This window comes from Culex quinquefasciatus, chromosome 3 (genome assembly GCF_015732765.1).
Source record: "Culex quinquefasciatus strain JHB chromosome 3, VPISU_Cqui_1.0_pri_paternal, whole genome shotgun sequence".
Classification (NCBI taxonomy): Eukaryota; Metazoa; Arthropoda; class Insecta; order Diptera; family Culicidae; genus Culex; species Culex quinquefasciatus.
In genome coordinates, this window is record NC_051863.1 from 5,620,656 (window position 1) to 5,764,834 (window position 144,179).

At 35.2% G+C, this 144,179-nt stretch overlaps 8 protein-coding genes across 18 annotated transcripts in view; 6 read left to right on the top strand and 2 right to left on the bottom strand.

Moving 5' to 3' along the window:
• The first annotated feature begins 11,020 nt into the window (after window positions 1-11,020).
• LOC6046252 (galectin-6) lies at window positions 11,021-12,398 on the top strand. Its single transcript, XM_001863444.2, has 3 exons — window positions 11,021-11,464; window positions 11,534-11,901; window positions 11,960-12,398. Exons 1-3 carry the CDS (start codon window positions 11,370-11,372, stop codon window positions 11,965-11,967), a joined length of 471 nt encoding a protein of 156 aa, XP_001863479.2. The 5' UTR covers window positions 11,021-11,369; the 3' UTR covers window positions 11,968-12,398.
• A 4,606-nt stretch (window positions 12,399-17,004) lies between these two features.
• LOC6046251 lies at window positions 17,005-22,769 on the top strand. 4 transcript variants are annotated; one of them, XR_005278819.1, is made up of 6 exons: window positions 17,005-17,264; window positions 17,337-17,793; window positions 17,859-18,236; window positions 18,325-18,459; window positions 21,854-22,196; window positions 22,249-22,769. XR_005278819.1 is itself a non-coding variant. In XM_038265334.1 (3 exons), the coding sequence occupies exons 1-3, from the start codon at window positions 17,152-17,154 to the stop codon at window positions 17,877-17,879; spliced, it is 591 nt and encodes a 196-aa protein (XP_038121262.1). In that variant the 5' UTR covers window positions 17,005-17,151; the 3' UTR covers window positions 17,880-18,298. The 4 variants fall into 4 exon arrangements, 1 of the variants encoding a protein (XP_038121262.1); XR_005278820.1 differs by lacking the exon at window positions 18,325-18,459; XR_005278821.1 differs by lacking the exons at window positions 21,854-22,196; window positions 22,249-22,769 and adding an exon at window positions 20,175-20,487.
• A 4,775-nt stretch (window positions 22,770-27,544) lies between these two features.
• On the top strand, window positions 27,545-28,536 carry LOC6046249. The gene is made up of 2 exons (XM_001863441.2): window positions 27,545-27,782; window positions 27,856-28,536. The coding sequence occupies exons 1-2, from the start codon at window positions 27,661-27,663 to the stop codon at window positions 28,196-28,198; spliced, it is 465 nt and encodes a 154-aa protein (XP_001863476.2). The 5' UTR covers window positions 27,545-27,660; the 3' UTR covers window positions 28,199-28,536.
• Window positions 28,537-35,005: 6,469 nt separating this feature from the next.
• LOC6046247 (trypsin-1) lies at window positions 35,006-35,916 on the top strand. The gene is made up of 2 exons (XM_001863439.2): window positions 35,006-35,395; window positions 35,461-35,916. Exons 1-2 carry the CDS (start codon window positions 35,006-35,008, stop codon window positions 35,914-35,916), a joined length of 846 nt encoding a protein of 281 aa, XP_001863474.1.
• Window positions 35,807-64,581, bottom strand: LOC6046244 (DNA polymerase zeta catalytic subunit). Of its 2 annotated transcripts, XM_038265332.1 has the most exons (9): window positions 64,418-64,581; window positions 63,953-64,351; window positions 62,540-63,889; window positions 62,356-62,481; window positions 52,593-54,189; window positions 49,663-49,857; window positions 39,760-42,168; window positions 35,982-36,133; window positions 35,807-35,896 (listed from the first exon to the last, which is right to left on the bottom strand). In XM_038265332.1, exons 2-8 carry the CDS (start codon window positions 64,306-64,308, stop codon window positions 35,993-35,995), a joined length of 6,174 nt encoding a protein of 2,057 aa, XP_038121260.1. In that variant the 5' UTR covers window positions 64,309-64,351; window positions 64,418-64,581; the 3' UTR covers window positions 35,807-35,896; window positions 35,982-35,992. The 2 variants fall into 2 exon arrangements, with proteins under 2 accessions (XP_038121260.1, XP_038121259.1); XM_038265331.1 differs by lacking the exon at window positions 35,807-35,896 and having other exon boundaries at window positions 35,898-36,133.
• LOC6046245 (anionic trypsin) lies at window positions 48,711-49,558 on the top strand. Its single transcript, XM_001863438.2, has one exon. It carries the CDS (start codon window positions 48,720-48,722, stop codon window positions 49,509-49,511), a length of 792 nt encoding a protein of 263 aa, XP_001863473.2. The 5' UTR covers window positions 48,711-48,719; the 3' UTR covers window positions 49,512-49,558.
• Window positions 64,582-67,430: 2,849 nt separating the features above from the next.
• LOC6054693 (glycogen debranching enzyme) lies at window positions 67,431-88,969 on the top strand. 3 transcript variants are annotated; one of them, XM_038260330.1, is made up of 5 exons: window positions 67,431-67,612; window positions 73,646-73,835; window positions 77,788-79,700; window positions 79,766-80,091; window positions 86,418-88,969. In XM_038260330.1, exons 2-5 carry the CDS (start codon window positions 73,673-73,675, stop codon window positions 88,603-88,605), a joined length of 4,590 nt encoding a protein of 1,529 aa, XP_038116258.1. In that variant the 5' UTR covers window positions 67,431-67,612; window positions 73,646-73,672; the 3' UTR covers window positions 88,606-88,969. The 3 variants fall into 3 exon arrangements, with proteins under 3 accessions (XP_038116258.1, XP_038116259.1, XP_038116257.1); XM_038260331.1 differs by having other exon boundaries at window positions 73,649-73,835; XM_038260329.1 differs by lacking the exon at window positions 67,431-67,612 and adding an exon at window positions 73,428-73,571.
• A 46,984-nt stretch (window positions 88,970-135,953) lies between these two features.
• Window positions 135,954-144,179, bottom strand: part of LOC6050873 — a 461,546-nt gene continuing 453,320 nt past the window's right edge. For 3 of the 5 annotated variants that reach the window (XM_038266227.1, XM_038266230.1, XM_038266226.1), the window contains 3 exons: window positions 141,091-141,208; window positions 137,018-137,205; window positions 135,954-136,940 (listed from right to left, as the gene is read on the bottom strand). In XM_038266227.1, the coding sequence (XP_038122155.1) occupies window positions 136,621-136,940; window positions 137,018-137,205; window positions 141,091-141,208 (626 nt within the window). In that variant the 3' untranslated portion in view covers window positions 135,954-136,620. The remainder of the gene's footprint in view (window positions 136,941-137,017; window positions 137,206-141,090; window positions 141,209-144,179) is intronic. The other 2 variants (XM_038266229.1, XM_038266228.1) reach the window with 2 other exon arrangements.

Sequence of the window (144,179 nt, forward strand, 5' to 3'; positions counted from 1 at the left end):
TTGGTGATTGTCCACGGTTATAAACGAATAAATGCTTTTTGTTTTTAACAATTAAAAAAATGAATGGAGCAAAAAAATAAAAAAAAAATCAAAATTGAAATAACAAGCCATAGTTTCAAAATTTGCATAGAAAAAGTGTATCAAAAAGTATTTTAGACGAGTTCAGTTGTTTTGCAATCATTAGTTTTCGAAAAATGTAAGATTTGACGAAAACAAAAATTAAAGCGAAAAAAAACCATTTCAAAAAAATTAAGAGATTTTTAAATCAACCCAAACATGCTAAAAATGATTTTAAACGCATTCTAAATTGATTTCAGCTGATTGCAGTTCAGTTTCTATTGAAATTTTGAAGATATTTTGAAAAAAAAATTTTTTTTACTCCCTGATTTTTTTGAAGGGGGCAAAAATTTAAATAATATAAACAAAACTTGAACAGTTATTTGACTGTTTAATGCCCAAATGTCTTTAACAAATATTTTTATTTTTCCTAATTTCATTTCGATCAACTTTTGTTCTACAAAAAAAAACTAATTCACATATTTTTAGATTTTTTGTCTTTTCTAAGTTTTAGATTTTTATTGGTAGTTTTAGGCCTAACCTATAATTTCATATCATTATCATTTGCCTTTTTGCGGTTGTTTTGTTTTTCATAGTTTTCCAGTTACTTTTTTAATTTTTTGTGTTTTTCCATTTTTTTATATAAACTTAAAGTAGCTTTTAAGGTGAAACGGGAAGGCAGGCGTAGACTCGAATTTCAAAAACAAAGAAAATACCTTAATTAAATTAAAGTTGTGTGTGTTGATAGCAAGCAGTTTGTCGAGTTCAGAAATTAATATCAATTGAACAGGAGTTTCATACCATAACACGAGTTATAAATCGCAGTTTCAAGGAAAATACAGTAACTTGCAAAGTTCTGTTTTGCTCAGTATTGGGACTGATTGTTTATTCGCCCAAACTGTTTTAATCACCTTAAATTGTGTTGGAATTACGGGCTCTTATCGGTATTTTTCGGTGAAATTAAACTTTCAAAATTAGAAGAAAGAAATGAAACTGATAGGTGGATAGGTGACTAGTGTCCTAGAAGGAGATTGAAAAGAACGGAAACTAAGTCAACGAAAGGGCCATATGAGAAAGCGTACGTGTGTGATCAAGTCTTTTAACCTTCTAATTTGTCTGTGTGATCAACTCTCTACGAAATTGGCCGATTTTAACCATTTTTATTTTTGGTATTTTTTAATTTAAAAAAAAAGTGATTTTTGAAAAAAAATCGAAGTTTCATTCAAAAACAAATTTGACATTATTTTTTAATGCAAAATTGAATTTACAATCTAAAAGTACTTAACAGATATTTTGATAAAGGGATCCGTTTTCAAGATATAGACACCGAAAGTTCGATTTTAGCGAAATATTTGCAGTTTTTCGATTTTTAAAAATAGTGACCATGAGTGACCATTTCTAAAAATATTTTTTTTTTGAAAAGTTTAGAAAATTTGCTATAAAATTGTCTAAGAGACATTGAAGATTGGACCTCGGGTTGCTGAAATAGAGCCGCTTTAACCTTCGGGAAGTCGCGCAAAAAAAAACTACAAGAGCAGTCGCGTGGTGTACTTTGTGCACCTGTCAGAAATTTTAAAATAAATCGAATATAATTCTAAATAGGAAGAAACAATGTTCTACAAAGTTGTTAATTTCACCAACAAGAATGTCATCAGATATCTAACCACCATCTAGAATACACCGGGGGGCCTCGGGGATGTTCCGAAGAGAGGACATTTCCGAAATTCCGGTCCGCAAGGCATGATGGGTGTCAAACTTCATAATTTTCAACGGCAAATCTCAATATGAACATTTATAGTGTCACAGATGATCTTGCCACCATCCGGATTAACCCGGTGGCCCCGGGGATGTTCCGAAGAGGGGACATTTCCGGAAATCCGGTCCACAAGCTATGATGGGTGTCAAACTTCATAATTTTCAACGGCAAATCTAAATATGAACATTTTAAGTGTCACAGATGATCTTGCCACTATCCGGATTAACCCGGTGGCCCCGGGGATGTTCCAAAGAGAGAACATTTCCGAAATTCCGGTCCGCAAAGAATGATGGGTGTCAAACTTTATAATTTTCAACGGCAAATCTCAATATGAACATTTCAAGTGTCACAGATGATCTCGCCACTATCCGGATTAACCCGGTGGCCCCGGGGATGTTCTGAAGAGAGAACATTTCCGAAATTCCGGTCCGCAAAGAATGATGGGTGTCAAACTTCATAATTTTCAACGGCAAACCTCAATATGAACATTTTATTTTTTCTCTTTAACATAGGGCAGCGAATGACCAAGAAGGTTAAATCTGTCAGAAATAACTGAATTAACAACAATCTAATCTAATCTAATCTAATCTAACCAAACCCTAACGCAGCCAATCTTTCGAAGGGATCCTGGAGAGTGCCTTAGGTTAGATTACGCCTAGCTCTCTTCTTGTCATTTATTAACATTTGTAGTGCGCCATTGCATTGAAAATGCATTGAAACATCACAAGCGTTAAAGCGGCCAGGCCTACTGCGTAAAGTCGTATTGCAGAGATATGATTCGTTGAAGTGGGTTGAGTTTGAGCACGGAGTGTTCGAACAACAACACAATTCTGAATCGACAAGGGAAGGAAGAAGCCGCTTTAAGAAAAAGTAACACGAAAATTGAAGTTTTCTAAATCTCACCAAAACAACCCACCATTTTCTAATGTCAATATCTCAGCAACTAATGGTCCGATTTTCAATGTTAAAACATGAAAAATTTGTTTCCGATCGCTTTGAAAAAAATATATTTTTTAAAATCAAGACTAACATTTTAAAAGGGCCAAACATTGAATTTCACGCCCATTCAAAATGTTAGTCTTGATTTAAAAAAAATCAAAATATGGCTCAAAAGTTGCGGATTTTTGTCCCCTAAAACATATCAAAAAATCTCGAAAATAAAAAAATGCGGATTTTGGGAAATTGAGTTTTAGTAAAAAAAAGTTGATAAAAAAATCTGCAATTTTTTGTTCCGTGTACCTATTTTTTTCTCAAAAGTCCTCAACAATACCTACAACTTTGCCAAAGATACCAAATTGATCAGAAAATAAACTCAAAAGTTACAGTTTTTTGAATATTTACATACAATTTTTGTATGAACAGCAGCCAAAATCGTATGGAGACTTGTATGGGTGAACCAATGACGCAAAATAGCTTATTTGGTCATAGGGAAGGCCCCCACAAAGTTTGAGCCAAATCAAAAAATACAAATAAAATCCATTTCCGGCTTTGGTAGAGAATTGCTCTGTGTACAAGAACTGAGTCACAACCTCAGTAAGTGTACACAGACAAATCATCCCTGTGTGTCACCCAGTTCTGTTTTTTGCAGATGATAAAAAAGTCGATAACAAAAACATGAGCGAGCTCAGAACTTTACTTAAGTTGAACAGAAGTTGTTCAAGAACTAGAGTCCCATTTCACCTTAATTTGTAACAAAGTGTGTCCTAATATAATCTGGGACATAACATAAATTATTGCATACTTATTTTGACTTAAAAATTAGGGAAAATAAACTATCGGAGTCCACGAAAAAGATATTTAAAAAAAAGTCAAAGTCACATAAAACATATAAAATCATCAAACTCAAAATTTTCTAAAAAAAGAGTTTTACTTTCAATTGCATTTAAACATTCTGAATTGGTTAAACATTGATTTTTGGCGAATTTTTAAATCAAAGTTCTCTAGAGGCGATTTTAGGTTTTAGAGGTCAAGTTACAGGTATAAAATTGCGGAATATCTGAACATTTATGATAAATATTTATTCATTAGGTCAAATCAGCATTCTGGCCCAAACGTTACAACAATTCTAGAAATCTTGTAAACGAATCCGTAAAATTAATAATGAACAATTGAAAAAACGTGTGGTTTTCGAAATCGATGATATTTTTTTCAGAACCGTTTTAAATTATTTCGATTTTCACACAAATGTTTTCCGATTGTAAACCTAAACATTTATTTTACAGACTCGCTTGCACGATTTTTATTCGTATACCAGGACATTTTTTCAATATTTTCTACTAGATATTCTGGATATATTTACCTCATTAGAACAATGAAAGTTATTTCCAACAAATTATTGTTACACTCACGTAAAATCAATGTTTCAAAAAATCTGATCTACTGACAGTAACAAAACTTTTAAACTATTGAAATCAACTTTCATCCTACACCACGTGCTTCGTCTAACGACTAAAACAAAAACATTTTGAGTCCGCAGCTAGGGGAAATCTACCCTTTCCAATCAAACACCTATCTTCGTCATATGGAGAGTTTGATGCTCGATTAAAGCTCCAAAAATACTATTTGGGCTATAAACTTACCAGCAACAGCACCGCCTCGAGTAAGCACGCAAATGTATGCCACTTACTGGCCAAAAGATCACATTTAATGCACTTTTGATCATAATTTGTATTTTGCGAGACCACTTCTCATCATTTTGTTGGCACACACAGTGACACACACGAGAATCCCTCAAACGCTTAATGAATATCGCCAAAATTAACTTTTCACTTTCGCTTACTTTTTCACGGCGCTTAAGATATGAAATTGCTTCCAACTACCGGCAACATGTTCTTTTGATCATTAGTAAGGCACTCACTTGAAGAATAATCCCGAAAAATGTAATAAATTAGCAAGCGCCATCAAAAAAACAAACGCGCCAAGTCGTTTGACGTTTCAATTTTCACTTTGCATTCCACTCGAAGGCTGAAGAAAACCGAGCGAGAGACGAAGGCAAAAAAGAACAAAGGCTGGCCGTCAACACCACCAGCAGCAAAGCCAGCGATGCCAGGAAACTTTCCCTATAAATGCCACTTTTCGTGAGTGTTCGTTTGAACTCAGTTCGCTTTTGGACTTCGGACAGTCAAGTCAAGTTCTCGAAGTGCGCGTGAAGAAGCTGTAAACGTTTTGTCGCACTCTGTGTGACCCACAGCTATCTCTTTTTTTTCAAGCGGAATCTAATCTACGGATAGATAAAAAATGGAAACCCGAAAGAACACGTTGAAGCTGCAGTTTGTGACCAGTGCCAAAGTTCCGTCGTATCTAGATGTGCTAAAGTTCATGGCCACGGGAGTGAAAATTCCAGCAGCCGACGTCCATTCCGTTTACAAGGACGAAAATGACCAGAAATTTTACGTAAAGTTCATCGATGAAACCAGCTACAACCGATTCTGTAACTCCGTGGAAGACCAGTACTGGTTCCATTACGAGGACGGTTCGAGGACACCGGTTCAACTCGAGTTGGCAAGCCGGCAGTTCAAGTATGTCCGTCTGTTTAACTTGCCACCGGAGACGGAGGAGAAAGAAATCGCAGCAGCTTTGGCGAAATTCGGAAAAATCCGACAGCACGTGCGGGAAAAGTACCCCGCGGACCTAGGCTACCACGTGTTCAGCGGCATCCGCGGCGTGTACATGGAGGTGGAAAAGGAGATACCAGCCAACTTGTACATCGCTCATTTCCGTGCCAGGGTGTACTACGAAGGACTGAAGAATAAATGCTTCTTCTGCAAAGCAGAAGGGCACATGAAGGTCGATTGCCCCAAGCTGGCCAGTCTCAGGAGCGGTGCTGAAACTGGTGGTCAGCCTTCGTACAGCAGCGTTACAGCGAATCTGAAGATTGCCAACGGCAGTGCGAAAGAGACAGCAAGCCCGTTACTCAACATGACCTTGATCCCAGTTCCAGCTCAACGCACCAAGACAATCGAACTAGCTCAGCAAGAAATCGCCGGCGCGGTACCAAGTACGAGCACTGTGCAGCCGCCAGTACAAGCGAACCCGGATCTGGCGTCGCCTCAAGCGAAACCAGCGGAGGGACAAGGAGAGGAGCAGAAGGAGGCTTTGCCGATCGACGCAATCGTCGCGAACGACCCGAGCGCCGAGCAGGCCGACTCCGAAACGGACGACGAAACCGAGAAGTGCAACGATGGGCAAAGCGAGGCGGGGGGATCCGCCAGCGACGCGATGATCGTCGACGGAGATCAGCAGAACGCGAATGATACGAAGCAGGGGGAAGTGAAAGATCGGGAGGAGTGGAGACTTCAACAGAAGCAGCAGTTGAAACGGCCGATTGCGGAATCGCTGTCGACCGATTCGAACGCAGGCCAAGGTAAGGGACTTGAGAAAAAGAAACCACGTGGCGGTAAGGGAAAGCGAGGTAGTAGGGGCAAGTAGAAACCAATTGAAGTTTTTTTTTCTTTCTCTATTTCTTTTAATTTCTATTTCTAATTTTATTTTATTATTTATTTCTTTTATTTTTGTTTCAATTTTTTTGTTTTGTTCTCAAACTTTAGTTTCAAGAAATGTTTTTTTTTTTTTTCTAATAACTCGATATGAAAATGTTGACTATTGTATTCGTGACTTTGGCTTTGATTTCTTTGATATTCTAAAGGTATAATGGCATATATACGCAAGTGTTCGACAGTAAATCTTAATGCAATCAGCTCAACTTTAAAACTCTCGTTACTAAAGGACTATGTGTGGAACAACGATTTAGATTTTGTGTTTTTACAGGAAGTTGCAACGGAAAATTTTCGTTTTTTACCATCGCATAATGCATTAATCAATATTAGCAGTGATGGAAAAGGAACTGGTATTTTGATAAAGAACTCTATTGAATTTTCAAACGTTTGCATGAATCCTAATGGAAGAATTATCTCAGTTGTAATTGATGACATAAATTTCATTAATATTTATGCACATTCTGGTTCAAAATATAAAAAAGAAAGAGATTTGCTTTTTTCCGAAGATCTGCTTATTCATTTGTCAGAGCATAAGGAAAACGTTATTTTAGGTGATTTTAACTGCATAATTGATAACAATGATTTGAACGGATTGAACAAAAATATAAGTAACGGATTGAAAACTTTAGTAACATCATTAGGACTTATTGATATTGAATTAAAGAAAAATAACACAAGAACTTTCACTTTTATGAGATGCAACTCAAAATCCAGGCTGGATAGAGTGTACAGCTCAATTGATTTTTTAGAAAAAGTTAGATCTTTAGAAACGGTACCCGTACCGTTTTCGGATCATCATAGTATTATTATAAAATTTGAAATAAATCGACAGTTTATGCATTTTCACGGAAGAGGTTATTGGAAGATGAATTCATCACTTTTATATGATCATGACATTTTAAATAAATTTAAAAACTTGTATAGTAATCTAAAACAAAGAAATTCGTTCCAAAACTTGAGTTATTGGTGGAACAATGATGTGAAAACCAGCATCAAAAAATTTTTCAAGACAGAAAACTTTATAATCAACCAGCAGTCGCACCGTGAAAAAAGTTTTTATTACAACTGCCTAAAAGAGATTATTGAAAAACAAAGAGATAATATTGATTGCTCTCAGGAATTAGCTTTAGTCAAATCAAAGTTAATTGAACTAGAACAACAAAGGTTGAATAAAATCAAATATAAAATCAAACCAGAATCACTTCAAAATGACGAGAAACTATCACTTTATCAAATAACATCTTTTATCAATCGCAATACATCCTCCAAGCAATTAAAACTTCGAATTGACGGCAGAGAAACATCAGATTATAACTTACTTAGAAATGAAATATTCAATAATTTTTCTCAGAAGTTCAAAAAACAGCCTGTAAAGAACGATAACACCGATGAAATTTTAAACACTTTAACTGCGCATTTAGATGATCTTGAAAAACAAAATTTAGCTAAACCTATAGAAATGTCTGAATTAGAAACTGCTTTAAGATTTTCATCCAAACGTTCCTCTCCAGGACCAGACGGAATCAGTTATGAATTTTATACTCAATGTTTTGATATTATTAAAAATGACTTACTGAAATTATTTAATACTTATTACATTAACGAAGAGTACCCTCCAGGATTATTTACGTTGGGAATTATAACCTTAATTCCTAAGAAAGGTGATAAGTTAGACTTGCAAAATAAAAGACCAATAAGTATGCTTAACACAGATTATAAATTATTCACAAAAATTCTATGGAATCGTATACAACCCATTCTAGAAAAGTTAATTGGACCAGGCCAAGCAGCATGTGTTAAAGATAGCTCTTGTATTCATAATTTAAAATTATTAAGAAATGTTTTGATAAAAGCAAATAAATCGAAAAAGTTTAAAGGAGCAATTTTAAGTCTTGATTTGGAAAAAGCCTTTGATCGTGTTGATCATGAGTTTATGTGGGAAATTTTGAAGAAGTTTAATTTTCCTGACAATTTTGTTAGTTGTTTACGCAAACTGTATAAAAACGCGACATCATCCGTATTATTTAATGGTTTTCTGACTTCACCCTTTGCTATTCTTAGTTCTGTAAGGCAAGGTTGTCCCCTCAGCATGGTTTTATTTATTTTATATTTAGAACCATTAATTCGATTAATTGATAGAAATTTAAAAGGTGTTTTGATTGATAATAATTTTGTTAAAGTAGTAGCTTTTGCGGATGATATAAACATTTTTATAAGAGATGATAGTGAATTTGATATGACTTTACAGTTAATACACTACTACAGTGTGTATTCTAAAATTAAATTAAATTCTAAGAAATCACAGTTTATAAGATTTAACAGCTGTCGATTGGGTCCTCAACAAGTTAAAGAGGTGGAAGAAATGAAAATTTTAGGAATAACTTTTAAAAAGGACTATGTTGAAACCATCGAAAAAAATTATAAAGATTTGATTCAAAGTATCATCGTGAGTTTAATTCTACAACAATCTCGACGATTAAATTTATTTCAAAAAGTAACAATTTTAAACACTTTTATTCTTTCGAAATTGTGGTATGTTGCACAGATTTTTCCACCGGAAAATAAACATATTTGCACATTACGATCTATTTGTGGAAAATTTATTTGGAAAGGACTGTTTTATAAGGTAGAAAGGAAGGAACTCTACCTTCCAGTATTGGAGGGAGGTCTATCGCTTATAGACGTTGAAGCAAAATGTAAAGCTCTTTTTGTAAAAAATATTTTATTTTCGCGTAGTAATGATGTTGTTAATATCGATAAATTTATGCTGGAGCAAATTCATACTAAAACTATTACAAGGAATACTAGGGAATGGTTGAAGGATGCAGATTTATTTTCGAATGAAACTCATTTGAATACCTGCAAAAAAATTTATGATACAATTTTGTCAAGAATGAAAATAACAGTTAAAAAGCGAATTGAGTTACCGAATAAGAACTGGCAAAACCTTTTTGAAAATACGAACAAAAATTTTCTTACATCTGATAGCAAATCTGTTTTATTCATGATTCTCCGGGACATTATTCCATGCAATGCGAAAATGTTTCGACACGGTGTAAGGGGAGTTGATTCTCCAAACTGTGACTGCTGCGGTGTGCCAGACAGTGTGGAACACAGAATTAAGAATTGCTGTTCCTCGAACAAAGTTTGGTCCTGGCTTAACGAAATTTTGAAAACAAGATTCAAATTAGCTTTATGTGACGCTGATGAGCTTTTATCTTGTAATATAAGCGAAACGAATAGTAAAGAAAAAGCAGCATTGTGGTTGACTGTCGAATCGATGTGTTATTGTTTGCAAAATAGTAAAAACGGAAGTATTGAAGAATTGAAAAGTCACATTCGCGAATCGCGGTGGAATAAAAGAGAATTGTTTAAAAAACATTTCAAACATTTCTTGAATCTATGGTGAAGAGCTTTTGTTGGAAGCTTAGGATTTGTTAGGAGGTTTTGTTTTTCTCTTTTTTTCTGTACAGTTAATTAAAGTAAAGTGCCACGTGGTTAGGAGTTGGAAGTAACATGTATTAGTTTGATTGAACATAAATAAAACGCTTAATACAAAAAAAAAAAAAAAAAAAAAAAAACTGTCAGCGCAAATGGCAACACTCGACAGAGTGTTGGAAGAAAAAAGAACTAAGCCGATATTAGAAAAATGGGCGTGGCCAATGCATTCGCCTCGATTAGAATACCCTTGGGAATTTTTTTTTGTTAAATGCTTGGTAAAGAAATAGAATAACTTTTAGTGAAAGTGAAAATAAACAGAAATGTTCACAAAAACTTGCTCTACTCGTAGGTGTACTTGGTTTTAGTAAAATTCAAGGGAGACTCTAGATTATCCAGCATCATTCAAACACGACCGCTTATTAGGATTAAAATGGGTAGATTTCCCCTACATCTGCTTCTCAAAAACGAAACGAAACGGTGGGCGTTTCTATTTAACGGGTGGGATTGGCACCATTGGCACGCAGTTTGAGGCAGGGTCGGCAAATGCTATTATGTGATGAAGTTTAAAACTGATGAAGGTTAAATGCTTTTAGATGCTCAAAAAGATACACCATCAGAGAACTCACTTTGTGTAAGATTGGTTTATTTACTTTTTTTCTGTTACAGGTATTCAATTACACTCAAACCCCGATGGTTTGACACCAACTGTTGTCAAACGAACGCGGTCACTTTTTAGTTTGACACCCCTTTTATTAATACACGGAGTTCACACACACTACCAAACGTTTGTTTTGACAGTGTGCGTGAGCGGCGAGTAAAAAGTGACAGTTCGTCACTTTTTAGTTTGACTTTGACCAACCAACGGGGTACAAACTAAAAATGTGTCAAACGAAAAAGTGACCGGGGGTTGAGTGTACTCAACAGTATTTTGATTTTTTATGTTTTAAAGCAAGAACTATTGATGAGTTAATTTCAATAGCAATAGATCTAGTATTATTCTGATTAACTATTAATATATAAATTTATTATTTCAGAAAAAAAAAGAATTACAATTCAATTTGAGTATGAATTTGGCAAAAACAGCTGAAACTATTTTATAATCAAATGAACCAGACTCATCAATCTGGGACCACTGCCCCACGTCTGTCAGCATTCCAACGCACCACCCACTTGGGTGGGCATAATGCTGCTTCTACTCGCTTGCTTCGTTTGTATTGGTACCGTTGTGAATGAAAAACCAAAACAAATATTTCCCTCCCATACCACCCCCTCAGTACACTGCTCACTGTAGGAACCTTTTGAAGGCATTTCTGCTAGAGTAACTTTCGTATGCAGCGTGAAACGTGACCTATTCAATGGCTTTTTGTGTGTCTGTATTGTAACAGTTTGAGCACAGGTGGTCCAATACAACACACATTTTATGGTCTCTTATCGTGGGCTTCCTCGGCTGTATGCCAGTATTGTTAGTACGCCCATTGAAGTCGGTCTGTTTTGGGTAGTGTTTGGGCTGTGCGTGATTAGTGGATGGCCTAGTTTTTTCTTGGAATTGAAAGTTTAGCTTTTGCTGGTTGGGTTTGTCTAAACACACCCGAAAAAAAAAACGCGGGTTATCGATCACAATGAGTAAACGCCCCTTCACAGCTCAGCTGCCTCGAACACCTGAGTACGGTGACGAGATTCTTATCAGAGGCAAATTAAAAAGTGACGCGAGGAAGTAAGTGCACTTTGCCCCCCACCCCTCCACTCTGAGAATGAATTGTAAACTTTTCTTTTTTTTCTAAAGTTTCTCGGTGAACTTCTGCCTGCCCCGACCGGCACAGGTTCCCGAGGGCCAGTCGCCACCCCACATCGCGTACCACTTCCGGACGATCTTCCACGACGACGGCAGCAGCGCCGTAATTCACAACTGGAAAAACAGCGTCTGGCAGGCGGAAACCGTCGAGGAGAACTACTGGATGGTGGACCGAAACGAAAAGTTCACCCTGATCTTCCGCTTCCACGAAGAAGTGTTCAAAGTGTTCGCCGAGGACACGCAGCACACGCCGGACTACGAGTTTGGCCACCAGTTGCCGGTGGAGGCCATCACGCTGATCGAACTGTGGGACGATATCGAGTACGTGGAGGAGATCGCGTTCAAATACCGGAATGCAGGTAAACGCTAGACGGAGATTGCGTTTATTTTTGGAAAATTTAGAATGTTTATTTTTAGATCGCTGAGTGATGGCGCTATTTGCTGGTAAAACAATCATCGCAAAAATTCCTCGCAACCACACTGTAACAATAAATTTAGGAAAGGATAAATCCGTGTTCACCTCTCAATCACGATGCCTTAAACGAAGTCTGGAAGCAGAGCAGCAGCTATAAACGTCACGTTTTCTAGTCATTTTACATGAGCCTGAGCCAGCTTAAGTACCGCGCAGGGGTGGGTACTTAACGTTATGCAGCAAAGTTGTGAATCACGACCGCCTTAAGCCAGCCAGCCTTATTGCACAAACCAATGCGCTTTTACAAAATCGCAATCTTATCAGTCTTATCGATATTAAGTAAATGTGTGTGTGTCCAAGGAATCCAAGGTGACTTCAACTAACTATACAGAGTATAGGTGCATAGTAGGCTAAGAGTAAACCAAACAATATTGATACCGAGAATCGCGACTCTATTTGTTGTGAAAGAAAGTACTCCAGAAACTGGGATATTTGTTGCGTGAGTTTGGCGTAAGTACTCAATACTCGGAAAATACCGAAAGGAATGCGGAAACGGCAATGAGTTTGATAGTTCGAAGAAATAAACTGTGAGTGAATATGAAACACCGTGCGACCGCGCCAAAAGCGTGCGTTCAAAGTCAAACAAATTGGTTGCTTCTACACAAGGGGCTTGGTTTAAGCAAGTGTTTCTGGTAAAATATTATTGGAGAATGTGCGTGTTTGGTGAAGATGAAGAGTGTATTTCGAATTGGTAGTTCTTGGTATTGAAACGCTGCGTCATTGTCAGTGAGGCTGGTCAGTATTCTTATTTATTTCATATGGGTTTTGAAAATGTTCGTTTTTATTTTAATTGTTTTTCCAATCGAAGCCAGCTAGAACAGCCTGAACGTGTTACATAACAAACTTTTTTTGAGCCAAGTTAGTTGCATTCGGTTTGGGTTGGGATTTTATAATTCCTTGCTAAAAATGTAAAGTTTAGACGACCCCATAAAATTGTATGCCTAAAAAAATCATTTTGGCTCGGATCCGCAAGTTTTTTGATAGAATGACAACTTCCAACTACTCCGAAAGAAAGTATGGCAAATCTAAAAAAACAGGGCCCAACAGGGTGCCTAAAAGGGCACGGCAGATAGCTGAAAACTGACAGAAGTCAATCGATGTAAAAAAAAGACAATCTTTAAATATTATACAGTTACTAAACTATTTTCCCTTGTAACGTAGTTTTGGTTTTCCACTGGATGTGGAATCCAGTCTCCGCCATTACAGCATACTGTCAACTGCCCTGATGCTCGCTCCTCAATCCAATCTGGCTCTGATTCTAACTACTTACAAAAAGATAAATCATAGACGAGAAAAGCTCAATGCGGATGGAGAGCAAATCTAGCTCAGTATCTCCTCACAAAGACTGGTGGTAAGTATGAAAAACAAGGAAAATAACAAAGAAAAGAAGAAAACGAAAAGATAGTATGTCAATGCGGATGGATCGAACGATCCCCTCAAAAGGACATTAAAGAGACAGATGATAGGGAGATCAAAAGAAGAAAAAGGACATGAGTTATATGAAATAGTCAATGCGGATGGAGAGCATATTGAACTCTCCCTTCACAAAGACATCAATATATAGAAATATTTAAATCACTACTTCAATAATATGAAATCTAAATAAAATTTTCAAGAGATCATATTTGCAAAGGAAACCCATGACTCATAGGTTGTTTTTAAAATTTATTCTAAAAATTATAGTTAAAGTACATAATAAAAGAAGAATCAAAGTCACGGTAACTAGCTGAGCAACTTGTTGAAAGATTTTTGCTGAGATATTGCATGAAAATATCTTTGAACATAACATCATGGCCAGGCCTGCAAAAAGTTTCCAACCCAGCGTACACATGAAGCAAACCGAAATGTCAGTTCACTGCTAGCATGTGACTGTAAGCCTACTGTATCTGTTCAACCATTGCCGCCTGACTCGTGTCGGTCGGCTGCTGGAGAATGAGAGACGTGAATAAATGAGCTACACTCACCCAATAATTCGTGTCATATGACTGACTCGTAAAATCCTCTTTAAACACTATTTTTACTATTTTTAAACAATTGAATGGTGCAAAACGCTTAAAACAACCATAACTTATTTTAAAAATTACATTTCCACGCATAACTACAAACTTTTAGTGTAAAAACTGGTTTCTCTATGTGTGTGCGTGCAACGTCGAATGAGCGTTGGTCAACTACTGCCTTGCATTGCAGCTGCTCAATGAGCTAGGGCACTCACGACTGCGCCGGGTTTGTTTATGTCACGGTTTTGCGGTTCAGTTAATGGATCTAAAAAAATCGTGTCAGCGTCGCCGATTTTCGCGTCCTGACTCCTGACATTTTCAGCACTGATCATGGCAACGAAATAAGTCGTTGCCAGGATGCCCGATAAAACTGGAAATACAGATAGAAAATATTCCTGATGTTTTTTTTTATAAATTTTATTTTGGATTTATCATCGGAAAGTTTACAACCATCTACTTATTAAAATGTAACATTTAACTCGATATTATTCCGAATTGTATCCAGTCGGTCACTCAGATAAGTCCCGCAAAATAAAAAAAAAGTTAAAATAATATTTTAGAATTGTAAAAGAATAAATAAATTAAAATAATTATTTTTATAGTTTTAAAGATGTTTAAAACTTATCGTTTTAACGAAAAAAATCCTATAAAAAATATATTTTTTGTAAAATGCTGAGTTTGTTAGAGTAGTACGGGGCAAAGGTGCGCACCAGCCTTCTAAATACTTAATTTCAACCTAAAAAGTTCATATTTGGGGTTTTGACTTGTCTTAGGGTCAATTTTATGTATTTACAAAAATAAAGTGAAAAAATTTAAATTTGTGAAAGTTATTGAGCAAAGACACTTTTGGGCCATTTTGATCTAATACGTGAAGTTGTGTTGATAGGATATTACGGTCCTGTTCAGCAACGGAGAAGGACAACCATGGGTGGTCTCTCATGCTCATGCTCATGCTCATGCTCATGCTCATGCTCATGCTCATTTTGATCTAATACGTGAAGTTTACACAACTTCAGGTTCACGAAATTTTTGAAAACAAATTAACTAGTGTTTAGCCTAGCCAATTCTTATTCTTCACCAACATTTTTCCTAAAAAGAAATTTGCGGGGCAAAGGTGCGCACTAAAATTTCCATACATTTTTGAATGAAAAAAATCAAACATAATGGATAACTTTTATTTCTGATAAGGCCGTTGCAAATTTTTTTCAAAGTTTATGTCTGTGTTTGAAATTTTAAGCTTAACTTTCAAAACTTTGGAGCATAGAATATCATGAAATGCTTTATAAATTGTAATAGTTATGCAATCAAAAAATCGCAAAATATCAGTGAAAATTTTAAAACTTCAAACGTGTCCCCTTTTTTTGAAAATGCAAAAATAACGTAATATAATGTATTCTTATAAGTTTACAATCGGTTATGATTATTTTTCCCTTTCAATATTTTCGATTTTTGAGAGAAGAAAAAACTTTGAATTGGGTCCTAGAATCATGCTTAAATTGGTTAAAAAAATTCACAACGATAAAGTTTATTTTTCTGAGTACGATGACCCTTTGAACGACCGCAAAGAGTTTAAAATGCATTCAATTTATAAAAAATAACTTCACGGCCCTTCTTGACAGATAGCATCCTTCTTGACAGCTCGTTCCAAAGGGGCCATAGTTGAATGTTGTCTTGTCATTTTTTTTTGCATAAAAATAAAAAAAAGTGATCAGAGATGGTTTTTTTTTCGTTAAACAGTTAACATAGGGCTTTAGGACTCATTGGCTGAAATTGCTTTGATTTTCAATGGGAGAAAACTTTGAATTTATAATAACTGATATTGCAAAAAAAAACTAAGCCGTAGCTATTACTCTTAAGGGGTTACATACAAGTAGAAAATCACAAAATTTCATATTACAGAAAATTTATTAAATCCGCTTTAAAGATAATTTTCAATCACTCCTGAAAGTTTCATGAAGATATTTCATGATTTAACTGAGTTAGAGACGGTTTAAGCTCAGAATTTTGCCATGCGCAAAGCAAACTTTCTGAGCGTTTTTTTCTCTGAATACCAAGTTGATTTACGGGATGGGACGGATCAAATTGGCTGAAATTTAGGGTGGAGACTCCCAAGACACATCCCGTGTGCTTGACGATGGCAGAATTTGAAATTTTGAATTTTCAAAAAATACAAAAATCAAAAACGATATTTTAAATGAAAAACATAAAAATATTTTTATCTATTTTATAAATAAACTTTTTGAAAATCGGCCTTCGTCATGCACACGGGACCGGTTTAACGAGTCTTCACCAAAATTTTGAGCCGATTTGGTCGAAGCAATGTTGGGATGTCGTGGCACCCGTTTTTTTAAACTGCTAACTTCAAATCGCTACATCTCCGCAATGATACAACCAAATCTGGAGCAACATTTGAAAAGGGCGCATAAGCATTTTGACAGCCAGAACTGTTTTGAAAATTCTCAGCCAACAGATCACTATTTAACAAACCCCGCAGTGTTGAAAGGTAGCTGGGAAGGCCAGCTTTTGTTTAACATTTCAAGTTTTGTGAAAAAAATACCTGTTGGCTCGGAATTTACAAAATAATTCCAGTTGTCAAAATGCTTATCCGCCCTTTTCTCGTGTTGCTCCAGAAATGTCTTCAAATTTGTTTTGTATAATATATATTTTAATGCCCTGAAAACAGATTTTGAAGTGTGTGCTCAAACCAACATCTGACATTTTTGCCGATTTACATGTAAACCGAAAAAAAAGATCTTATGCATTTTAAAACATATTTCAATTCACAGAAATTTGTTTTGTTAGGTAGAAAATATTAAAGGACTTGTCTAAGAATTCGCCTACTAAAGCTCCCTACTAAACTTTCTTCCTGGAACCTTCGTTTCCCACGCAGTGTCCCCCGCGCTTAACAGCCACCAAGCATAATTAGATGGCAATTAGGAAAAAATAAATCAGATGTAAATTGCTCAACATGCAACAGCCAACTTACACTGCCATACCTTGTGACGTTCTCTGGGTGAACCCCCCCTTTTTTGTTCAGTTTCGCGCTCACCTTTGCCTGAACCTACCCGGCCCGGTCAGTACCGAGAGAGTCGCGAGTGCAACCACAGCTGTCGGATCGTTCCAAGAGACGCGTCGTCGCTATGAACAGTCCCATCAACAGCGAGCAGCGTCCATTTTCGGCGCAATTCCCAAAGAAGCCCCAAATTGGGGACGAAGTGATTGTCAAGGCGCGGCTCAAGCCCAACGCCAAGGTGTAAGTTTTGAGGGGAGTGTAATTAAAGGTTGTTCAAGATGTGTTATCACTCTGTGATTCGTGTGTGTACAGATTCTCAATCAACTTCATTCTGCCGACGCCTCCGCCCGTCCACAAGTCCCTGTCGGCACCAGCGTCCGTTGCGGAGTCCACCGTGGCAGCACAAGGTCAGGGTTGTTGTGGCAGGCTGGTGGGACCAGCGGCCAAGAGTTCCTCGCCCTACATTGCGTACCACTTCAAGACCATCTTCGGCGAAGACGACGAGGACGAAAGTGTGGTTGTTCAAAACTGGAAGAACGTGGTCTGGCAGCGTGAGGTTCGGGAACCGAACCGTTGGCTCCGAGACCGGACGCGGCCGTTTACGTTGATCTTCCGGTTTCACCACGACACCATCCGGGTGTTTGTAGATCACACCCACCAGGCGCCCGAGTACGAGTTCGAGTATCAGGTTCCGCTGGAGCGAATCCGGCTCGTCGAGCTGTGGGACGACGTCGAATTCGTCGAAGAAGTGACGTTCCGTTTCAAGAATGTAAGTCCTGGTTCGGTCCGAGTGGGCAGCAGCGGCGTTAATCACAATTTAAAACCCATTCACAGATGATTCGTAACGGCACTTAGAACAACCAAACGGTTGGAAAGCTTTGGCGCGCGCGCTTCGTGAGCCATCGGAATTCCAGCTGTCTGTACCCTATCTATTAACAACTTAAAACGCTCTGCAAACATATTTGCATTTCTCTCAGCTTCATCGGCACTCGTTGGATCTGTCGCGTACTTTAAACGAGCGGACTTCCCCCACATCACCAATCTCTTTCATTCATCTTTTTCGACCTGCACACATGCAGTCACACGTACAAACACGCATAATGATGTCGCGACTCACGTGCTGGACGCCGCCGCCACCGCAGTATTAAGAGGTATTAAGTATATATGCAGAGATTCATCAAGCACCACCTTGTTGTATACGCTTTTATGGAAGTAGGTATAGCTTAAAAGTGCTGTTTTTAGTGCAATAAAAATGCTGATTTTATCTTACTCGAGCCGGCTGTGGATTTTTTTTTTCGAGGGAATCGAATGGATTACAGCACCACATTCAGGTGATTCAAGTGGTTCAGAAGAGTCATCGTCCTGAAGTGTGGGGAATGGATCAATAAAGTGAATAATTCAGTGAGAATTTGCAACTATGTTGGGGGAAGTGAATGTAAGTAGAGCACAACATAATAAGTGAAGAGTTGATGGAGGCGAAAAACGGAACCAGGTCTAAGCAATAAAACAATAAATTTTTTTTTAGTGAAAGACTATTAATTAGCTATGCGGAGTTCGAATTCTCAAACAATCAGTAGTGATCCAGCAGCGTGTAAAATAAATTTTGCAATATTTTATGAAACTTTTTGTAATATTACACACTAAAATATGTACCAGTATGGCACGGTGAGGCTGGAACAAAGTACTATACACCGAGATACCCCATCGAAGATTTATAAATAGAAAGTTGTGTTTTACCGGCATTAATCAAAATCTATAAATTTGAAAATATTCTATCGGTGAATATTGCGGTTTTCAAAATTTCAAGGTTTTTGATTTTTGGTACATATTTTGAATTGATCTTGCCTTATAGGAGGATCGATTTTTGAAAATTACTTTTTATTACAAATTTGTAGAGAAATTTGAGAACTTCGTTTAGCCTTGAACCTGGGACCATGTTTGCCACTAAAAAATCATCCAAAATATGGTTGTCTTTAAAGTGGTACATATATCTTTTGACAATCATATCGGATTTACAAACCCTAAACAGCGTTATAAAGGTGAGATATTTCTCTAAAAATTTGCAATAAAAAATATTTTTTAGAGATCGATCCACCTATAAGGCCAGATCAATTAAAAATCCCAAGAAATAAAAACCTTAAAATTTTGATAAACGCAATTTTCACCTATAGAATATTTTCAAATATATAGATTCTGATTCAGGCCGGTAAAACATAACTTTCTACGTATAAATCTCCGACGGGGTATGTCATTTTATAATATCCAAAACAAAGTGTCGAAAGGCATAACATTTCGAACCAAGTGCTGACAAATTTAACTTCCCAGCACCAAATGAGTGTTATAATGAACTTTTCATCACTTTTAAATTTAGGTCACGATAAGTAGGCCATTTCGTTACTATAAAATGGCAAGAATAGTCACGGAATTGCAAAAAAAAATCATTCCCGCATGAGTCACAAGAGGTTAAGCACTGTCTTCACAGTGAAGGTTGAAAAGTTTAACTTTATGAAACTATTTTAAATGCGTTTTTATTTTTTTCAGACCTCAAAATAGTGCTATAATAAATCGATTGCAACCTCGTTTTGAAACTACTCAAATTTCATGTCCTTAATTTACAAAACGGCCTGCTTTTCATAACCCAAGAAAGAGTGCTAAAATGTTCATTATACAACTCATGTGTACAAACATTCCAACAATAACAGACTACTACACAGTAAAAAAATGTTTAAATTTGCAAGGTGTTATTTTGACATGATCAATATTACCTCTTTTCTGATGTAATTTTACCTCAATTTAGAAATAGTGACATTACACCAGAAAAGTGGTAAAATTACACATTTTTTCTTGCCTAATGTAGAAGATGTAATATAACCATAAATTGTTTTACTGTGTAGGTTAAAAAAGCGGTTGAGTTGAAGTTACGTAAATATTTTACATAAAAATCATATTTAAAGGGTGTTTAAGGGGTTGTAAAAAAATGAAGAAAAGTTTTTGCAATTATAATTACTGCACTTTTTGTTTTTTAAAATAAGAAAGTTCAGAAAGATATGAAAAATAACAAGTCATTCAAAATAAAAATTCAACTTCATAACAGCAACCAAAGTAATGGAAAAAAAGACCAAAAAAAACATTTTTTTTTTTGCATTACAGCGACCAACTAAATTCTGCGCAGGCTCAAATCGAGGAGAAGCATGGACTTGGTGCCCTCGAAACACTTTTATTTTAAATTTTGCAAAAAATATTCAGACCCCGAATGCCACCGAATGGTTTTTCTTCAAAGTTTGTATGGAGAATTAGTGCGGTTCGCTACTCCTACATATTGCATGCAATTTTGGGATTGTATGCAACAACGATGAACCGCCCTAATTCTCCATACAAAGCTTGTAAAAAACCCATTCGACCCGGGATAAATAAGTATGAAAAATTTAGAGCGCACGAGTTTCCGGGATCCCCAAAGTTCATGCTAACCCTCGAGTTGAGAATACGTAGTCTTTTGTAAATATTTGTAGGTCAGTGTTATTTTCTCAAAAAAAAAAAAAAAAAAAAAAAAAAAATGTAGCGGTATGGCAACATTTTTAAGGCTGGTTTGGTTTATGATAGGATTTTCTAAATTATCTAAAAATAAAAAAAAATAATGATTTTGCGAAAACTGAAAATTGCCCAATTTGATTTAAATTTAAAGAGCAATTTCAGCTCAAATCAGAAATGTAAGGGCTTACAGATATAAGCTTAATTACATTGCTTATAACTGAAAACAGACTTTTTTTTCAGTGTGGTAGAAACCAGGATAGTAAATTTGATTACGTAAATATAAAAACGACATAAATCAATAAGCTGTCAAAAGCAAATTTATGGGAAATTGGACAAGCTTTCCTGTAAAAATATTTACGAGACTGAAAAACCAAGTCTGTCATATAGAAATTGCCAAAAACCACCAAAAACTCGTTTTTTTTACAACATTTTCATTTTTAAAACCGGATTGGATATAGGACAATGGTCAATATGGAGACTTTTATGTAAAATTGTCTGGAGAATCGATTCCCACTACCGGTTTTCAAAAATTTTGACGTTTAGACCACTTTTCAAAAAAAAAACAGTTTTAGTAAATGATTTTGGTATTTTTTTAGGAGAGACATACCATCCTGCATTTTTCGTCAGTCTTTTTGTAACATCTTAGGCTATTTCCTCAAAAAAATTGAACGAAAAAAAAATCGGGACATCACCTTTAAATTTAAGTTTAAGACTTAAAAATCAAAAAATCTCATAGATGTGGCGTGTATTTTTGTTTCAGTGTATTTTTTTTTTCAGTGAGAAAGCCCTCCAATTTCCTACAAGTTTGTCTTTGACCACTTTTTGATACGACTCAACGGCTTCGAGATACAGTAATTTTTAAATTACAAAATACAAAAATATTTAAATACCTTACGCCCTTCTCAAATGTTATTTTGGAGTACAATTGGCTCCATATACACAAAAATGGCTTATATAGGCCTAGCATAACATGTTTTTAAAGTTTCATTGAAATCGGAGAGGGTCGGATACAAAAGTACCAGAAAAAATCCTGATTTGAGCTGGAATTGCTCTAAAATAAAAAGCTAAAATTTTTTTACCCAGTTTTGGTAAAAAGTGAGAAAGGTGTCAACCACATAATAAGTGAATTAAGTTGTTTTTTTTTACTTTCGACAAAATTATGGATTTGCAATAGAAAGTAACTTTTCTACGAAATGATAGATTGATGTATGCAATACTCCCTAAACATCAATTGATGTAGTGAACTGAGTCCGTAATTCAAGAACCTCAATAAAATTCTCTACATTGTGTTTCCCAAGCCCTGATGTCTATGTTTGAATAAGGAAGAGTAAACTTACACTCGAGTATTACCACTCAACGCCCGATGAACCACAAACATTCTCTCTCTCACACTTAATCTCTTCCTGCGAAACTAATAAAATGAATGGTACTATGAATTGGTGCGGAGATTCTTGAAGCTCCAGTACCGCGACCTACTACACACAGTTAGCGCCATTCTCGCCAGAAGAGTTCCGACCGTCGAGCAGACAAAATGCCGAATTTTATGGAAAGTTGTTCGTTCAAAATGCACCCGATTGGGCGGACCCTCGGCGATGGAGACGAACTGGAGCTGAAGGGAAATTTACAGCACATGGACACTTGGTAAGAATTCTAGAAACTTTGATGTTGTGAAATTTACTAAATGTCTCAATAGCTTTTCAGTTAACTTTCGCTTTGGATCGGGAATCGCCTACCATTTTGGGGTGCGTCTTCACGAGGAGGGTCGTCACGAGGTTTTCCAGGGCTACAAAGACGACGCCCTGCCGGATTGGGAGGAACACGAACCCGAGGAGTGGTCCTGCGAAGATGCCACATTGGACATTACCTTTCGTCTGAGTGGGGATGAGATTTGGATTTTGGTGGATGGCGAAAAACAGTTTGAAACGTTTGAAAGCAGGGTGCCACTGGAGCAGATCATCAGTATTGAGCTGATGGACGATATCAACTGGGTGAAAGAGATAAAGCTGAAGTTTAACACCAACGAGGTTGAATAAGTGCACAAGTGAGTTGACAATTTGTGACCTGAGAAATTCAGTATTGCAGTGCCTAACCATTCTCGTTTAATTTATGAAAAGGTCCTTTCCAAAAGGTTTTTTTTAAGCAGGTAATCTTGATTTATTCAAACTGCCTTATTTTCAAAATTTTGAGAGTAAATAAAAAAACCCAGCTGCTAAATAAAGCGTGCGTTTATTTGTCTTTCTCAGTTCCGCACTATCAGCAAATAGTCGTTTGTTATTACGGCAGCGTCCAAATACAACTTCTCGGAAATTTGTCGGCAGACGCTCAAAAATGTCTCTCCCCACAATTTGCTCTTTCTCTCTCAGCTCAGCATAGTCCACCTGTTGTCTGTTGTGAACGTTGAGATTTCATCTACGCATAACTGGCCGATTGACACGTTATATGAAATGTTAAAAAACTTTATTCTTTTTTAAATTTCATCATTTTCTGAAAAAAAGGTGGATTGATGTTTTCATTATAATTTGCTGACAGATAATAATTTTTAACTATACAAACTTTTCTAAAATCAATACAATTTACATATAACTGTTGAATGTAGTGTTGTTCAGAAAATGGTATATCAAATAATTACTTTTGAGGATTTTTTAAATTGTTTAATCTCAATCAATTTTTTGTGTATACAACGTTCTCTACGAAATCGATCGCTTTCATGAAATTCATCTCATTTTAACGAAATTGTGTTGGTTTGAAAAAATTTGCGGAAAATATGAATTGAAATGAAAAAATTAAATTGTGTAAAAATAGGTTTTCACAAATTTTGGGAGTTGGGCATAAATGCAATCGAAGATATTTTTTTGTTATGAAAAATCGACCATGCCCCTCATCATTACAAATTTGAAAAATATCAATGAATTCAGGGGAAAAAAACTCTACAATTTTTGCTTTTTTTTAAACTGTGCTCTCAAAATTCAAAATATATAAAAAGATCTTTATTCGATTAAAACTGTGCAAATTAGTGCGTCCATCCCGGGAATTCCCGGGACAAAAATCCCGGGATTTTTCCAAAACCGGGAATTCCCGAATCCACGGATTTTTTTTATAATTTGTCCCGGGAATTCCCGAAATTGAAAAAAAAACAAAGTTTGGCCCGGAAATATTTTTTTTGCAGAAGTAGGAGAACAGCATCTAATTCCAGCGTGCCTCTAATGTTGGCAGGTCAGAACTTTGACATACAATTAAAGCTAATTAAAAGCGTTTTCAACTGAAATCGAGTGATAAATAACTTAATAAGAAGTGAGCAAGCAAGTTTCTACCAAAAGTTTTGCAAAATTAGTTGTTTAAATAGTGAAAATCAGCAAATTGGATGGAGTTAGGAGCGAGAGCTTAACCTGCCAAAGATACGAGAATTTCCCCTACGTAGTTGAATACAAAATAATCGAAAAGAATTTAAAAGCATTAAAATTTGTATTTGGCATATATCAGCAATTATTTGGCTTATTAGTGAAAATTGTTAAATTTTAGTTTACAGATTCATAAAATTCCTAGTGCTTTAAATATTGTTTTATTAATCTCTCTTTTTTTAAAGACTGCTTATTACATTTATGAATATTAATAATTTTAAAAATTGGAAAAAATATATTAAACTATTCAGACTTTAGTCCCGGTTTTCCCTAGTTGGCCAAAGCAGAATGAGAAACAAAAAAATATATATTGTTAATTTGGATACTTACATGTAGAAAATGCAAAAAAAAAAACTTATTACAGAAAATTTATTAAATCCACTTGAAAGATGATCACTTCTGAAAGTTTCATGAAGATATTTCATTATTAAACTGAGTAAGAGACGATTTAAGCACACAATTTTGACATGCGCAAAGCTACATGAACATTTTTTCTCAAGATAGGATGGACCAAATTGGCTGAAATTGGGGAGAAGACTCACAAAACCGATTTTTGAATTTATCTATATATTTTATCTTATTTAAAAATAAACTTTATTGAATATCGGCCTTCGTCAGGCACACGGAACCAGTTTAACGAGTGTTCACCAAAATTTTGAGCCGATTTGGTCAAAGCAGTGTTAAGATATCGTGGCACCCGTTTTTTTTAAACTGCCAACTTCAAATTGTTAATTACCAAAAGTTTTCAAATTTATTTTGTTGATAGATGAAAATATATATTTTAATGTCTTGAAAATAGATTTAAAAAAGTACAAATGTGTTCTCATACCAACCTCTGACATTTATGCAGATTTACATATATGTAACCTCTTAAGCTATTTAAAAGCTGTCGTCTATGCTTAGATTGAAGTGTAGATTATTACCAATTAATATAATTGAGCTGATTCTATGATTTGAAGCTTGAAAACATAACAAATATAATGAAAATATAGATTTTATGACTGTTAAACAAAATCCCGGGATCCCGGGAATTCCTGGGTTTTCAGAAATATTTTTCCCGTTTCCCGGGAAATTCAAAACCCGGGAAAATTGGACGCCCTAGTCCAAATATTATTCAAAATTTATCCGACAACACACACACAAAAAAATATTTCCGAATGTTACATCATTTATGATGTAACACTTTTGCACGTCATTAAACATTTAAATTTAAATGCAATTTGATGTAAATTTGCAACAAATTATACGTAAAAACATGATTTTACGTGTGATTCAACCGTTTACGTCGAATCTCACGTTTACATCAACTGAGTTTACATGTAATTCATTTTTTACGTGTCAAGTAAATTCACATATTTTTTTCTGTGCAGAGAAAAAAGAGTTCCGAAAATCGCGAACATGCGTTCATGAAAATGGGAACCACGAACAAAGTGTTCAAATGCCATGGTACGTTTTTGAAAATCGTATCATGAAATTTGAACGCTTTGTTCGTGGTTCCCATTTTCATGAACGCTTGTTCGCAATTTTCGGAACTCTTTTTTCTCTGTGAAGAAGGATTAAAAAAAAGCATAAATAAAAGTAGAGTTCTAATCAGCTGAAAACATTCTGGAAAGCATTTTTCTGCATTGAATTTAGCATGTTTTGGCTCGATCTAAAATACAGAGAAACCTCTTTTTACGCGGTAGCGTTACACTTTTTGTTACGTAGATTTCTCTTAAACCATACGATATTTTTGCAAGCTTTAAAAAGCGATTTGTAAACCTACAAATTGCTTTTAAAACATTGCAAAAATGTTGCGTTGTTTCAGAGAAATCGACAAATTAGAAAAACGTAACGCACCGCGTAAAAGAAGGTTTCACTGTATATATATTTTTTCATCCCAATTTACAGCACCGCAAACACTTAGTTTTTTATCTCGTAGAAAAATATGTTTTTGTCAATATTTAAATATTTTGGATATTTATTGCAAAACAACTGTGCAGGTGTTGCATTTGTTAGGATCTTTTTATTTTTTATTTTTTACTTTTTTATTTTTTACCCTCTGACTTAAGTCGAGGGACATACACACTTAGATTTTACCGAATTTTGAACTGCTGAACAATTAGGTAAACCGAAAATTGCCGAATCCGGTAAATAATAACCGAAATTTGGTAATAAAGTGTATAATTTTTTTTTTATTTTGACAGATGGTTTACCGATCTAAACTTTATCGATTTTCAACTATCGAATTCGTTTAAAAAATCTAAGTAATTTTTTTAACGGCCTAAATAAACGTTAAACTTGCGTTAAACCATGTTGCTCAATAGTTAACAATCGATTTTTTAATGTAAATGAAAATTAAAATGTTGATCAATAATTTGTTGCCCCCTGTTTTTTGGGCCTATTTTGGTTTTTTAAGCCACCTTCAGAGCTTATATGAAGTATAAACAAGCATGTTTAAACATGAATGAATGAAACATGAAAAAACATTGAAAATATTTTTCAAAAAAAATCTAAACATCATTTAAAAAACATCCTTAATGAACAGTTTTTTACTACATCCTTTGGCAAAGTTGTAGGTATTGATGAGGATTTATATAAAAACTAATACGGGAAAAAATGCCTTTTTTTCAAAAAAATCTTGAGACATTGATATTTTAGTATTTTTTTTATATTTTAGTATGGACCTAGGGGTTAATCACTTCGAGTATACTGCATACGCGTATCATACGCACCTAATATTCTCATTGTCTGCATACCGTATTGTCGATATAGACCCCATAATCGTCACATATGAGGTAATATCTAACCAAATATCAGCGTGAATATCATACGCGCATAATACTCGCGCAGTATTCCTAGCTTGCATACTGTATCGACTCCAATATTGGCTTCATATTGGTGCAATATTAGAAGTGAATTGCCCTTTGGAAAGGACGAACTTTACGACTTCGTGTTATTGTGTTTTTTGAAAAAAAAAAAAAAATAATAATAATAATTTTTGGTGAAAAAATGACTCAACTTTTTTGATAAAATGCACAGTTTTCAAGATTTAGCCAATATTTTGTTCATTTTTGCAAAATATTGTCCATGATTGTCCATTCCTGATTTTTTTTTTTTGAAAAGTTCACAAAATTTCCAATCAAATTACCAAAGAGAAGATTTTACCTCTTGTTGATGAAGCGAATTCAAGAAAAAGAAAATTGAAGTTTTTTAAGTCTCATCCAAACATTTCCTCATTTTCTCATCATGGTCCCATTTTCAATGTTGAAAAATAAAACATTTGTGAAATTTTATAATCTTTTCGAATACAATATTTTGATTATTTTTAGAATCAAGACTAACATTTCAAACGGGCGTAATATTAATTTTTTGACCTTTCTCAATCTTTTTCTACAATTTCGCATCAAATTAGGCTGTTTATTTTTAAAGTTTTTGAACATAAGCAGTGCAGAGCGAAAAGTTGGATTCATTCAAGTTTGTAAAATAATCTTAGATTTCGTATTTTTCAATAATGCATTATAGAGTAGAAAATGCATATGAGCCATTAATGCGACCACAAGCAGAATAGAACCAACATGGTTCACAAATTCGTCCCGTCCCTGTCGGTTTGTTTAGTCTCCCCGGTGAGTGTGACTATCAAGCAATTAGGAGCAGTGAGAGCGCGAGCAACGCCAGTAACTATTCTCTGCTTACACTTGGACCAACTAGACAACGCGATAGTGAAAATGCCGGAAACAAACACCACCCTGGAGATGCAAAAGTGCGTTTTCGCACTTAAATTGCCCCGGAAACCCACGATCGGTGACGAAATAATCGTCAAAGGTGTCCTATGCGATGACGCACAGAGGTAAGTGAGGGCGAACTTATTTCGTAACTTTTGCTTCACAACTCAATGGCGCGCATTTCTTTTCTTCCTGTAGATTCTCCGTCAACTTTTGCTTTCCGGATCCGGCCCAGATCGTGTACCACTTTGGGATGCACCTGGACGGTCGCGGGGTGGTTCAGTGCAGCCGGAACGACACCTGGGACGAGGAACACTGGAGCGAGTGGGAGTGGGAGCACTCGGGGGACACGCCGAACTTTACGCTAATCTTTCGCTTTGGCTTCGACGAAATTAAGGCGTTTTTGGACCACACGCAGCAGCAGCCCCAGTTTGAGCTCGAGCATCGCTATCCGATCGAGCAGATTCACTACGTCGAACTGTGGGACGATATAGCACGGGTCGAGGAGATAACGCTGCGGTACGCCAATCCGTCCGATTGATCAGATTGAAGAAGCGTATTCGTGTGTGTGTTTGTGCTTGTGTTTGTCTCTCCTCGATCTATTTTAGTCGCGAAGAAAGTGACGGGATGAATCACGCCTGCGCGCCAAGCAGTTCAAAGTCACGTTTTAGCGAAATTTGTTTAGAGAGGTTTGTTGCCGTTTGAAAAACCCAGCTACATGTAGAAAAGTCAAAAGCGATTATGACACTTCAGTCAGTGATGCGCTTTCTAGTTAGAATAGTTTATTCAATGTTATTAAAGCAGAGCGCGTTATTTATGCATAATAATTGTTACACCAAATATAATAACTTGAAATAAACTTTTTTTTGTCAGCAAAAACAAATATTTTTAGTATGGTGAGAAAACTCGAATTTTGGAAATTGATTTGTATTTATTTATATTTGCCTTAAACTTTGTGGCGGTCTTTCCTATGACCAAAGATGCCAGTTTGTGACTTTTCCTGTCATTCTTGAACGACGAAATAGCCTACTTTTCTGTACCAAAAATAGCAGAATCGAATAGCAACACTTTTCAAAATAAATGCTGAAAAGTTCTACTTTTCAGCATTCAAATGGGTGCTGAAAAGTTGAACTTTTCAGCACTTGTTTCGAAATAGTAGTTTATGCAACAAGATGCAAAAAGAAGATTTTTTCAGCACGAGTCGTACATTTATCCAACGAGGTTCACCGAGTTGGATAAATACGAAGAGTGCTAAAAAAATCAAGTTTTGCAACGAGTTCCATACAACATTTTTTGCAATTCCAAAAAACACACACTGAGTGAAATGTTATGTCAAATTTTCATGTATTTTGTCAATAAATCGTTTAAATCAAAAAAATGTTGAAAAGTGTTACTTTTCGAAACAAGTGCTAAAAAGTTCTACTTTTCAGCACCCATTTGAGTGCTGAAAAGTAGAACTTTTCAGCATTTATTTTGAAAAGTGTTGCTATTCGATTCTGCTATTTTTGGTACAGAAAAGTAGGCTATTTCGTCGTTCAAGAATGACAGGAAAAGTAAGTAGTTTCACGACGGAATTGCAAAAAAATATTTTCAGACATAGACTCTATTGTCCCGAGACCTTCAAAAGAGCATTTTATGTTTTCATTTGACATTTTCAAATGTTAAGCTACATTTTTGAAACTTCTTACTAGCTTCCCTAAAGAGCCAAACTAATCACCTTTCTTTTGCGCCTAAGACAACTAAAATCGGATGAAATGGCGCGGAGATGATTTTTTGAATAAACTGTTTTTTTTTTTTTTGCGAAAATTGCCATTTTTTTGGACAACCCTGGTACCGCGTAGGTCACCCTAATGGTCAAACAAAAAAATGCATGTCTATTTATTTCGGCCAAGGAACTTTTTTTTGGGGGCTTATAAAAGTTTGTAAATTTTGGCAAATTAGCATTTTGACAGTTGAAACTATTTTGCGAATTCCAAGCTTTAGGTAAATTTTTCATAAAATCTTAAGTGTGAAATAACAGCTTTTTATTGTTGTTTTGCTTAATAGTTAGTTACCGGTTGTTTCGCTATTTGTTTTCTAATTGTTAAGGGCACTTTTCAAAAGTTGCTCTAGAATTTTTTTTCTTTGCAAGGCTGTACCTCAGCAACTCATTGTCTAATTTTGAAAGTATGGGGAGATAGATTTTAGGCTGTAATAATAGTCACAACTTGCTATATTATCAGATTTTTAAAATTCTAATATTTTTAGATACATTTTTTAACCCCTTCCCGCCCAGAGCAAATTCGAGATTTTTTACGTTTTTTACTATTACTCGTAGTTGGATCGACCGAATTGGATGAAATTTTAATGGTTATAAGTTAAGATTCTATATAAACTAATGCAGGTTGAACCAGATTGAAAAAAAATGCATGGTTGTAGAGAAATTCAATTTTGAAGACAAAAGTTAGTGGTGCTCTGGAGTAACCATGGGCGTTAGAGGGTTAAATCATATTTTTTAAGAAAAATACTTAACCTTCAAACAAGACCACAAAAAAAAAAGAACAAGACCGAAATTGATAATAAAAATCAATTTTTGGTCTGGAAACTCAGATTTGGTTAGTAATCGAAAAGAATTTCAAAGCATTAGCAAAATTGTATTCGGAACATATCAACATTTATTTGGCTTATAAAAGAAAATTATTAAAAAAATGAATGGATTCGCAAATGTCTAGCGCTGTAAACATTCTTCGTTAAATTTTATTTATTTTACAAATATTAACGTTTAGTGATGATATCAAACTAGGAAAAAATATTTAATTATTTTTCATCAAACATCGGCATCTGGAGTAAATAAGGACAATAGTAACGAACTAAGCCAATATTTTTCGCATCATGTTTTGATAAACAATGGGTACACCGATTTTCAAATTTATTGCTCTAAAATATGTAAAAGATGTTTTATGTAAAACATGAAATTATAAACTTTTCTAAAATTTTAAATTGGAAAGTTTAATTTTTTTTTGTTTTCGTTTCTTTTTTTTACAGTTTCGATGATTTTTTTTAAAGCATTTATCATGAAAAGACTGATAAAAAAATATTAATAATTTTAAGATTATTAATATGAAATAATTTAAATCACATTGGATTTAATGAATACGTAGATTTAATGACCGTTAAAAAATTTCCCGGGATCCCGGAAATTCCCGGGATTTCAAAAATATTTTTCCCGTTTCCCGGGAAATTCAAAACCCGGGAAAATTGGACGCCCTAGTTACTACGGAAATCAAAGCCGGAAATCATCCTTATACATCATCCTGCAAAAATAATTGTTAAGTTCTACGGGGCACCGGTTCCGGTTTCAGTTGGGCACCAATCGACATCAGCCCAGTGAACCGTTTCCGGTTGGAACCTGTTTCGGTGCCCAAAGTCGTTGACCATGTCATATATCTATGCAGGATGATGTATAAGGATGATGCCTTGAAGTTTTGCCTAATTACCGGCTTTGTTTTGTGGAATAGATTTTGTTATATTAAACAAAAACCCAAATAGGAGGGCCGAGGTACCTCAACGGAATCCGGAATATCTCCGGTTAAAGTGGACCATATTTGTCCCCCATCTGATAGTTAAAAATATAGACAAATCTGGATCTCTTGCAACCGAAAGCATCCAAAATGGTCAATTCTTCCAAAAGTTATGAGATTTTAAAGAAAAAAATAGGGGTTAAATTACTACCCGAGCGTTTGAGTGTTAAAAGTGCAATAAAAATACAGTATCGACGATCTAGTGGTTTCCCTTGGGACGACGTTGTCGTGCTATCTTGTCGCACGTCGCTTTTTGACGTTCCGAGAAAAATGCGTTTTAATGTTAGACCTTGAATAAAAAAAAGAGCACGCAATGTAAACAATGACAAAAACACGTTTTGTTTGGTTGACCATTCTGTGCATTGTCCTGAACCTGAAGTTTGGTTGAATATGGTCGCCGGTGTCCCGAGTTATAATTGCAAATGTACGTGTACGTGTGTCAGACGCGATCTGACCTGAAATCCCTTTGGCCAGTTGTCGCACTTACATCAGTTTCCAGGATGTGTCAAGATAGCACGAAAAGATTGAAACTTCTTTGGGAATGTTCTTTTATTATGTAACTCAGTTGGAAGAGCAGAGGCCTTGTTACGCTCCATAAATTTTTTTAAAAATTCATTCATATTTTTTTACGTTACGTATTAAAAGAACGCTTCCTTTCATATCAAAGTGACAACAGTGCACGGAGTTTTTTTTCGGTTTTTATTGAATATCTCAAGGATTGAAATCGAATTTTGGAGTTCTGAGAATGTCAAAAGGTCCCGAGCATGGGTAAATAACAAGGGAAATGCGTAATAATACCTTTCTCTGGTATCAATACCAAATTTTGGTATTCCTGGACCCTTTAAAATTTGTCTTAAGGATTATGCAAGAGCAAAATGTGGTATCATACCAATTTAAGATATTGTTTTGATATTGCAAAATTGCAGAATTTGCCAATGATCGAACATCACATTTTGGTATTCTTTTGGTATTACAGTATTTTATCATATTCCTCTGCAACTATGGGAAAATTTTGACCAATTTTGACAAAATAATTAATTTTGCGCTAAAATGATGTCTCAAAGCGAATGCTTTCATTCAAAACCGGAAATTTCAAACTTGATTTTAAACATTTTTGATAAACCCCCTATAGAAATGACTTGAAATTGTGGAAAATTTTCTAAGTCAGGATGGCACATTTTGGTATTATTTTGGTATTAAAGTGTTTTATCAAATTTCTCTGAAACTATGGGAAAATTTTGACCAATTTTGACAAAATAATTAATTTTGCGCTAAAATGATGTCTCAAAGCGAATGCTTTCATTCAAAACCGGAAATTTCAAACTTGATTTTAAACATTTTTGATATACCTCCTACAGAAATGACTTGAAATTGTGGAAAATTTTCTAAGTCAGGATGGCACATTTTGGTATTATTTTGGTATTAAAGTGTTTTATCAACAACAAAATAATTAATTTTGCGCTAAAATGATGTCTCAAAGCGAATGCTTTCATTCAAAACCGGAAATTTCAAACTTGATTTTAAACATTTTTGATAAACCCCCTATAGAAATGACTTGAAATTGTGGAAAATTTTCTAAGTCAGGATGGCACATTTTGGTATTATTTTGGTATTTAAGTGTTTTATCAAATTCCTCTGAAACTATGGGAAAATTTTGACCAATTTTGACAAAATAATTAATTTTGCGCTAAAATGATGTCTCAAAGCGAATGCTTTCATCCAAAACCGGAAATTTCAAACTTGATTTTAAACATTTTTGATATACCTCCTACAGAAATGACTTGAAATTGTGGAAAATTTTCTAAGTCAGGATGGCACATTTTGGTATTATTTTGGTATTAAAGTGTTTTATCAACAACAAAATAATTAATTTTGCACTAAAATGATGTCTCAAAGCGAATGCTTTCATTCAAAACCGGAAATTTCAAACTTGATTTTAAACATTTTTGATATACCCCCTATAGAAATGACATGAAATTGTGGAAAATTTTCTAAGTCAGGATGGCACATTTTGGTATTATTTGAATATTGAAAGGTTTCATCAATTTTCTCTGAAACTATGGGAAATTTGTTACGAGTTGATTAATTTTGCGCTAAAATGACTTGAAACCCAAAAATGTTAAAGATGATTTTTAAAATTAATGTGATATACCCACTAATATTTTTTTCAAAAACGTTGAAATATCTCTAAGTCGGGATAACCAAATACTTTGAAAAACGAGTCAATCGACAGATTAATGAATTTTGGTGAATTTCAATTCAGTTTCATTTTAATAATACTTATTTTTCAATCTTGTTATTTTTCAGAAGCTTCAAGAACTTCAAGCACAGGCCGTTCATCAATGACAAATGCATTCGGTGTGGTGAAGAATATCACTAATAACAACATGGAATCATCAGGTGAGTAGATTTGGCTGTTGCATATGAATAATTTCCGTTTTTTCACTAACTGCAACTGCTGCACTAAACATGGTATGAAAATACCAAATTTTGGTATTACTTGTTCAAATACCAGCGACCATAATGTGCTCTTGGTTGCCCAGTAATAGATGGTAAAATACCATGAAATCATACCAAAATCATGTATGTGAAAGACCACAGAAATACCAAAATATGATTTTCCAAGGGCGCGGGAATACCTAAAATTAAAACCATGGCAATACCAAGTTTTGGTATTCAAGCAATGTTCAAAAATCCAGAAGACCTCAACTTGGAATTGAAATGGTTTTATTTTGAGGTATTATTTTACCCTTGGAATAACATGGTTTGGTATTGTTGTGCCCTTACACATACAAGATTTTGGTATGATTTCATGGTATTTTACCATCTATTACTGGGCAACCAAGGGCACATTTTGGTCGCTGTTATTTGCCCAAGTAATACCAAAATTTGGTATTCCCGTGTTATTTACCCCTGCTCGGGGTGAGGCAATGTGAGCTTTCAAAAATGGCGTCCTTAACTCAGTTTGGTCCAAAATGTTTTTGCGACAAGATAGCACGATAATGACAATGTATGAATGCTTTGAGCATGGGCATGAGCATGAGCATGAGAGACCACCCATGGTTGCCCCTCCGTTGCTGAACAGAACCGTAATATCCTTTCAGCACTACTGATACAGTCATTGGCAACCAACGGTGCCCGCCATGTCAGTTTGTAGATCTCGATTTTAAGGAACAGGAATGTTAGTAAGCACAGGTTGCTACTAGGGCAGCGGCATTACGCTGTGCTTACACACCAGGAACCTGAACATTCGGTTGAAGAAAAGTAGAATAAAGTAGTGCATATTTTTGATTTTTGTCAGTACACAAATTTAAGACAAAACTACATAATTACCTCAAATTTGATGACAATGTTGGGAGATTTGTGCGAAAATGGACAGTTAATTCGTCATCCCCTTTACCTTAACAACGTTGTCCACGGAACCGTATAATTAATTGATCATCTTGAAAGAAGCTATGCAAAGAAAAGATATCATTCAAATTTTGCCAGAAGGCATGACTCGGCAGTTGGTGATTAAGTTCCAATCGAACAAAATGACTCACCCTTTAATCTCCCACCAACATGACACTCCAAAGTACCTGCAGAGATCAACTATGCCACAACATATATTCAAATGAGGTCAACCCGTCTAGCCCAAGCACACGATGTCCGTTGAGGGAAAGAACTTTCGCTTTCGTTTGCACGACGAACGACTCGGGTGAAAGCGATCATGCGCGTGGTTGCGCGATCGCGCGCGATCTTCAGTTTAGTACAAGCCGTAGAGCTGTGCGCACGTGCTTCTCGCGACGATGGATTTTTCAAAAGTTTTCGTAACGGTTGCGTGTCTGCTGCTGATTTCGAGCAGTTTGGTCGGTGCGTTGAAACCGCCCGCGACCAAAGTGATCGGCGGCCAGGAAGCTTCGCCCGGAGAATTTCCGTACGTGGTGTCGGTTCAGTGGAACTTTGGAAACGGGTCGCGGGCGGTTCATTTTTGCGGTGGGACGATCGTGAGCCCGGGTTGGATTTTGACGGCGGCGCACTGCCGGGAGACGACGTTCGACGGCGGTTGGCTCGAGGTGGTCGCTGGGGAGTTTGATTTGAGGAGGGAGGAGGGATTCGAGCAGAGGCGAAATGCGAGCAAGTTTTTAGTACACGAATCGCGATCGCCCGGCTTCGTGGGACCGTACGATATTGCGCTGGTAATTGGGGTTGAGTTGATGGCTGATGATCATTGAGTAACGCACTGTTACGGTTTTGTCCGCAGATCAAACTCGATCGACCGCTGCAGTTAACCTCGAATGTGTCAACGATACCGTTGGACGCCAGAAACGGTCCCATGGTTGGATTTGCCGTGTTGCCAGGGTGGGGCGCCGTGACGTCCACCGTCGAGCCCGATTACCCAGGAAAACTTCAAAAGGTCAACGTACCGGTTTATCCATACGACGCGTGCCTGCAGTACTTCCCCCTCTTCAGTCCACTCGAGGAGAGCAACTTTTGCGCGGGAGAACTAAGCGGATCGGCCAACGCCTGTCATCGTGACTCGGGAGGACCGCTGATCCAGACGGTGGACGGCGTCGAAACCCAGGTCGGCCTCGTCTCGTGGGGAGCCTTCCCGTGTTCGGCCTATCGCAGCCCTACCGTCATAACCTGGATCAGCAAGTTCAGGGACTGGGTTCGGATGACGATTGAGCGGGAAGAGTCTGGCGATCACAACAATTGATATTTATTCGTGTTTTCAAAAATAATTAGGCTAGCAAATAAATATGTAACAAAGCACCAACAAACCTGAACAACAGTTAGAACATTTCCTCAAGCAGGTCGCGATAATACTGAACCTGGCCGTGCTCGCGGGTTCGCCGGTTGATCACAAACAAAACCGGACAGTCCAGCGAGGTGCACGCCGTTTCGAACGTTCGCTGGCAGCAGGATTTGCACATCTGGGAAATTAAAAAGGTGTTTGAATTTGAGAAATATTCCATGAAATAGTCCACATTTTACAAGGAAAATGAGCTCCCCTTCCAAATTTTCTCGAAAAAAGGGCTATATCATTTACCCTTAGGCCGGCAACGAAGTTATGGTTAAATATAATCTGTGTCAATCTTTAATATCGTTGGATTGCGGTAGAAAATCGAAAAAAAACATGTTTCCTGTTTCTATTTATAATCATGGCTGTATATCAGTTACCAGAGGTCCAATCTTAAAAGTTTGTTAAACAAAATTGAAGCAACGTTAAATTTTTTTTCGTATGTTTTTTCACTGTTTTCCAAAAAAATTGCCAAATATTTTTTAAATATCGAAGCAAATCAAATTTGCACCCGACGACAAGCCCACCGCGGTAGCAAATTTGCTCTCAGTTCATCGGGATTTCACTTTGCTGTCCGGTTTTCTGCCGGTTTGCTACCGCATCAAATGGAATGATGCACGGAAATGTCGAATCATGCACGAAAAAAATGGTAAAAATAAGACAACAATAAAAAAATAATAAAAAATACCAACAATTTTAAAAATTAAAAATTTACTTTTTTATTAAGTTCTATGAACAAATGTAAACATTGGGTGTATCCCGGTAAGGTGTTAATGGCCAATACGGAATCACAAAGATCCAAATCATGAAAAATGAATCTTCAACAAATCAAAATGGCTAAAACACAATTTAACACATTTTTTATTGCCGTGCTACCGTAGCCGTGAGGTTACGGGTTTCGCCTTGTAAGCGGAAGGTGATGGGTTCGATTTCTGTCTGGCTCGGCAAAGTCAGATCCCTTCAAGGAGTAAATCTGCTAACTGGGAATACTGACCGGTAGGGAAGGGTTTCGACTTGCGGCGTACTGGGTTTCTAATGCAGAGGTCGTGAGTTTGATTTTTTTTGTTTTTTTTTAATATTTGAATTTAACTAACAAAAATTAAAAATTTAGAAATAAATAAACTTGAAAAATTTGGAAAGCCATAAAACAAAAAAATATAAAGGATTATAAAACCAAAAAATTCTAAAAAATGCATTCGTAAAAATTAAAAAAAAAGAAACAAAAATTAGAAAGAGAGGAAAATACGGACAATATAAAACAGAAATGAAAAAGTTCCAAATCATTCAAAATGAACCTTCGAATAATAAAAACAGATAAAAATCTGTCAATTGAAAAAACGCAATTTGACAAAAAAAAAAAACTAAATATAAAATAAGAAAAATATTTTTTTTCGCTTTTTGAATTTCTGCTTTTTTTTTAATTAAGAATTTTTAGATTTTCAATGTTTTGAAATTTTGGAATCCATGATATTTTTTTTAATTTGTTTTAATTTTGAATTTGAACTTCAAAAAATCAAAAAATAAATAAAAAACTAAAAATTTGGAAAAATGAAAAAACAAAATCAAAAAAGAGGTCAAAAACGGACAATATAAAATTTAAAAGGAATTAAAATTTCATTAACCCTCTCCCGCCCATGGTTACTCCAGAGCACCAAAACTTTGAACTCAAATATCTCGGAACAGACACAACTTTTCATTGTGCTTTAAGTTGCAGGTGTTCATGTAGAATGTATACTAACTTCTCCCCAAATTTTATCAAATTTGGTCAAGCACAAGCAAAATTACAGTACGAAATGTAAACAAAAATGGGCAAATTTTAGGGAAATAAATAAGACTTGTTTTCGAAACCCCGTAAAAATTACCAAACACAAAATTTTATGAAATAAAAAATGTTTTGCTATCATTTAAACCTTGGACAAGAACCCCTGTGAATAACATTGTGAGTTTGGACCGATTTTGAGTGTTTTTCAACCTTTTTCATTTGGTGCACCAGAGCACCACCTAGGCATATGAGCAACTAAATATTTAGGAGCACTTTTTTCTAAATTACAGAAAAAGCTTATTTTTATCAAAACAAAAGTTTATAAACGTTTTGACTATTCATAAACAAGACGAAACATTGTTATTAGACCGATGATTTTATTATTTTCCTTATTTTTCATGAAAATGGTTGTTTGTGAGTTTTGAATGAGCCAATCAAAGAAATCTGAAAATGCAGAGATTTTTTAATTTGTAATTCATACTTCAGAAATATGGTCTTACAGCAAAGAATAATTAGTTTTTAACACATTTCGAAGCATTTTCAAACAACTGTACCAATAGATTTGAAGAAAACGAGATTTTGTGATTTAAAAAAAAGTTGCTCATCTTCCTGATGGTGCTCTGGTGCACCACTTCAAATTCAACTTTTTTGCACCAATTCGATGATTGTGGGTCAAAGTAAAGTATTTCCTGCAATATTGTACCAAAATTTAGCCATTTACTATTTTTGCGATAAGCAAACAGCTCTGGGCGTTAGAGGGTAAAAAATGAACCTTAGCCAAATCAAAGCAGATAGAAATCTGTCAAATAAAAAAAACGCAATTTAACAAAACTTAAGATTAAATATAAAATCAGAATTATTTTTTTTACGTTTTTTTGAATTTCTGCATTTTTTAAGTTAAGAATTTTTTGATTTTCAATATCTTGTTTATTTGTTTTATTTTTGATTATTTGAATTTTTGTTTATGTTTGCTTTCACCACCTAGAGCAGACATCCAAAAAATCAATTTTTAAAATCAAAAATTTAAAAATAATTAAACATAAAAAAAATAAAATTATAAAAAACCCAAAAAAATTCTGAAAAATTAAAAATAAAACCCCAAAAAAAACGGAAATTATGAAAAAAAATCAATAATTAACAAAACAAAAAAAATATACAAAGTTTAAAAGGAATCAAAAAGTTCTAAATTATTTAAAATAAATCTTCAACAAATCTCAACAAGTAGTAATCTGGCAATTAAAAAAACACAATTTAACACAAAAAAAACTAAATATTAAATATGTTATTGAATAAATTTCATAAAATCAAATATTTTTTAGATGTGCATAACAATGTAAATTTAGAAAAAATTTTGGCAATCCATAACTTTTCGAACAATTTAATATAAAAAACTAAATATGTAATAATAATTTTCAACTGATTATATCTTGAAATCTGTTGATTCGATTTCCAATGTCGAAAAATGAAATTTTTGTGAAACTTGTTGATAAAAATAATTTCAAAATTTGGTATAAATATTAAATAAGAAAAAATATCTTTTTGTAGACTTTTCCAAAAATTATGACCGATTTTAATTTTTTCAGAAATGTTCTCCGCTTTCATTTTTTTTTTCCGGAGGTGGTTTTTCTTTCAAGACCTATTTTCATAAAAAAGTGTACTTTCTGATTGCAAATTTAGTTAGTCAGTTGAAACGTTTTGCACCATTATGCGCTATGGCTCAAAAGAAATATTTGTTAGTATCGTTTTTGGGAGTCTTCAAATATAAAATAATCGGATATTTTTAACTTTCCCCTTTTTCAGAAAAGTCCTAATCATAACCTACAAAATTGCCGAAGACACCAAATCGTTCAGGAAATTCCTTCTTAAGATACTAAATTCATTCATTTACATACTTATTTTGGATGACTAACCCCTCAAACTGTATGGAAACGAGTATGGGAAAAAAAGATGACGAAGTTTCTGTTTAAAAGAGTTATCAAGTTCCAAAAAATCCTTACCTTCTCCCCCAACTCCACCCTCCGCTCCAGCCGGTTGATCTTGTCCATCACGTAGCTCACCGTCCGCTGGGGCCTACCGAGGCACTCGCCACAAACCCCACGATGCGTCTGGTTGCCACAATCCCCCACGCAGCTGGTCGTCGAAAAGTACTGCGAAATTGTACTCTTCTTCGGGAGTTGCAGCTCGCTTGCCAGGAGGGAACGCTTGGATTTTCCGCTACCGGATCCGCCGGTGTTGTGCAGCATAAGGACCTTTCGCGGGAGATCGTTGTACCACTGGTTGACGTCGGCTCCGATCAGGAGCAGACAGCGGTTCAGCGGTGGAATGATCGCTTTGGTGATGTAGTAGTTGGAGTTGATTTTGAGTCCGGGGTCGGCGAGCAGTTCGTCGGGGCTTCGAACGAGGCGGATAAGGGGGACGAGGGGGGGTCCGTTGATGATGACGTAGGGGACGCGTTCGCCGCGGCGTGGTTCACGGCGGGGGTCGACTGCTTTCCAGCGGCGGGTTAGCTCTAGGGCGGGGACGCAAGCGCCCGGTTTGTAGCCGTCCTGGCCACGGAACTCTTTGGCGAAGATGTAGTCTTGGACGTTGACGCGATCTTCGAGGATCTTGGTGAATTGGCGGCAGGTGTACTCTTTGACGCGCGAGACGTCCTGCGTCTCGAACAGTATTCGGAGGACCTTTTCGAGCATTTTGCTGACGACGGGGCAGCCGTCGCGGCGAACCGTTTCGATGCCTTTGGCTTCGTAGACGGGTTTTTCTTGGTCGGGGGATTCGTACATGTAGCCGACGTAGCGCTTCTTGGTTTGTAGGATCGAGGGTTGGTAGACCTTTTCGAGTTTGAGCTTCACGGGAGGTGGGTTGTCTCGGGTAACGGCTTCTGCGATTTCTTCGCCGATCTTGAACGCGTCTTGGCGGGTTCTACCGGGGCAGAGCACGAACATGGAGTCCGTATCACCGTACATGACCTTGGCGCCCCATCGTTCGGTAGATTCGACCAGTTTGATCGCTCTCTCGAGAGTTTCACGACCCTTGCTAACGACGCTGTCGCCAACCTCGACGCAGGGCATTCGACCGCTGAAGTTGGCCGCCGTGTAACCGTACGTGACGTTCGCGATCAGCTTTAGGCCGAGCTGCCGCGAGTGAAGAACCCGCTGCAGGATGCTGTTTTCTTTGTGTAGCTTCATCGACGCCTTCACCATGAGTCGCGTGGTCAGGATTTCGTTCAACATTCGCGGCAAGATGCCTTCTCGGACGCTGGATTTCACGAAGACCGCTCCACAAGGGGACACCGTAACGAGGTTCTTCTCCACGAGGACCTTCAGCATCCGTGGCGACAGTCGCAGCTGGGACGCACCAAACTCGAACGGTTCCGACTGTCCCAGGTGCTCGACCCGGCCGAGACACGTCGAGAAGCAGTAGTTGTACGCGATGATGATGCTCGGGTAGAGACTTTGGAAGTCCAGCACGATCAACGGGTCAGCGTAGAACCGCGAGTTGGGCTCCAGGATCAGTGGGAGATATTCCGGAGATCGCATGTGGGCACGCTGCTGAATGCTCGGCGAAACGGACACAAAGTTCCTCGGTTTGGCGATTCTCAGCATCATACTCTCCACCCGAAACTGCGACCCCCGCGAGAGCACCTCATAAAACTGTATCCCAAACAGCTTCGCCAACTCCGCAGTCCTCCCAATCAAGTCTAGCTGTTGCAACAGCTCCAAGTTCCCATTAACCCGCTCCAGATAATACTCCAACACGACCCACTTCGAGTACGACTTGTTCCACAACCGCGTCAAAAACCGAAACGAATGTCTCGAAACTCGTCGATGCAAAATGTGATACACCATGTTCTCAAACGTGTAAGAAGTCAACGCAATCTCGTGCCTCATCAACCGCCAAATATCCAACAAAATCCGCCCCGGAATCTTCAACCCCGCACTGTACTCGTGCATCTCCAGCAGGTCCTGCTCCTCCTCCTCACTCACGTGCACCTTCTCCGCCGTCGGCACCCGCGACAACATCTTCATCAAGTTCATCTCCAGCGCGTAGCCTCGCTGAATCAAATACCCCCACGACCCCGCCTCAATCTCGTACCCCGCAAAGATGTCCGGATCCCAAAACGAAATCAACACCAGAAACTTCTCGTACAACTCGCGCTCGCTCCCCACCACCACAACGTCCGCCGTGTAGCTGCACTGGTTGTACTTGACCGCGTCCGAAACTACACCGCTACTACTCTGCCGGTTCAGGATGATGCCGCACACGGAGGGTGCCCTCCGATGGTCCGCCGGGACGTCGTTGTGGATGCGGTAAAAGACCGCTGAAATGGGATCGATGTCCGGGTTGGGGCGCAGGTCACCCCGCGTTTGGACGTGCAGCTCGACGGACATGACGGCCAGGTGGTTGTACTGCAGAAGAAAAGCGGAGAGGGAGAAAGATGAGCATTAGAAGCTTCGTGTTCGTGTGGGGTTTATTACCTTCTTGACGAAATCATCTGCGAGAACTTAGTTATAACTGATCGGGATTCACAATATGAACTAGGCTGTAAGATTTGGAAAAGTCACGTTTCACTACGGGAAACTTTGTTCGAAAACAAGCACATGACATACCTTAGCACTTTCGATAGGTCAACAAAAAAGGGGGTTTGTCTAGTTTCCTGTAATTGAATATCACCTTGAGAAGTAGGATTCGCTCTAAGCAAGCGATACGAACATTAACATTACAGTCGACTCTCTGGGAGTCCATCTCTGATTTCTCAATATTCCTTTCTACTTCAATGGAATATTCAGTTCCTTCAAACAGCATTCTTCGTTTACTTTCTCGCTTGTCCCTTTGATATCGAAGCAGAGAAGATTGACTGTACCTTGAAACCCGTGCATAATTTAAAAATTTTGAGTGCAGAAGCGTGCCTTAAAAAGAATTTTACAACAATATTTTTGAAAAGTCCCTCTAAAATTCTTTAATCTAAAATGCCAAAAATTTCTAATTTCTTAAAATTTTAAATGTTGCTATTTTTACCACCATCTTAATTTACAGAAATCAGGATAGTTTGGAGCATTTTTTAGTCATATTTTCGGTAAGAAACCCAAAATTTTGAGAACAATACAAATTTTGTGATGCGATTATCCGGAGTGAACAATTGACGGTGATTTTGCATAACCGAGTACGAACTGTGCTTATATTTTTCAAATCCCTAGATTTCCGTTTTTTTTAACTTAAATTTTCGCGTTTTAATTTTTTTTAATTCAGAATTTTTAAAAATTTTGAGTTTATGAATTTTGGAATTTTTGGGTTCTTGAGTTTTTGAATGACTGAATACTAGGGTGCCCAGAAAAAATGACCCCCTGCTCCACAAGCGGAAAACGGTTTATTGGGTTATTTTAAGCATCTGTGCAAATTTTGAGCGAAATTGGTTGAGATTAACCCATTGATACCCGAGCCTAAAGTTGGTGAAAAAAATGTTTTTCATACAAAATTTACTTTTTTAAATCGCTAATAACTTTTCAGGATTAAGTTTTACAGCTTTGGTATGTTCTACAAAGTTGTAGAGCATTAAATTTCCAATGATAATCTCACTTTTGGGAATATTTGGATGTAAGTAGCGCACCGTGTAGACCAGGGGTGCTCAAAGTTTTTGGAGACCGGGCCAAATTTGAAACTCAAATGAGCTTGCGGGCCGAATAGTTATTAAAAAAAAAACATTACTTTATTTTAATTTACATGGTTTAATTTCTGTTATTTAAAAAAAAAATATGTAAAATAATAATATTTCGAAAATGGTGACATCACATGTTGAACAATTTATCTAAAGGCGTAATTTTATCTACAAGTTAAGTAAGGCTAATGAAAAATCGTTAAGAGCCAGAATTTCACCATTTCAATGAAAAAAAAAGTTTTAAGCTTCCGTATATTTTAACTGCAATCATTATTTTCAACAAAAAAAAATAAGGTTCGTCAAAAAAAACATTTCTGAGAAAAAAATATTTATTTTTTTCATCGGAAATTCACTAACATTCAAATTATTTTTAATAAACCCAAACATGCTCAAATGATTCTAAATGCAAAGGAATACATATTTACTTAATTTCAGCTGATTGCACTTAAATTTAATTTATTTTTTGAAATTTTGAATTTTTTTGAAAATATATTTTTGCTCCTGGATTTTTGAGTCAATTTTTTTTAATAATGGGGGACGGGTGGGTTGATCGACAAAAGCTTTGTAAAATATTTGCAACAAATTTGATACTCCGATTTCCACATTTTTAATTATGACTTCCAAATTAATGAAGAAAACTAATATTTTTACAACTATTACAGAATTCGACGTAAGTCAAACTTGAACTTTTTTTTAATATTTCCAAAAATGTTTGATGAAAGTTTTGACGATATTTGCAAGTTTCGCGCACATTGAAACGTGTGAAATTGTTTTAATTATAAAATTGTTTGAACAAATTATTTGTATCCAAAAGTGGGGATCAAAATATTGATGAATCATAAGTTTTTTTTTATTAACATAAATTAAAAAAAAGATAAGCATATAAAAGTTTAAAATAATCCTTAATTTTGAAAAAGTATAAAATCACTTTACAAGTGGTCAACGGGCCATTTTACATGATCATTCAAAATGGGTCCGCGGGCCACAAAATATCAACTCGCGGGCCACGTTTGGCCCGCGGGCCATACTTTGGTCACCCCTGGTGTAGACCAAACTGTAAGAAAATTGGGTTTTCCATACATTTTTTCGATTTTTCCCATACAAACTTCACCCCCGAGTATCAATGGGTAAATGTTAACCGAATTTGCTCATATTTGGCCCAGAGTCCTAAAATAGGTCAAGGAACAATATTCAGCTTGTGGAGCGAGGTTTTGAGAAAAGTCCCGTATTCTGGGCACCCTACTGAATACTGATTATGATTTTTGACCAATAAATTTCATATTTGGAATTTTTGTAAACCTACATGATTTTTGAATTCCTAAACTATAAAAAACTTTTTTACATTTTGAAATTTGAAAATTTTTATGGTTTAATTCAGAGATTTTAATCTGAATTTTTAGTTTCTAATATTTATGAATATTTATGTATTATTGAATATTTAGGTTTGTGATTTTTTGTGGTTTTAATTGCTCAATTTTTGAGGCTATATTTTTTTAAAATTTTATTTAATATTTTTATATTTATGTTAAATTCTTGTAAATGTTAAATCTCTCTATTTTTGCCAACATCTTAATGTACAAAAAAAGGTAATCGGAAGCATTTTTTGAGTCTTATTTTCGGTTAGAGACATCAATTTTCAGAAAAATACAAATTTTGTGAATTAGATTTACGATTTTTTTTAAATTTCTTTAATATTTTTTTTACTTTGATTTATTGCGATATAAATGTTATTTTTTATGGGTCTAAATTTTGCAATATTTTCGTAAATAATTTTGCTAATGAGCAATTCCAGCTCAAATCAGGATTTTTTCTGGTACTTTTGTACCCGACCCTCTCCGATTTCAATGAAACTTTGTAGACATGTTATCCTAGTTCTATATAAGCCATTTTTGTGTATATGGAGCCAATAGTACTCGAAAATAACATTTGAGAAGGGCGTAAGGTATTTAAATATTTTTGTATTTTGTAATTTAAAAATTACTGTATCTCGAAGCTGTTGCGTCGTATCAAAAAGTGGTCAAAGACAAACTCATAGGAAATTGGACAGGCTTTCTGAAAAAAATAAACTGAAACAAAAATAAACGCCACATCTGTGAGATTTTTTGATTTTTAAGTCTAAAACATACATTTACGATTACGATTCGTTTTACGATTCTTTTTCGTTCAAATTTTTTTAGGAAATAGCCAAAAATCTTACCAAAAGACTGACGAAAAATGTAGGATGGTTTGTCGCTCCTTAAAAAAAATACAAAAATCATTTACTAAAACTGTTTTTTTGAAAAGTGGTCTAAACGTCAAAATTTTTGAAAGCCGGTAGTGGGAATCGATTCTCCAGACAATTTTACATAAAGTCTCCATATTAACCATTGTCCTATGTCCAATCCTTGGGAAGATAAGCGGTTTTAAAAATGAAAATGTTGAAAAACGGGTTTTTTGGTGGTTTTTGGCAATTTCTATATGACAGACTTGGTTTTTCAGTCTCGTAAATATTTTTACCGGAAAGCTCGTCCAATTTTCCATAAGTTTGCCTTTGACAGCTTTTTGATTTATATCCTTTTTATATTTACGTAATCAAATTTACTATCCTGGTTTCTACCACACTGAAAAAAATATTCTATTTTCAGTTATAAGCAATGTAATTAAGCTTATATCTGTAAGCCCTTATATTCAATTGAAATGCTGTCAAAGGCAAACTTATAGGAAATTGGACGAGCTTTCAAAAAAACAGTTTTAGTAAATGATTTTTGTATTTTTTTAGGAGCGGCATACCATCCTGCATTTTTCGTCGATCTTTTGGTAACATTTTAGGCTATTTCTTCAAAAAAATTGAAAGAAAAAAAATGTGACATCACGTTTAAATTTAAGTTTTAGACTTAAAAGTCAAAAATTCTCATAGATGTGGCGTGTATTTTTGTTTCAGTGTATTTTTTTCAGAAAGCCCGTCCAATTTCTAATGAGTTTGTCTTTGACCACTTTTTGATGCGACGCAACAGATTCGAGGTACAGTAATTTTTAAATTACAAAATACAAAAATATTTAAATACTTTACGCCCTTCTCAAATTTTATTATCGAGTACTATTGGCTCCATATACAAAAAAATGAATCATATAAGCCTAGGATAACATGTCTACAAAGTTTCATTGAAATCGGAGAGGGTCGGGTACAAGAGTATCAGAAAAAAATCTGATTTGAGCTGAAATTGCTTTAATGATTTTTAGAATTTTTGGGTTCTTGAGTTTTTCAATGTCTACATTCTGATTTTCTAATTCAAAAATTAATTAATTTTTCATTTTATTTTTTTGTGTACCTATATTTTCGAATTTCTAAATTTTTTAATTCCTACATTATACGTTTTTACGTTCTGGCAGTTTAAAATTGTACAACTTTTAATGTTTTTATTTTCTGGATTTTAAATTTCGGGATTTTTAGTTTTAAGAACTTTTGAACATTTGTATTTTTGAATTTAAAAGTTTTTTTTAATATTTTTTATTTTTGAAATTTCTCAAATTTCGAAACATTTTTTTTATTGTTTTTATACTTTATTTTAATTATTTCTTTCCTGAACTTGTGAATTGTGACACAAGATCAAATAATTTTTGTTATGGCTTTTCTTTCTGATATTTTGTACTTAGATTTTTCAAAAAAAATTAAATACAGAATTTTTAAAATTTTGAATTTATAACTTTTTGAGTTGTTGAATGTCTAAATTCAGATTTTGAAACTCATATAAATTTCTTAATTGTAAATCTTTCAAAGTTTAAATTTATGAAAATAAAAGTCTAAGAACTTTTAATTTTAAAATTTCGGAATTTTCTTTTTTTGAATTTTTAGGTTTCCGATTTTTAGAGTTTTTGCATTTCTCAATTTTTAAACTAGATAAAACTTATTTTTACGTTTTTTTTAAATATTTTTATTTATTTTTTCTTTTTTTTTTTTGTAAATTTGTGGATTAGTGATTTATTTGCCGCAAAATAAATGATTATTTTCATTGCTTTTCCTTCTACTACTAAATATGAATCGAAAAAAAATCGTCGTTTTAATTTTCGACATCTTAATATTGTGCGTTTTTAGATTCGGCCCCATGAGGATTTTCAATATTAGGATATTGAATACAAAATTATTTAAACGTTTACAAATTAAAGTCACATTCATATAAGTAAATCAAAATTAATAGATTTTTCATTATTGAAAATATTTTTTGCGTTGGTGCTTTTCCTTCATGAAAAATTTTTGAATTGCAAAATAAAAATAACACATTCCAAAACTTCCACCAAAAATTTGTTTTTAATTTTAATTTAAAATTAGATGTTAAAAAGTGAAGTGAAATCATGGTTTTTGCACTGGGCCTAGAAAGCCCTATAGGAAATGCACGGACAAAGTTTCATAAAAAATACAAAATTAGAAATCTAAAAAATCGACATTACATTACAATCTTTTGTTACCGTCATCAGGGGTGACATTGGGTCTGGGGGGTGGGATTGGGTCATACAAAAATGCTGAAATTTGTATGACCTGAAATTTGTGACACCCCTGATGACGGTATTTGGTATTATGTAATCCTGCATTACATCTTTTTCGGGAATGAGAAATTATATTTTTGTAATTATGAATTACTTATGTGTAATTTGGTAATTTGTGGTTACATGTCCTCACATTTTTTACAATTGCACACTTTTTTTCGTACAATTTAACAAGTACTTGACTTTAATTCTGGACCAACACGAGAAACGGTCGAACAAGCGTCTTTAAAAAATTGTCAATAAATATATTCATTAAAATAGTTCTTGCTGGAATAACAAAAATTAGACACTTTCAATTTGCAACTTAAAAGATGTTTAATGAAATTCCATTCCTATGAGTAAAGGAAGATGAGAAGCTAACAACCTGAGTTGGTTTTGAGAAACTTCTAAGATCTTCAAGATCTAATAAATCGTAATTAAACAATCAGTTACCAATTTAAAAAGTGTTGCTTAGAATTCTATTTTCTATTACATAGTTGGACAGGTGCTGCAAATGACGAGTTATAAAAATTACTCATTTGATAATAAATAAAAATCCTATCGCGTGTCCTCTCGAAGTTAACTTTACATCAGTAACCACTTGTCAACTGACTTGAATAAATCCCACGGATAAGCACGCCGCCAATCGATTGCAGAATTCCACTCAGCGATGTTGAGCATCGATTTCAAAATAACCCCACTATCAGCACTTGAAAATGTTATGTTGGAAACCCCCAAGACCTACTATAAAAACGAGCCCCCTTCACCCCAAGAATCATCAGTAACCAAACAAACAGACAAACGATGGCACCTCTCCTATCCGCGTTGGTCCTCCTCCTGGCAGCAACCGCCGCCGTCCTGGCCAAACCGACCAGCAAGATCGCGGGCGGCGTTCCGAGCGGCGAGCACGAGTTCCCGTACCAAATCTCGCTCCAGCTGGACGGACGCCACTTTTGCGGCGGTTCGCTCATCTCGGACCGCTTCGTGCTGACCGCTGGCCACTGCACGGGGGCGCTGCTGTCCGGGTTGACCGTCGAGGTCGTCGCCGGAGAGCACGACTTTAGCGCGCCAAGCGAGCACGCTCAACGGCGGATCGTGGACGAGTTTTGGGTTCACGAGGATTACGTGGTGGGGATGGTGGCGCCGAACGACGTGGCGGTTCTTCGCGTGGACCGGCCGTACGAGCTGAACGAGTTTGTGGGGTTGGTTCAGCTGCCGGGGAAGAACGTGCTGCACGACGGAACTTGCGTCATAAGTGGCTGGGGATCGGTTTCGTTCAACGCCTATCCGATCTACCCGGACGTGCTGCAGAAGGCCTATCTGCCCATCATGGACCAGGAGCAGTGCGTGAAGATTTGGGAGGGAGGACCGGTGGCGGACAGCAACGTTTGCGCCGGAACGGTCGAGGGAGGCACCGGAGTTTGCTCGGGAGATTCCGGCGGTCCGCTGGTGATGGAGGGCCCTGAACACAAGGAACAGGTCGGCATCGTTTCCTGGGGAGGAGTCCCGTGCGGAGGTCCCAACAACCCGGGAGTGTTTGTGCGCGTGTCCTACTTTATCGACTGGATCGAGAACAAACTTGCCCGCAAGGATTAGTGAGATTTAGAAAAGTGAATAAACCGAATTGATTTTTGTCAAAACTAGTTGAGTCATTTCTTCTTCTTACAAAAAAAAAAAAAAATAAAACAAAAAACATTCAACAATCTACAAAAAAAAAACCCCCAACCCAGTCAGTGACTCAACTCACCTCGCACGTCGCTTTGGCCTTTTGCAAGTTTTCGAAGCTGACCTTGAAGCCGTACGTGTTGTTGTTGCGCGGTGTGGCGGCCGATATGTTGCCGCTGTTGTTTTCCGCCCCGGAACAGTCGGCGGAAGGCGCGGCGTCGTCGCCGTTCAGCAGCAAGCGTTCCTTCATCGAGGCCACCTCGGCGCTGTGCGGGAGCTGCGAAGAAGAAGAAAAGATTTTTTTTTCTGTTTAGAATAATTTTTTTTTTGTACATTTCTTTGAGTGTATGTAGAAACTATCAAAGATCAAACCTCTTAAACTTTTAAAATTTTATTTTTTGCTTTTTTGATTTGGTTCAAATTTTAGTAGTACTTTCTCTATGACCAGGGTTGCCAGAAAAATCTAGAAATGCATGTTCCAGATTTCGGCAGATTTGAATTTCATTTCCATTTGTTTTTCCTTCGATCCTTTTCTATCCGTCACTGGTGCATTTTTATCTGACAGATTTTTTTGCGGCACTTGGCCAGATTTTTCTAAATTTTGAGTTGGCAACCCTGTCTATGATTCTACCTATTTAGCATAATTAGTTCGCCCATTCAAGTATTCTTAAAAAACATCCAGCTGTCTACAGAAATACGATGTCAACACATTTTTAATTAAATACCATAAACACGTCATTCCTAATTGAACTGTTATTTTCAGCAAAGTTGTAGGTATTAAAAGGATTTTTTTTTCGAAAACGTAGAAAGTAAAGTCGACTGCATTTTTTAATTTATAAAATAAAAAAATCAAAGATAAATAATGTACGACACCTAGTCGAACGGACAGAAAAAAAATTAAGGCAAAATAGACAAAATGAGTTCTTTATGAATTTGAGTTTAGGAATTTGGGTTTGTATTAAAAAAAGTTCAAACTTATATTTTATCATTGCCTTTTTAAAGAACCACTCACATTTGAAAGAATAAAAAAATACAGCAAACTGTCTTGTCTTAGTTTGCTGTTTGTTTTTGTATTCCTTCAAACCTGGGTGGTTCTTTAAAAGGACAATGATAACATATATGTTTGATTATTTTTCATAAATCCCAAATTCCTAAACTCAATCTCAATAATGAATATATAAATATGTCTGCACTAAAAAAAACTCTCAAAAATATTTTAATGTACTTTTTATGTTTGAAAGAACTAAAAAACTTACAAAAACATTACTATTACAAGAATGAATAATTTTGAAATTATATAAAATAAGTTTAGTCGTTTTTTTCATAATATTTTTTTAAAAGTGATCATATTTGAAAAAATGGAACAGTATATCAAAAATATGTCTAAAATAATAATAAATTAATTTGAAAGAATTAAAAAAAATTACAGCAGTATCACAGAAACAAAAAAACATTTGGAAAACAAAAACACTTTGAAAAATGTTTCAATTTAGCTTTTTTCTCTTAAAACTTTTTAAATTACAGTTCATGTTTGAAAGAATGGACAAAAGAAAGAAAGAATATACACAAATATGTATAGCTGTTCTAGAGTTTTTTTAAAGGTCTTGTAAGCTATTGTGTTTTATATGTTTAAAAGACACTTTGAAAAAAAAAACTCTTGAGATAGTGTTTGAAATAATGCAAAACACACAAAAAAATTACAGATGAATTATTTCAAATATATTTAAATAAATTGTTTTTTTATTATTTTTTTTTGTCTGTACTTTGTCAAAAAATTAATGAAAATATGATATACAGTAGTTGTTCGGTAACTGGGCGCTCAATAACTGGGCCGTAGCCCAGTTAAAAAGCAGACAAAGCGTCAAAAAACCAAAACAACCCAAAATGACCGAGGGGTGAATGGATGCAAAAATCATATTCAATAAATAAAAAAAACTGTTTTCAAACTTTTGTTTAATTTCTAGTTACAATTAAAGAAATATGAAAAGTAAGCATTGTAAATAAATTTTAGTAACTTTTATTTTTATATTTCATCTGGAAAATATTATCCATCGGTGGTCCCCTCGTTATTTTTTGTTCAGCCCAGTTAACGAGCAACATTCGGTGACTGGGCTACGTTCTCAGGCCAGTTACCGAACAACTACTGTAAAATATTATTCAGTAATTTGAGGACGAAGACACTTGTTAACCAGTTTTAATGTTAATTTATTAAAATGTTTTAATATTAAATGTTATCGTTCCATAGGTTATTTACCCAAGATAAGGTCCACGACGGTATGACGATACACTACATTTTCGATTGCAAAATTAACAGGACAATAAATTTATTTTCAAATTTACTCATAAATGGTCCGTAAACCCTATTATGTGCAACCAGTTTATGGAACGTTCACCCTATATGGACTGTCAAAAGCAAGGTTTGTAAGTTTTCCGCAAACTGTCAAACACGAAAAAGTGCGAGTTTTTTTATTTGTTTGTCGTAATCTAATACCTGCTTAAGTATGTTTTTTTATGAACTGCCTGTTTTTAAAATCACAAAAATGGAAAAAAATAAAAAAAATATTTCAATATGTTTGAAGTAAGATTTTTACTTATTTTCTCACTTTCGACATGTTGACATTAGACCTTATGTATTTCGCATTATTTCTTATTATATAACTTATAGGTTATTTTCAAATTTTTTAAAGAATGAAATTTGATTTCTTTTTATTTTCTAAAATGTTTTAGCATATGATTTGCTACCATCCCAGTCAGAACAATTAAGACAACTTGGCTGAATGATGCAGGGAAATAAAGTGATAAAATAGCAAATGGATTATTTTTTTAATTTAAAACGAACTAAAAAATAATAATAAAAAAAAGTTGATACCTTGAATAAAAATAATGTTTGAATAAAAAACGTGTTTAAGAACTTTGAATCAACATAACACTATTAAAAATAACAACAGCAAAATTCACCGGACAAAAAAATATGTCTAAACATCGATCTAAAAAATAAGGTGTTCAACTCACCGTCGTTTGATCCGACGCCGTGCAGTCCGACGACGACCCCTCCGAAATTTGACTAGCGACAACGATCTGCGACGAGTTGATCACGTCCACGCCTTCTTCCACGTCCGAGCGGGAACTCTCGTTCAGCTGCTCCACCCGGACATCGTCCTTCACCGCACTACTCTCACTCCGAAGTCGCTTAAACCTTGCGGCACTGAGCGACAGTCGCGCCTTTGGTCTTCGCTTCCTACGGGCACTGTAGCTTAACAGTTCCAGCTGGTTCGGCTCGGCTGACGGGGAGAACATGGTTGGGGAGTCCGCCCTGGCGGGGGACGATCGCGTGTTCATGCTTAGAATTTTGGATACGAGCGATTTCGTTGCACTGGAGTCGACTCCGGAAGATCTCACGTTGTCGTCGCTGATTAGGGAACTCAGGTTGAGCGTGCTGTCGTGGTCAATTCGAGGCTTTTGCTGGGTGTTTGACTGCTCCGCGTCTCCGCCGGCCATGATGGCTTGCATCTTTTTGACCTTGATGGGACTGTCCTGGCCGTTGTCGACCGTTTCTTTCTCGACGCGGATGCTCTTCATCGCCTCGAGCCACACTTTGGCTTCGTGTTTGGACGGAGGTCGCGCCGCGGAGTGTATTACTACGGGTGCTTCCGTTGCGAGCAGTTCTTTGAGTCGAGCGGCGTTGGGTCGCGTCGCCGAAACGCCCAAAGCTTCGTGCAGGTCTTCGCCGTAGATCGAGCTAAGCTTCTCGTAGCGTGCTTGGTTGATCGAGCCCAACCCGGGCACGACACTTTTGAATTCCTCCAGGTCGTTCAAGCTGCTTCCGCCGATGTTCAGCACGACGTGGCCGACCTCCTTGCGACCCGTCACGTCGTCCGGATTGCTGTAGAACGGCTCGCGGTTGATGACCTGCGGTATGATGAACTTTTGCAACGCTTCCAGAGCGTCCTCGAACGAAGGCGGCTTCTCCTCGAGCGTAACGGAGATCTTCGCGCTGTCGTCCTTCAAGATCGGAAACCTGAACTCGCTCACGCTTTCATCCGACCCCGACCCAAGCTCGTCAAAGTCGTCAAACGCGAGCGTCTGCTCGTAGAAGCTCTTAATGTTGAGGTCATTCTCCTCCTCCTCTTCTTCCGCATCATCGACGATCGTACAACCTTCACCCCCATCGGGAGTGTGCGACTGCGTTCGACCCGAAACCTGCGCAATCTCCGGCAGCTCCGCATCCGGCCGTTCCTGCGAGCATCGCGACACCTCGTCCGTCACGAACGTCGCCTCCGAGTTGTTGATCGGCTTGATCAGCACCTTGGGCGAGAGTTTGATAATGTCCTGAAACTGCTGGGACAGAACGAGATCAATTTCCGGTTCTTGCTCAGCGGGTTCCGGCTCCAGCTTCTTCCTCCGATATGGTCGAGACTTTTTGGAGCGGCCGCGGCCGCGACCTCGTCGGCCGGAGGACTGACCGCGCGAAAGTCCCTCCTGGGGGTCCCAGTTGTTGACGAGGTCGTACTCGCGTGCCAGCCGGAACTCATCGTACGGGGAGGTGTCCCGGGAGGGGGATGATGACGTTGACGGAAGCGGGTAGTTCGAGAAGTCCATTCGGGGAATTCTGAAGGGAAAAGAGGAAAATTAGTTTGATGTTTGATCTTTTCTAACCCAACTTTACAATCTTTTGCTAACCAGGTTTACAGGGTGACCACTAAAATTCAATTTGAAACTTTCAAATAAGCAATTCTCTCTGAAATAGAACTTAATTTTATGAATGGGCACCCAAACTATATAAAACAATAAATTGCAAAACGCATTTTTCAAATGATGAATTTTACGTCAAGGATTTTTCTGAACCCATTTTTGTATAAACATGGAGTATTTGAAATGTTGAAAAAATTTCACACATTTTCAGTTGCTAACATTTAGTTGCTGACACACAGCGTTGCAAAGAATTGAAACCGAAAAAAATGTTTTTCTGGGTTTTTTCAAATGTATCTCCAAATCATAATCTAAATAATAACCAAATCTTGAAAAATATTTGTAAAGGCCTAAATATAAGTTTAAAAATTCAAAGAACTTTTTTGGCCTCTGATTTTTAAAGCCTTGTATATGTATAGCCTAAATATGTTTGCAATAAGCTATATATCGATGCCTCCTATACATCGAAAACTCTTTAAAAACGACACCAAGTCTGTTTACTGGGGCGATAAGGGACATAAAGTACTTGTTCGGTAACTGGGCGTTGTTTAACAGGGCTGCTTTTTAACGGGGCGCTCGATAACTGGGCTGTAGCCAAACGTCAAAAAACAATAACAAAGCAAAATGATCGAGGGGTTAAAATCAAAATCAGCAAATAAAAGAAATAAGTTTTTATGAAATACATATTCAAAGGATATTTAAAGGGTACGTTGAAAAATATTTTTGAGCAACCTTTTTTTTTTATTTTTGTTAACGAAATATAATGCATCGATGATCAGCCCAGTTAGCTTGCAGCATTCGGTAACTGGGCTACGTTCTCAGTAGAAATTTTGTAATTTAGAAATTTAAATTCAGCAATTTTTAAATTTATAAATTTAAAAAAATCAGAGATCGAAAAGTTTAAATTTTGTAATTTAAAAATTCAAATTCAGCAATTTTTAAATTCAAAAATTAAAATGGTTAATATGAAAAACAAAAAATCAAACCAATCAACAAAAAAAATCTGATCTGAAAAAAAAAACAAAAATTAACTAAAATTTCCAAGACTAAAAACCATTTTCTAAAATTTCGCAATTCGCAATTCGCAATTTTCAGTGTAAGAACGGGCCTTGACCGATCTTATGCACTAGGTTCCCAACGAACACGCACTGCCCTTACACCTACATCTTACCCTTGCTCTGAGTCAGTACGAGCAGCACGCTAGAACACGCTTTGAGTGTTCGTGCCAGGCATGCACACCTTCTTTTCCGGTTACGCATTTTAACTCGGCCGGGGGTGGTACATTACGTAGGGTTTGATGTAAGTATAAGCGCCTAACCATTTATAGTGTGCCTAACAACTTTCATTAAAGCAAAAACTGTTTTATTTTTAGTTTGAATTCAAAAATTAGTTGTTATTTACTGTGTTTTGTTTTCTCCTGAAATCTTTCCTAGTGTTGAGTCGTGTTTTTATGTTGCTATTTCTTTTGTCGCGGTGTTTTGTTACAATTTTGGTCCTAAGCATTTTATAAAAGTTTTCAAAAGTACAATAGTAATATTTGTGTTAATTATTTGATCACTCCAAAAATGAGTAAGGGCTCGAACCTCATTTGTTTGAAGAAAAGGGTAAAGATTGAAAACAATGGACAGTGAAAGAAATATACTATTTGAAGAATCAATAGTAAAAGAAAGATAGTAATTTATAAAGTAGATAAAGAAATTAACAATAATTAATAAATAGAGGTAAAAAAACAAGCTTAGATTGTATTGAGGGCAATTTATAGGCCCAAATTTGAATATTGGCCCAAAATGAATAATGAATTATTCAAATAGACAAATAAAGAAAAGGCACATGATAAACAAAATTTACTGCCAAATTAAGGATTGATTGATTGATTGATTGATTGATTGGTTGGGAAGGGGGAAAGCAGGGAAAGCAGAAAGTATGTTACAGCAGTATCAATTGGTAAAATAGAGTGAAAAAGCGTTGAGAAATAAGAGAATCAAATGAGTAAAATCGAAATGGAGGATAGTAAACAGAGCCGCGTTAGAAAATCAGTGAAACAAAATAAACAGAAGATAGGTGGTAGATGAAATGGAAAGAAGAGAAACCCCGTTGTGCGATGTTTGAGGTACATCGACAGCAGTTGACTCAACATACTGCGAATCAAAACAATACCGTCTACAATCACAAATTACTTCCCTTTCCCACATTGTCGCGCCCCTTTCTTTTAGCCGTCTCGACTTTGACCCACGGTGGTCAAAGGTTTACGATCCGTTTCCACAGGCCACCAGCTAGGTCATCATGAAAACCAAGCCAACGTGGAGGTAAGAAAATAGGACACTTGCAAGGAACCAGAGCTATACTGTCTTGATCAAGTATGATCTAACAGGACTACGGACGTAGTCAGTGACGCTCCTTCCAGGATGTTCCTCGCCTGAGCGTCAACTGAAGAGGTATCATCAGCATCATTCGCACTTGGCCTGCAAAAAAAAAAAAAAAAAAAAAAAAAACATTTTCTAAAATGGCAAAAATTTAAACCTTCTTGCAAAAAAAAAACTGAGATATAAAAATTCTAATCTGGAAAATTCACAAAAAGACTAAAATTCTATAATTCCGACCGCTAAAAATTTCACAATTTTATATTCTAAAATAATAATATTCTATACAGAGCTGCGGAGTCGGGTCATATTTCAAGCGACTCCGACTCCGGCTTTCTGGGATTAGCCGACTCCGACTCCGACTTTCAGATCCAACCGACTCCGACTCCGACTTTCAGATCCAACCGACTCCGACTCCGACTCCAGATTTCAAAAAATGGTTGGCTCCGACTCCGACTCCACATATTTTTAAATATCTTAAAAGTTAGTTTACTATTATTTCGAAAACCTTGATAAATAGGATTATTTAAAAAATGGAAAAAAGTTTCTAGTTTTACACGTTTTAGACGTTATTGAAACAGAAATAAAAAAACGCCAGTTTTGAAGGCATTTTCAGAAGAACAGTTTGGTAAGTAAATTTGGATTTATTTACTTAACCTCAAATTTTCATTAAATTGATTAAAAGCTAAAATATTAAATTGTTATTTTTTAAATGATCATTAAAAGAAAGCTGGCCCAAATGAATGATTTAACATATAAATTCAATTTGCTCACTTTTAAGTTGACATTTGGGTCATTCCATCTGAAGCGGAACAGCATTTGAAAATTACCCTCTCCGATCCTGCTTAAATTTGGCAGGGCTGTTGATACTATCAAAACATGCAAGAATCCCGAATTTCATCCAAATCGGACCACCCCCTCCATTTTTGTACCTCCCCAAAAAATCGACTTTTTGGCGATTTTTGGCCAAACCTCCTAGTTTCAAACGGCGATAGCTCAGGAACCACAAATCTCAGAAGGTCGGTCTTAGACTCAATTTTGAAGGAAATTGGACGTAGAATCCATTTCCGTGATCAAAATTTTGATTAATTTATTTTTTCTACCTGTATTGCGCAATTGAAAACTTTACACGGCCGTATCTCAAAACACCCCAACTTATTTTTTTTATTTGACCTCACCATCATGTTCCCCGGCCAATTTTACATAAGAATCACTTATCGACAGAAATGAATATGTTTCGTTCCAGAGATATCGAATTTTAAAGTTTTGTGTTTTCGAGATTACCTACATCAGCTTCATTCGCCGCATCTGCTAGAAGCACACAGGCGGGCTGATCAATAACTGCTACCTGGTGTTCTGGGAGATGATTAATTTAATTTATATTTTTATAATTTTACGCAAATATTTATTCAAATTCAGGGGAAATTCTAGCATGTTTGGCAGGTTAAGTCCTCGCTCCTAGTTTCGTCCAATTTGCTCATTTTCACTATTTAAACAACAAATTTTGCAAAACTTTTGAAAGAAACTTGCTTGTTCCCTTCTTATTGAGCTATTTGTCACTCGATTTCAGTTGAAAACGCTTTTAACCAGCTGTAATTGAATGCAAAAGCGCTGATATGGCAACATTAGAGGAACGCTGGAATTAGATGCTGTTCCCCTACCTTGATCAATCTATTTTTGTGACAGGAATATTTATTGAGTTATTTTGAATGCACCGTTTTTTACGTGTTACTAACCGTTTTAGAGTACCTCCGAGGCCATGACTAGGGCCTTTATCATGGGCGGTAGCAAAATAATGCCATTCAGAAAAAAAAACCAAAACCTGCTTTGTTATTATTATTATTATTATTATTATTATTATTATTATTATAGTTTATTATTGACACTTTACCATAATTTGGCAAATGCGATTTATGGTTTAAAAGATTGATATATTAAATCAATTTTTATATTGTGAGCCAGCTCCATTTGATTAAAAGAATCCAAGAATGATAGAAGAAAAAACTGTTGTTCGGACGGTGTCGAAATCATCGCAACTAAATTTTCGGGAATTAGCCGCTTTGCAGCAGATCAAACTTTGTGATTTTCTTACATTTTTCAGTTTTATACTTTCCAGAAATCCTTTTCCTACTCCTTGTGATCGTCCTTCACTAGAGTACAACGTATCAACAAATTTTATTAATTTTATTTCATATTTTTTACTCAGTAATGTATCGTGCACTTATTGTTCAGTGTTATTAACAAGATTAATTGCATTTTCCTGCTTGCTCCGTCGGAATCCAATTCTGCCCTTTACGACACACAGTGTCGTTATTGCTCTGTCCTGTGGGTTAGCACAGAAATTCACTTCATTCATTTTTCTGTGAGCTGATAAACATACGTGATTCAACTCCAGTTTCCTACAGTATTATACAGTCAATTTTTGCCCAATTTGATAAAGATTATTTATGATGAAATATTATTTCAATAAATGGCCAGGTAGCAGTTATTGATCAGCCCACCTGTGTGCTTCTAGCAGATGCGGCGAATGAAGCTGATGTAGGTAATCTCGAAAACACAAAACTTTAAAATTCGATATCTCTGGAACAAAACATATTCATTTCTGTCGATAAGTGATTCTTATGTAAAATTGGCCGGGGAACATGATGGTGAGGTCAAATAAAAAAAATAAGTTGGGGTGTTTTGAGATACGGCCGTTTAAAGTTTTCAATTGCGCAATACAGGTAGAAAAAATAAATTAATCAAAATTTTGATCACGGAAATGGATTCTACGTCCAATTTCCTTCAAAATTGAGTCTAAGACCGACCCTCTAAGATTTGTGGTTCCTGAGTTATCGTCGTTTGAAACTAGGAGGTTTGGTAAAAAATCGCCAAAAAGTCGATTTTTTGGGGAGGTACAAAAATGGAGGGGGTGGTCCGATTTGGATGAAATTGGGGATTCTTGCATGTTTTGATAGTATCAACAGCCCTGCCAAATTTGAGCAGGATCGGAGAGGGTAATTTTCAAATTTGCACTTTTTCGTGCACAGTTGAGATGGAATGACCCATTTATAAGAAGCACAGTGACTATCAAAATCACCTTGTATTTTGAAATAACAATTTTAAACGAAACTATTTTTTAAAGCTCAATTGAAATTTTCAAGACTTCGTGGTAAGAACGCTTAAGGGGTCCTTTTCAAATATCCGTGACCTAGAAAATATTTTACCTCGGAATTTTGGATATATTAGAATTTCTAATTTTTTTTATATATTCAAAAGGAGGCGCGCGATACTTCTTGCATCTTCACCTAAAACGAAGCTGGTCGTGCGCCTCCATGAAAAGATATGAAAAAACTTAGAATTGGATAATAAACAAAAATCCACAGGATAAATATTTTGTAGGTTACGAAATTTTTTTTTATCTTTAAATCCTGTCCTATCCTGAAATCATGAGATTTGTTCAACGATAATTTGCAACAATATCAAAATAGTTTGCCTAAGGATCAACATTCTCAGACACTTTTAATTTTTTGTACAAAGTTATAAACAAAATGCGCATGTTGAGTTCCGAGTAATAGATTGTTATAATCGTTGAATATTTGTTGGAAGAGTTATCCTGTCAGTGATTTTTTGTTTTCGATTTCCATAAATATGAATATTTTTGATGTACCTCGTAACTTTTTTCCTGAACATTAATTTACTTAAAACCACCAAGACATTCACTATCGGGGTATAAGATGACTGTGTGTGTACTTTTGAGTGTAAAGGGTACATAAATATTGGCAAAAGGATGCAGTCAAAAATCAATTAAATATTTCTGACTACAAAACCAATATTGTTGCTGTTTTTTTTGAGTTATGATGATACTACATACTTGGGTAAGAGCTGATTAACAGGTTATCATTTAGTGATCTCTAAAAAAATAAAAAAGGCAACGCAGCGCATGCAACTTGAAAAAAAATTAAAATATAAGAAGTTTTGTTAATTAATCTGTTTTATAGAAAATACTAAAAAAATAAACATAATTTTTGTTGAATTTAAGATAACTCCGACTCCGACTCCAACTCCGGGTAATCAGAAATTTTCGGCTCCGACTCCGACTCCAGCTAATAAAATTCAGCCGACTCCGACTCCGACTCCAGCTGTTTGAGTTTTTACGACTCCGACTCCGACTCCAGGCTTCCCAAAAAGACCCGACTCCGGCTCCGACGCCACAGCCCTGATTCTATACTTTAAAACTTTAAAATTTGAAAAATCTAAAGATCTATAATAAAAAAGTTCAAAATTTAAAAATCATTAATTCAAATGTTTAGAAATACAATTAATTCAATTTTCAATTCGGTTTTATTAGTGAATAATCAAGATACAATGAGTTATTTTGAAGTGCATAACAGAGTTTTGGAGTTCCTTTCAGCTGTGTGTTGCATCATAATCCATTTTGGAACAATTATTTCTTTAAAAAATGGGAAAAATCAAACTTCTAAATTTTTTAAAAAATAATTTCAAAATTTTTACAAATTTAGAAATTAAAAATTCCAGAACTAGACATCTCTTTTCAATGTTGATTTAAGGTTGTATAACTTTAAAATTAAAGGTTTTTGCCTTCCTCACCTCACTGAGGCAAGGCTATAAAATCACTCGAAAAATGAACTTCTTAAATACACCTCCTAGATATACCTTCACGTATACCTATCGACTCAGAATCAAATTCTGAACAAATGTCTGTGGGGATGTGTGTAGACCTGATTTTTTTCCACACGATTATCTCAGAACTGGCTGTTATGTTAAAGTTATGCCATGACAAAGTTTTTTTTTTTTTTGGTGATTTTTGCATAACCTCAAAGGGCCGGGTCGTTTTGTTTACGTGCGAGAGTCGCGCCAGATGCGAAACGCCCGGTTGCCACATTGCTTTAAATGAGAGTCTGCATGTTTCTTGAAAAGTCTGTATCAGGTATATATTTTTTCATAGACTTATTCTCATTATTTCTTTGTAAATGTGAGGAAGGCACCAACCACCCAATGGTGGATTAAGAAACGTTTTTTTTTTAAATTTCATAATAATTGAATCTTAAATTTTAGAATTTTGAAATTTTCAATTCTTGAATCAAATTTATGAATTCATAATTTTAAGAATCTAAGTTTTTTAATTGTTACCCCCAACATATTAATGCTACTGGACAGCCATGCCAGATATACAGATAAATCTGTATTTTACAGATTTTTCTGTCCCAACAATTACAAAATCTGTAAATACAGTTTTTTATATGATTACATTAAAAAAAATCACAATTTGATAATTGAATTATGCTTTAATATGAATAAAAAGCTAAAATCTGCTGTTAACATTTTAACATGTCTTCTAATGGCTTCGAATTTGACATGATACTGATAAAAACAGATTTATTATCCGCGCACCACCAAACCGTACAAAAACTGAGTGATTTGTCGTAAGCGTGTACAGGCTTTAACAGGTTGCGCTCGTATTTGATTTTTGTCTGCCTTCACAATATTTTAAAGAAAACACAGATCTCCCATAAAATAATCTGGCATCATTGACTGGAACAATTCGATTTTTTAAATGTTTTTAAAATGCACAGAAATTGCAAATAAAATGAGCGCTTCCCTAACACCGATAAGAAGGTCAAGTACCTAGAATGCATAAAATTGGCCACCAAAAAAGCGCTTCCCCAACACCGATGTGAACTTCAAGTACCTTTAACATTTTAAAGAAAATTTAGAATGCATACCGTATTTGCAACTGCTTCATTTGGGGCACGTCGCTCGACTTGCTGCTGGAACCATTTGTCATGCTCTGAGGTTCCCCTTTGGAAGACCCAAACTCCGATTCGGCGAGGTTTGCAAGGTCCATGATTCTACAACGATTTTATTTTTTTTAATTTAGATGATCTCAATTTGAATAGTTGGCTTTACCTTATTTGCAGCGGTTTCATCTTGGGTTCGTCATCAACCTTAACCTTTTTCCTGCTAGAAGAAAATCCCTCTTCATCAACTCCATTCGCAACAACCCCGTTCAGCACGACCTCCTCCATCTTGCCCGCCTTCCTCGTACGTGGCAACCCATTCGCGAGAGGAACCTTTTTCGTCTCAACTCCGTTCGTCAACCGAACCCGTTTCTGCATCGGCCCATGTCCGTTCACACCGTTGTGCCGGGTTCGTTTGGCGTTTGTAGTCGGAATTTCTCCGTCCGCACCGTCGAGCTGTGGAATCACGCTCGACTCCAAGAACTCGTCGTCACTGTCGTTGAGAAATGCGTTCCCCTCCGTTTTCAGTGTGTAATCTAGCAGGAACTCGTCGTCGGAATCCATCGCTTCGACCTTTTCTTCGCCTTCCACGAGTGAAACCGCCTCCAGATCTCCGCCCAACGTGGCGTTCAATCGCTTGCTGCTGCTTTCTTGTGAGGAACTGGGTTTTGCCAGACTTTGCTGCGTCAACGGGGCCAACAGGCTGTCCCCGTCCTCCTGGTCGCGACCTTCCAGCTCCTTCATAATGTCCAGCAGCTCGTGATCTTCGTCGGCGAACGTCGCGTCCGGATGCTGCGACATGCTGATGATGCGCTCCTCGTCGACCTGACTCAGGTCGAAGTTGTACGTCGTGTTGGACTGGTCGAAGGAAGCTTGTTGGGTGAAGTTCTTGTGGTCCTGGACGCAGGACGCGTCCAGCAGCGGTTCGTCTTCGGCGGCTTCCGACGGGAGGAACGAAACCGGAGGTTTCATGCGTTTCGAATCGTCCGAGTCTGTGCGATTTGGACGGCTTTCGGAAGCTATTTTTGCTGCGAGCAGGGACCGGTAAAACCGGTCGCTCTCGGTCACGATTTCGACCTTCCCGCTCTGCGATAAACTGAGCGCTTCCGGTTGGTCCATTTCGAGTAATCTCCTTCTCGCTTGTTCATCGTTCCAAATCGAGGCGATTCCCGGATTGGCGTACGGCGAACGCTTCTCCTCCTCCATCGTGGCTCGGTTCAGGATGTCAACCGCCAGGATGTCGACCTCGTACTCGGACGTGGACATCTTTGCCAGCTGACCTTCTCCGTCGCCTCGCTCCTGAACTGCCGCCGTCGGGACGTTCATCAGGCTCATCCCGTACAGGTTGTAATCGATGAAAAACTGCAGAATGTACGGCACGTGCGTTTCGTACGTCTGAAACACCCGGGACATGATGACGCCGTTCATGAGCAGATTGGTCGCCTTCCGGATGAAATACGGATTGTACAGAAAGATTTTGAAAAACTGATGCTCCTTCCGGTGGTAGCCGTAAATCGGTCTAAAAGAAAAGAACCCCAGTCAAGTCACATGATCAAGAAGCAACCCCAAAACATGTCCTCACATCCCCTTCACCAGCGCGATCCGGAAGACGTGCGTCGCCGCCGAGTTCGCGTTCCCCAGCGACACATTTATCGCCTTGTCCAAGCTGCCGGCAATCTGGTACATCAGCCGGTCCACGGCCAACGAGTCCGCGCTCGCCCCATCGTACGGCACGTACAGGTACGGGAACACCCCGTGGATGTGCACGCAGGAGTGCGTTCCGTCGGCGGTCGAGCCGAACAGCCGCACCACCGGAACCTGCCGCACGTCCGACCCCCGGAACTCGGAGTAGCACGAGTCGAAGCGCGGTTCCGGCTTGTGCATGTAGTGGTCCACCGAGACGATCCGGAACGAGGTGACCGAGCCGTCGCGGACCATTTTCGACTTCTGTGTTTATTTACGCGGTGATGCAAAACATAACCTAGAAGAAGCAAAAGGCGGCAAATTTTGGGACCTGATGGAAGCTTCCTAACCGGGACAAACTTACCAAAAATATAAAACTATTGTGTTGTTCAACTTCAAAATGACATTAACTATACTTAAAACATATTTTAATGTGAAAATTTGCTAAATTAACTGTATTTTTATGCCGATTTTTATGCTTGAAATCGGCTTCAGTCACAGGCCACGAATATTCTTGTTTTGACAGTTGCCGTTCGTACACAGAAATGTGGAATTAGAAAAAAAGATTAAATTTCAGCTTGTTTTTCTTTACACGTTCCTTCCAAATAACTCATTTCTGAGTTATTGTTACTCAGATTTTGGCAAAACCCGCAAAACTACAGATTGGTCGATGCAAAATAAATCAGCACTGGCAACGTATGTTTTTCGCTTGCAACACTGCCAGTTTTGATGGGCGTAAAGGGTGGTTGGTGTCCAGTGCGTTTGGATCTGTTAAACATTGGCCAATCTGTATCCCTTGACAATCCGTAAGCGGTATACGCACTTCGGAAGGAATCGGTCAAGAAAAATTTCAAATGGGCAGCAGTGACAGCGGAAGCAAGCCAGAGAGGGTGAAGAAAAGCCCCAAGAAATCGCTCCCTCTCCTTTGTTCTGCTGTTTGTAAAGCTGTTTATTGACCCTTTTCCTTCCGATCTGCACCGTTGTGATTCCTCCATCTTGTTTTGATTGACGAAAATTAATGTCGGTGGTTTTTTTCATGAAATTATTTTTATTAGGTCCTTTTCGGTGCTGGGACCTGGTTAGGACCTAGGTTAGGACCGAGTCGGCTTTTGTAATTACATTTTACTTAATGCTAGTAATTGAACCCGCGGCCTACTCGGGGTTATTAGGGAAGGGATTGATGTCAATAATAAGGCGTGGGAAGGGAAGGGGGATTGTGTAGGGGTCTTGGTTGGCTTTGCTGTCGATGGTTTTTGGCTAATTTAATAAAAAAAAAACAAAATGAAATACATATGTACAATTTTCACTTGCATAAATGGCCAACATCATCATCCAAAACCTCCGACGGCAAAACGCAAGCACTGATACTATTAAACAGAAAATGCAAAGAGAAAAAGTGCGGCAAATTTTGATAACTGAAATACCAGCAATGATTGCTGAAACTTCAGCAAAGTATCTGTCAAACTGCCACAAGAAAATTACTGAATTTTTCAGCAAAATAATTTGACGTTTCTTTTACTGAAATTTCAGTTGTTTTGACAAACATTTTACTGAAATTTGAATAAATCATCTGTCAAAGTAACAAATTTCAGTTAACTGAGAATTCAGTAAAATCTTAATAGAGTTATCTACGTGCGCATGTATTGCGTGTACGTACACGAAAAAAAAGTGAGGTTAAATTTTGTACCGTCCAGCAAAACAAATGGCGTGCTTGTGTTCGTGAGAACGGGCTTAGATAACTCTATTACTGAATCGTTTACTGAAAATTCAGTGAAACTTAAGTGAATTTCATGTTTTGGCCGAGGTTTTGGCAATGTTTTGACAAAAAAAAAACAATAAAAAATAAAAAAAAAGATTTCTAAAATTAAGCAATTTTGAAATTTAAAAATCAAAGTAAAAAAATATTAAAGCACAAGAAAACATTTTGAGCTCGATAGCCCGGAAACTTCGAAAAATAACAATTTGTCAATTTTGGTGTACAATGGTAAAAAACACGATTAAAAACCATTTGTGATCACTTTTTTTCATTTTAATGCAAAAAAAAAACTATTGACAAGACAACATTTTTTAGATGGATCAACTATGGTCCCCTTGGAACGAGCTGTCAAGTAGGAACTTTTCTGTCAAGAAGGACCGCGAGGTTAATTTTTCCAAATTGATTTAAAAATCCATTTTGACCTCTTTGTGGCCGTACAAAGGGTCGTTGTACTCAGAAAAATAAGCTTTATCGCTGTAATCAATAATATCAGCAATCTAAGCTTCATTTTAGGACCCAATTATCGATTTTTCGGGTACTGGAATCACGAAATATTCATTACAGTTTATCGTAGGTCTCTAGCCTCGTTTCTGACCTAAATTTTGATTCGAAAAATGCTCCATATTGATCAGATTTTTTGTAAAGGATATGGTGGCATACCGCTAGGGATACCGTAACGTTTATTATAAGGCTTTCTAGGCCCAGTGAAAAAAATATAATTTAACTCAAAAATGACGAACTCCTCGTCTCAATGTCCTGATGCAAACAATGATCGAGCTGTAGCTGTCACAGCCCTGCGAAGTATGTTGGCTGACATATCGGGCAGTCAGTCAAATAAACCAGCTAGAAGTCGCTTGACAAAAAAAAAATTGCTAGAAAGAGATAGGAAACCTGATGCAAACAAACGTCCAGCTGTCATGTAAACATACTTTGAATGTGTTGGTAAATTTCTGACTAGAAAGCCTTATGTACCGACGTGAAGTTTTTTTTTGTAATTATGTAAATTGATAATTTTGTAATTTTTTAATCATTTTTTTTTAAATGTACTATGTGGTCTTTCTTGACTAAAGTTAGTCCATTGTGAAATGTTGTCTTGCCATTTTTCGCACTATCAACATTTTACATAACTCAAGGCGACAACCAAAACGCAAAAGATCAAAATTTTGTTGAACCTTTTCAGCAAGGCTTTCACGCTAGCTTTCACACCTGGGTGTTTTTAAATATTTTTTCTAGATAATGGTTCTTATGGCCATATATCCGTTTACGAAAATTATAGGCTAGTTTTGGAAATTTTGATTTTTTGGGTCATGTATGACCCATCAGGCCTAAAAGGGTTAAAAGACCTTTTCAAAAAAACTCCAAACATGAAAAATAACAAAGATAGGTGCTCCCCTTTGCATTTATGCTTAAATCTCCGCAATCTTGTATTTTGCCTAAATATCAGTGATATCGAATTTCAAACACGTTTTAGTTCGATAAAAACCAAATTTTCTTGCTTTTTATACTTCATTCCGCATCACAGTGTAAAACCCAGCGACCACTCCCCCGATATCGCGATTTGTTTACGTTTTTTTTCTATTCGTATCCCACCCCACCACCCACCGAAAAAGAAGTGTCAACAGTTCAAAAGCATCCCTGCCCGCGAGTCGGCAGCAAGGTCACCTTGAGTCGCGTTGAGTTTCAAAAATCTTCTGGAGTGAGGCGGATCGGTTCTTGAGTTCGGTGCGCGTCGAAAAAGTGTGTGAAAAATTTGCAAATACCGGTGAAAACGCGTTGAATTAGTGCACCCTGTTATCGAAGCTGGTAAGTGCCGGTCGGAGGCGCTGGAATTTGACGGAATTTTGCGACGTTCTTGGTTCCGAGATTTTGAAGGATATTTTGAGCGAAGATTCTCCTTGGCCCCGATTTTCCGGGGCTGGGTCGCATGGATCAAATCTGTGGGTGGAGAAATTAATTGTGAGAAATTGAATTAAAATCTTAAACTGGATTAAGTGACCTAAATTGTCCTGCGACGTCTATTTACGGTTCCCCTCTGGCCTAACGATCTGCGGAACACGTGAGTTATTTTCGAACGGGGCCGTTCGTCTGAAGGCCAAAAGGTCGTCACGGCTATGTGCGGTAATTCCTGGGACCGAGGAAGAGAAGGGAAGCAGACAAGAAGATCGGAAAATTTCTACAAACAAGAGTTTGTTTTCATCGGCGGCGGCAGTCTCGACGGAATCGGTTTACCAACAACCAGCTCAGCTTAGTACACAGCTGCACAGCGATTCAGGAGGTCGAGGTCAGCCTGATTCAGAGTTTAATTAGAAGCGCGTCGGATTTGCAGCTCTGGGAGGAACGAACGAACGAACAAGCGGCGTTGGGATTCTGAGAGGAAAGTGAGGAAGTTGGACGCGTGCCAAACCGGGGTTGACCGCGGATCGCAATGAGGCGGAAACAAGAACTAGAGTCGTCTGGCGTCGATCGAGAGAGGATTGCGTGATCGAACGAGATCAATTAGCTTGATCAGCTGTGGGGTAATTGAACAGCAGGTCGTTGATGTTGTGAAATTTGACGCCATAAAAAGGCTTAGATTGGAATTGAGTTGTGTGTGTTGAAAATACTGAGTCAAGCGATTGCTAGAATCGATCTCAATTATTTTTAGCAGTAACTTTTTTAAGTCCCCTTCTGGATCGCAAATTATTTTATTGTTATCTTATTTCAACTCAAATTTCCACAAATATGGCAGTTTATTATGCCAATGGTCAAGACGTTTTAAAAATTATTAAGAAAACATTTTGTTTAAGTCTCAAAGAAATTTATTTTTGATGGCCAAACATTGATTAAATCCCTATTTTATTGATATTCAATAACTTAAGGCTCTGAAAGGCACCATTTCCGATCGGCCAAATAAGAAAAAAATAACTATATGTAAAACGCTTCTACAAACAACACAAAGAAACCCGTTTTTTGATGAATACGTTATGAAAAAAGATTTGTATTTTTTTTCTAAAACAAAGATGGCCGCCAAATGGCCGATCGTGAATGATGCCTTTCAGAGCCTTAAAAAATACAACAACAACGAAAAATCTTCAAAAAAAGTTGCACTTGCGCCAAATTTTTCCAATGAAAATATCTTGATTTCAAAAATGAATTAATTGCAGCTCAAGCGTTGAAGTTTGTATTTAAATTGATAGCAAAAATTCATTGGGAATAACTTGGTTTCGGGATATTGCTTGTTTCGCTTGAAAATAACAGTGCTGAAAAGTTCATTATATCACTCATTTGAGTGCCGAAATGCTCAACTTTTAGCATTTGTTTCGGAAGTAATGCTTTTCGACACTATTTTGGGCTTTTGATATGATCAAATTTACAGACGCCAAACTAGAGCGAGAAAACAAACATTTTGGGATTTTAGGTGTTAAGGAGAAAAAATAACACTTCAAACATTTTTTTTACAGATTTTTTAAATTCTTAATAAAAAAGATTTTTTTATTAAAGAATAAATTTTTGGATTCTTAAATAAATGTTATTAATTTCGAAAAAAAAATCTGTCCTAAATTTTTTTTTAATATTTTTTTTTATAAGAGGGACAAACCGTGGTTTCTACAGTTCAATGAAAAAAAAAAAGTTTTAAAATGCATTTGTTTGCAATCTTTTTTTTAATTTCTAAGTATAAAGCTGGGCCTAGACAGTGAAAAAATATAATTTAACCCAAAAATTACGAAATTCTCGTCACAGTGTCCTGATGCAAACAACGGTCGAGAGCGCGAGCTGTCACAGCCCTGCGAAATATGTTGGCTGACATATCAGACGGTCATTCTATAAAAAAACATCTGGTAGTCGCTTGACAACAAACTTTTGCTGGAAAGAGACAGAAAATCTTATGCAATCAAACTCCCAGCTGCCATGTATACATTCTTTAAATGGGTTTGTAAATTTCTGACTAGAAAGCCTTGTTGATGAATTCTTTTGATCATAGAGTTATCTAGGTACGATATCACGCACACTAGCACGCCATTTGTTTTGCTGGCCGGTACAAAATTTAACCTCACTTTTTTCGTGTACGTATACGCAATACATGAGCACGTAGATAACTCTATTGTTTGCATCAGGGCACTGAGACGAGAAGTTCGTCACTGTTGGGTTAAACTATATATTTTTCACTTGGCATAGAAAACCTATATGATAATAAACGCAGGAAAATTCATTTCTAATTGTTTTCAGTTGATTCGACTTTTATTATCACTAATTTTTTTTTAAGTTAAAAAAATGTTTTGCACGGAAAAAAGTCAATTCTCCAAATCGTGATTTGTGCTCATGAATTTGAGAATCACGAAGCACTATATTCACGTTTATAGTGCAAATCTGGAGCAACATTTGAAAGGGGCGGTACGACATTGCTCTTACGGCCTTTCGTCCCATTTAAACGCGTGTAATGAAAGGCCGTAAGAGCAATGTCGTACCGCCCCTTTCAAATGTTGCTCCAGAAATGCACCATACTCATGAATAAATTCCTTTGTGGTTCTCAAATTCATGAACACAATTCAAGATTACTGGAATTGATTGCTAAAATAAAAAAAAAAAAAAACAAACTTCCCCTTAGGCCGTTGCAAATATTTTTCAAAGTTTATGTTGCCCCCCCCCCCCTTCCCCCCTCCTCGCCATGGTCGTCCTGAATAACCAGAGGGCAAAAAAAATATTCGGAAAACATCAAAATTTTAATGAAAATTTAAGTTTAATAAACTAAAAACCAGTTAAAATACATTTTCTTGCATTTTTAATCTAATTTATCATGTTTGAACTCCTTCGAATATATTTTAAATTTTCGTGAAATACCAACGTAAGTTTTTTTTTTGCAAAAAAAAAAATCCGTCAATACCTCGATATTTTGAAAAATAATAATTGTTTGTTCCCAGTTTCCCATTCGTTTAAACATGAAAAGTTCTTTAAAATTATTTATGAGAAAATGTTTGAATTAAAACTGAGTTCAATAGTAGTTTATGCAACAAGTTGCAAAAAGAAGATTTTTTCAGCACGAGTTGTACATTTATCCAACGAGGTTTACCGAGTTGGATAAATACGACGAGTGCTGAAAAAATCAATGAATGCAACGAGTTGCTTACAACATTTTTTGCGATTCCGAAAAACGCTTATTTAATGGAATTTTATGTCAAACATTCATGTGTTTAGTAAAATCATCGTTCAAAACAAAACAAAATTGAAAAATGTTACTTTTCGATACTAGTGCTGAAAAGTTTCACAGTGGAATTGCAAAAAGTATTTTATATTATTTATAATATTGTATATTTTTGTTTGATCTATGTATTTTTAATTTGTTTCTAAAATGTAACAGTGATTAAAAGGCTGGTACAAGTTTTATTCAATGCTGAAAACTAAATTTTAAATTGCAAGCTAAGCTCCCAAAATTTTGAAGAAAAAAGTATCACATATTGCTTTATATTTATACAGTTTAAATGCTATTACCGAAAATTGTATGATATTTTTTTCCTAAAATTTTACTAACGAAACGAAACTATTGGCACTACGCCCCCCGGGGCATGGCCTTCCTCTAACGTGGGATTTCTGCTCCAGCGCCTCTGACGAGACAGGAGAAACCGGGACCGACGTTTTACTTCACCATCCGATAGAAGCTCAGTGGATAAGGCGGGAATCGAACCCGCGTCTCATAGCATCATCGGGATCGGCAGCCGAAGCCGCTACCCCTGCGCCACGAGACCCACATTTTACTAGTGCATTTTTTGATTAATTATACAAAAAAATAAACAATTTAAATTTATTGTTTAAATAGTTACAATCAACTATATAAGTTTTTTTTCATAAAAAGATGATTTTTTCTGCATTTTTTTTGCCCGCTGAATTGTTGGGTGATTTTTGAAGGGGCGGGGACAAAATATTGAAATAAAATTTCCAATAATCTAATTTTAATAAATATAAACCTTCTTTAACAAATGTCAAAAAGCTCAGAAAATGCAAATAATTTATTTTTAATATTTTTTTTTTCAAAAAATAATAAGTTGATGAAAGATTTGGCCTAATCTGAAATTTCCTGAAAAGATGATTTTTTTTTTCAAATGTTTTTTCGGTGTAGTCCAGCCCGGGAGCATGTTGACAGCTTCCATACAAACTGAGCGTACCTCTTTTTGTGGGCCCAGTGGGCCTAAGATGGCGGCCTTCGATGTTATCTAGCCAAACATTTGATAATGGCAAATAGTTTAAATAAATATAGTTTTTGTCTTATTTCGGTTTTAAACGGCAAAATAAGCATTCTGGAATCATTTTGTTGAAAAAATTGTTCAGAGATACGCCAATTTAAAATATTAGTCTCGAAAAGTTGGAGGGAGCGTGCCGCGAAAACCGTCACGAAAAAAAAATTTCCCATGCAAAGTTTGAGTTGCGTATTTAATGGGCGGACTCCGACGAGGCCCACTTGCCATCTGTCGGTGGATACGCGCAACTCACGAAAACTGTCATGTTAGGGGACGGCTGGTGTAGTCTTAATTTATTCCTACAACTTTGCCTGCTGAATAGTGGTTCGCAAAACGGCCCCAATTTTGAACTGTCAAAGTGGAACCAATTTACGGTTCGCCAAAAGTAGAGAGTATTGTTATCGATCATTAACAATTGTTTTTTTTTTTTTTTTTGCAAGAATAACACATGTGTGGCTTTTAGAACCTGGTGGTGAAAATCTTAAGAAAGTTGAAGGCGAGACCATCATTTTTTATAATTATGAACGAAAGTTTTTTACGGAGTCGATGCGGTTGTAACTATCCATCCATGCTCTGTTTGTTGGATCAGCTTCGCTAGAATTAGAGATGTTTTTTCGCTGGACAGCTGAAAGATTCCCAAATCAGCCAGAGAATTTATCTTCGTCACGCGTAAAAAATAAAAACCTATTTAACCGATCAAAACTTAAAAATACGCACAATTTTCCAGCAAAAAAATCTAGCAAAACATTGTAATAGGGCTGAAGCCGAAATGTAAACAAAGAGTCTATCTTGCTCGTTCCTAATGTAACAATAAAGCTGACGTGAGCAGGATAGACTCTTTGTTTACACTTCGGCTTTGGCCTTTTAACATTGTTATGCTTGAAAAGTGAAAAACTAGGCAACATGAAACAAATACTATTGATTATAAAACAGCTCATTTACCTGTAAGAAAAAAGTCATGCTTGTGCTTGAGCAGCCTTCTACTTTGTAGATGTAAACAAAGTGGGATCATTCAAAAATCACGTTACGCATTCTCTCTATTCATCACCCAGATTAAGCATGCTAATTATTAAAAGAACGTTTCGGCGTACACAGCAACACAACCATGAATCACGTCGGCGGCGTGCCTTTCGAGTGGCACAGCTACTGAAAGGACTAGTTTTGACGAAACAATTAAGCATGATTGCATTTTTTTCGAGAAAGAAAATTAGATTTTATTTTTGCGATTGTCAATTCAAGGTTAGACTGTTCTCGCTTGATTGCCTCTTCTTTGGTGACCCTAATGGAAATCAATCCCATGTGATGGACGACGAATTGTTTTGGTTTCCACTATCACAACCCTGAGATTACCAATAACAAACCTGCCTGGATCGTGTGCCACACTCGTCCATGCATTTAATCCAGTCAGTCAGTTAGTAGTTTGCCTGCTCGGGCGCCTGCAGGTTCTAACTCTAGCTTTCTCCGGTGTTTTTTTGTTCAGTTTTTGAAAAGTCATAATTTTTGCTGCAATCATGATGATCCTCAAAAGAATTGGTTCTTTTCTGAACGCTGAGGTTGTCCACGAATATCTCATTGTTAAACCAAACTCAAATTTTAATTCTAAAACTTCTCGATCCTCCCCTTCCAGAAGCTGCCACTAGCGTCCGAGGTCAACATGTCGGAACACGCCGCCGGGTCAATCAAGCTGGCCATCCACCACAACGACAAGGGCGAGGGCACGCTGTACCGGCTCAAGAAGAACTCGCTGATCCACGTGCACCCGGGGGCGTCGCTGCTGGGCCGCCGAGTGGCCATCTACTGCAACTACCCGGCCGACGGTGAGTTTTGAGTGTCTTTCGATCGCTGGGGTCGCCTGGCGGACGATGAAGGTCGTCGTCGTCGTCGTCGCGAGGGAAGTGATAAGAATTTTTTTTTTGTTTGTTTCGAGTAATTTCTTTCCGTTGGAGTGAGATGAAACATCTGTTTTCGGAAAAAAGTGTGTTTCTAGGTCACGAGAATGTAATTTGGTACTGTTGTGTGGGCAGGTCATTGAGAGCAAGTGAAAAGAACCGTTTCGAAAATTGTATTGTGTGAATCACACGGAAAAAAAAATGCTGCGTGGAGGAATATTTTTAGCGACAACGATGTGCACGAGATGCAACGATGTGCTGTAATCTGTGAAGTGAAGTGCAGTTGTTGTTTGTAAATATCAGATTATGAAAGAAGAAAACATTGCATTGATTTCGTCAACTCTTTTAATAATCTCGATTGTTCTGACGGTATTGATAGGCGATCCACTGAAAGAAAGGCGCATAGTAATGTCACATGTTTTACACATGAATCTGCCCCATACCACTAAGCATGTGAATGTCATGTGAAAATCATATCAAAATGGTTCAAAATGCGATGCGGTAAATTCAAGTGAAATTTTCATCATAATTAAATGAAAAACACGTTACCTTCAAGTGTCATCGCACATGATTGTCACGTGAAATCCTTGTGAATGTGAAATGGGAATCACGTACTTTTTTTCCTTTTGTTGCTGTTAAATATCGGTAAAAAAATCCAAAAATTGTTTTTTTTTATTTTTCACATTTTATTTCACGCATATATTTAATTATCAACAACACATAACTCTTGGTCATCCTCATTCACTGGTCACTTAAGTACACATCGTACTGTCCGCAAATACTCTTTCGTGGACAATTTTGCACTTTCGGAGTCCTCGAACACCAGCACTGAATGCTCCTAAAGCTGCATCCCAATCCGGTTCACAGTAATCCGCAGGATGTTTTGCACTTGAAAAAAGACTCACGAACTTGGTTTCCTGGAATCAAAAAGTATTATGAAACTTCTTAGCAAAGCATTACTTTATAATTGCATCATTACTTACCATCGTCAAAATAACGATTCTTTGTGAAAATTCAGACGAATACCTTGAATAATTGAAATAAAAAACGAGTTCAAAAGACGAGCTCAAATCGTGAATTTTTCCTTCTCGCCATCTTGCTTATTGATTTGCTGAACTAATTTGCAACACTCGACATTCAAATTCAAAACATCTGGTTTTAACGTGAATTTCCCTTCACTATCAAAGGAAAAGTCAAATGGGGCAAATCGAAGTGGAATTCACTTGAATCCGCAGTGAACACCATGTGATAAAAGAGTGAAGCGGTTTTCGGTTGGGATCAGCTGATTTCAAATGATTTTCACATCAATGGAACCAGAAAAAACTATCGAAGTCATTGGATAAGCATGTGAAATTATCGTGATGATTTTTGGAGCAGCTCACGTGAAAAAACACTTGAGTTTGCTATGTCAGATTTTTTCAGTGTCTGTACAATGATTGCATCTAGCTCTTTACAAATCCAGAGTTTTTTAAAAAAGGTCCTGTAAACCAAATTTTCATTTTTTTGCTTTTTTGAATACCCGTGACTCAAGGTTTTTTTTGAATTAAATATACTTTATTAAATCTTTCTTATAATAATTACATTTGGTCTACATAATAAGTGGTCAGCTGTGGCTCTTCACGTGACTCAAGGTGGTTCTAAAAACACTCAAAAAGCAAAAAAATTAAATTTGGTTTATAGGACCTTTAAAAAAAAAGACATTTTTAATTTTGTGGCCACAAATTGGAAAAAAGACGAGAGCAATTCTCTACCAAAACCGGAAATGGATTTTATTTGTATTTTTTTTATTTGGCTCAAACTTTGTGGGGGCCTTCCCTATGACCAAATAAGCTATTTTGCGTCATTGGTTTACCCATACAAGTCTCCATACAATTTTGGCTGCTGTCCATACAAAAAGTGTATGTAAATATTCAAACAGCTGTAACTTTTGAGTGAGTTTTCTGATCAATTTGGTGTCTTCGGCAAAGTTGTAGGTATTGTTGAGGACTTTTGAGAAAAAAATAGGTACACGGAACAAAAAATTGCAGATTTTTTTATCAACTTTTTTTTTACTAAAACTCAATTTCCCAAAATCCGTATTTTTTGATTTTCGAGATTTTTTGATATGTTTTAGGGGACAAAAATCTGCAACTTTTGAGCCATAGAGATACATGGTCAAAAAATCTGCCGCCGAGTTATGAATTTTTGAAAAATAGTGATTTTTGGAAAAAATCGAAGTTTCATGCAAAAACAAGTTTGACATTATTTTTTAATGCAAAATTGAATTTGCAATCGAAAAGTACTCTACAGATTTTTTGATAAAGGGCTCCGTTTTCAGTTTGATTTTAGCGAAATATTTGCAGTTTTTTAATTTTTAAAAATAGTGACCACAAGTGACCATCTCTAAAAATATTTTTTTTGAAAAGTTCAAAAAATTTGCTATAAAATGGTCTAAGAGACATTGAAGATTGGAGCTCGGGTTGCTGAGATAGAGCCGCTTTAAGAAAAAGAACACGAAAATTGAAGTTTTCTTAATCTCACCAAAACAACCCACCATTTTCTAATGACGATATCTCAGCAAATAATGGTCCGATTATCAATGTTAAAACATGAAACATTCGTAAAATTTTCCGATCTTTTAGAAAAAAATATTTTGAAAATATTCAATGTTTGGCAGTTCTACTTTTCAGCAATGAAATGAGTGTTGAAAAGTTGAACTTTTCTAAACTAGTATGGAAAAGTAACATTTTTAAATATTTTTTTGTTTTGAACGGTAAATTTACTAATACATGGATGTTGTAAACAAGTCGTTGCAAAAATTTAGTTTTTCAGCACTCATCGTATTCATCTAACTCGGTAAACCTCGTTGGATTAATGTACGACTCGTGCTGAAAAAATCATCTTTTTGCAACTTTTTGCATAAACTGCAATTTTTTTTCGAATGAACGGGAAATTGTACGATTGTTTAATTGTTTACATTAAAAATCGGACACATATCATGTCACTTAAAAAATCGATGCTATTTGAGGATTTTTTATGAGTCGTTTTTTTCTCAGGGGTACTAAGCAAGATCTACAACACTGCCAAAGACACCAAATTGAACAGAAAATCCGTTCTCAAGATACAAGTTTTTGAATATTAAAAAAAAAAGTTGGGACAAATCCTTATTCTTGACAGATTTGTTCTACACGGAGAAAAAAGAGTTCCCAAAATCGTGAACACCCGTTCATGGAATTGGGAACCACGAACAAAGTGTTCAAATTCCATGGTACGTTTTTGAAAATCGTACAATGGCATTTGAACACTTTGTTCGTGGTTCCCAATTCCATGAACGGGTGTTCACGATTTTGGGAACTCTTTTTTCTCCGTGTACGCAACTTTTTTTCCCCTCTTAATTTACTGAGAGATTAAAATAATAAAGAGAACGCTAAAGTTTACTCTGCAAAGAAGCAAGAGGATTTCAGGGAAAAGAGAATTTCTCTCTTGTCTACTGTCTTGCTTCCCTCCGTTATTGTTAACAATATTGTCTATTTTTGGGTTCGTGAAGTTTTTGAACCATTTAATTTATTATTTCTGAATATTCATTAACAATTTTTTTTAAAGTTATAAAAAAGGTCTAAACCAGCACAAGTATTTACATTTACAAGTTTCGTTTAAAGCAAATGCTAAGACAGCAACCATGTAACTCTCATTTATCTTCAAATTTTCTCAGAGAGAGAAGAAGGCAAAAGAGAGTTTCTCTCATGCTATCTGGCTTGCTTCTTATTTTTGCTAAAGTTATTGAATGTTTTGACGAAATTAACCAAAAAAAAAAAACATTTGCAACTATATTTTTATTATTTTTAAGTTGAGTTTAAAATGAATCAATAAAAAAATCCTGCTCTCTCTCTCCCTCTTACAGGCAAGGACTTTAACCGCCACGTCTACACCCAGCTGCAATGGTGCTCGCCGACGGGCACTCTGCTCTCCCAGTCCGGCGGCAGCAAGTTCGTGTCGATCCGCGATGTCGACTGCTACTGCACGGTCCACCTGAACCACTCGGGCGCGTACCACTTTTACGTGCAGTACGAGGGCGTGGAGGGACCGCAGGCCGGGCTGTATGTCCAGGTCGAGCCCAATTTGACGGTGGGAAAGGGCGACTCGTTGACGGTGCTTCCGCTGGAGGCGATCCGGTGTCAGACGGTGATTGCCAAGTTGATGGGACCGGTTGGGAGCTGGGAGGCGAAGTTGCGGGTGGCGAAGGAGAGCGGTTACAATGTGATTCACTTTACGCCGATTCAGGAGTTGGGCGGGTCGCGGTCGGCTTATTCGCTGAAGAACCAGCTGAAGGTGAATCCGGACTTTGCGAACGATAAGGATCACGCGGTTGGGTTTGAGGATGTTGAGGGGGTGGTCAAGAAGATGCGGCAGGAGTGGGGGATGGCGTCAATTTGCGACATTGTGTTGAATCATACGGCGAATGAGTCGATTTGGATCCGGGAGTACGCGGAGTGCAGTTATAACTGTTTTACGTGTCCGCATTTGAGGCCGGCTTTCTTGCTGGATGCCATGCTGGCGAGGGTTGGGGAGGATGTGGCGGCTGGGTTGTTGGAGCACGTTGGAATTCCGTCGGTGGTGGAGACGGCCAATCATTTGGACGCGCTGCGTTGGCAGGTTCATACGAACTATTTGCCCCAGATTAAGCTGCACGAGCTGTTCCAGTGTAATATTGAGAAGTACATGGCGCGGTTCAGCGAGCAGGCGTCGAAGCAGAGTCCGACTGCGGCGCAGGATGTTCCCGAGGGGGATCTACAGCTCAAGCATGACCCGGAGTATCGGCGGTTGGGGGCGGAGATTGATTTTGACCGGGCGATGCGAACGTACAACGTGTTCCGGAAGGATTGCTTTGACGAGGACAGCCGCAAGAGGAAGTGCGTTGAGGCGTTCCGTGCCAAGTTGCAGTGGTTGAACGAGGAAGTCCGGAAGGAGATTCAGGGTCATCTGGATTATGCCATTGAGAACTGCTTGGCGGGGACAAGGTACGAGCGGGTACAAGCTGACGGTCCTCAGGTGAAGGGAATCTCGGTCAAGTATCCGCTGTTCATGAAGTACTTCACTCAGTACGGCGTTCAAGGAAAGTCGCTCAAAGACATTGAGGAGATGATGTACGGCGGTCCGGGCAAACTCTTCATGGCGCACAACGGTTGGGTCATCAACAGTGACCCGTTGAAGGACTTTGCCCGTCCGCAGGAAGGCACCGGCAATGTTTACATCCGCCGCGAGTTGATCGCCTGGGGTGACAGCATCAAGCTACGGTACGGCGACAAACCAGAAGACAGTCCGTACCTGTGGAAGCACATGAAGGAGTACGTAGACACCACGGCCCGTATCTTCGACGGCGTTCGGCTGGACAACTGTCACTCGACGCCGCTGCACGTGGCCGAATGGCTTCTCGATTCCGCCCGCAAGGTCAACCCAGAACTCTACGTCGTAGCGGAACTATTCACCAACTCCGACTACACAGACAACATCTTCGTCAACCGCCTCGGAATCACCTCCCTAATTCGCGAAGCCCTCTCCGCGTGGGACTCGCACGAGCAAGGCCGTCTCGTCCACCGTTACGGCGGCGCCCCAGTCGGAGCGTTCTTCCCCTGCCCCAAGCGCATCCTCGCCCCTTCAATCGCGCACGCCCTCTTCATGGACCTGACCCACGACAACCCATCCCCAGTCGAGAAGCGCACCATCTTCGATCTAATCCCGTCGGCAGCACTCGTTTCCATGGCATGCTGCGCAACCGGCAGCAATCGCGGCTACGACGAAATGGTCCCGCATCACGTGAGTTACAAATTAGCCTTAAAAATTAAACCAAAAACCACTGACCGCATTCCCCCCTGACACAGATTCACGTGGTGGACGAGGAGCGCCAGTACCAGGAGTGGGGCAAGCACGTCGACAAAACGACCGGCATCGTGGCGGTGAAGGAAGCGCTGAATCTGCTGCACGGTGGGTTGGCCACGCGCGGGTTTGATCAGCTGTTTGTGGACCAGATGAATCCGGACATTGTGGCGGTGACGCGGCACTCGAGCCAGAATCACGAGACGGTGATTTTGGTGGCGCACACGGCGTTCGGGTATCCGAGTCCGTGGGCGGGACCGACGGGAGTGCGGCCGCTGAGGTTCGAGGGAAATCTTCTGGAGATTGTGTTTGAAGTGCAGATTTACAAGAAGTAAGTTGGTTTTAAATCGGGTGGTCTAAGTCTAAGTCGGGAAATCGGGAATAGGAAAATCGTGTTTCAAAAATCCTTCAAATCCAAAATTCTAAAACTTATAAATTATTACTCCCAAAAACATAACTAGTTGAATATTCGTCAAAATTAATTATTGAAAGTTTCTATTTTTATTAACTTCAAAAACACAACAAAAACCAAAACATAAGAAAAAACAAAGCTGCAAATAAAACAAAACATAATAAATTAAAAAAGAACTCAAAACAATAAAATAAAAATAATATTTTAAAAATTCAAAACAAATTCGAAATTAAAAAAAAGCTTTCAAGAAATTGAAAAAAACAAAAGTAAAAGGGAAAAATTGCTCCTGCGTAACACGAAAAAACCCAAAAAAATAAAAATCAAAAGTTTCAAAAGTTCTTTCAAAAAATTTAAAAAAAAATCTATACAATTAAAACATATAACAAATAAAAAAAAATACAAAATCAATACAATTGTAAAAAAGAAAGCTCAAAGAAAAAAATATTAAAATCTTAAAAAAATAAAAAAATACATTTTTGAAATTAAAACTTTGAAAATTTTGAAGTTTGAAAAAATATTTAGAAGCTTAAAAAACTAAACTTCTGAAAAAAATAAAATACAATTATAAACAAAAAAATATAAAATAATAAAATAACAAGCCAATAACAATAACAATTTGAATGCAAAAAGTGTTTTAAAATGCATTTTACACTAGTTCAATGGTTTTGCAATCATTAGTTTTCAGAAAAGGAAAAATGTACGGAGACAAAAAAATCATCGAAAAATTTTTTTTTGCGATACTTAACATCGAAAATTTTAAAAAAATCATAAGATGTTTAAATCAACCCAAACATGCTAAAAATGTGAATACAAAGAGACGAGTTGTTCCTTTTAATTCCGCTATATATTTTAATATCTTGACAGATACGTATTTCGTCTACTACTTGCAGACTTCATCAGTGTTCTGTTCTCGACAGAACAGAACACTGATGAAGTCTGCAAGTAGTAGACGAAATACGTATCTGTCAAGATATTAAAATATATAGCGGAATTAAAAGGAACAACTCGTCTCTTTGTATTCACAGTAATGCATTCTGCTAAAACGCTCAACCAAACCACAATGCTAAAAATGATTTTAAACGCAGCGGAATGCATTTTAAATCAATTTCCTTTGAAATTTTGAAGTTTTTTTTTTATTTTTTTTTGACTCCTGGATTTTTGGACCAACTTTGAATGGGGGTGACGAAAACTTTAAATAAAATTTGTTCCAGCCCAATAAAAAAAATCTGAAAATTAAAATGAAAAAACAAGAAAATTCTGAAAGTTAAACAACTTAAAAATTTAAAAAATAAGACTTCTCAAGGTATTGAAAAAATATAAAACAATTCTAAATAGATAAAAAAATAAAAGCTTTAAAAAATTTTAAAAATCTTCAAATTATAACATATAAAAAACATCAAGACATGAAAAAATTAAAAAAAAATCACAAATTCAAAATTATAAAAATAAGAAAAAACATAAAAATTTAAAAAAAAATAAACATAAGAAAAAACATATTAAAAATATTTATTTAAAAGATGAAAGAAAGACTATTTTTTGCGAAAAGAAGCTGTTAAAAAATATTTAAAAAAATCAAAGATTAAAAAAAATGCTTACGGGTTTGCTCCCGCATCAAATGGAATGATGCAGGAAAGAAAATAAATTATGCAGGGAAAATTGGGGAAAGGATAAAAAATCGATAAATTTAAAAACAATTGAAATAAAAATCTAAAAATAAAAAATCTTAAATCACTAATTCCAAAAATTCAAAAAAGATTAAGAGATCAAATCATTGAAATTATACAAAAAAATTAAAACGAATTAATATAGAGATAAAAATTTAAACAAATAATTCAAATAATTCAAATAACTCAAACAATTCAAATAATTTAAATAATTTAAAAAATTCAAATAATTCAAATAATTCAAATAATTCAAATAATTCAAATAATTCAAATAATTCAAATAATTCAAATAATTCAAATAATTCAAATAATTCAAATAATTCAAATAATTCAAATAATTCAAATAATTCAAATAATTCAAATAATTCGAATAATTCAAATAATTCAAATAATTCAAATAATTCAAATAATTCAAATAATTCAAATAATTCAAATAATTCAAATAATTCAAATAATTCAAATAATTCAAATAATTCAAATAATTCAAATAATTCAAATACCTAATTCAAATAATTCAAATAATTCAAATAATTCAAATAATTCAAATAATTCAAATAATTCAAATAATTCAAATAATTCAAATAATTCAAATAATTCAAATAATTCAAATAATTCAAATAATTCAAATAATTCAAATAATTCAAATAATTCAAATAATTCAAATAATTCAAATAATTCAAATAATTCAAATAATTCAAATAATTCAAATAATTCAAATAATTCAAATAATTCAAATAATTCAAATAATTCAAATAATTCAAATAATTCAAATAATTCAAATAATTCAAATAATTCAAATAATTCAAATAATTCAAATAATTCAAATAATTCAAATAATTCAAATAATTCAAATAATTCAAATAATTCAAATAATTCAAATAATTCAAATAATTCAAATAATTCAAATAATTCAAATAATTCAAATAATTCAAATAATTCAAATAATTCAAATAATTCAAATAATTCAAATAATTCAAATAATTCAAATAATTCAAATAATTCAAATAATTCAAATAATTCAAATAATTCAAATAATTCAAATAATTCAAATAATTCAAATAATTCAAATAATTCAAATAATTCAAATAATTCAAATAATTCAAATAATTCAAATAATTCAAATAATTCAAATAATTCAAATAATTCAAATAATTCAAATAATTCAAATAATTCAAATAATTCAAATAATTCAAATAATTCAAATAATTCAAATAATTCAAATAATTCAAATAATTCAAATAATTCAAATAATTCAAATAATTCAAATAATTCAAATAATTCAAATAATTCAAATAATTCAAATAATTCAAATAATTCAAATAATTCAAATAATTCAAATAATTCAAATAATTCAAATAATTCAAATAATTCAAATAATTCAAATAATTCAAATAATTCAAATAATTCAAATAATTCAAATAATTCAAATCATTCAAAAATTCTTAAAATTTTTAAAATTCTCAAAATTCTCAAAATTCTTAAAATTCTTAAAATTCTTAAAATTCTTAAAATTCTTAAAATTCTTAAAATTCTTAAAATTCTTAAAATTCTTAAAATTCTTAAAATTCTTAAAATTCTTAAAATTCTTAAAATTCTTAAAATTCTTAAAATTCTTAAAATTCTTAAAATTCTTAAAATTCTTAAAATTCTTAGAATTCTTAAAATTCTTAAAATTCTTAAAATCCTTAAAATTCTTAAAATTCTTAAAATTCTTAAAATTCTTAAAATTCTTAAAATTCTTAAAATTCTTAAAATTCTTAAAATTCTTAAAATTCTTAAAATTCTTAAAATTCTTAAAATTCTTAAAATTCTTAAAATTCCCTGGAGATGGAGCCACACGTTGCCGTCGTTTCAGGGCTACTTGCAAAGATGGTTTCCGATGTTGATATATATCACACATTTATTTTATATTTATATACTTGTGTTGATAGAAATCACAGCTTTTATAATATGTAAAATTACAAGATATTGAAATTTTTTTATTCGAGTCTCAATATTCTTGTTCGTAAAATCTGTTAGAAACAGGTTTAAAACTGTTTGATAATGGGGAGGAATAGTTAGTTTTTTTGTAACTTTTTCTAGGTTGTTTAATAATTCCAGACTTCAGTTATGTGTAAGCCAGTTTAGTAATGCTATCAGAATTTCTGATTTCAATTGAAGTGGTATACTAACCATTCTGAATTGTCAAAAATCCATAGAGTCTCGATCAATCAATAATGAAATGATATCGGACAAAATTCGTTAATCTGTTGAACTAACGGTTTTCGGATTATGGTTGTATCGATCATTGTTGCGAATCGAGGATCTACTGGAGTTTTGACGATCAAATAGAGCCTAACATTTCAAAAGGACACACAGGTGTGAACAGGATTGTGTCTCTTTCACTCAAATTACATAAGATATATGATAGGGATACACTCTTGTTTGCAGAGCTTGTGTGCCATAATGAAATGGAAGGCACGAAATATTCGTCTTAACAACGAGTGATCAACTTGTAAAATATGAACGTTTCATTAATGTTAATTGTTTTTGGAAGCAGCAAGACAGGTTTTAAAAATAGGCAAAGAAATGTTTGGTTAAAATTTCGGGGATTTGAGATTCAAGTTACTTTCAGACAGTTTAGTTGAGGTTGTTGTTTCAAGTTAGTTAGTTTTTCTGAAATGAATAATTGGACATAAATGATTAGTTAAATTAAAGTTAGTTGCAGTGTACGACAAGACTACTGACGGACGCGACAGGACGGGGTCCAGAAAAAATGCCCCTGACAAGTTAGTTTTCATCTTTCATTTTCCAGTTAATTTATTTGATTACCTTTAGATTTGAAATACATCATAGGTTCCCTTTGTATAAATCTCAATTGAGTTTTTGATTGAATCATAATTTCAGATTTCCTATATTCAGTTTTAAAGTTAGATTAACGTAACTGCTCAAGTCATCCAAATTCTTACTACTCACACCTACACTAATTTTCTTTCGCCTTCCCCCTCCCGATCCCCTATATCTTCCGGTGGTGTTCATTTGGTATGCAATACTAGTTCGGCCACTACCCTTTTTTCCACAAGAAACCGGACTTGGACTGACTTGAGGCCGCGTCCCCCACCTTGCTCCGTAAAACGAAAACGAAAACGAAAACGAATTCTTAAAATTCTTAAAATTCTTAAAATTCTTAAAATTCTTAAAATTCTTAAAATTCTTAAAATTCTTAAAATTCTTAAAATTCTTAAAATTCTTAAAATTCTTAAAATTCTTAAAATTCTTAAAATTCTTAAAATTCTTAAAATTCTTAAAATTCTTAAAATTCTTAAAATTCTTAAAATTCTTAAAATTCTTAAAATTCTTAAAATTCTTAAAATTCTTAAAATTCTTAAAATTCTTAAAATTCTTAAAATTCTTAAAATTCTTAAAATTCTTAAAATTCTTAAAATTCTTAAAATTCTTAAAATTCTTAAAATTCTTAAAATTCTTAAAATTCTTAAAATTCTTAAAATTCTTAAAATTCTTAAAATTCTTAAAATTCTTAAAATTCTTAAAATTCTTAAAATTCTTAAAATTCTTAAAATTTTAAAATTCTTAAAATTCTTAAAATTCTTAAAATTCTTAAAATTTTAAAATTCTTAAAATTCTTAAAATTCTTAAAATTCTTAAAATTCTTAAAATTCTTAAAATTCTTAAAATTCTTAAAATTCTTAAAATTCTTAAAATTCTTAAAATTCTTAAAATTCTTAAAATTCTTAAAATTCTTAAAATTCTTAAAATTCTTAAAATTCTTAAAATTCTTAAAATTCTTAAAATTCTTAAAATTCTTAAAATTCTTAAAATTCTTAAAATTCTTAAAATTCTTAAAATTCTTAAAATTCTTAAAATTCTTAAAATTCTTAAAATTCTTAAAATTCTTAAAATTCTTAAAATTCTTAAAATTCTTAAAATTCTTAAAATTCTTAAAATTCTTAAAATTCTTAAAATTCTTAAAATTCTTAAAATTCTTAAAATTCTTAAAATTCTTAAAATTCTTAAAATTCTTAAAATTTTTAAAATTCTTAAAATTCTTAAAATTCTTAAAATTCTTAAAATTTTTAAAATTCTTAAAATTCTTAAAATTCTTAAAATTCTTAAAATTCTTAAAATTCTTAAAATTCTTAAAATTCTTAAAATTCTTAAAATTCTTAAAATTCTTAAAATTCTTAAAATTCTTAAAATTCTTAAAATTCTTAAAATTCTTAAAATTCTTAAAATTCTTAAAATTCTTAAAATTCTTAAAATTCTTAAAATTCTTAAAATTCTTAAAATTCTTAAAATTCTTAAAATTCTTAAAATTCTTAAAATTCTTAAAATTCTTAAAATTCTTAAAATTCTTAAAACTCTTAAAATTCTTAAAATTCTTAAAATTCTTAAAATTCTTAAAATTCTTAAAATTCTTAAATTTCTTAAAATTCTCGAAATTCTTAAAATTCTAAAAGTTTTGCCTTGGTCCGGGTTTTCGTGTGGAAAATGATTTAAATGATTTTTTGACAGTTTTTTCTAGATTGAAAAAATGCCAAATATTTGAGGTTTAACAAATAATGATTTATTTTCAATTTTTAGGGCCGGCCAAACGTTCGACCGTCCGTCCGAGTTCAAAAAGGACGAGCACTACATCAACGGCGTGAACGAGTACTGCGTGGACCTGCGCAAGAACCTCAAGCTGGAGGAGTCGGACATTTTCCGCAAGGAGGCCATCATCGACGGGAACACGACGCAGCTGGACTTTGTGAATTTGAAGCCGGGCTCGGTGGTGGCCATCCGGGTGGCGCTCAAGGACAGCGTGAAGCCTCACTTTGACAATCTGCAGGAGCTGGTGCGGGAGTTTCATTGTGACAAGGGATCGCGGTATGCTGAGTTGCAGCATTTGCTGGGGAAGTTGGATTTGGTTGATTTCAACAATTTGCTGTATTGTTGTGCGGAGGAGGAGCGAGACAATGGCGGGGGTCCGTACAATCTGCCTGGGTATGGAGATTTGGTTTATTGTGGGTTGCAGGGGATTGTTTCGATTTTGAGCGATATTGGACCGAGCAATGATTTGGGCCATCCGTTGGCGAACAATTTGCGGACGGGGGATTGGCTGATCGATCACTGTTCGTTGCGGTTGAAGAACTATCCGAATTTGGCGCCGGTGGCGAGTTGGTTGGAGAAGAATTTGGCTGCGCTGAAGCAGATTCCGCGGTACATGATTCCGAGCTACTTTGACGTGATTTTGACGGGGGTTCATCGGTTGGCGATTGCGGCGGCTTGCAACAGGATGACGGATTTCGTGCGGCAAGGGTCGACGTTTGGGAAGAGGTTGGCGTTGGGGTCGGTTCAGTGTGTGAGGGTTGCGCCGTCGGCGAATTTGCCAAAGCTCAGTCCTAATGTGAACGATCCGAAGCCGCCGGAGCGCTGCTCGACGTTGGCCGCTGGATTGCCGCACTTTGCGACCGGTTACATGCGCTGCTGGGGTCGGGACACGTTCATTGCGCTGCGTGGACTGATGTTCCTGACGGGTCGGTTCGACGAGGCTCGGTATATGATTCTCGGATTTGGTGGATGTCTTCGTCACGGGTTGATTCCGAACTTGCTGGATGGTGGGTTGAACGCACGGTTCAACTGTCGGGACGCGATTTGGTGGTGGATGTACTGCGTGAAGTTGTACGTCGAGGAAGCGCCCAATGGTAAGGCGATCCTGAAGGACAAGGTATCTCGGTTGTACCCGACGGACGACAGCGAGCCGAAGGCTCCTGGTGAGTGTGACCAACTGTTGTACGAAACGATCCAAGAAGCGCTGGCTGTACACTTCCAGGGGCTGTCGTACCGCGAGCGTAACGCCGGAACTCGCATCGATGCGCACATGAAGGACAAGGGCTTCAACAACCGGATTGGAATCAACCCGGAGACGGGCTTCGTGTTTGGTGGCAACAACGCCAACTGCGGCACCTGGATGGACAAGATGGGCTCGTGCGACAAGTCCGGCAACCGGGGCGTCCCCTCGTCACCGCGCGATGGCTCGGCCGTCGAGTTGGTCGGTCTGCAGATGGCCAGTTTGCGGTTCATGCAGCGAATGGCCGAGGAAAAGGTCATCCCTTGCACCGGCGTTGAACGCACCACCAACGGAACCAAAACCACCTGGACGTACAAACAGTGGGCGGACAAAATCTCCGACAACTTCGAGAAGCACTTTTACGTGGACGAATCCACCGACAGCAAGTTCGTCAACAAGAAGGGCATGTACAAGGACACGCTCGGCTCGGAAATCCCCTGGACCGACTTCCAACTCCGCTGCAACTTCCCGATCGCCCTCTGTGTCGCCCCCGAACTGTGCGACCCCAAGCACGCCTGGAGAGCGCTCGAAACCGCCAAAAAGTACCTGCTCGGACCGCTCGGCATGAAGACGCTCGACTTCGAGGACTGGGGCTACCGCGGAAACTACGACAACTCCATCGACAGCGACGACAAGTCCGTCTCGCACGGCGCCAACTACCACAACGGGCCCGAGTGGGTGTGGCCAATCGGGTTCTACCTCCGCGCCCGACTCTTCTTCGCCAAGGCCAACGGACTGCTCAAGGAAACGGTCGCCGAAACGTGGTCCATCCTGCAGACGCACCTAAACGAGCTGCAGCGCTGTCACTGGCGCGGCCTCGCCGAACTCACCAACGAAAATGGCGCCTACTGCAACGACTCGTGCCGGACGCAGGCCTGGAGCATGGGCTGCGTGCTCGAAGTCCTCTACGATCTGGAAAAGTACGAAAAGGAACTCTAAATACTCAAAACTCGTGTTTAAATTGTTTATGTTGTTTTCAAATTTTAAATTGTTAAGTTTTGCGCCACGTTGCATAGAGAGAGAGATTATATTTTTATTCCCACGCAGCTTTTGGACACAACGGACAAAAGCGCGCAATTTGCTGCCATAAAAAAGCACACACTCACACAAAGAGCTAAAAGCCGCGAGCAAAAATTAGGTAGTACGCGCAAAAAAAAATATCATAACTGTTCAAACGTGGATGTGCGCGCGCCAACTACAAAGATAGTGCAGTGTGCTTCGACACAGAACAACGGAACAAAAATTTGCCATAGCATGTATGAATAATTGAAATAAAGTGATAAAATTCACTGATAAATGTGTATTGCTGGGGCGTTTTGTGTTCAATCCGAAAATTTGTCCTTTTGTTAGGGAGGTTGTTGTTGTTGCTGTTGGCGCGAGTAGAGCTCAGAATTCAATTCAATTCGGGATGAAATTGTTTGTGACCCATTTTGGACCGCGGAAAACGTTTTTGGGAGTTAATTTAATCCGCGATGGTGGATGGACGGGATTGATGGGGCTAGAGGTGAGTAGTTATTGAAATTAAAGAAACTGGAAGAAACAGATTGAGGTGCAATGCTCAGATAATCGATTCATTTTCTTGTTTCAAAAATCACATTTTATCAAAATTTGAACCTGGGTTTAAAAATTCTAAATAACTTGTCTTGTTGATACTCTTGAGGTCTCATTTAAGTTAAACAATCAAAACTAAGACAGCGAAAAAAAAAAACATTTTTTTTGTCTTAATTCGATTATCTCAAGTGGAATTTTTCCGATGCCTTCAGATAATCAAATCTGGACTGTATTTTGTCGGGGGGGTCTAAGCAAACTATTTTTTTTTTAATTTTGTCATTGGTTGCTGAGATAAAGCCCTGCAAGGAATTACAATAACGCTACTCTTTCGAATCTCATTTTTCAATCAATGATATCTTGGAAACTTAGAAACCGATTTTTATTGTGAAAAAGTGTAACTCGTGTCAAATAATCTCAACCTTTTGACAACAGAGCAATTCTCTACCAAAACCGGAAATGGATTTTTTTTGTATTTTTTTATTTGGCTCAAACTTTGTGTGGGCCTTCCCTATGACCAAATAAACTATTTTGTGTGATTGGTTCATCCATACAAGTCTCCATACCATTTTGGCTGCTGTCCATACAAAAATGGTATGTAAATATTAAAAACAGCTGTAACTTTTGAGTGAATTTTCTAACCAATTTGGTGTCTTCGGCAAAGTTGTAGGTATTGTTGAGGATTTTTGAGAAATAAATAGGTACACGGAAAAAAAATTTCTTTTCAAACTTTTTTTTCACTAAAACTCAATTTCCCAGAATGCATATTTTTTGATTTTCGAGATTTTTTGATATGTTTTAGGGGACAAAAATCCGCAACTTTTGAGCCATAGAGAAACATGGTAAAAATAATCTGCCACCGAGTTATAAATTTTTGAAAAAATCGAAGTTTCATGCAAAAATAAGTTTGACATTATTTTTTAATGAAAAATTAATTTGCAGTCGAAAAGTACTTTACAGATTTTTTGATAAAGGGCTCCGTTTTCACCGAAAGTTTGATTTTAGCGAAATATTTGCAGTTTTTCAATTTTTAAAAATAGTGACCATGAGTGATCGTTTCTAAAAATATTTTTTTTGAAAAGTTCAGAAAATTTGCTATAAAATTGTCTAAGAGACATTGAAGATTGGACCTCGGGTTGCTGAGATAGAGCTGCTTTAAGAAAAAGAAACACGAAAATTGAGGTTTCCTAATCTCACCAAAACAACCCACCATTTTCTAATGACCATATCTCAGCAAATAATGATCCGATTTTCAATTTTAATACGTGAAAAATTCGTGAAATTTTCCGATCCTTTCGAAAAAAATATTTTCATTTTTTTTTAAATCAAGACTATCATTTTAAATGGGCGTAATATTCAATGTTTGGCCCTTTTAAAATGTTAGTGAACTTTAGGAACGGTCACTCATGGTCACTTTTTTTAAAAATTGAAAAACTGCAAATATTTGCTAAAATCAAACATTCGGTGGCTGTATCTTGAAAACGGAGCCCTTTATCAAAAAATCTGTAAAGTACTTTTCGATTGCAAATTCAATTTTGCATTAAAAAATGAAGTCAAACTTATTTTTACATAAAACTTTGTTTTTTTCCAAAAATCACTATTTTTTCAAAAATTCATAACTCGGCGGCAGATTTTTTGACCATGTTTCTCTATGGCACAAAAGTTGCGGATTTTTGTCCCCTAAAACATATCAAAAAATCTCGAAAATCAAAAAATATGAGGTTTGGGAAATTGAGTTTTAGTGAAAAAAAAGTTGATAATTTTTTTTTTTCCGTGTACCTATTTTTTTCTCAAAAGTCCTCAACAATACCTACAACTTTGCCGAAGACACCAAATTGATCAGAAAATTCACTCAAAAGTTACAACTGTTTGAATATTTACGTACCATTTTTGTATGGACAGCAGCCAAAATTGTATGGAGACTTGTATGGGTGAACCAATGACGCAAAATAGCTTATTTGGTCATAGGGAAAGCCCCCACAAATTTTAAGCCAAATCAAAAAATACAAAATATAAAAATGGTCGAAATCGGCCGATTTCGTAGAGAGTTTTCAACAATATTTTAAGATTTTTTAAAATCACAAATAACATTTTAAAAGGGCCAAATAATTCGTTTATGCCCTTTTATTTGTATTTTATTTTCTTTGATACTTTTCAAAAATCTCAATCTAAAAAAACATTAGGCTGGTACAAATATTTTTAAAAGGCTCTATTTCCCAACCTTATTGTGGAACTCGATCAAACTGACCATTTGATAAAATTTAATCGAATTTAAACAACGAGGATGCGTAAATGTAGCGTGTAGTTGGTAGTTGTGATGGGTAAAGGTCTGGGATTCGCCCTAAGCAAGCGATACGACCATTGGCATAAATGAAGTTAACTGTTAGATATTTATTCTCAAGGCAAGCAATCGGATGCTGCTGATGAGACAATTCCCGTTTAGATTAAGTGAGGTTTATTATTTTAACAGGATTGAAAATTTATTCTCAAAGCACGCAGTCGGATGCTGCTGCTGAGAAAGTGTTATTATTATTTCAGTGTATTTTATATTTTAATCCCGACGCGAATATTTGTTTGAGATCTAATCTTAGACAGCCGGCTGTGGAAAGATAAGATCCATGCGCCTAAATTTCAATCATCATTTATTCCAATACGATTCATTGTTATGTTTACGCAAAAAAACGGCCTTATTTTGCTTGATTAAAAATAATTGCTTGATTAAAAATATTTTTTTTTACAGATTTTGTTTTTTTCTTTATTTTGACTTATGTTCGACTGATGGTGAACAGTTTGACATAACTAATTTCATAATAGATTCAATGTAGCTTTAATATTGCCTTTGATAACTTTTTGTTCTGATTTGTTAAGGTTATTAGAGTTGGAAGAAATAATTAAGCTTGGTTATTACAAAAATGAAAAAAAAAAGAAATTGTAGGACAGTAATGCTTTCCTGGGCAGAATTTCCCGGGAAACAGGAAAAATATTTTTTAAATCCCGGGATTTGTTAGATTTTTTTTTCATTAAATTTGTTATGTTTTTCAAGCTTAAAATCATAGAATTAGCTCAATATGTGATAATCTATGCTTCAATCTAAACAAATTTTTAGTTGGTTAAAAAAACATATTTAGTTTAAAAAAATAAAATTGTTGTTTTTTGTTCTTTGTTGTGCTTTGGATTTTTAAACAATCATCATTTTTAATCCAATGTGATTCAAATTATTTATCATTTGTAATCTTGAAATTCTTATTAACATATTTCTTTTATTTTCTTATATGAAATGACTACAAAAGCTTAAAAATTTCATTGAAACTGTAAAAAAAATAACAAATAAAATGATACACTCCAATGTAAATTTTTTGAAAAGTTTACATTTTCATGTTTTTTATAAAACATATTTTACAAATTATCTTTAAGTCAATACCGCCAACTGGGGAAAATCGGGACTGCAGTCTGAATAGGTACAGGATATTTCAGAGCAATACATTTGAAAATTGGTGTACTATTTGTTTTGTTAATGAGCAATTCCAACCCAAAACAGGATTATTTTAGGTATTTTTTTTCGATCCTCTCAGATTTCAATAAATTTTTTTAGATAATTACAGTTAAGAAGGGCGTAAGTGTTTTCAATATTTTTCGTATTTTAAATATCGCTGTATCTCGAAGCCGTTGCATCGTATCAAAAAGTTGTCAAAGACAAACCTGTAGGAAATTCGACAAATTTGTAGGAAAAATAAAATAAAAATCAAATTTGAAGGTGAGCCCACGATTTAGCCCACGAAATAGCCTAAGATATTACAAAAAGATTCACGAAAAATGGCAGGATGGAGCAACTCACCTAAAAAAATAATACAAAAATCATCTATGTACAGATTTTTTTTTAAATAATCAGAACATTATGGAAAAAATATTGGCTAAAACAGCTGTCTTAATTCGTTAATATTGTTCTAATTTACTCCAGGTGTCGATGTTTGATGAAATATAATTAAATATGATTTTTTCTAGTTTTAAATCATCATTAAAGGTAAATTTTGAGAAAAACAAATAAACTTTAATGGAAAATACACAAAAAGAAAAGTGTGCGAGAAATCGTGAATTTGGATTCGTGAATTCGTGAATAATTTTGTGCATGATTTCATGATACCTTTCATGATTTCATGAATTTTATTCATGAAATCGTGCATAAAAATGCACGAATTTATGGATTTTATTCATGGCTAAAATAAATTAGAAATTATAAATTATAAATTATAGTAACCAAATTATAAATTATAGCACCAGGCAGTTTGTGGTTCCGTAAACTAAAATTTTAATAGTTTTGCCTTATAAGCCAAATAAATGTTGATATATGCCGAATTCAAATTTGCTTATGCTTTAAAATTCTTATCGATAACTAGCATAGCATAGCATAGCATAGCATAGCATAGCATAGCATAACGGGTCTGCACCACGCTGTAGGGGGTGCCACAATGGTCAATTCAATATTCTTAGACAATTTGATTGCTGCCCGGTACATCCAAAAATATCTAAGAACGTAAATTTCCACACTGTGCTCCAAGGCTACGCCCATACAGTCCCGTGGGGATTTGGGAGGGGATGTTTTTGTTGTTCACTAGTGGCAAAAGTGCAGGGAACCCATGCGACTTTTAAAAGGGAACGGAATATTTTTGGGAGGTTTGGAATGGGGGTTAGGGGAATTTCATCGGGCCGATGAAAATGGTTGAATGCGTAATGTATTAAATGATTTGGAAGTTTGTACGTGTAAATGTGAGTCTTTAGTGTATTATATAATAAGCATGTAGTTTTGTAAAAATAATAAATAAAACAAATATAATACATATAATAAATATAATAAATAAAATCAAGATGATTCCAGGAAGCTGTAAAAAAATTGCAGTAATTTAAAATATAAATACTCCAGATGGTTCCCATGCTGTTCTAGAAAGTATCGTTAATTTAAACAATTTGATCATATATGGTATGAGGAGATGGTATGTTACAGGAAAGGAAAGGATGAGGAATAATATAAACAATTATATAAATCATATAGTGAGTTGATAAATTTACTCGCAGACAGTAAAATTACCACAATCCCTCACCCCATACGAACAGCGACACAAAAGCACACACAAAAAAAATTACCCTGAATAATCACGACTTCGACTGCCACGCAACAATATTCATTAGCACAATGACCCCCCCATTATTTAATTATAATAAGCACGCACCCAAGCACATAAACAGCGACACAAAAGAAATGAAAATGAGCATGCAAAAACAAGACAACGCGTCCCCGCCCCGTGGTCAGCGCACTAATGATCGCTTTAAAATTCTTATCGATAACTAAGTATTTAACTGTTCATCTATTTCCACAACCAAATCTGAGTTTCCAGACCAAAACCTGCAAAAAAAAAAAAAAAAATCCCGGGATTCGGGAATTCCCGGTTTAGGAGAATCCCGGGATTTCTGTCCTGGGAATTTTTGGGGATGGACGCACATAATTAGTTTTGATTTATCTTCTTTTAGTTTGCCTATAGCTTGCTTCAAACTTTACTGAAATTCTTTTTTTTTAATTTAGATTTTACTGACCTTTAATTAATCGATTACATTTAGTCAGTTTTATTATTGGAGCAAAATAAAAAAGACAGATAGTAATTTTTTGACAGCTTTATTTTTTTAAAGTTAATGAATAAATTTAACTAGCAGGACTCCTGTTCCTAAGGAGTGGAAAATATTAAAGATTCCACACTACTGTCGAACTATTTGTGCATGAAATTTAACCTAATTCTGAACAGGTTCAGGACAATTTAGTGCTCGTCATGTTTGTACAAATACTATAAAACCACGCCCTAGATCAAACTGCTAAGCTTTAGGGCTATTATAACCCACGATAAAAACTCGCTCTCGGCACATCCTAACCACTTTCCTCCCATTATTTCCGACCAAAAGCTCGTTATAAATTTTGATCGCTTGGAAACGCGGCAACAACCAAAAAAACATCACTGCAGTAGTTAACCTCAGAAACACAGATAAACTACATGAAACATGCACGGAAAAGGCGAAAAAAATATATCCCGCGCGGGAGTGCACCAAATTGGGCAAGTTTCGAAATCCCCACGCGAGCTTGTTAATAGTAATTGGAATCTGTTATAATTTATCGATGAGCACGCACCGTAGAACAAAACCATTTTCGGATTTTACCCTGCAATGTCGGGATGCAATTTCGCTGGTGTCGAGACTAAGCGATTTCAGCGAAAAAAAAAGAATGGATTAGTGGCAACAACTTTTTTTAAGCTCGATTTTCGACTTTTTGTTATCGTAAAATTGCAAGCTTGCAGTTTTTGTTTTAATCTTTTTTCGAAATAATAATAGGATTACGGTTGCAAAAATTACTTGTTCATATCGGGACCACGTGGCCGTCCCCACCCTCCCCTATGCAACAAAAAAAAATCAGATCCGTCCCCTTCCCTTACAAGTGGGGTATTCTGTTTTAATTAACTGTGTCAAACTGTGACTGCATCTGGTGTGGTGTCCATATTGGTTCACGTTGGTTGGATGCTGCTGAGAGGACACGCGCCGTCGCCGGATGTGATCCGGATTATGGATCGGGCGCTGGGTGCGCGTTGCTTGGGTTACCAAAAACTGCATTCATTAATTTATACGCATTTTTTTTATGACTTTTTCTCTTTTTTTCACAGTGGGTTTATGGTGGGTTCACTTTTGTCACGTTTCTCACCAGGCAGTATTTTTTTTGCAATGAATTCCAAGTAAATCATGCACGTCCACATTTCGTGTTCGTTCGCCGCGGATTCAATTAATAACAGTCAAAGTTACGAGAAGGATGAAAAAATATTGATGAAATTTTTGCTTGAAGTAACTAAAGTGGGGACAATACCAGTTTGAATATATTTTTCCAGTGGATTTAAATTAACATCGTTATGATTTTTATCAATGTTCTTTTTTATTGCGAAATCAGTTAATTAAAAATATTGTTTATTTGGTGACCGATTTGCTGCGATCCGAAAAAAACGTTTGATTACATTTTGCTAAATATCTATGAATTTATGAAATATTTTTCTTCTTATTTCAGCATTTTTGTTTGGTCCAATCGCACTCCACAGACCCAATATCACCGCTGATGACGGTATTAAATATTGTTTGCAACGGACTTGCTTCAATTAATTCAATCAAATCTTTTATTTTAGAAATCGCCGTGATCGTGCTATTTTGTCGCACGTCGATTTCGGACTGAATTGAGTTATGAACGCAATTTTCATCAAAATCATAAAATCATAAAATCATAAAATCATAAAATCATAAAATCATAAAATCATAAAATCATAAAATCATAAAATCATAAAATCATAAAATCATAAAATCATAAAATCATAAAATCATAAAATCATAAAATCATAAAATCATAAAATCATAAAATCATAAAATCATAAAATCATAAAATCTTAAAATCATAAAATCATAAAATCATAAAATCATAAAATCATAAAATCATAAAATCATAAAATCATAAAATCATAAAATCATAAAATCATAAAATCATAAAATCATAAAATCATAAAATCATAAAATCATAAAATCATAAAATCATAAAATCATAAAATCATAAAATCATAAAATCATAAAATCATAAAATCATAAAATCATAAAATCATAAAATCATAAAATCATAAAATCATAAAATCATAAAATCATAAAATCATAAAATCATAAAATCATAAAATCATAAAATCATAAAATCATAAAATCATAAAATCATAAAATCATAAAATCATAAAATCATAAAATCATAAAATCATAAAATCATAAAATCATAAAATCATAAAATCATAAAATCATAAAATCATAAAATCATAAAATCATAAAATCATAAAATCTTAAAATCATAAAATCATAAAATCATAAAATCATAAAATCATAAAATCATAAAATCATAAAATCATAAAATCATAAAATCATAAAATCATAAAATCATAAAATCATAAAATCATAAAATCATAAAATCATAAAATCATAAAATCATAAAATCATAAAATCATAAAATCATAAAATCATAAAATCATAAAATCATAAAATCATAAAATCACACATTTCGATTCTGTTGTGTTTGGGGAAAAAATGAGGCCGTTGCGTCATTCGAGAATGACAGGAAAAGTAAGAAATTTTATTTGCATAAGTTGGCTTTTGTTGATTTTAATTTTGAATCTCTTGATTTGATTTTTTGCATTTTTGAACAAAACGGATTTAAAAGTGAAATTTTCTGTAAATTTACTTTTCAAGAATGAAGAATGTTCAAAACTAACAAGAATTTTAAAAAATCAATGAAATATCATAACTTTATTATTTTTATTAAACAAATTTCTCTCATGCCCTCATGCTCTTAAAGTTTTTATGAGTTTGGGTTTGTAGATAAAGGTTGAATTAAATTCGTCGGAAAACCATGACTAGCAAGTGAAATCCAAACGTTTCTCAAGCATAATGAAAAACAATTGAATTATTTGTGCTTAAATATAAAAAAATATTTGTAAAAATACATTGAAGACGTTTTTTTTAAATTAGTCCTTTAAAAATTTCGCGTAAAATCAGGGGTAAAGTACTTATTTTAAGGATTTTTCATAGACATGAAATAACCTTCAGATCTATGCTGAGAACTTTATAAATCAATATGGATTATTAGAATTGAATATCAAATACACAAAATTAAAAAAGGTCCTCCTCAGGTGTTTCTTGGAAAAAAATCAATAATGTAATTTGAAATTTTTTCAAGTTTCTAACGTTCTATTTTCTTTTTCTATTTGAACCAAAATTAATAATCTTATGTTTTTAGAGCTTTTTTTTTTGTAATTAATATTTGATTTTTTAGGTTTTTTTTGCTTTCATAGAAATCATTAGTGCTTCCATGCCTTAAATGTCTGAATTTCTGTTTAAAAAATGGTCAATAGTTTGTTTGTTTTTTTCCTCGGTCAAACAAAATACCTTGTGTTAAGAAAAGCAGCGATCCACATTTTCCGAAATTAATTTGAAAAATTCAGTTTTGAATAATTTTTGCTTTAATGAGAATTTAATTTGGCTTTACTTTGATCTTATTTAATTTTAATTTTGCTTAAAGGGCTACATACATGTAAATCGTCAAAAATGGCAGAGGTTGGTGTGAGCACACATTTAAACTTTTTTTTTTTTAATTTGGTTGAAGACATTTGGATATATGTACCATTGCCGAGATATAGCTATTTTAGGTAAGCAGTTCCAAAAAACGGGTGCCACGATTTCTCAACACTGCGTTGACCAAATCGGCTCAAAATTTTGGTGAAGACTCGTTAAACCGGTTTTGTGTGCATGATGAAGGCCGATTTTCAAAAACTTAATTTAAAAAAAAAGTTGAAAATATTTTTATGTCTTTGATATAATTTTTTTTTTTTTTTTTGAATTAAATATACTTTATTGAATCTTTCTTATAATAATTACATTTGGTTTACATAATAAGTGGTCAGCTGTGGCTCTTCAGCTTTAGTTTGCTTTTCGTGATTTAAACACTGTTCATATTCATAACTTTAAAAGTATATGATTTATCATTTTTGTAACACTAGGTACAATGAAGAAAAAAATTAAGAAAACATAACCTAACCTAAAACTAACTTAATCTTACCATAAACTAAACCAATCCTTGAATCAAGGGGTATTCAGATATAGCACATTTTTCCCTGAATTTCAAACATTTTTCTTGAATCTTCTGATCCAACATTTTTACTTCTGCTAATTCATGAACCTCACTTGATCTTGTCCAGCCAGGAACATTCAAAACCATTTTGAGTACCTTGTTTTGGACACGCTGGAGCTTCAATTTATGAGTTCTAGCGCAACACTCCCAAACAGGTACTGCATACTCAATAACGGGGTAAATTATTTGTTTGTAAACTGCTAGCTTATTTTTCAAAGATAACTTTGATTTTCTGTTAATTAAAGGATACAAACACCTGATGAGAATGCTGCACTTGTTCAATATTTTATCTACATGCTGTCGAAACAATAGTTTCGAGTCAAGTATGAGACCTAAATATACAACTTCCTTTGACCAGGGTATTGAAACATCATTCATTTTAATCAAAACATCATCCTTTGGGACAAATCGGGCCGATTTGGAAAGTGGAAAAATGATGGTTTGAGTTTTGGCTGCATTTATGCGAATTTTCCAGTCGCCAAAGTATTCGGAAAGAACGTCAAGACCCTTCTGAAGACGGCCAACTAAATATCTGGTTATTTTACCCTTATAAATAACGGCAGTGTCATCAGCAAAAAGTGACAACACACCATTACCAGGAAGAGTAGGCAAATCAGATGTAAAAATATTGTACAGAAGTGGGCCAAGAATACTTCCTTGGGGAACCCCAGCATCAATGTTGAATAATCCAGAAGCAATCCCATTCAGAAAAACCTTGAACGATCTCTCCGAAAGATAGTGCTGGATAATTTTGATAAGATACATTGGAAAACCGTATAAATACAGTTTATGTATCAAACCATCATGCCAAACATTGTCAAAAGCCTTCTCAACATCCAACAAAGCCATAGCAGTTGATTTAGACTCAAGCTTGTTCTGCTTGATGATTTTAGTTACTCGTAAGCTGATGAGCAGTATTATGCCCCTTTCGGAAGCCAAACTGCTCATTCAAAATTATATTATTATCGTTGGTAAAATCCAAAAGCCTTGAATAGATGACCTTCTCAAAGAGTTTGGACAGACTACTCAAAAGACTAATGGGACGATAACTTGTTGGCGATGTTGGATCTTTTGAGGCTTCAAAATTGGTATGACTTTGCCCAGCTTCCAATTGGTGGGGAAGTAACCAAGTTGCAAACATTTATTGAAAATATTGGCTAGATGTTGAAAGAACTGATCACTCTGTTTTTTCAACACTAGATTAAAATGTTATCAAAGCCAGGAGCTTTCATATTTTTCATTTGTTTAACTGCAACTTTGACTTCCTCACCAGAAACATGGGAATCTGCAGGAAATTCAAAGGTAGAGTCATTGATTGTTGAAATACTATTGGCAACTGATGTTTCTTTACGGCTGGTCATGGAAGCGCCAAGATTATGTGAACTAACAAAATGAAGCCCAAGTGCATTTGCCTTTTCCTCGGATGTAATCAAAGGAGAATCCTCAACAATAAGAGGAGGAATAGGCTTTGGTTTGTTTTTAAGAACTTTTGAAAGTTTCCAAAATGGTTTTGAATAATTCCCAAGCTGGCTTACATGTTTTGAAAATTCTTGATTTCTGATATTGTCAAGTCGGTCTTGTATGATTTTGTTCAAATTGTTAACTGAAATCTTTTGTCATAGTCCCCAGTCCGTTGATATTGTCTCCTATAAACATTCCTAAGTCTAATCAAGTGTTTAGTATCTACGTCAATATCAGTTACCTTAAAATTAACAGGAACCTCCCGAACGTTGGCAGCCTCTGCTTGGTTGATAGCCTGCTGGATCACCTCCAGCGAACGATCAATATCAGCAGAAGTTTCCGGGTGTTGATCATAGTCGATGTTGCTGTCGACCACTTGCTGAAACTGCTGCCAGTCAACGTTGTGGTAATCTTTCCGGGTTGGTTGCCGCTGCGGAGTAACGGAAGCTCCAACCTCCACAACCACCGGATAGTGATCAGAACTCAACTCTTCAAACACCTCAGGATGAGCCACGTTCTCAGCCATATTGGTAATGAAGAAATCGATGATTGAGTGATTCCCAGACCGAGCCACCCTCGTTGGACGATCCGGACTCACAACGTTGTAGTATCCGTTTTGCAGATCGTTGTGCAGAATCACTCCGTTCCGATTCCTCCTGCTGTTGCCCCAAACTTCATGCTTCGCGTTGAGGTCACCAGCGATGATGTACTTTGCGCTCCGCCGTGTCAGCTTCTGGATATCGCCCTTCAGTTTTGCTGCTGAACCATCTCTGGCATTCACCTGACGTGGGCAGTATGCAGCAATGAAGAGTACTGGGCCAACCGAAGTGGGAATTTCCACCCAACGGCCTCGATGATGTCCAGCTTAAAGTGTGGCAGCCGGCGTGGCTTGAGATCACGATGAACAGCGACAAGCACACCTCCTCCTCCAGACGTGGTCCTGTCGAGCTGCGTCGCGATCTTGTAGTTTTGCAGATAAACTTTTTCACCGGGCTTCAGATGAGTTTCCGTGATGGCAGCTACGTCGATCTCCTTCTCGCGAAGAAAATCCACCAGCTCTAAGTTCTTCCTCCTAATGGAGCAAGCGTTCCAATTCAGCAGCTTGAGGGACCTACGATCCATACTGGATGACGAACGAGGTCAGCACTTCAATCTGCTGGGTCTTGGTTTTGCATCCACGCAGTGCAGCGGACATCTGTTTGAAAATATTGAGGAGTTCGGTTGAGGTGTAAAGATCATTACCATTTTCCTCAACTGCTGGTTCTTGGGTTGGTCTTGGCTCCTGGCTGAAGCCCGGTGGTGGCGGTCTCGGCTCCTGGCTGGAACCCGGCCGTGGATGATTCATCTCAGCTCTCTTCCTGGGATCCAACGGCAACGGTGCCAAGTTCGGGACCTGGCGTCGCGGTTGAAGAGGTGGAAAATTTTGCTCCACCAGGGCTGGAGGAGTTCTACGACGCTGAGGCTGATTCTTCGTCGATGCTTGCTGCCGAATTTTCACGAACTCAGCTCTCTTGGGGCACTTTCGGTCGGTTGACGAATGCTCACCGTTGCAGTTGAGGCACTTCACCAGCGAATCTTGGATGCACTGGGACGTGATGTGCGCATCAGTACCACATTTGGCGCAACGACGCTTCAGGTGGCAGTTCTTACCTCCGTGCCCGAAGCCCAGGCAGTTGAAGCATTGTGTGACGTCACGATGCACTGGTCGGTATCGCTCCCACGACACGATAATGTTGAAAACCGCTCGGATTGCCTTCAGCTCAGGAAGCGTCGTCGATCCCTTAGCCAAATGCAGCAGGTAGAGCTGGTCACGGTACTTGATGTCTTTGTTGCGTCGGCTCATTTTGTGCACGGCCAACACATCCAGTTTCAAAACTTTTAGCTCGGCAGCTAATTCCTCCACTGGCATGTCGTACAGACCTCTGACGACGATTTTGTACGGCTTATCCATGGCGACATCATGGGTAAAGTACTCCGCCTCGTTTTCGGTCAAGTAATCCTTGACCAGTTGATAGTGCTGCCTGGATTGCACCAGCACCTTAAATCCGTCCTGACACAGACGAATGTTGCCTTGGACTTTCCCAGACTTGATGAGTTCAACCAGCCCCGCACGAAAGTCGATCGTTGCTGCTGATTGCCTCACATAAAAAGGAGGCAGTTTCTCCTTTCGCTGTTTCACTTCATTCTCCTTTGCTTCCGCTACCTGGTCCTCGTCAGGCAGTCCAGCAAACTTGTTGTTCTTCAATAGCTGCTCCTCGTGCGATGAAGAGTTCTCCTCCTCCTCATCCATCGGTACAGTACCGTCGCTCTTTTTCGTCTTTTTGCTGTTCGATGTCACTTCCAAAAGCACCTTCCTTTTGGAAATTCCCGGTTTTTGGCCATCAGTTGAGGCCTCAACCTTCCTTTTGGAAATTCCCACTTTTTTGCCTGCTTGAGCCGCAGGTAGGGCAATATTGCCGGCGTTTTGCGCCGGGACGCGACGAGTCATGTTGATTCAGACAACCTTCACCAACGAATGCTCGGATAACAATGATGTCTTTGATGTAAAAAATCGTCTGTTTTTGATTTTTGTATATTTTTAATGTTTGCTTTAGTTTCAACAACATTTTGCTTATCTTTTGCACATTATTTGATTGTATGTCACATTTATTTTGCTAAAATAAACTTCAGAAAAAAAATATTATCATGAATTTGAGATATTTTGGGAATATCTAAAATTCATGACCGGTACCGGAACTATTTTACATTGTTCGAGACAAAGTAATATTTCAACATTCCACATTACCTAAACTACACTTCTCCTTTCAAATTTACCCATCATTAAGTGCACTGATTGTCGCCGCGCTACTGTGTAACTGTTGGCTCGGGAAATATAAATTTATTCAATCATCACATCGATATTCATGCGACAGCAGACGGGAGGCACTCTAATATGCCATATTCATCCCCTTCATTGGTGGTTGATTTCCGGATCCGTTTGCTTTTTTTGTCTTCGGTATTGTACTCTTTTTCTCTCACCGAAATTATGCAGCAACTTGTGCGATGTTAAAGGGTCAAATCGTACTTTTTTTGCTAGTTCTTTCGATTAGGGGTCGTCCAGAAATGTTTTGTTTTCAAATGACGGTTTTGTTCGAACGCGAATCAGTTCAATACGGAGCGTCGGATCGAGATGTTCTTTGTTGCGTTGGGTTCGAATCAGTCCAAGGAAGGTTCTTACGCCAAAAAGTGACAACTTTGGTCACTCTGGAACCGATTCCGGCAACTCTGCAGATTGTATGGGAAAAGTTACGTTAAATCAAATTTTGATCACAGGAGGCTGAAGAAGCAAAAATGTTTAAAACGTCAACAAACGAAAAAAGGCAGAACGAAGTTTGTCGGGTAAGGCTTGTACTTTATAATTATTATAGAAATAATGTGCCGATTTTTTTTAAAGAAGAGCGATTTAAAAAGAAACGTAGTTCATGTTCAACCCCCAGACGATTCCCGTGAGAAAAAAACCTAGCAGTAGGCTTTCATCATACACCAACCACCCAGATTGGAATCGGTTTATGCCATGGAGAAGGTGGCAAGAAATGGGCTCCACCCGATCAAGTAGGCAAATTTATGGAATGCAATCAATTGCTGCCTAAAAGAGCGTGAATGAATATCCAAGTAGGCAGAGAGTTTTGTGTGCGGATGGCGATGGTTTGCATTTCATTGAAGCGATTCGTTTTTTGAACTATTTGATCATGTGGTGGTAAAAAATTGACTGATTTGAGTTCAATTTGTAACAATATTGTGCTAAATTTTTCTTTAAGAATTAAAGTTGCGCTTGCGACACTCATAACCCTACGAAAAATATAAGGGTAATTCTCTACCAACTCACACGAAATCGGGAAAAGTTGCCCCGACCCCTCTTCGATTTGCGTGAAACTTTGTCCTAAGGGGTAACTTTTGTCCCTGATCACGAATCCGAGGTCCGTTTTTTGATATCTCGTGACGGAGGGGCGGTACGACCCCTTCCATTTTTGAACATGCGAAAAAAGAGGTGTTTTTCAATAATTTGCAGCCTGAAACGGTGATGAGATAGAAATTTGGCATCAAAGGGACTTTTATGTAAAATTAGACGCCCGATTTGATGACGTACTCAGAATTCCGAAAAAACGTATTTTTCATCGAAAAACAATAAAAAGTTTTAAAAATTCTCCCATTTTCCGTTACTCGACTGTAAAAATTTTGGAACATGTCATTTTATGGGAAATTTAATGTACTTTTCGAATCTACATTGTCCCAGAAGGGTCATTTTTTCATTTAGAACAAAATTTTTCATTTTAAAATTTCGTGTTTTTTCTAACTTTGCAGGGTTATTTTTTAGAGTGTAACAATGTTCTACAAAGTTGTAGAGCAGACAATTACAAAAATTTTAATATATAGACATTAGGGGTTTGCTTATAAACATCACAAGTTATCGCGATTTTACGAAAAAAAGTTTTGAAAATGTTACTTTTTGCGTTTCTCTTTGTTTCGTCGTCCGTGTCTGTCGCGGGTGACCATGAACGGCCATGATCGATGACGACCAACTTTTTTAAAACTTTTTTTCGTAAAATCGTGATAACTTGTGATGTTTATAAGCAAACCCCTTATGTATATATATCAAAATTTTGTAATTGTCTGCTCTACAACTTTGTAGAACATTGTTACACTCTAAAAAATAACCCTGCAAAGTTAGAAAAACACGAAATTTTAAAATGAAAAATTTTGTTCTAAATGAAAAATGACCCTTCTGGGACAATGTAGATTCGAAAAGTACATTAAATTTCCCATAAAATGACATGTTCCAAAATTTTACAGTCGAGTAACGGAAAATGGGAGAATTTTTAAAACTTTTTAGTGTTTTTTCGATGAAAATACGTTTTTTGGAATTCTGATTACGCCATCAAATCGGGCGTCTAATTTTACATAAAAGTCCCTTTGACACCAAATTTCTATCTCATCACCGTTTCAGGCTGCAAATTATTGAAAAACACCTCTTTTTCGCATGTGCAAAATGGAAGGGTCGTACCGCCCTCCGTCATGAGATATTAAAAAATGGACCTCGGATTCGTGATCAGGGACAAAAGTTACCCCTTAGGACAAAGTTTCACGCAAATCGAAGAGGGGTCGGGGCAACTGCTGTGTGAGTTGGCGGAGAATTACCCATAATCATTTTAGTTAGACAAACAACATTATCATTCCTTTGAAAATGAATTTAAAATGTTTAGATATCTGCAAAAAAAAAAAAAGAAACGCAATGAAGATCAATTGGTACTGACACATGGTACAAAAAAGTGTCAACCATTTCAAATGTCCCACCATGATTAAGAGCCACTTCCACCACATGTTGAAATGCCTACCAATCACAAAAGAAATCCCAAATACATCGATATCGTAGAGGCGAGAAACAGCATAAAGGATAATTCCCTCCCATCAGGTGTAATTTCAATTAGCCAAAATCAAATTAGGGCAAATGGCTTTGACGAACTCGTACCAACAGAAGTGCCATCAACATCAGCCTCGGAGTCGATCGTCGGGATCGTGTTGGGTGACGAGAGTAGCAAGATTCAGAGAGAAAAAAAAGACGACTTCCAGCCCCAGTTCGACCAAAATCCATTTTCCCCATTCCAGGTTGATGGTAAGGGTGGGCACATGGTGATTGAATCACGTGTGTCAGTTTAATCGGACCCATTAGCATTCTGCCGAGTGCCATTGATACACTCTTTTTTTTTTCTTCCTTGTTGCTGGTTCCCTTCTGGTGCTGTTTGGGGGTGGTATTTCTCGGTTACTCCCTTGACGCCAGCAACAGCCGACACAGCCAGCCAGGCAGACACACCTCATCAATGTCAGCCAGCACAATGTCAACTGGTGGTTGGGTGGCAGTGGACAGAATTGACCATATAGGTAATCAACATAATAAAACTATTCAATATAATTAAACATCAAGCATTCCAAATCAAATTAACTATGAATGAAATGTTTCTTGAAATTTGTTGTTAACTTTTGCAAATGATGATTATTTTTTTAAAACTAAATCTCAATCTGACTGTGGTTATTTCAATAGCGAACCATGTTTTTATTTAATTAATATAACAAATTTATCAGTGGACGTTACTTATGAAACCATGATTTTTCTGTAATGAAAATCCACTCGTGACTAATTTCAAGTGGAGAAGTAGGGGAAATAACGTCATGATTCGAAATCCGGACACTTAGTAGCATATAATTTTCGTTTTAGCTGACAAAAAATCATGTAATAAGTTGGAAATGAAGAAATATCATCAGGATGTAGTATTAACAGTCAGTTTTAAGAGAATGCATGCATATTATGTCTTTTCTAACAATTTTTCATCAGAATTTGAAAACTCAAATGACTTGTTGTGCTTCGAATCCCGGACACTGATAAAAGCTGATTCGAAATCCGGACACTTTTGCTTCGAATTCCGGACACTCATTTTTGCTAATGAATCGCACAAATTTGGCCTGAAATGTTAGTGAATGGCATTCTTTAGGTCTCAAATAAGCTGTTAACATCAAAACAATCGATATTTTTTTTATAAAAATTTGCTAGAATTTAAGGAAATCAAAACCATAAATTTCTGCATTGCCTTCCCGGTGCTTCGAACGCCTATGAAATATTTCCCGTGAAATGTTTTGCATTTTTGGTAATCTTATAATTTTATTTAATTTAATTGTTTTGGCATTAACTACAGCGTTCGAACAAACTTTAAATGAAAGTTGATGTTAGAATTCATAAAATAACACAGTTTTGACATTCATAATGCGAACTTATATACAAATAATAAATAAAACAAGTTGAAGTGTCCGGGTTTCGAAGCGTCCGGGAATTCGAATCATGACGTTATGCCCTTTCCAATGAAACACCTATCTTCGTCATATCGAGAGTTTATTAAAGCTTCAAAAATACTATTTGGGCTATAAACTGACCAGCAACAGCACCGCCTCGAGTAAGCACGCAAATTTATGCCATTTACTGGCCAAAAAGATTACATTTAATGCACTTTTGATCAAAATTTCTATTTTGCAAGTCCATTTCTCATCATTTTGTTAGCCCACACATCAATATCTTTTCACTTGCGCTAACGTGTTCAAAGCGCTCAAGATATGAAATTGCTTCCAACTACCGGCAACATGTTCTTTTGAACATTAGTTAGTCACTCACTTGAAAAATAATCCAGAAGCATGTAAATAATAAGCAAGCGCAATCAAAAAACCAAACGCGCCAAGTCTTTTGACGTTTGACTTTTGACGACCCCGTTCAACCGAAGGCTGAAGATAACGGAGCGAGAAGCGAAGGCAAATAAAGAACAAAGGGTAGCCACCAACACCACCAGCAGCGCCTGTTGGAGTGAGCCAGTGATGCCAGGAAACTTTCTCTATAAATGCTACTGTTCGTGAATGTTCGCCTAAAATTTCATCACAATTGGCAGCACTAAGCAGACTCAAATGGGCGCTGGAAGAAAAATGAACTAAGCTGAAAATAGAAAAATGGGCGTGGTTCAATGCATTCTTGTCTGATTAGAATACATTTGGGAAATATTTTTTTCAAATGCTTGTAAAAGGAATAGAATAACTTTTAATGAAAGTGAAAATAAACAGAAATGTCCACCAAAAGTAGCTTTACTCGTTGGTGTACTTGGTTTTTGTAAATTTCAAGGAACACTCCAGATTATCCAGCATCATTCAAACACGACCGCTTATTAGGCTTAAAATGGATATATTTCCCGTAACTTTTTTTCCCCGAATTATTTTTTTTTTTGATTTTTTTCCGAAAAATTGTAGACTGTTACAAGACAAAAAAAAATTGCTCAAATGAATTCAAAAAAAGTCTTTGATAAAAAAATAAAATATTGTAGAATTTTAAGAAGTTTTCGATTAAAAGTTATCTGTATGAAATATTTGTCTGTATTGAAATGTATATTATAGGACCAAAAAACAAAACTCTAGATAACCCTACATTTCAATAATGAATACTTTTTTTTATTCAAGGGAATTAAAAAAAAGGAATTTTGTTGTGTATGCAAGATAAATGATCCTCAATCAACTCGCCTTTTAATGTTGGTATTCTGGATAAAAATAAATAAATCATGTAGAAAAAATGTTGAAATAACCTTGTTGGAGATTATTCTGCATCAACCTTGTTGGAGATTATTCTTGACATCTTTTCGGTTGATGTTCAACAGGATTATCGGAACTGGTTAAAAATTAGCCGAGACACAACTTTTAAAAGCTGCATTTTAAACTTTTTGAATCCCCGTGTGGGCGGCAAGTGTTAAGAAAAACAAAAAGCAAAAATAAAATCTGATTGGTTAACCCGACTAAAGTGAAATTTAAGGTACAAGCTCGTTCGTGGTCTGGACAAGAAGAAATTACACATAAAAATTGTAAATGCAAAAGGTGGAATCTAAAATGTTGATTTCCCTCTTTGAGTGTGTTTTTTTTCGTCTCAAAAAAAGTTGAAACTTTTCAAACAAAATAAACAATCTTGATGAACATTTCGGAGGATATAGAGCTCTAAAGATGCAATCCTATTTATATTTAATAGATTTTAAACTTTCCTTATTTGCAAGAAAAAATCGTATGATTTTAATCAAAATAAATCTAAAACAAAAATATTGTCTTTCACTGATTCAGATTTACTACATCAGCCTTTCAAATGCTATCAAGACACCTAAAATTATGTTTTTTTTGTCATTTAATATTTTTTTGTAGGGTGTATTTCATAAAATAATGTGATCATTTTTTTTTGGATTGTAGCCCAACAGTGTATAAAATTTAATAACTAAAAACCTAAAGCCTTATAAAAAGATTGTAAGGTCATCTTCAATTGCAAATATTATTTTGCATTTTAAAACAAAGTTTGAGACTCGAGGGTCATTAAAAAAATCTTTAAAAAATACAATTGATAATAAGGTCCTAAAAATTAAGCTTTAATTTGTGATATTTTTTTCACAGCGATAAAGCCTATTTTTTTGAGTACAATTACCCTTTGTACGACCCCAAAGGATTTAAATGGACTTTTAAATCAATTTTAAAAAATAACTTCGCCGACATTTTTGACAGTAAAGGTCCCACTTGACAGCTCGTTCCAAGGGGACCATAGTTGACCAATCAAAAAAAGTTGTCATGATTTTTTTTGCATTAAAATGAAAAAAAAAGTGATCGGAAAAGGGTTTTAATCGTGTTTTTTACCATTGTACCTAAAAAATTACATAGGGCTTTAGGATCCTATTTATGAAAATAATTTGTCGCAAAAAAAGTTTATTTTTAAAACTGAAACAAAATTCTCGTATGGGATCACAGCTTGGCAGAGTACACTCATACGAAACTTTGAATGAATAACTTCTTTGCAATTTCGATTATGTCTACTACATAGCTTCTTTGAATTTTAATCGATAATTGCTTTTGTACCATCACGCAGAAAAATAAGGCATATTCGAATCAACAAAACGTTTTGTTGATTTGAACATCAAGATTTTTGTTGAATCAACGCTAAACGTCAAAGCGGCTTTTTCAAAACAACAAAAGATTTTAGTGGAATTGAGAAAATCAAGGTTTGTTTCATCCCAAAATTGGCGTTGATTATATTCAACATTTTTTTTTTGAATCAAACCTCGTACAGGCTGATTCTACAAAATGTTTTTCTGCGTGATATTATGCTTTGATACACCTAAAGCTATTGGAAAAACACTCAAAAAATTACCAAATTGACTGCAGAATTGTGAAAAACAGCAGATAGACAAAAGATGACGAGTTGGAGGTTAAAATATGCATTAAAATACAAATAAAAAACAATAGCTAAGCTGGCTAAATGAGCAATCAGTCCTAATACCTTGCAAAATCTAGTGAAGAAAAATTTAAAATTAACTCCTGAACACGGTATTATTAAAACAATGAACTTAATCAGGGCAGTAGAGGGTTGAATATTGTAATTCAAAAACTGTGTGTAATCAAATAAAAATTGATTCTGTAAAATTTATTTTTCGGTTTCTGCAAAAAAAAATATATTGGTAAGTCAAATGTCAAAATGTGTGTAAATTTTTATTCAACTGTGCTCATTTCCAAACGCTGAAAATAATTAAATCCATGAACAATTTAATCTTTTTCCCAATTCTTTCCTCCCGTATTTGTTTTCGTCTCATTGTGTACAGCAAACGGACCAGCACTGGAGCACCATTGAAAAGCTCTCCTGAAAAGCTCTTTTTCCATTGCCCGACGGTTCCAGAGCCCAAAATGAGATGAAGTGACGACAACATTGGGAGGCAAGAAAAAGAAGGCAAAAAAAAAAAAACGTAAAAAGAGGAAGTGTGTCGACAGCCCGGTCCTGATGACAGCATCAGCTTCGGCGCTCCGGGTTGTTTCCATCAACATGGTCCAAATTAGATTTTGAGCCAAACCGACGAATGGTCCCCATCTGGTTGTTCGCCGGTCTTCATTAATTTTGTTGATACTTCATTTAAATGGGTCCGAGTCGGTGCGGAGTTCGATCCGGAACGGACACACACACACACACACACACACACACACACAGGAATTGGACCGGAAGTGTCATTAAGGAAGCAGAGTGGATTCGATGAGCTGAGAGCCGATGGTGTGTACCACCTCGATGATGGCGATGATAATTGCGTACAAATGAACGACAGTGGGCGTGATGAACGGGCGTCGTTCAGGGCATGATTTGGTGGATATTGACCATTGTGGATAGATTATTGAGTTATGTCACACGCAAGCCTGGTTTTGTGAAAAACCATTCAAATCCAACAATCAATACAAGTTTAGATCAAACATTAAGTTGATATCTTGAAATGTATAACCCGTCTCCTTAAGGCTCTGGAAGGCATCATTCCCGATCGGCCATTTAGCGGCCATGTTTGTTTTAGAAAAACATTCAAATCTTGATTCCGAATGTACCAATAAAAAAACTGATTTTTATCGTTTTTTGCGATTTTGGCGAATTTGACGATTTAGATGATTTTGGCGAATTTGGTGTTTTTGACGATTTCGGCGATTTTCACGATTTTGGCAATTTTTACGTTTTTGGCGAGTTGTCGATTTGGACGATTTTGGTGGTTTTAGCGATCTTGGCGATTTTGGCAATTTTGACGATATTGGCGATTTTAGCGATTTTTTCGATTTTGTCGATTTTGTCGATTTTGTCGATTTTGACGATTTTGGTAATTTTTGCGATTTTGGCGATTTTTGGCATTTTTTTTTGCGATTTTGGCAATTTTGGCAATTTTGGCGAGCTGTCGATTTTGTCGATTTCGGTGGTTTGGCGATCTTGGTGATTTTGGCAATTTTGGCGATATTAGCGATTTTGGCGATTTTAGCGATTTTGGCGATTTTGACGATTTTTGCGATTTTGGGGAGTTTGTCGATTTGACGATTTTTACGATTTTTACGATTTTGGAAATTTTGGCGATTTTGGCGATTTTTACAATTTTGACGATTGTGTCGCTTTGGCTATTTCGATGTTTTTGGCGAGTTGTCTATTTTGTCGATTTTGGCGATATTGGCGATTTTGGCAATTTTGACAATTTTGGCAATTTTGGCAATTTTGACAATTTTGTCGATTTATGTCAATTTTGTCGATTTTGTCGATTTTGTCGATTTTTTCGATTTTTTCGATTTGGGTGATTTTGACAATTTTATCGATTTTGGTAATTTTGACAATTTTTTCGATTTTTGCGATTTTTTGGCAATTTTTAGGGTTTTGGTGATTTTGGTGATTTTGGTAATTTTGGTAATTTTGGTAATTTTGGTGATTTTGGTAATTTTGGTAATTTTGGTAATTTTGGTAATTTTGGTAATTTTGGTAATTTTGGTAATTTTGGTAATTTTGGTAATTTTGGTAATTTTGGTAATTTTGGTAATTTTGGTAATTTTGGTAATTTTGGTAATTTTGGTAATTTTGGTGATTTTGGTGATTTTGGTGATTTTGGTGATTTTGGTGATTTTGATGATTTTGGTGATTTTGGTGATTTTGGTGATTTTGGTGATTTTGGTGATTTTGGTGATTTTGGTGATTTTGGTGATTTTGGTGATTTTGGTGATTTTGGTGATTTTGGTGATTTTGGTGATTTTGGTGATTTTGGTGATTTTGGTGATTTTGGTGATTTTGGTGATTTTGGTGATTTTGGTGATTTTGGTGATTTTGGTAATTTTGGTAATTTTGGTAATTTTGGTGATTTTGGTGATTTTGGTGATTTTGGTGATTTTGGTGATTTTGGTGATTTTGGTGATTTTGGTGATTTTGGTGGTTTTGGTTTTAGTTTTAGTTTTAGTTTTGGTTTTGGTTTTGGTTTTAGTTTTAGTTTTAGTTTAAGTTTAAGTTTAAGTTTTAGTTTTGGTTTTGGTTTTGGTTTTGGTTTTGGTTTTGGTTTTGGTTTTGGTTTTGGTTTTGGTTTTGGTTTTGGTTTTGGTTTTGGTTTTGGTTTTGGTTTTGGTTTTGGTTTTGGTTTTGGTTTTGGTTTTGGTTTTGGTTTTTTTTGGTTTTGGTTTTGGTTTGGTTTTGGTTTTGGTTTGGTTTTGGTTTTGGTTTTATTTTGGTTTTGGTTTGGTTTTGGTTTTGGTTTGGTTTTGGTTTTGGTTTGGTTTTGGTTCTGGTTTTGGTTTTGGTTTTGGTTTTGGTTTTGGTTTTGGTTTTGGTTTTGGTTTTGGTTTTGGTTTTGGTTTTATTTATTGGTTTTGGTTTTATTTGGTTTTGGTTTTTTTGGTTTTATTTTGGTTTTGGTTTTGGTTTTGGTTTGGTTTTGGTTTTGGTTTGGTTTTGGTTTTGGTTTTGGTTTTGGTTTTGGTTTTGGTTTTTTTTTGGTTTTGGTTTTGGTTTTGGTTTTTTTGGTTTTGGTTTTGGTTTTGGTTTTGGTTTTGGTTTTGGTTTTTGGTTTTGGTTTTTGGTTTTTTTGGTTTTGGTTTTGGTTTTGGTTTTGGTTTTGGTTTTGGTTTTGGTTTTGGTTTTGGTTTTGGTTTTGGTTTTGGTTTTGGTTTTGGTTTTGGTTTTGGTTTTGGTTTTGGTTTTGGTTTTGGTTTTGGTTTTGGTTTTGGTTTTGGTTTTGTTTTTGCAGTGGTTCAGAATAATCATTTATAATTAAAGTTCTAAAAACAAGGGACTTGAATATTGTTTTTATTCTACAAAACAAATGGCAATATGGCATTTCTGGAAACACAGCAGACAAAAGCTTAAAAAGCATTTTCCAAAGAATTTCTTAAAACAGCACAAAACAAACTGCACTATTCACTTCACTTCAGAATCAAAAGACTACACAAAATATTTCATTCTACGTGCCTTCCACAAAGCTTGAGTGGTTGCTGGTGGTGTTAAATATAAATACATACACATACATATTTCGGCTTACATTGTTCCAGCCAAAACGCCCACGGGAATGCAAATGGGGAAAAATTAGCGTAATTTTTCATGGCTGCAACCTAGAGGGAACGAAAGCGGCTTTTCTCGTGTGCGCGGAGTGGTGTGGTTTCCACAGTTGAATTCCCATTGAGGCATTTCCTTTGAAATCTGTCGGGGTTTTTATTTTATTATTTTTTTTTGCTTTTGAGTATGCTTTTTTGTTTCGTTGGAAGAAATTGAAAATATTTTGCATTTGAAATTGTGATTTCTTCTTGGAATTATTCTTTTTAAAGTTGGTTCTTTACTTTTTGTGTTGAAAAGACTATCATTTGGAAATCATATTGAAACGTCAAAAATTTTACATTTGAAGGAAGTAGGAAAGCTGATCGAATCAGCAAAGGTCAAATAGAATCGGTTCGATTTGATATTCCATCCTGTCCTCAGGGTAAAATCAAAGCTTTCGGCGAGGACGACAATGGAAGCTCTCCTGAAGGACTTTCTGACTCTTTGGTTAACTGAAGTGAGAAAAGCACCTGTAAAATGGGCCATCTTGGGTAAATGAGTTAGGCTTAGTTTATTCATGATACTTAAGGAAAAGTCAAGCAATCGCAAATCTGTCCATTTTGCCCTTCGTCCCCTTCCCCTCCTTCCCAGCCAAAATCCACACGGCTTTCATCGTCCGTTTTTTTTCGCTTCCTTTGAATCATCCCTCAAGCGCTATGTATATATTTGAATAATTTGCCATTTACATTTTTACATCTATCTCTCAATTTTCACCTCGACCTGACGTGTCCTGGGATGAATATTTTTTACCTTTTTTTTACCTCGAGTGTGCCACCGGCAGCAGCGGATGTGGATGTGAAGCCTCGTACTCGTACCCGGGAAAGAAGACTGAACCGAAATGCCACGATACGCAGGGAATGTACTGGTGATGATGGCGACGATGACGACGGTTATACCGACAGTGTGGCCAAGCAACGTCAGCACTTTTGAGCTGCAACGTTTTTTTTTTTCGAGGGTAAGGCACCTGTCGTAGATGTTCAAATGAGTGATTCTGCTAACAGTGTGGGTAACCCGATTTCTAAAATCATGTCAAGCAAAGCAATGTAACATTAGAAACGAGCAGGATAGACTCTTTGTTTACACCTCGGCTGTCGCTGTCTCTGATTTTGATTTTGATTTTGTTTTTGATTTTGATTTTGATTTTGATTTTGATTTTGATTTTGATTTTGATTTTGATTTTGATTTTGATTTTGATTTTGATTTTGATTTTGATTTTGATTTTGATTTTGATTTTGATTTTGATTTTGATTTTGATTTTGATTTTGATTTTGATTTTGATTTTGATTTTGATTTTGATTTTGATTTTGATTTTGATTTTGATTTTGATTTTGATTTTGATTTTGATTTTGATTTTGATTTTGATTTTGATTTTGATTTTGATTTTGATTTTGATTTTGATTTTGATTTTGATTTTGATTTTGATTTTGATTTTGATTTTGATTTTGATTTTGATTTTGATTTTGATTTTGATTTTGATTTTGATTTTGATTTTGATTTTGATTTTGATTTTGATTTTGATTTTGATTTTGATTTTGATTTTGATTTTGATTTTGATTTTGATTTTGATTTTGATTTTGATTTTGATTTTGATTTTGATTTTGATTTTGATTTTGATTTTGATTTTGATTTTGATTTTGATTTTGATTTTGATTTTGATTTTGATTTTGATTTTGATTTTGATTTTGATTTTGATTTTGATTTTGATTTTGATTTTGATTTTGATTTTGATTTTGATTTTGATTTTGATTTTGATTTTGATTTTGATTTTGATTTTGATTTTGATTTTGATTTTGATTTTGATTTTGATTTTGATTTTGATTTTGATTTTGATTTTGATTTTGATTTTGATTTTGATTTTGATTTTGATTTTGATTTTGATTTTGATTTTGATTTTGATTTTGATTTTGATTTTGATTTTGATTTTGATTTTGATTTTGATTTTGATTTTGATTTTGATTTTGATTTTGATTTTGATTTTGATTTTGATTTTGATTTTGATTTTGATTTTGATTTCGATTTTGATTTTGATTTTGATTTTGATTTTGATTTTGATTTTGATTTTGATTTTGATTTTGATTGACGTGAACATGTAAGTTACACGAGTTATGTGATAGTATACGTGCACACATTTACAAGCAAGTGCCGAACGCATGTAAATTAGCTGTGGTGAATAATAAATTTAGACTGATTGATGGATTTTGAAAAAAAAAATAAAGTGTAAAAATTCAAGGAAAATCCCATTAAAGCTAAACCGGCTATGTAAACCTATCTCAATTAGGCAGAATTCTTACACCCTTCTTAGAAAAAAATCATTGAAGTGATTTTCACAAGATATCAAACCAATCCCAACGCTTTTCCAGGAACTTGTACTCTTATTCGAAAAAAAAACGGAAAAGCCCACCCAATTTCCAAGTTAAAAATTGATCCTGGCGTGATCCTCTCTGTCTCTCTCTCTCTCTTTTACTCTTATTGGAATCTGCATTCGTTTGCCTTTCATCATGCAAGGTGTGAACCATTTTCCAAGCGAAAAAAAAAATTCCTCTTGGGACTCCCACCAAAGGTTTCAAATTCATTCTCCCACCACAAAACATCCTTCTGGGCTCTCGGATCGGGTACTTGGAATCGGTACTTCGAAGGTTGATTTTTTTTTGAGGTGGCAGGTCGTTGTTGTTGTTGTTGTTGGTGGTCCTCTCGGAGGTCCACCCACGGCGGCGGCGGTGACGATGACTCGCTCATTCAACAAAACCAGAAGAACCGATTCCGAGAGGCATTTTTGTGTTGGAGAGTTTCTGGTCAAATTGGATTGGCTGTTGACATGATTGGGTGACATTTATGGAGGACCTTACCCGGGACGGCACTAGGGAGGGAATCGAAACGAAGGCTGTGCGCACAAATTGATCGATTCTGACTGGCAGGCCGGCAGGTGAGTGTGAGTGCTAGAATGAAAGTGTGTGAGCAGTTCTCTAGGATTTCGGTCATTCGATTTTTTTTGTATTTTTTAATCCGACTGAAACTTTTTTGGTGCCCATGCATTTGTTCATATTTTTCCATACAAATTCGGCAGCTGTCCATACAAAAATGATGTATGAAAATTCAAAAATCTGTATCTTTTGAAGGAATTTTTGATCGATTTGGTGTCTTCGGCAAAGTTGTAGGTATGGATACGGACTACACTGGAAAAAATAATACACGGTAAAAATTTGGTGATTTTTTATTTAACTTTTATCACTAAAACTTGATTTACAAAAACACACTATTTTTAATTTTTATTTGATATGTTTTAGAAGGCAATGCCACTTTTCAGAAATTGTGCAAAATCACTGACCGAGTTATGAATTTTAATCAATACTGATTTTTCAAAATCGATTTTGTCGTAATTTTCAACTTCATTTTTCGATAAAATCAAATTTGCAATCAAAAAGCTTTACTGAAATTTTGATAAAGTGCACCGTTTCGTTATAGCCATATTTAAGTGACTTTTTAAAAATAGTCGCAGTTTTCATTTTTAATTAGTGCACATGTTTGCCCAGTTTGAAAAAATATTTTGAAAAGCTGAGAAAATTCTCTATATTTTGCTTATTTGGACTTTGTTGATACGTTTAGTTGCTGAGATATTAATGCAAAGATGATTGTTTCACTCAAACAACCCATCATTTTTCATCGTCAGCAACTAATGGTCCGATTTTCAATGTTAATATATGAAACATTTGTGAAATTTTCCGTCTTCGAAAAATATTTTGGAATTTTCAAATCAAGACTAACATTTCACAAAGGCCAAACATTCAATATTACGCCCTTTTAAAATGTTTGTCTTGATTTGAAAATTCCAAAATATTTTTTCGAAAAGATCGGAAAATTTCACAATTGTTTTATATTAACATTGAAAATCGGACCATTAGTTGCTGAGATATTGACGATAGAAAATGTGGGTTGTTTGGGTGAAACTTAGAAAACATCAATTTTCCTGTTTTTAAACCTTTGCATTGCAATATCTCAGCAACTAAAGGTCGTATCAACATAGTCCGAATAAGCAAAATATAGAGAATTTTCTCAGCTTTTCAAAAATATTTTTTTCAAAACTGGGCAAACATGTGCACTAATTTAAAAAAATGAAAAACTGCGACTATTTTCAAAAAAGTCACTTAAATATGGCTATAACTTGAAAACGGTGCACTTTATCAAAATTTTAGTAAAGTACTTTTTGATTGCAAATTTGATTTTACATCGAAAATGAAGTTGAAAATTTTTACGACCAAAATTTCGATTTTTTGAAAAAATCAGTATTGATTAAAAAATTCATAACTCGGTCAGTGATTTTTTGCACAACCTGGAAATTTCTGAAAAGTTGGCATTTTATGTCTTCTAAAACATATCAAAAAATAAAAAAAATTAAAAATAGTGTTTTTTTGTAAATCAAGTTTTAGTGATAAAGTTAAATAAAAAATCACCAAATTTTTTTACCGTGTATTATTTTTCCAGTGTAGTCCGTATCCATACCTACAACTTTGCCGAAGACACCAAATCGATCAAAAATTCCTTCAAAAGATACAGATTTTTGAATTTTCATACATCATTTTTGTATGGACAGCTGCCGAATTTGTATGGAAAATTATATGGACAAACTAATGATGCAAAATGGCTTCTTTGGGCATACCGAAGGCACCAAAAAAGTTTCAGCCGGATTAAAAAATACAAAAATTAAAATTGAAGAAAAAAGACCGATTTCGTAGAGAATTGCTCGTGTGTGTGTGTGTTTGAAGGTTTTTGCATAAGTAAGTGCGCCGGGAGGTAATTCATTTATATGGTAATGTGAAAGAGATGATGACGATTCAATGTGGAGAAAAAATCTGGATGGAATTGCGAATTATCATTGTGCATATAAGTTCAACAAAAGGGAAGGACCTAGAATTATCGGATACAAAATCAAATTGAAATACCTTCAATTCCAAATTTAAAAATATTAATTTTGTTTACTATTTTTAAATTTATTTACCGTCTTTTACTTTGTCATCAATCATGAAAGAATGAATATAATTAAAAACAAAAAATCAAGTCAAAATCAAATTATTCGCAATCCAAGCGACTGTGTCGAAGACACCAAAATTTTATCTCGTCATCTACGCCTTCTACGACCAAATTAATAGAAAGCATCTGAGCAAACCTCCAAAAATCGGTTTTTTAACGTGGCAATTCAGGCTTAAGTTTAAGAGAAAGTGGTATTCAGGGCACTTTTAGAGCTCTAAAAAACAAACATTTTTATTATTATTATAAACTTTGAAAAATATTTGCAACGGCCTCATAGTAGTTTGCAATTATAATTTTGATGGAGGATCGTTGATCCATGATTATTTTTGTAACTGTACAAGGGTTTCCAGCAAAGCCCCAGGCATGGAACTAATTATGAATTACTCTTATTTTAAGCTGGTAATTCGGTGATTATTTAACTATGCAATAGTTAATGGTAATTAAAGTAGTTATTGAGTAGTTAAAGCAATTTATTATTTTAAAAAATAAACTTTAATATTTATTTTAAATAAGAGTGACACTGAAAGATTAAAAAAAAGACGCTTTATGTAGAGGGTCTTATCTACATTCTACCAATTTTGTATAAAAAACTTCGATACAATGTTAACAACAGTGCACAGTGTTCGGAATGGCAAAATTAAGTGGAATAAATTGATAACTCCTTTATTCGACGTCCTAGCCAAATTGTGTCTTGGGAAGAGTTGCTGTACTTGATAAGGGCTATCTTTTAAAGTTATTGACATACAGGGTGACGACCTTCCAGGGTGTCAACCAAAAACTTACTTTCTTGGATGACGTTGTAGGGCTTTGGTTAGAGCGTCCAATTTCCCGGGGTTACAAAATTCCCGGGAAACGGGAAATTTTCAACAAATTTCCCGGGAAATCCCGGGAATTCCCGGGAAATTTTAAATTTAACGAAAATTATTCTAATCCTGTTTCTGATTCATCTTTTGCAACGAAATTGTATAGAACAGCAACTTTAATGGTCAAAATTAGTGTGAGGATCAATTAATGGCTTGACTGCTTGTAAAAAATCATGCAACCTTGAGAAAATATATAAAATTTCTAATTTTGAAATCTTTCAAATCGTCCCAAATGAAAGAAAATATTATTAGTATTTTTGTTGAGAAGGATTTTTTTAAAGTGTTTGGACAGTGAAAATCTATGCTCCACAACCATAAAATTGCTTTTAAATTTGTCTCAGTGACCATAAAATTCAAATAAAAAAAACCAAAACATTCAACTTGTGAATAAATAAATAATCGTTGAATTTACCTTAAAAATCTAATTTCTAGCGCTTTTTAACTTGAAACACTATTTTTTATTTGAGAATTTGATACGAAGTTGTTTTTTAATGGTTTTTCATGGTTTTATGATATGACTTAAGTTATATGGTATTCAGCCTAATAAATCAATTAGATTAAAATAATTTTGAGCATTTAAAAGAGGTTGAAATTCAACAATATTTTTTCATATATAACCCTCTTACGCCCTTGGTAGCTCACGTGCTTCATAAATTTATAACTTCAAACTGTAATTTCTCGAATACTTAGAAACAAATTTTTCTCACACAAAACCTTTTTTAAAGATCTAATTATATTTGTTCAATTTCCATCCAACATGTTCAAGGTAAAAAAAAGTCAAACAAATCTCAATGTTGATCTTGGCCGGAAGATGTAAATATCTCATTTTCAAATGATATTACAAAAAAAACATTAAAAATGGTTGTCAAAAATAAAGTAGTTTATATTCATTCCATAACAGCGTAAGTTTTGTTGTCCAACATATAAGCAAACAATATTCCTAGTGGTGAATGCTTCAGAAATAAATATTATCTGAATTAAACCTTGACATGAAATTTACAGACAAGCTGATTAGTTAATATGAACAGTAGATGGAAATAAAAAATCAAATCTCCAATTATTATGTTTTGTATAATTTCAAAACATTGGTGCCAAAAAGGTAGGAAAATGTATACTTCTGCTTGTAATTCGGGAATTCCCGGGAAATTTACAAGTTTCCCGGGAAACGGGAAATATTTTTTTCCGGGAAATCCCGGGAATTCCCGGGAATTTTTTTCCCGGGACGGGAAATTGGACGCTCTAGCTTTGGTGTCTTCGGCAAAGTTGTAGAGGAGAAAATTTCATGAAAGTTTGTCGAAGGCACCAAATTTGTAGCTCTTAATCTACTCGAGATATACGCCATTTTTGCAAAAATGGTCCAAAAAAGCACTTTTTTGGTGATAACTCAAAATGTTAGCATTTTAGCGGCCTACTATGTTCTGAAGAGTTGTTTATGACATAAAATTACACATCTTTGCCGAAGACAGCAAAATGTTTTGAGCCTTTATTGAAGAGTTATAACCATTTTTATGTGATTTTGAGCCTATTTTCAAGTTGCTATGTTTTCAAAATGGCGCATTTTGGCGAAAAACCGAACGATGCACCTGAAAGTACACACTTTCAACTACATTCCCTGAAAATATCTCCGTGTCTATCCGTGTCTATTTTTAGATATCTCGATTTGAATTTGACGGTTTTTAATCATTTTATTTATATTTTAAAGCGGAATCTTATTGAAAACGTGGTAATAATTGGTAAATTGATCGATTTTTATGGAAAATACATTGTTTATGCTTAAAATTATGACACACATTCTAAAATTATGAATAAAACCATGTTTAGCCCAAAAATAATGTAAATAAAAATTTTAAATAATTGTTCGTATTTAAAATTAAATATTTCCTTTTATATTTGGTCAGTTTAGAAAGGTTGTCGTATTTTTTTATAGACAAAGTATTTTCCATAAAAATTGATCAATTTTCCCTTCAATTCACCGATTTTCAACTCGTATTCTATATGATTTCGATTAAAATTTATAAATAGATTGATTAAAAACCGTCAAATTTAAATCGAGATATCTAAAAATAGACACGGATAGACACGGAGATATTTTCAGGGAATGTAGTTGAAAGTGTGTACTTTCAGGTGCATCGTTCGGTTTTGCGCCAAAATGCGCCATTTTGAAAACATAGCAACTTGAAAATAGGCTCAAAATCACATAAAAATGGTTATAACTCTTCAATAAAGGCTCAAAACATTTTGCTGTCTTCGGCAAAGATGTGTAATTTTATGTCATAAACAACTCTTCAGAACATAGTAGGCCGCTAAAATGCTAACATTTTGAGTTATCACCAAAAAAGTGCTTTTTTGGACCATTTTTGCAAAAATGGCGTATATCTCGAGTAGATTAAGAGCTACAAATTTGGTGCCTTCGACAAACTTTCATGAAATTTTCTCCTCTACAACTTTGCCGAAGACACCAAAGCCCTACAACGTCATCCAAGAAAGTAAGTTTTTGGTTGACACCCTGGAAGGTCGTCACCCTGTATGTCAATAACTTTAAAAGATAGCCCTTATCAAGTACAACAACTCTTCCGAAGACACCATTTGGCTAGGACGTCGAATAAAGGAGTTATCAATTTATTCCACTTAATTTTGCCATTCCGAACACTGTGCAGTGTGATGATGGTGACTGTACTGTTTAACAACAGAAAGAAAGGCGATTGAACATGATATATTACCAAGAGAAAATGCATGAAAAATGTTTTTTGATTCTTAAATCTAAGCATCTTTCATTGAATATTTGAAAAAAAAAAACAACAACAAAATTTACTTCATTCATACAATTCTTGCTTTTCCTATTAATAAGACATTATGTGTTAAGCTAGATTTTTGAAACTCCTTTTACCAAGACTTTGACGTCCCATTTGATGGTTTGCTCAAAATGCCGAAAAACTTATTTTTTGAACAAAAAATAAAAAGTTTTTAATTCACTGCCATTTTATGGGAAATTTAATGTACTTTACAAATCTACAATAATCCAGAAGGGAATTTCATAAAAAATCAAAATAATTTCAATCCAGCCAAAACATGCTAAATATTATTATCAATGCAGAAAAATGCATTTTAGATTGTTTTAAGTTAATTTAACTTCTATTTTCGTTGAAATTTTGAAATTTTTTGAAAAAAAATGAAATTTTTAAGGGAGGGGGCGACATAAACTTTGAAAAATATTCGTAACGGCCTTATTAAAAACTCTGTTTTTGAAAGCCTTGTATCGTGTTTTATTTATGAGTAAAGTTTATAAAACTTTTTTTAAATATATTTTAAGACTGAATTTTCAGTATTCAACAAATAGTCTAGCGTGACGTCACACTCTCACGGACCCCCCTCCCCCCCCTTGTCACACTTTGTCACGCTTGCGACAACCCCCCCCTCCCCCCCTAGAGCGTGACGTACTTTATGGATGACGCCTTATAGAGCAGACCAAAATATACTTAAAGGGTTTTTGTGTATTCCTAATGAGTTATCAGTATTTTTGAAAAAGTGTTGATTTTGACCATTTTTGACCAGTTTTTCGAATTTTTAATCCCTAAAAGTTCAGCAAATTATGCACATGAAAGTCCCATAGGACGATTGTTGTGGTTTTACCAGGAAATGCAGTAAAATTCAACTCTGTCGATTGGATCTTGTTTAGGGAGCCCAAATCTATCATACCTTGGTGTAACTGATGCGTTTACTAACATGAACTAAAATAATGTCGAGTTGTGTTATAAATTACATGATCGTTCTCAGCAATATTGAAAACCATTCAGACAATTTAAATTAATTTAAGTCCTGCTCTTATAACACCAGAAGTGTGTTTCCTGTAAATCGCTCCAACTTTAAACCCCTTTAAATCACCTAGGGAGCTGAACGATTGATTCGACCTCGCGGGCCCTTCCTGATTGCATCCTCCCACCTCGGACATTAAGTGAAATCTTTCTTGAAACTTTATATTTTCACACCATCAGCCATTTTCAAGTTTTTCTTCGACCAATGCGAAGTTCGCAAACGCTCGCCCACCTTTCCCGTCCTAATTAGAATTAATTATTGAAAAGCAGTAAACTTTTCCCTTGGCAACCTTTTGCTCGTCCGACGGGGTTTTCTCCTTCTTCTTCTTCATTATCCCGGAACTTCCGGGTGGACGGCGGCGGCGGCGGCGGCGGCGGCACCGTTGAGTCAAACGGCTAAGCGACCATCCGGGCAAATGATGTGATCTTTGTGCGAAATTACGCTACCTTTTCTCCTCTCGCTTTTTCTACAAGTTGCACACCTTTTCAGAACCTTCGAAAGTCGCTCGAATAGAGAGCTTAATGGAAAGCGCAAACTTTGAAGAGGGTAAAGTTTCAACAGTCCCTCCCCCCCCTTCGAAGGCTTGGCCTGCAAGGGCCTGAGTGGTCAAGTGGGAAAACATTCTACTCAGCTTTTCTTTTTCTTTTTTGCTGTTGGTAGGGGAAAATTAGCGCGCACGCGGGAAAAAAACAAATGATCGCAAATTCCGGAAGCTGGAGGGAAAGCCCCCTCTCATGATGAAATGCATCCCTTATTTTGCCTCGCGAGTTTTATTCCGGGAATTTCGTGCAGCAAACAACAAGCCTCGAAAAAGTGCGAATAATAAACAACCAACAAACAAACAAAGCAAGAACAAATTAAACGACGAAACCGAGAAAAGTGAAAAAGCGATAAAAAGATTATCCCCGGCGTGAGGATAATAAAGTGAAAATATTGTTTTTCAACAAGCCGACAAGTCAAGAGGGGGAGGGGGGGGAGAGAGGAAGGAGATTTTTGTCCAGTTTCCGCACGGTTTGGTAATTGCAAATTCCGACCGTGTTCCGGGGCGAAAGTTTTGGCCGGGCGCCGCGGCCAGACTTATTAATTTGTTTGGTCGGATGTATCCTCACGGGTGAGCAGCAGCAGCAGCAGCAGCAGATCAGTCTTTTGGCGGTAAGGGGAAGAACACGGCCCCACTGATTGGACAGGACCTGGAGCGGGGAGGGGGGGGGGGAGTGTTGCAGCAACAATTTGCATAAATATGCTGAAGAGTTTTTCCGCTGGGTTTGAGTTATTTTTCTTTTGGCTCGCCCCGAGCAGTGAGAATAGAAATTGAGGGGCCACGTGTTGACTGAACTTTGGATGAAACTCGAGATTATTGGGAATACTTGGAAGTTTTGAATTTAAATTAAATCTCTTTTGATTAAATTATGATACATTAAATCAGGACGAAAACAAAGCTCATATGATTTATAAGCAAAGTTTTAATGATCTACAAAATAGTTAATTATTCTAGTAAAAGAGATCATTTTTCCTGTGCTGTAGTTTGAACTTCAAAGGTCTATAAAGCTCCCGTAAGCTCATCACAAGAATTACCTGACAATCCCAAATTTTGAATGATTCAATAAAACAACGCTCCTTTAAAAGCTTTTACATAGTTCTGGGCATATCAGTATACATGGGATTCATAAATGTCAAGCGATTAGAAACTTTAATACTTCTATTTTTAAACAAACATTAACAATAAAAAAGAAATTTCGTATCAAGAGTTCTTCAAAACTCAACCAACCTAATTTTTGAGGGGTTTTTTTTCGATTGGTTTGGTATCTTTAGATATGGGTTTGATACTTTTAAGACTGTTTAAATAAGTTATACCCAAGTATTTTTTGAGTTCACTTTGTATCACAACAGTTGAAAATCAATTATCCAAAGATTTGATTATCCGCTGATGATCAAATGATCTTCGGATAGTTTAATATCCGCATATTTCAGAAAAAAATAATCGTTGGTCCATTAGCGTAAAAGAGGTTTTGGGTGACTCACCACACACAACCTTTGGACGCCCAGAAATGAGCAGAAACTTGAAACAGAGACCACAAAAGACCCGGAGGTCGTTAAAGTGGGATTGCTTTACTTGGTCAAAAACAGTATATTTAATTAATAAACCCGGGCAGACGGTAATAACAAAATTAATGCCATTTCAATAACAAATTCTGTTAAAATAACAAAAAGTGTTATGGATTCTTCTTGAAAAAATCATTTTTGCATAAGAGTTGGATAACAGTTTATGTTATCATAACAAAATTTGTTATTGGTCTGATATTGATTGAAAGCAAACACAACTTGCGAATAACATTTTTTGTTATGGAAGAATAACTCCAAATGTTATTGGGATGATCGGATTAGTTGTTAAAATAACAAAAATTAATAACAAAGATGTGTTCGAAGAATAACTAAAAATGTTATAAGTCTGTTATTACAATAACATTCCAATAACAAAAAAATCATAACGGCGAATAACAAAACTTGTTATTAATAACAAAAAATGTTATTGGCCTAGAAATTCATTAAAATGTAATAATCTGTTGATTAACTCGTTTTTCAAAGTATTTGGTTATCCCAACTTAGAGAAATTTCTACGTTTAAAAAAAAATCTTAGAAGGTATATCAAACAAATCAAATCAGCTCTAACATTTTTGGGTTTCAAGTTGAATAAAAATTAATTATCTCGTCAAAATTTATTAAAAATAATCCGTAGTTTCAGAGGAATTTTATTAAACCTTTCAATACCAAAATAATAATCCTTTCAATACCAAAATAATACCAAAATGTGACATCCTGACTTTGAAAATTTTCCACAATTTTAAGTTATTTCTTTAGGGGGTATATCAAAAATGTTTAAAATCAAGTTTGAAATTTCCGGTTTTCAATGAAAAAAATCGCTTTGAGACATAATTTTAGCGCAAAATTAATTATTTTGTCAAAATTGGTCAAAATTTTCCCATAGTTTCAGAGGAATTTGATGAAACCATTCAATTTTCAAAATGTGCCGTCCTGATTTAGAAAATTTTCCACAATTTCAAAACATTTCTTTAGGGGGTATATAAAAAATGTTTAAAATCAAGTTTGAAATTTCCGGTTTTCAATGAAGGCATTCGCGTTGAGACATCATTTTAGCGCAAAAATAATTATGTTGTCAAAATTGGTCAAAATTTTCCTATAGTTTCAGAGGAATTTGATAAAATACTGTAATACCAAAAGAATATCAAAATGTGGTGTTCGACCATTTACAAATTCTGCAATTTTGCAATATCAAATCAATGCTTTAAATTGGTATGATACCACATTTTGCTCATGCATAATCCTTAAGACAAATTTTAAAGGGTCCAGGAATACCAAAATTTGGTATTGATACCAGAGAAAGGTATTATTACGTATTTCCCTTGTTATTTAGCCATGCTCGGGTTTTTATTCGGTAATTTTCTTCATAACATTTCATTTAAGAGCGAGTCCACGAACAAAGCATACCCCTTTGTATGGGACGTCGTTTGGACCTCACCAATCTGCCTGAAATTTTCAGGGGTTGTTTGTACATATAAAACTAGCATCTGGCCAAAATATGAGCACTCTAGGTCAACGGGAAGTGGGGCAAATCGGGACACAAAGTTTGGTGGTTCAAAAACGTCAAAAATCTTATAAAGGCTATAACTTAGGCGAAATTCAGTTTAATTTCAAAATTCAAAATGCATCTGAAAGGGCTCAAAAAATGCAACAAAATGCAGGAAAAAGCATCCCAATTGATTGAATCTAAAGGGAGTTATTGGCATTTTAGTGAAAAAATAACATAATTTTCTAACTCAAATAAAAAAATGTTCCATCCAGATATCAAATGGCTTCGACCTGCAGCTTGTAAGGGACATCTGAGACTACCATCTGAGACTGAGAACGCTTTGGGTAAGGCCGTTTAACGTATTAAATAAACACTTTTTCTTTAAGTGATTTATTTGGTTGTAAATTTTTGCTCGGGGGACCCCTTAGATCAAATTTTCCGGTAATAATTTTATGATATTCGTGTTCCTGAGACAATTTCACGATAGAAACATACACGAAAATGTTTATTTTCATCCATTTTAACCCTTTAAAAAATAAAAGTTAAAAAAAAATAAGAATCTGCCTTTTTTTCTGGTGTCATCTAGTATCCTTGGAAACGAACTTGATTTTCAATAAATGTGAATCGAAGCTTTTTTAACTTTCATTTTTTAAATGGTTAAAATTGATGAAAATAACAATTTTTATGCATGTTTCTAATGTGAAATTGTCTCAGGAACACGAATATGATAAAATAATCACCAGAAAATGGGATCTAAGGGATCCTCCGAGCAAAAATTTACAACCCAAAAATTCACTAAAAGTAAAAGTGTCTATTCAATATGTTAAACTGCCTTACCCAAAGCGTTCTCAGTCTCAGATGGTAGTCCCAGATGTCCCCTACAAGCTGCAGGTCGAACCGAGTTGATATCTGGATGGAACACTTTTTTATTTCAGTTTGAAAATTATGCTATTTTTTCACTAAAATGCCAATAACTCCCTTCAGATTCAACCAATTGAGATGCTTTTTCCTGCATTTTGTTGCATTTTTTAAGCCCTTTCAGATGCATTTTGAATTTTGAAATTAAACTGAATTTCGCCTAAGTTATAGCCTTTATAAGATTTTTGACGTTTTTGAACCACCAAACTTTGTGTCCCGATTTGCCCCACTTCCCGTTGACCTAGAGTGCTCATATTTTGGCCAGATGCTAGTTTTATATGTACAAACAACCCCTGAAAATTTCAGGCAGATTGGTAAGGTCGATGCGAGATGGGTATGTTTTGCTCGTGGACTCGCTCTTAAATGCAGAAAAGACCATTTTCATAAAGTTTTACTCTTTCTAAATTTTTTTCAGAATTTAGGCCTTAGCAAATTTTATTTCTTCTTGACATTTTTTTCAAAAAAGACTTTTCAGAATATATTGTATTGCGTTATTCATTTTTTTTTTATCAAATAATGACTTTTTAAGCTGTTTACAAATTTTAAATTTTGGGACCACAGATCGATTAAAGAATTAGATTTATTTTTCGTAAATTCATTGTTTTTTCCCAAAATATTGTAAGCAGCATAACCATAAGCATCTTGTGATATTTTTCGCCTACAAATTGTGAAAATCCCCCCTCACCTAGGGGGGGATATAAATTTAAAAAATGTACTAGTCTTATGAAAAAAAAATCTATAATATTTAAGCAGGTATGCAACAATTTTATAATTTATCAGAGATAGAATTAATTGCAGTTTTCAACAATTGAAAGATTTTCATGTACACTATCGGAATCAGTAATTATAAATTAAAAAATTACAATCAAATCATATAAATCTGGATTTCGATTGAAAAAATGTCAATTAAAATATTGTAGACACTTTTTTCAAGATCTCAGGACCATACTTCCCTCTCGCCCCTTGTGAACACGTGGTTTATGGATGACCCCGTACTTGTTTTAGATAGTATTTTATATCTTTCTTTAAAAAAAATGATCAGCCTTACTTTTCAATCTTTAAAGGCAAAAAGGTTAATTCACATTCAAATTTATCTCAAAAAATCAAATAATCTTTATATATAAAAAATTTCGATGGTTTTACTAAAGTTTGAAATTTTTTGTCGTATTTGTTTGCCATCTAATTTAATTAATTAAATACTAAAAATAACGAGTTATTCATTTTTATATACAGTCCAGACTCGATTATCCGAAGTTTCGATTTACCAAAGTTCGATTATCCGAAGGTTTATAAGGGACTTCGGATAATTGAATCATAAAAAAACATTTGTTACTCGTTTTTTGTTTATATTTTAATCATTAAATTTGAGTTCTGCGACCTCACTTTAGTCATATTTGAATAATTGATTGTCTATTAAATAATAAAATGCATTTTTTCAATATTTCGTCACCGCCATATTGGCCGCCATCTTGGATTTAAAATTTGTAAATCACTTTAGTGTAGTTTAGGGTTCATACTCAAGCACAACAATCGAAAATTGGTTCGATTATCCGAAGTGAAATTTTTCCGGAGCCTTCGGATAATCGAGTCTGGACTGTAAATGAAAATAAATGTACAGTTCAGTGATAGTAAGACATGGCTTGAAAATTAATGATGACGCTTTTTCCCGAATAACATGAGCTTTAAAAAATAATTGTGAATGCTAATTTTATACTTTAGTAAATATTCGAATGATGGAGATTAAATGCAAAAATAATTTAAACAAAGGTTTTTTTGGTATTTAGAAAAAAAAAAATACTATTGTAAATTTTGTGATTTTTCAGTAATACATTTTTGTCTGATTAATTAAGTAATTAATGATTTCACTAATTATGGTTATGACAAATATTTTGCTCTTGCATAAACATTTTCCAAAAACTCATCCAACATTTAAGTATTCACTTTTTGTCTGACATGTTATTAGTCATTCAAGGTTGTCCAAATGACCTCCATGGAATTTTTTTTATCGAAAATGGTCAATTGATGGTAAAATAGAAAAATTGCACAGAACGTAGGCCACAAATATGTCAGATACCACCAAACAACTCCCTAAAACAAAACAAGCCTTTATTGAACCTTTGAGAAAACTTGTATTTTACTTAATATATTCGACCTCTTCTGGTTTTACCATACTCTTACTCAGTTGAGCTGGCTTTGTCACGAAAACATCTTAAACTTAGATACACGTTTATAATATTTGGTGTATTATCGATCGCACAATTTTCAAAAATATTTTTATTTAAAAACATGTGAAATTTATCTATTGCACATTAATTGAGTTGAAAATCATACTAAAAGAGACATAATTTTGAACACAGTTTTGCGTAAATCAGAGGGCATTTATGTTAAATTCAGCCAAAATAACATACAATGTTAAAAAAAATGATTTTCCATTTGTTGTTGACCATGTTTTTCCTTGATTTCAAGAGAAGAAAAAAGAGATTATTTATACTCACCTGCCATCAGTCCCTCGCGTGGCGTACCCGATCTGGTTGTTTTTCCGCTATTTTCCTTCCTTTAAACTTTTTTTTCCCTCGCTCTACAAAAAGATGGTCCGGCCTGAGTTAAGGTGCAAATTTGGGTGCGTAATCGAATTATGAGGAAAATTTTCGGGGAGCCCCGTAAATGGATTGAGGTAACGGAAAGTTTCCTGCCGAGTGTTATTTACTTTTGGGAGGGGTGTTTAATGGTGGGAGGTTTAGGGTTGGGTGGGGAAAATGGATGAAAGAAACTCAACCTTGGTTTTTTTCTCCCAGAGGAAGTTTTGAGCACAAATCACAAAAAAAGGAAAGGAAGTTTTGCGAACGACTTGGAGCGAAGTTGTCAGTGGCGATTATTGGATTAAAAATCACCTGCCCAGAGAAATTTGGTATTTGCCCCCGAGGGAAGGTCATCGAGGTGGAAAAAAACATCTCGTTTTGGTAAATTTCTCTAGTCGTTTGTTATTTCCAAACTATTTATCTCGCTAACCTTCTTCTTTTAAAATTTTACCTTTCATCTTACGTTTGTTTGCACAATAATCTGATTTCACTGCACCATGGATACTTTTGCTCGGCAAAATGTTCTCCCCTGTTTCTCTTCACGCTCCATATTTCAAACCAATGGAAATCACTAGGAAATATAGTTCCTGCTCGCTCTCTCACTCCCTTAGGTTGCCTTCTGTCACATTCATCCGAACTTTACAGTCGTTCATCATAATTTATTACAACCTACTTTCTTTTGCTTTTGCTTCCTTTTTCCGACCATTTCCGCGCACTTGAAAAACTTTAAGTCAATAGTTTTCCGACTTTTCACTCTCTCACACGTACACAGTCCATTTGAGCGGGGGTAAAATTTTTGATTTAGTACAGTTTTAATGACTATTTAAACATGCACACATTCACACACACACGTCCATACCTTTCATCGTGATTGCATTTGGTGAGCCGGGAAAAACTTTCCGTTTTCTCAACTTTATTACCAGAAATCAATATTTGCTCGGGTCCTTTTCACCCCCCCCCGCTTTCAGCTCATTTGACTAATTGCGAGCAGTTGATGCTCGCTCGATTTGGAAATCAAACGGTTTGGAAACTGACCCGTTGATTGCAGTTACAAGTATTTTTGTTTTCTTTTTATTCTAGTTGCTTGTTTTTTTTTTGCTGTTGCTTATTCCATTTTGTTTACCCTCAACAGAAACTTAACATTTATACAGACACAACTGGTCACCGCGAAAAACATTCGAGACAGAGATATTTTTGTGTTTTGCTTTTATGATTTGGTTTCAATTTTTGTGTGTAACACATTTACACAAATGGAAGAATTTTACTTTCGTTTGTTGTTACTTATGATTACTGGTATGATTTACAGATTTGTTTTCATAGTTTTATTATATTTACAATGATGCAAAGGACGCATTCGGGTTGCAGATGTCGAGGAAAGTACAACTGCTAAATAAATCAATCGATAAATGAATAATAATTAATAAAAGCGAAAAATAAATATAATGGAATTTGGAAAAAGCCAGGTAAGATACAAACTTGAAAAAAAAAAAAAAACAATATAATAAGCAAACTGTATATTAATTGCCAATACACTGAAAACAATGACAAAAAATGCAAAAACATTATTACTTGAACATATCACATGACAGGGTGGCCAGACCATCAGACTTTACGAGTTGGCAAATCGATTTTTTTTTTAAATAATTTCCTATGAAATTTGCGATCTCAAGGACACCTTCATTAAAAATTACAACACACTGACTTGAAAGGAAAAAATTAATTTCACGTAAGTAAACAAATCTTTTGACAGTGTTGCCGAGACCATCAACATCGTTTTGAGACTAAACAAAATTTCATTGAAGGTTTTGGCCCCTTCCAAACCTCGCAAAAAATGCCTCGCTTTGCGTGAAACTTTGTCCTAAAACATATTTTTGGTCCTTTTGAAATCTCGTGACATAGGGGCCGTGCGACCCCTTCTGTTTTTGAACATTCGATGTATGAGCTTTTTTTTAATTTGTGACGCCCAATCTGATAGCGTCCTCAGAATTTTGAAAAAAAATATTTTTCATTGAGAAAAAGTAAAAATCTCTGCCTAATCAACTGTAAAAATAAAGTTTAAAACAATTATGTCAAATTATCAAGTTCCATAAAGTTTCCAATTTTTGGAAATTATAAAAAAATTGACGCAGAGAAATTACAACAAAATATGAAAAAAAAACATTGGTAATTTGCTTATTGGTTGTGCACACTTTCAGAAAAAAATTATCTGATTTTTTAAATCTTTGATCCAGGTTAGAAAAACAACAATAAAAAGAAAACTTCATTTTTAAACGTTAACAAAGAAGGTGTAATACAAGGAACTTTTTTTTGGGAATAATCTCAGAGGTTTCCAGCATCAGGTTATACTGGGAAGTAATGAACAATTACTGGTTTTTTTTGAACAAGTTTTCTAATAATTCCGGTATTATCAAGCAATTGTCAATAGATAATTGTTGTAATTTCGGTGATTCTAATTTCTTTTTTTCTCAATTAAAAAAATACAAAAAATTAAAAAAAAATCAAGTTTTTCAACATCATATTCAAAACTAATGTGGCTATTATGAGCGAAAAAGTGACCAAAATATCACAACAAAAACAGAAATTCCCCACAAAACGGGAAGGGCAAAAAAGAAAAATGCTCGAATCGGGTTCAAAATTGAACTGAGCGTTTCCTGGCCGAAATAATTAGACCCGTATTTTTTTTGAAATACGCCGTGTTAGGGTGGTTCAAAATTTTCTCATCGGAAAAAACAGCTTTTTTCACTAAAACTGTAATAACTTATAATTTAATAAATTAATAATTTTAATAATTTCAGCGATGGCCTATACCTTTTTGGGTGCAAAATTTTTCGTAATTGAAATATGCAACTTTTGATTCAACCGCCCAAATTTTCGCAACTGTTTTCGTAGTTTTTTCCGTTTTTTCACGTGGTGCGTCGAAAATCCCAGTTTTTATTTTCAAAAGATCTTATCTCGGAATCATGTTAAAACAACTTCACAATTATTTGAATTGTTATGTAAAATTTTCCGAGAAACCAGATAAAAATATTTTCTGACATAGGCTTTTTAGTTACGAGATCTTTAAAACGCCATTCAAAGTTTTTTTATCACCTTTTCAAATGTTAGGCTTGAATTTTGAAACTTTTTTTCCTTTGAAACCTAATCTAAACGGGTGAAACTGCACGGAGTTATGATTTTTCTTTCAAATGTAGTTTTTGCGAAAATCTATGAAAATTGTTATTTTAAGGAACACTCTAACACGGCGTAGGTCACCCTTATAGCGAAACAAATAAAAAAACGAGTTTAACTATTTCGGGCAAGGAACCTCCAGAAAAAATTTGAACCCGATTGGAGATCTTTTTTTCGAATCCGGCTGATTTCGTAGAGAATTGCTGTTTATAAAGAATATTTAAAAGTTCCAGTATAATTTATTCATTTGGTACGTTCTTTTGATGGCTAGTTCCACACTGAGTGCGCTAGTTCCGCACGAGTTTCGCCGCCATCTTGGAACTGAAACTCTAGTGCCGCACTCGATATTTTTTCAGTTTCATGCGAGTTTCACGCGCACTGACAAATGACGTTCGATTGAACCAAAACTGGCACCGACGAGTGCGGCACTCAGTGCCGCACCGGCTCTTGAAACGAACGTACCAATTGTGTTATCAAATTTGTAGACTAGTTGAAAAACAATTTTTTTGGCATCCATCTTTTTTTTTGTTCAAAAATTCCATGGAGCATCATAGAATCACAAAGAATTACTCAAATTTAAAAAAAAATCGTTACGCTATATTATTGCTGGGTAATTCTTTATTTCCTCTTGCTTAAAATGCAAGTAATTCCGGATTACTTGCATGTTTGCTGGAAACCTTTGACATCGCAAAAGTCGAGTTGAGTTGTTATTTTTAAAATTGCGTTTCAATAGATCGGGTAAAGCGGTTCTAGCTTTTTTTTTACAAAATTCCAGCATGCTGGACACCCCTTGAATCAAGTAGTACATAATAAATAAAAAAAAACTGGAAAAACTTTTTCAATTGATCTTAGTTCTTCAAAATTATCTCAAATGAAGCTTAGTAAAAATTGAAGGATTAAAAAAATCCCTTGAGATATTTTTGAGAAAGACTTAGAATTGTTTTTGAAATTCAGTTGTGGATCAAACGATAAGATTTTAATCTCTTGGAATTTATGGGATCAAATTATTTGACAAAAATTGTATTTGTTATTTTAACTCGAGAAAAAGGGGGAATTTGTATGGAAATTCCCCCTTTTTCTCTAGCTTGGGATTTTAGGTGCTAATGATTTGCAACATATCAGTTGAAAATCTAATCGAAGCTTCCGGTTATGTTTTAATTCCATGAAATGAACTTTTAACGAGTTTTAAGATTTTGAAAGAGTTGTAGTACTAATTTCCATAAAATTTAGTAGTGGGAGGAGATATGGTAATGTTGATGTGCAGTAGTTATTGCTATCCTTAAGGAATTTTAATTGATACATTAAGAAATATTATTGCAAAAAACTAATACCATAAAACGGGGTGACTTTGATAGCCGGGGTGACTTTGATAGGTTTGCGATTTTTCCGCAGAATGAAGAGTACAATTAAATTACGCAAGGAATGATTTAGAAACATACTGACCGTGGTAGAGAAGTGTTCAAAGTACCTCAAGAAGAACTTTTCATAAAATTTTGACAAGTTTAAAAAGTTAGTTAACTATAGTTTAGAAAATGTTGATGAAAGTCATTATTTTAAACTTCTCAAAGTGTCATGATTTCCTCAATGAACATGATTCTTGATCGAAAACAGAATGAATTTTCGGATTCTTTGGACAATTTTCCACTAGGAGAAGGTCAAAAAAGTTTGTAAATAATAAATAATATGTGTTTTTGAAACACAATTTAAAAAAAATCTCCAAATGTATAGGCAATTTCAGTTGAACAAATTTCATGTAAAATGTGAAAACTTGTGATTCGTGCTTCGAATTCAGTATAAAATGTAATAAAAAACGATTATTTTATAAACAAAACTAGTTTAAACAAATTTCAGGCAAAATGCCGATTTTTTAACAATTTTACCTAAAATTTATATGTAGTTTGCTAAAAAGCTTATACCCTTAGTTAGCTAAATATAAACATTGATTTTTTTCTTAAAAACTATATCAGCTACTTTAGTGATGGTACATTTAGCGTAAAAATAAAGTTTGAACATCTTAAATATGATTTTAACAAGAAAAACTATGACTATCAAAGTCACCCCGGAATACAAACTAACAATTTTTAACGTAACTATTTTTCCAAACATTATTGAAAAAACTTTTTTCCGAAATAGTTCTTGGACTTTGTGTGGCCTACCCCAGTACATGTTTTAAAAATAAGAATCTTGAGAAAAACCTTACCTGTTGGAAAATATTCCAAAAACAAGTTGAAATCCTATCAAAGTCACCCCGGTTTACGGTACTCAAAATCATTTTCAATGATCCATTAACATTTTAGAAGATAAATATTTAAATTAACTATTCAATATAATCCGTCAGGAAATCCATCACCAGATGTAATATAAAAAGAAAAAAAGGAGATTTGAAACAAGATAAACAGATGAAAACAAACTCAAATTTGCTCTGAAGTCAGTAATTCCAAAGTCAACCGTGCAACCGGAAGACCCTTTTAGAACTTGGCTGTACTGTTTATCCTCGCAATCCGAACCTGTAAAGAGTGTGTGTCACTTTGCATTTTCTGACGGACCAAAGTGTGTGTGTGGGGGGCAGGGAAGAAAGGGGATAGAAAATGTTGTTTTTTCCTCAGTTAACACTACACCCATTAATGTTTTGCCTCTCTTTTGGTTGTTTTCGGTACAGTTGCTCTTATATTTACTGGGTTGGGTGGAGATGACTATTCACAGAAGCGACGACCCGCGAGGTTCGTTGCCATGATGGTGACGTTGAAGTTGATGAGGATGAAACAAGATGTGCAGCTGGTTCCTAGTGGTGATGCTACGCCGTTCTATTAGCGTTGGGATCATCTTTGCTGGCGCAACACTGCTGGACGTAAGCTGGGCTCGGGATGATTACAGGACAAAGCGGCAGCTCGGACGCTGCAATTACTGCCACGACTCACGGGGACGACTCGCGAGCGACGACGACGACGTCGAATTTTAAAACGAACCGAAGTCAGCACGGAACGGACCATTTCGAGCAGAGTTGATATGAAGTGGATTAGTTTACTGATGTTACTGCTGTGCAGTGTCAGGAGTAACACCAGCAGCAAATATCTCGACGGGCAGCAGCAGGTCGTCGCCGGTGGACCACTGCTGGTTTGCATCGCAGCTGGATGTTCACCTGCAATTGGTGTCGTTCAAAAAAGGGAATAAATTTAATTAGTCCTTCCGGCAGTGTGGGGACGCATGGTGACGCACCGTTGAGCACGTGGACCTGCACGCTGGACGAGATGGCTCCCGACGGGACGCACGTGTAGTTGCCCGAGTCTCGCAGAGTGGCCCGCGTCAGCAGCAACCGGCTGGTCGTGCCGGCTTCGTTCTTTTCCGTTTCCAGGCTGATGCCACCCCGCACCGAGTCAAAGTCCACCACCGATGAGCCGTGGTACCTGGTGGAGAGTATGACGAGGGGTGGAGGAGAAAGTATTTTAAAAAATGTAGCGTTAATAATTAAAGCTACATTCAGACATGTTGAAGGGTTATGCGGTAGGATGAATTTAAGGGGGAATATTCATAAATTTACACAACACTTCATGATTAAGTGATTCCATTCGCAACATTGTTTCATACTACGGTGCACGGCGTGGCTGGAACAAAATCTATATATATATATATGAAAACATTCTATCGGTGAAATCTGCGTTTTTAAATTTTTGGTTCAGATTTTTAATTGATTGATCGATTTTTAAAAATTAAATTTTATTACAAATTTGTAAGGAAATTTCTCACCCTTAAAACGCTGTTTAGTGTTCGAAAATCCGTTTTCATTGTCGAACGTAATTCCACTTTAATGACATCCGTCTTTTATGTGAACTTCGCTTGACCTTGAACTTTTGGGATCATGTTTGCAACTAAAAATCATCCAAAATGTGGTTGTCTTTAAAGTGGTATATCTTTTGACAATCAAAATGGATTTTCAAACTCTAAACAGAGTTTTAAAGGTGAAAAATTTCTCAACAAATTTGCGATAAAAAATCATTTTCAAAGATCGGTTCACCTATAAGGCTAGATCAATTAAAAATCTGTACCAAAAATCAAAAACCTTAAAATTTTGAAAAACGTAATTTTTACCGATAGAATATTTTCATATATATATATATATATATATATATATATATATATATATATATATATATATATATATATATATATATATATATATATATATATATATATATATATATATATAGATTCTGATTCAGGCCAGTAAAAACAATTTTCTACGTGTAAATCTCCGATGGGGTATCTCATTTTATAATATTTTGTTCCAGCTACGCCGTGCGCTGTAATATTATTGTTACAAAGTACCTCAATCGGTACTTTGAAACTAAAAAAGAGCACGTATTTTTTTTTTGTACATTTTTACTATTTTAATTTTCATTTGTCGTGTTTGGATTATATTTGTTTTTGATAGTATTTGGCTTATTGTATCATTATCTTTTGCCTTTATAGTTTTTTCATGTTTTTACAGTCATTTTTTTTTGCTTTTTTCCCAATTTCTGCTGTAGAATTACTGCATACTTTTTTCCAAAAAAAAAATATATATATAAAAAAATATAAAAAATACATTTTCAAAAATATTGCCAAAGTCAAATAAAACAAGTCAAACTGCCAACCCTAAAACCTTCTAGAATTTAAATTCTTCTTTCTAATGCTTGAATTAAAAAAAAAACAAATGGATTCAAATATTATATTTTTCAGAATTTTGAAATAAAAAATATCATTCAAAATGTAAATAAAATTCTGTATTTTGAGAAAAGATTTTTGATCGATTTTTTTCCGGTAAAAATATTTCCGAGACTGAAAAATCAAGTCTGTCGTATAGAAATTTCCAAAAACCATCAAAATACCTCTTTTTTAGTATTTTTATTTTTAAAACCGCTGTAACTTAACAAGGCTTTGACTTAAGACAATGGGCAATATGGAGACTTTTATGTAAAATTGTCTGGAGAATCGACTCTCGTGTTCGGTTTTTAAAAATTTTGATGTTTAGAGCACTTAAAAAAAAAAACAGTTTCAGTAAATGATTTTTGGAATTTTTTAGGTGAGTTGCTCTATCCTGCATTTTTCGTGAGTCTTTTTGTAACATTTTAGGCTATTTTCACAAAAATTTTGAACGAAAAAAAAATCGTGGGCTCACCTTCAAATTTCACTTTTAAACTTAAAAATCAAAAAATCTCAAAAAAGTGGAGTGTTTTTTTTCTTTCAGAGTATTTTTTCGGAAAGCCCGTCCAATTTCCTAAAAGTTTGTCTTTAACAACTTTTTGATACGATGCAACGGCTTCGACATACAGCAATGTTTAAATTACGAAATACAAAAATATTTAAAACACTTTACCGATTGTGTATTTAAAATTCTGTATTTTGAAAAGGGATTTTTGATCGATTTGGTGTTTAAGGCAAAGTTTTGGGTTATGATTAGGATCTTTCTGAAAAAAATGGTACACGGAAAAAAATGCAATTTTTTCAATTGACTTTTAATACTAATTTGATATAGATATTTTTTTTCATTTTTCGAAGTTTTGTAATATGTTTTAGGAGACTAAAAAAGACATCTTTTCAAACATAGTGCATGATGTTGCAAAATCGGGTTTAGGAGATATGAAAAAATAGCTACTTTGTAAAGCAAATTTAAATTTTCAATCGAAAAGTTTTTTTTTCACATTTATTTTTGATAAAATGTTCCGTTTTAAAGCTTATGCTACTTTTAGGTACAGGTTTTATTTTTTTTCGGTTATATATAATTCTTGAACAAAAGCACCTCTTGAAAAAATATATTTGAAAAGTTAAGAAAATTTTTGAAAATCGGGCAAAATGAGCTGAAAATGATTTTCGCTATAAGTCACCTTATAAGCATGCAATTATCAACTGACGGATATCTTAGAAACTATGGGTTTGATTTTCAATGTTTATAATTTAAACTTTTGCGATTTTTTTTGTTCGGACGGACGTTTTGCTTCCTCATTCGATGGAAGGTTGGAGCAGATGGGAATCGAACCCCTGATCATTCGCTTATAAAGAGGACAGCGTTACCATTCGGCCAAACCTGCCGCCTTATTTTTTTAAAACCTTTCAAAAGAAAAGTTTGGTTTTAATATTTTGAATTAAATTTTTATTGAAAAGGTCAGAAAGTATCATAAAAGTTTCATTTTTCAACATTGAAATTCGGACCAAAAGATTCCGAGATATCTTCAGTTGCAAATAAAAGGCAAATTACAGGCTTTTTAGGTGACAATTAGAAATAAAACATTTTCCTCGATTCGAATTCTTTGTGAGGCTGCATCTCAGAAATTTATTTTTGGATTTTCCAAGTTCCAGAGAAAAACAATAACTTGCTAAGCTTTTCAAAAATATTATTTCCAGCGGTGCTTTTCTTTCAAAAATTATATTTTAATTTAAAAAAAACCAAAAAATATGAAAATTGATAATATGATGTTCTGATACCTTAAAAACGGTAAATTTAAAAAAATGTGAAGTACTTTTCGATAGCAAATTCGATTTTGAATTTGAACAAATCAAAAAATCTGCAAAAAATACCTCCAAAATCACTTTAAAATTTAGATTTTTCTCTAAATTTGTGCATGTTTCAAATTTATGTAAGGTTGTTTTCGATTCCCAGTCTGATTCATCCTAATAAAAAAGCAGTTACTTTTGTAAAAAAGTTGTGTTAAAGTTCTGTTGAACATATCCAAAAACGATTTAGCGCAATTGAATTTATTGTGTTAGAAAATTTATAAAATAATGCTATACTATTTTTTTCGTAAAAGTCTTTAGCAAAACCAGTAACTTTGTTGAAGACACCAAGTCGATCAGAAAATCACTCTTCTAGTAGTTTCCCTAGTTTTGATAACGGTATATTTTTTTCAAAGTTTCACTATTTCTTTTTCATTAGAAATACGACATTGGGTAGTTTTTTTTTGCAATCCCAATCAAGTTTTGGCTTATTTAAATTCAGTTTTTACGACATCAACTTTACACAGTTTAAAAGTATCATTTTTGATTCTTGTGTAAAAAGTTACTACTCAGGAAAGTATGTGAATTTACAAAAATTTCGAAATAATGTTCTTTTTACAGTGTACTTTTCAACTTCTGTGAAAATCAAAATAGATCCTACCCCGACTCTGTTGAGAGTTTCCACTATTTTTGTTTTGAAAATTTACCGACTGCAACCTTTTATGTTTTTGCCTTGATTTTTTTCTTTGATCTTTGTTTAGCTTTATTTTTTAAGGTGTGAAAATCACAATACGTTTAACAATCCCAGTTGCTCTACTCACCACGAGATGGACGACGCGTGCACGTTGACGACGCAGGACAGCGAGATGGTGCTGCCCTTCTTGACGTGCACCTCCTGGGAGCCCATGATTTTGGCCCGCGCTGCTGTCGAGAAAGAATCTAAAAGTTAATCGAAAAAAAAAAAAACGAAAAGATTTTCTGTAGCGTCGAGCTCTTGCATGCCATTCTTTGTGTTTTGAATAGAGGTGAATTTCGCTGAAATTGCTATGTTTTTAAATTTCAAATTCCTTATAACTCTCAATAGCGGACGCACAGCAATTTGTCAATCGAGCACACTCGTGACAATTTTCCGACCAAATGAGTACCAACTCGTGCTTGTACATGCATGTGTCCGCGCCACCGGCTGTGTGTACCGGATCAATTTAGAGCTTTTCCGGGCGGAAAACGCGAATTTTCGCTGATAATTGATGGTGGGCTTTTGGAATCGACGCGCAAATCGTCCGTTCAGACTGGATTTTGTCGGACTAAATTTCGAACGCAATTGCGTCATTTAGCTGGAAAAAGCTCGTGATGGTAAATTTGAGATTTCTTGGGATGAATTCAACAAAAAAGGGGGATTTCAACCAAAGTTTGTTTTTTTTTGCCGAAATACACGATGTTAGGAGTTTTGTTAGTTTTACTAACAAAGAGCTCCCAAAAAGTGTCCAATATCAAACAAACTCAGTGCAACGATGGTGGGCTCTCCTTTTGTTAGCGCCAAATCAGCTGCACTGATTGAAAATTATTCCTGGAAGCCATTCACACTGCATTCTAGAACTGCTCAAAGGTTATTACGGCCCCCAGTGTGTGATGAATCCGACCGGAGAGGAGCTGCTTCCGGCGCGTGGTACAAAAGTTCGAAACACACATTTGCGTGTGCACGCCACAAAAGCGTTCCAAATATTGCCCCGAAGTACAGCGAAAATAGTTGGAAAATAGCCGAACGAGTGGGCGGAACTGTGTTCATCAACCGGGACTAAACTTTTCCTGCTGTCCAGGCCTGGGAGCCTCATTGTCTGCTGCCGTTGCCGTCACGTACTCCGCAAAATCAATGGAGTCCGACTTCCGGCGAGAAGCAGGTCTAAATAATGTTGCCCCATTCTAGGTTCGGCTTGGATTTCCACGATTCTTGTTTATGCATCTATTGTGTTGGAATTTAGACTGTTTGCGCAGCATGGTTCATAATATGACATTTTGACAGAATAATAAGAGATAAAATAGCAATAGGTGAAAAGGTTTTACCAGTGATAATTTTGGTTTCAATTTAGTTACCAGTGATAATTTTGGTTTCAATTTAGTTAAAAAACAGGTCAAAATCATGCTATTAACAGCAAAAATTTAAACAAAAAGAACCACCCTAAATCCCAGTTCACGTATGAAATGATGGGCGCCTCTGTTTCGGGGGAGAGTTTGTAAAGCTTGCCACCCAACTCAGCGCACGGATTCGGGGAAATAATTTAGCAAACAATAAAAACTGTTAATCCATTCCGAAGCCGGTTACGATCAACACCCAATTTTCACTATACAGACTGGTGGATGGTGGATTTGTGACTCTCTCATTGAAAGTACGCTCTGGTTTGTGACAAAAATATTTAAGTTTAAAATACAAAAATACAAAAATGACAAAAATGACAAAAATGACAAAAATGACAAAAATGACAAAAATGACAAAAATGACAAAAATGACAAAAATGACAAAAATGACAAAAATGACAAAAATGACAAAAATGACAAAAATGACAAAAATGACAAAAATAACAAAAATGACAAAAATGACAAAAATGACAAAAATGACAAAAATGACAAAAATGACAAAAATGACAAAAATGACAAAAATGACAAAAATGACAAAAATGACAAAAATGACAAAAATGACAAAAATGACAAAAATGACAAAAATGACAAAAATGACAAAAATGACAAAATGACAAAAATGACAAAAATGACAAAAATGACAAAAATGACAAAAATGACAAAAATGACAAAAATGACAAAAATGACAAAAATGACAAAAATGACAAAAATGACAAAAATGACAAAAATGACAAAAATGATAAAAATGACAAAAATGACAAAAATGACAAAAATGATAAAAATGACAAAAATGACAAAAATGACAAAAATGACAAAAATGACAAAAATGACAAAAATGACAAAAATGACAAAAATGACAAAAATGACAAAAATGACAAAAATGACAAAAGTGACAAAAATGACAAAAATGACAAAAATGACAAAAATGACAAAAATGACAAAAATGACAAAAATGACAAAAATGACAAAAATGACAAAAATGACAAAAATGACAAAAATGACAAAAATGACAAAAATGACAAAAGTGACAAAAATGACAAAAATGACAAAAATGACAAAAATGACAAAAATGACAAAAATGACAAAAATGACAAAAATGACAAAAATGACAAAAATGACAAAAATGACAAAAATGACAAAAATGACAAAAATGACAAAAATGACAAAAATGACAAAAATTACAAAAATGACAAAAATTACAAAAATGACAAAAATGACAAAAATGACAAAAATGACAAAAATGACAAAAATGACAAAAATGACAAAAATGACAAAAATGACAAAATGACAAAAATGACAAAAATGACAAAAATGACAAAAATGACAAAAATGACAAAAATGACAAAAATGACAAAAATGACAAAAATGACAAAAATGACAAAAATGACAAAAATGACAAAAATGACAAAAATGACAAAAATGACAAAAATGACAAAAATGACAAAAATGACAAAAATGACAAAAATGACAAAAATGACAAAAATGACAAAAATGACAAATTGACAAAAATTACAAAAATTACAAAAATTACAAAAATTACAAAAATTACAAAAATTACAAAAATTAAAAAAATTACAAAAATTACAAAAATTACAAAATTACAAAATTACAAAATTACAAAAATTACAAAAATTACAAAATTACAAAAATTACAAAATTACAAAAATTACAAAATTACAAAAATTACAAAATTACAAAAATTACAAAATTACAAAATTACAAAATTACAAAAATTACAAAAATTACAAAAATTACAAAAATTACAAAAATTACAAAA

What these genes read in the sequence shown, in the direction of transcription:
- LOC6046252 (XM_001863444.2), top strand. Translation starts at nt 11,370, where the DNA reads ATGAGTAAACGCCCCTTCACAGCTCAGCTGCCTCGAACACCTGAGTAC. An exon ending in TTAAAAAGTGACGCGAGGAA is followed by an intron (nt 11,465 to 11,533) that starts GTAAGTGCACTT and finishes TTTTTTCTAAAG; the next exon opens with TTTCTCGGTGAACTTCTGCC.
- LOC6046244 (XM_038265332.1), bottom strand. Translation starts at nt 64,308, where the DNA reads ATGGTCCGCGACGGCTCGGTCACCTCGTTCCGGATCGTCTCGGTGGAC. An exon ending in ATGAAACCGCTGCAAATAAG is followed by an intron (nt 62,482 to 62,539) that starts GTAAAGCCAACT and finishes AAATCGTTGTAG; the next exon opens with AATCATGGACCTTGCAAACC. An exon ending in CGGCGTCGGATCAAACGACG is followed by an intron (nt 49,858 to 52,592) that starts GTGAGTTGAACA and finishes TCTTCTTCGCAG; the next exon opens with CTCCCGCACAGCGCCGAGGT.
- LOC6046251 (XM_038265334.1), top strand. Translation starts at nt 17,152, where the DNA reads ATGAACAGTCCCATCAACAGCGAGCAGCGTCCATTTTCGGCGCAATTC. An exon ending in CTCAAGCCCAACGCCAAGGT is followed by an intron (nt 17,265 to 17,336) that starts GTAAGTTTTGAG and finishes GTGTGTGTACAG; the next exon opens with ATTCTCAATCAACTTCATTC. An exon ending in TGACGTTCCGTTTCAAGAAT is followed by an intron (nt 17,794 to 17,858) that starts GTAAGTCCTGGT and finishes ACCCATTCACAG; the next exon opens with ATGATTCGTAACGGCACTTA.
- LOC6046249 (XM_001863441.2), top strand. Translation starts at nt 27,661, where the DNA reads ATGCCGGAAACAAACACCACCCTGGAGATGCAAAAGTGCGTTTTCGCA. An exon ending in CTATGCGATGACGCACAGAG is followed by an intron (nt 27,783 to 27,855) that starts GTAAGTGAGGGC and finishes TTCTTCCTGTAG; the next exon opens with ATTCTCCGTCAACTTTTGCT.
- LOC6046245 (XM_001863438.2), top strand. Translation starts at nt 48,720, where the DNA reads ATGGCACCTCTCCTATCCGCGTTGGTCCTCCTCCTGGCAGCAACCGCC.
- LOC6046247 (XM_001863439.2), top strand. Translation starts at nt 35,006, where the DNA reads ATGGATTTTTCAAAAGTTTTCGTAACGGTTGCGTGTCTGCTGCTGATT. An exon ending in GACCGTACGATATTGCGCTG is followed by an intron (nt 35,396 to 35,460) that starts GTAATTGGGGTT and finishes TTTTGTCCGCAG; the next exon opens with ATCAAACTCGATCGACCGCT.
- LOC6054693 (XM_038260329.1), top strand. Translation starts at nt 73,530, where the DNA reads ATGATGATCCTCAAAAGAATTGGTTCTTTTCTGAACGCTGAG. An exon ending in ACGAAATGGTCCCGCATCAC is followed by an intron (nt 79,701 to 79,765) that starts GTGAGTTACAAA and finishes CCCCTGACACAG; the next exon opens with ATTCACGTGGTGGACGAGGA. An exon ending in GAAGTGCAGATTTACAAGAA is followed by an intron (nt 80,092 to 86,417) that starts GTAAGTTGGTTT and finishes TTCAATTTTTAG; the next exon opens with GGCCGGCCAAACGTTCGACC.